At 36.6% G+C, this 144,179-nt stretch overlaps 6 protein-coding genes across 8 annotated transcripts; 3 read left to right on the plus strand and 3 right to left on the minus strand.

The window, feature by feature from the left end:
• The first annotated feature begins 4,819 nt into the window (after window positions 1-4,819).
• LOC133857047 (triphosphate tunnel metalloenzyme 3) lies at window positions 4,820-7,703 on the plus strand. Of its 2 annotated transcripts, XM_062292151.1 has the most exons (2): window positions 4,825-5,871; window positions 7,492-7,703. In XM_062292151.1, coding segments are annotated over exons 1-2 (597 nt in total). In that variant the 5' UTR covers window positions 4,825-5,275; the 3' UTR covers window positions 7,493-7,703. The 2 variants fall into 2 exon arrangements, with proteins under 2 accessions (XP_062148136.1, XP_062148135.1); XM_062292152.1 differs by lacking the exon at window positions 7,492-7,703 and having other exon boundaries at window positions 4,820-5,872.
• A 535-nt stretch (window positions 7,704-8,238) lies between these two features.
• On the minus strand, window positions 8,239-11,159 carry LOC133857048 (uncharacterized). The gene is made up of 4 exons (XM_062292153.1): window positions 11,040-11,159; window positions 10,815-10,950; window positions 8,981-9,027; window positions 8,239-8,888 (listed from the first exon to the last, which is right to left on the minus strand). Exons 2-4 carry the CDS (start codon window positions 10,932-10,934, stop codon window positions 8,558-8,560), a joined length of 498 nt encoding a protein of 165 aa, XP_062148137.1. The 5' UTR covers window positions 10,935-10,950; window positions 11,040-11,159; the 3' UTR covers window positions 8,239-8,557.
• A 4,875-nt stretch (window positions 11,160-16,034) lies between these two features.
• Window positions 16,035-39,638, minus strand: LOC133857399 (protein S-acyltransferase 24). Its single transcript, XM_062292659.1, has 13 exons — window positions 39,101-39,638; window positions 38,348-38,488; window positions 28,884-28,996; window positions 28,193-28,272; window positions 27,914-28,077; window positions 19,827-19,965; window positions 19,633-19,732; window positions 18,920-18,977; window positions 18,612-18,689; window positions 18,421-18,519; window positions 17,936-18,014; window positions 17,682-17,830; window positions 16,035-16,557 (listed from the first exon to the last, which is right to left on the minus strand). The coding sequence occupies exons 1-13, from the start codon at window positions 39,371-39,373 to the stop codon at window positions 16,129-16,131; spliced, it is 1,902 nt and encodes a 633-aa protein (XP_062148643.1). The 5' UTR covers window positions 39,374-39,638; the 3' UTR covers window positions 16,035-16,128.
• Window positions 39,639-62,933: 23,295 nt separating this feature from the next.
• LOC133856701 (uncharacterized) lies at window positions 62,934-64,046 on the plus strand. Its single transcript, XM_062291757.1, has one exon. The coding sequence runs from the start codon at window positions 62,934-62,936 to the stop codon at window positions 64,044-64,046; it is 1,113 nt and encodes a 370-aa protein (XP_062147741.1).
• Window positions 64,047-101,555: 37,509 nt separating this feature from the next.
• LOC133857746 (protein PHOX1) lies at window positions 101,556-105,909 on the minus strand. Its single transcript, XM_062293081.1, has 3 exons — window positions 103,211-105,909; window positions 102,889-103,129; window positions 101,556-101,892 (listed from the first exon to the last, which is right to left on the minus strand). Exons 1-2 carry the CDS (start codon window positions 105,135-105,137, stop codon window positions 102,957-102,959), a joined length of 2,100 nt encoding a protein of 699 aa, XP_062149065.1. The 5' UTR covers window positions 105,138-105,909; the 3' UTR covers window positions 101,556-101,892; window positions 102,889-102,956.
• Window positions 105,910-129,544: 23,635 nt separating this feature from the next.
• Window positions 129,545-134,192, plus strand: LOC133858163 (protein OS-9 homolog). 2 transcript variants are annotated; one of them, XM_062293627.1, is made up of 8 exons: window positions 129,545-130,004; window positions 131,442-131,521; window positions 132,409-132,612; window positions 132,826-132,897; window positions 133,245-133,360; window positions 133,473-133,539; window positions 133,616-133,722; window positions 133,902-134,192. In XM_062293627.1, the coding sequence occupies exons 1-8, from the start codon at window positions 129,923-129,925 to the stop codon at window positions 134,053-134,055; spliced, it is 882 nt and encodes a 293-aa protein (XP_062149611.1). In that variant the 5' UTR covers window positions 129,545-129,922; the 3' UTR covers window positions 134,056-134,192. The 2 variants fall into 2 exon arrangements, with proteins under 2 accessions (XP_062149611.1, XP_062149612.1); XM_062293628.1 differs by having other exon boundaries at window positions 129,549-130,004; window positions 131,445-131,521.
• The last annotated feature ends 9,987 nt before the right edge of the window (window positions 134,193-144,179 follow it).

The raw sequence follows: 144,179 nt of genomic DNA on the forward strand, positions 1-144,179 counted from the left end.
TTTTCTGGAATTCCAATGGCTTCTAGGACTTGTGTGCTCTCTATAAATAGACCCCTAAGCTTCAAGAGAAGGTGTGCTTGTGCTTGTGCGTATGCTTAGCTTTAAATAGAAAATTCTTCTTGGAGGCTTGACAAGTTGAAGAGGAGAAGAACATAGCAGGAGGCCATCCCAGCATCACGATGAGCGGCTAAATTCATACTAGGGTGTTGATGTAGCCATTTCCAAGTAACAATGTTTTAATTGTATTTTAGTTTGTTAAATGCTTGATAGTTGTATAACTATGAGAATTGATCTTAATGTTTATATTCAATCATTATGAATTTCTTATTTTGTCTTAGAAAGTCTCTTATATTGATTGAACTCAATCCTTCATATTTTATGTGATTATGTGAATGATTGTTATACAACGGTTTTAATTGACATATGATCAAGAGGGTTAGATAGGCCATGCTTAAGGAAGATGGATTGTACTGCACCCTAGTTTAGTGTAATTTAGGTAGACAGTTTGTACCAATCGAAGATGGGTTATACTTTTCCATTGATTGTGTGTATCCTATTAAAGACGTAGCTAATCTATACCTAAGGAAGACGGGTCGTACCGCATCTTAGTGGTTAGGTGGACGATTTGTGTCAACCGAAGATGGATTATACTTATTCTTTAGAGGTAATTTCTTGACTACTCAAGTGAGACAAACCCTATATCATGCATAATATAAATTTTTCTTATTAATTTATGATTGACCATTGTTATGCGGTGAGTGGTGAAATCAATCTCCTATTCTTTTTCTCATCACAACTCTCTTTATTTTTATGTCTTTTACTTTTATGTATTTATTTTTAGAAAACAAAAACCAAATCAAACATCTTTTTAATGAAGTTATATTTAATATTGAAAAACTTGATAGCAATTCCTACGCAGTCCTTGAGGTTCGACACCCTCAATATAGCCCTATTCTACAAAGATTCATACTATTGCAAGTGTTAATTATTATTATTGATATTTTTTGGTAAACAAAAGGCCACATCAATATCCACTATATTGAAGACAAAGCTAGTTACAAGACACTCGTACTCACATACCCTTATGCAGTAGTCTTACCTTTAACTCTGATACGAAGCCCATCGTGAACGCCCCAACGAAATCTTCTACTTGAAGGGGTCTTCAATGGATTCTTTTACCTTAGGGCCGATCCCTAAGATAGACTTCACACGAACTGTTAAGCGCATACCAGCAACGGCTTGAGAACTAGCGGATCTTCGATTCTCCCTAAACACCCTCTCTAAGCACTATGGAATTCGATACATAATTCATACAATTTACAAGCCTAAAGCCCTCTATTTATAGGCTTAAAGAACCCCTAAATCTGCACAAATTCGGACTCTGACTGTCGAGTGTCCGGACCAAAGTTAGTCTCGTCCGGACGGTCTTCTACGACCGTGTCTGAAAAGGAATTATGAAATTTCTCGAATTTCTGCAGGACGTCCGGATGCTTCTCTCTTTCTGTCCGGACATTCAAGTTGTATAATTTTTTCTTAACTTTCCAACAACACCAATTTCGTCTCAATCCGATACTTGAGCAGAGAGTTATGATAAAAACACTGAGACGTGTGCAGAAATCTTCCTAGAAGCCTGAAATGCGTCCGGACAGTGTTGCCCTTTAGTCTGGATGGTTGCTGTTTCCCGATCCGTGTCTAAACTTGAAATCCAACTCCGTGTAGAAACTGGAGAAGCTCGACCTAGCGTCCGGATGTCTTCAACGCTAAAGCTTCTAGACACTGCGGGGCGTCCGGACGCCTTCAAAGGCTCGTCCGGACGGTTACACAGAAATCGCCTGTTCTGACTTAGAAATTGCATGGAATCTTCATGGACATCTTCTAGAAACTTGTGACCATACACACGGCATGAAATGAACACTGTTCATATTACATAAAGACTCTAAATAGAAACCGATCATCCTGTTTAAATTGCAACCATTACATAAAGTGTTTTTGTCATCCAGAATGTAGCTAACATAAAATACTAACACACCTCATTGTCAATGTCCCCTCAAACAACCAATTGTGTCAATGTTCTCACCTAAACTATCAAAAAAATGTCAATGTCTCCCCTAATGACAAAAATACCCTTCATAAAATTATTAAAATTTAAAAGAAAAAACTAAAAAAATATAAAATAGCAAAAAGTTATAAAAAAAATAAAAACTAGTTTTTTTTCGTATGTTTTTTTAAAAAAAAAAAAAAAAAAAAAAATTGTTTTATAATTTTTTAGTTATTTTTCGTTTGTTTTTTTATTATTTTATTTTCGTTCTTTTTCGTTTTTCTTTTAATGTTTTTTTTTTTTAGTTTTTTCTTTATTTTCTTTATTTTAGTTTTTTTTTTTTTTAATTTGTTTTAGTTTTTATTTTTTTTTTTTTTTTTTTTTTTTTTTTTAGTTTTAGTTTTTCTTTTAAATTTATTAAGACATTTTTGTCTTATTGAAAAAAATTTAAAGTAATTTTTTTGTCTCTTTGTTGGTCTTAGGGTGGACACTGACATTTTGGTAGTTTAAGGAAGGATATTGACACAATTGGTAATTTTGGAAGCATTGACAATTAAGTATGTCTACATGATATAATTTTGATGTTTTTCTTTTTCTCTTTTGCAAGAGTCCAAATAACTGACAAATTATTTCAATTTTTTTTTGGGTAAATGTATAATAAATCCTTGAGTCGACGCGCGATTTGAAAATGGTCCCTCACGTTTTACTTTTAAACATTTACTTCTTAACTTTTTCGCGTTTTTGAATTGAGTCCTTTCGTGCATTTTCCATCCAATTTTGTTAACTCCGTTTGGCTGAGTCACCGTTTGGCCACGTCAGCATCGACACTTAAGCTTAAAACGATGTCGTTTCAATTTTTTTAATAATTGTATTAAAAATAATAAAAAAATTGAAAAAATTGAAAAAAAGGAAACAAAAAATGCCACGGGGTGGTTCGGCCACCCCCAGGCTGGCAACCCCTAAAATTTTTTTAGAGGGTTTGGCCCTTAGGGGTGGCCGAACCACCCCCATGGGCAAACCCTAAAAAAATTTTAGAGGGTTCGACCACCCCATGGACAAACCCTAAATTTTTTTTATAGGGTTTGGCCATTGGGGGTGGCCGAACCACCCCCGTGGCCCACCCCCAAGCACTTAAACCCATTAATTTTATTTTTTTTTTTGCCGTGGAGTGGGGTGGTTCGGCAACCCCAAACCGGCCGAGGGGGTTGCTAAACCATCCATTTTTTTTCTTCATTTTTATTATTTTTTATTTTTAAATAAAATTATTAAAAAAATAAGGAAATATTGAAACTGTGTCGCTTTTAGGCTTAGTTGTTGATGCTTACATGGCTAACCGGTGACTCAGCCAAACGGAGTTAACAAAATTAGATGGAAAATGAACAGAAATGACCCAATTCAAAAACGCAAAAAAGTTAAGGAGTAAATATTTAAAATTAATGGTTAAATAGCCTATACACCCATGTGCTTTACGACTTTTATTTTTTGCCCCCTCAATTTTACTTTTTATCAAATTTGGTACCTATGGTATATGGAAAGACGGAAATAGTATCTCTGTCTAATTTCCCGTCCAAAACTAACGTCCAGCCATGTCATCCTACAGGTGTCGACGTACATGCGCTTTACCTGTCCCCGTGGCACACTTCAGCGCTGATGTGGTTACCATTTTTTTTATTATTATTTTAATGATTTCTTTTTTATATATATAAGGTTTTGGCCCTTGGGGGTGGCCAAACCACCCCCGTGGCCCACGGGGGTGGTTCGGCCACCCCCAGACCGGCCGGTCTGGAGCTGGCCTAGCCACCCCCCTTGGCCAAAATGGGGGTGGCCGGCTACCCTCATGTGGCAGCCACCCCTAGAATTTTATTTTATTTTATTTTATTTTTTTAAAAAAAAAACCTTAAAATTAAAAACCACAATTTTTTTTCCCAATATATACCCCTGTGGTTTTATACATTTTATGATGTACCCCATGTGGTTTTAATAAGTACCAGAAATAGTACTTTAGTTTTGTAATTATATCACAAATGGTATTTTATACACAAATAATATTTGGTATATTTGGTATGCTTGTTTTGAATCAAAAGTAACATGTATGCCTGATATGTATCAAAATAACATGTTGACAAGAATTGAACCCTTCATAAAAAATAAAAAAATAAAAAACAAAAAAAAAAACACAATCAGTCATGTGTAATAATTGGAAACACAAAATTATATGTGTGGCTAATTGATATAACCCAAAAAATGACCAAATGTTTGTTACTTAAACTCAATTTTTTTTTTCCAATATATACCCCTGTGGTTTTATAAATTTCATGATGTGCTCCATGTGGTTTGAATAAGTATCAGAAATTGTACCTAGACGGTGGCTCAGCCACTCCTTTGGCCAAAATAGGGGTGGCAGCCACCCCAGATTTTTTTTTTAATATATATATATAAAAGAAATCATTAAAATTAAAAAAAAAAAAAAAATGGTAGCCACATTAGCGCTGAGGTGTGCTACTGGGACAGGTGTCGCGCATGTACGCCGACACCTGTAGGATGACGTGGCTGGACGTTAGTTTTGGACGGAAAATTTGACAGAGGTATCATTTCCGTCTTTTTATATACCACAAGTACCAAATTTGATTAAAAGTAAAATTAAAAGGATAAAAAATATAAGTCGTAAAACACATGGGGCAAATAGGTATTTAACCCTAAAATTAAAAAAAATTGGAAGTACTTAAGGATTTATTATAAACTTACCCTTATTTTTTAGTTCTTTCTTATTTTAATATTCAATTCATTTTCGTTAGAGAAAAGAGAAATGCTCATATATAGGTTGTGGGAACCATAATCTGAGATCACATCGGCGACGGCGAGGATATGCCATTGCTTCCATCAGTGCCGACTGCTGAGCGAGTGAGTGAGAATCAGACGTCTCCGAAATGCTGAGAAGAAAGCCCACCAAGATCCAAGTCCAAATCGAAGACAAGGACGAACTCGAGGAAGCCCGCAAACACACGGCCACCACCACCACGACCAACGCGGCCACCACCACCACGACCAACGCCGCCGCCGCCGCTCTCCTCCACCAACTCGACCGCCGCCCCAAAGACCCCTCCATCTCCCACCGCCTCGGCCTCTCCTCCCAATAGAAAACCTAAAATCCTCTCAACATATATAGCCTTATAAATAAATACTATTCTTCTTCTTCTTCTTCTTTAGTTTCTTGTGAATCGAAGAATCGACTGATTCATGGAGGTGGAGGTTAAGCTACGGCTTCCAGACGCGGTGGCCCACCGTCGCGTCACCGATGTTCTGGCCCCATTCCACGTCAAAACCCACCGCCAGGAGAATTGCTTCTTCGATGGCTCGGCCGGAGAGCTCTCGGCGAACCAAGCCACCCTCCGCCTCAGATTCTCCGACAACCACCCGCGCTGCGTCGTGACTCTCAAGGCCAAGGCCGTGCTCGTTGACGGCGTGAGCCGCGTGGAGGAGGACGAGGAGGAACTGGAGCCGTCGATCGGGCGCGATTGCGTGGCGGAGCCGGGGAAGCTGAGCGGCGTGGAGTCGAGGGTTTTGGGGAGAGCGAGGGAGGAGTTTGGGGCGCTGGGGTTTGTGGGGCTGGGAGGGTTTGGGAATGTGAGGCAAGTGTACGAGTGGAAGGGTCTGAAATTGGAGTTGGACGAGACTGATTTTGGGTTTGGAACTCTGTATGAGATTGAGTGTGAGAGCACTAATCCTGAGGACGCCAAGCAACTGCTCGAGGAGTTTCTTAAGGACAATGGTATCCCCTATTCCTACTCGGAGAAATCCAAATTCGCCATTTTTCGCTCCGGAAAGCTGCCTTAGTGAGTATTTTTCTTTTTTATTATCTTTTATTAATTTGCTGTTTGTTTGGATGGTATTGGATGTGAAATTGGCAATATTTGTGTTCCTACTGAATGTATTTGTGGGCATTCGTTTATTATCTTGTGAACATGGAAGCAGACTCCAAATAGTTTGTTGAGTTTAGCTGAGTATAACCTGCCGAAGTAAACTGAATAACAGTTGGTCTAGTCTTTTCTGTTATGTGATCTTCATTTGAAACCTTGAATGCTGTGATTGTCATCTTTCATGATTGTAGTCTATTTTATTTATGACTATGTTTTTGAAGTTCTCATCTTTGGTCTTGTGACCCATTATCCTTGAGCTGTTTGTTCGCTGAACCTAATTATTCCACCTTTAGTTCTACGTGGGCTTTGTTCCAAAGTTATTAGCTGTTTTTGTCAATTGATTCTCATTTGCAGTTGTAATCCAATTTGATGCTATTTGTTTTGCAAATGGATTATGTTGTAATATACAAGCAGAGTCAACATTCCTATTTTGTGAATATGACGGTGATACAGTAAACTATAAGTAACATTTATATTTGCTTTCATGTTCAGTCGTTTTCACAAATACAAATGGATGCATTCCTTAGTTTAGTGCTGATCTTAGAGCTTTCGTGTGAACCCATTCAAATTCTAGTTTTAACAGCCTTTAAGGCCTTGCACTTATCAAAAAAAAAACAGCCTTTAAGGCCTTGCAGACTTGCTTGGCTATAGTTTTGGTACTTACAAGTGTATTCCATTCTTGTAACCGAGCCTGCATCAGCTTATCAAGACTTAGGCAACAAGAAGTGTTCAATGTTTTCAACTACTTTAGTTTGTCAGCCTTTATTTATCACGTTTTTGTATGCATTTCTCTCCCTTGTCATCAAGGTTCTTGATCAAATTAACCCTTGATAATGATTGACACTGTCTGGCCTTATTCCTGGTTATCTAATCTTCCCTACAGAATTGGCAGACAACAAAGGCATCAAACCCTTCTCTTGACTAATGTTTATCATGCAAGAAACCTAGTGGAACCTGAGTGCTAGTATTGCGACTAGAAACCCTACTATGTTTAAAATGTTTATCTTAATGAACTAACTCATTTTATTTCTCTGTATATGTGCTAATTGAAATGGTAATGAGAAAAGGATTGTGGTGTTTGCTTGTTTTGTACTTTTGTTTACCTATGGAGAAAGAGCAGGACAATAGACTTGACATTAGTGTTATGAGACCTCAAAAAGTTAGTCCAACATGGGAAGATGATTATAAAGGAGCTCATGAGTGCTAAATTTCACATTGGTTTCTTGTTAGGTGAGATTAAGTGTTGTAAGTGGTCTTTAGAGAGTTCTAATGGCAACTTGATTAGTCTTTTTTGAATGATAGCGCAGATGTGACTAATACTTTATGTCATTACAAATGTACCATCTCTAAGTGATCTATCGCCTTGATGGTGGAAACTAATATTCCATGATTGAAACTAAGTTTTGCTATGTTAATTGCAAAGTTGATGCTTCTCCCTAATCTAATTGCTCCGGCTATCGATCTCACTCATATGTAAATCTTACGTTTGAAATTTTGATTGGCTTTACAGATATTATTTATACATTTATTTTGCAGGTTATCCCAGGCAATGATTATCAGACGCCATTGATGTGAAAGATGTCCTGGTGTTGATGCTAGGGTTATAGTCAGATTCCCTTGTCAGTTATCAAGCATCTTACCACCAAATGTTGTGTCCCGTATAAATAAGCCTCTAAAGTTTGCAAGAAGGCCATTTTTTTTCTTATGTTAAACTACTATCTTATAAACCTCGTGGCCAGATTTACCAACTTTCTTTGTTTGATTTGAGTGTTTTCTTTTACCCTATATTTAGGGACCAACCAATGCAACTTGAAATGTTTTAAGGAAAAAAGATGAAATAGAAGAGAAGATACTAAACAATCACCTCTTAAGGTTAAGTTACAATAAATGATTTTTATTCGCATTGCCAAAGTCCACATTGTATAAGATTGAATACCTGCATGTTTACGTGCAGGATCAGCAAAGAGTCCTGATATCATTTGCTAAATGAATTGGTGGCTCAAACAACTTGCAGCTTGGTTGAGTTGCTAAAAAAGTGTTTTTGGTAATAGTTTTTGTTTTTTCTTGCTGAAAGTGTTTTTGAAACATTGCGCGGATCTACTTGTTTTGACATGACCAGTAAAGCCAGAAAAGATTATTTATCACCTACACTGAAATACTGAGTTAGCCGCCTGTGACTAAATTTTCAACTGAAACGATGCTAAACAGGATCTCTGGTTAGATCTTTCTGAAAAGAAAATGCATCAGGTTTCTCCCAAGGCAGAACAGGTTGACTGAGCACCATTCTATCCAGCAAACAAAATCCAGTAGCAATATGATATTTACTCATCCAGAATAGAACACCCGGATGAAAATTCCAATCACTAATTGTACATGAATAGCCATTAATTCCACAAGGGGGAACAATGTAGATAACACTAATACTAATACTAATTAATAATAACAACAATCAACAACATAATCAAGACCAGAACAAATGTTCCACTAAGAACTGGACTGGTAAATCCTACACTACGCACTAGGCAGACTGACTAGCTGAATTTTCCCTCCATACTCCAAACTTCTAACTAGAATGAGGAAGCAAAAATATCCACGTACATTCTCACTTCCTCTTCTTTGTAGGTGGCTGGGGAACCTCTTCTTCCTCCTCTTCTTCCTCTTCCTCCCCATCCTCATCCTCGTCTTCATCGTCACCATCATCATCATCTTCATCGTCATCCTCATCATCACTACCTCCATCACCATTGGCTACGGGATCATCCTCAGGATCTCCTTCATCCTCTCCTTCACCTGAGAAGTCCTCATCGCCTGCATCATCCTCCTGATCATTAACATCATCATCGTCTTCATCATCCTCATCATCCTCTGTTTCACTGGCATCTTTGTTCTCCAGATCAGGGCGTCGCCTTCTGCGAAGTTCTTCTAAAGGAAACCTGCAGACAAGAAGTAACACCCACAAACTCAATTTTAGTTTCCCACAAAAGCCCATATTACAAGTACATGACGCAAAGAAGACTAGCATTACCTTTCATCCATTGCAGTCAATTTTGGTGATTCACTGAGCGATCCTGTCTGAAAAACCTTAACTAGTGTTGGTGAGACAGTCCATTCAAAGATGCATAAACCAAACAAACAAATACCACCAGATTTCGTTCATATCATCCACCCGAGGGCTTATCTATAGAACGAGGGCTTTTACATGTATCTCAAATTTATTTATTTTTTGTACGAATGATAGTATTTAAAAAAAATTGAGACCAATAAAAGGAGGCAGCTGACTCCTAACAAAACATCAAGGAGACCGCTGCCTTAACAGCTGACAGGCCAACAAAAAACAAAAGAAACAAAAACAATACCCTACATAGGAAACCACACAAAGCACTACAACAAATCTTTTTATTCTTGATAAGTAAGAGCACTAGAACAAATCAACTAACCAAAGCTCAAGATAGTATCAGATATGCTCATTTTGCAAACAAAAATCATAGAGGTAGATGCTCATTTGTTGTCTTAGAAGCTTAAAGGGTGATAACAAATTCGTTTGATGTTTTGTACAGAAAAAAGTGCATGAATTTCTCTTATTAGCCATGACACTTGGTGCAACACCCAATAAAAATTAATTGTCCAACTCATAGACCTGCACTTTTCTTTCGATGCCCTTCCTATTTGTTGCCAAAAGATATAAGATCACAACTTTTTAATTTTTGTACATTTGATGAACAAGGGGCAACACCACATCAATGTGATACTTAATATATATATATATATATATATATATACCCACCCCTGTCAAGTAAACTTTGAACCTGTGTAAAACGCCCCCTCCATACGGATCGGGTAATACTCTGGCTTCGTTGGTGAGCTGGCCCCAAGAAATTGTTTACACCCAAGGAGATTCGAAACTTAGACCTCATGGGACTACCACAAAGACCAAGGCCCTTACCACTTGAGCCAACCCCTTGGGGTTAATATATTTTATATATAAAGCAGACAGCAATAGAAAAGACTAAACCAACTGGGGAGGATTGTTAAAATCGGGAAAGAGGATCAAAGAATAAAGTACTCTATGCTAAACCAACTAAAATACAAGACATAGGGCCTATAGAGCAATAACACAAGAAAACTGTAACCATAAGCATACATTTTGAAAGCAGAATGGTTCAACGTGGTTGCGAGCAATAAGATTATACAAATGCAGGATAGTATAAGTATATAATTCTCCATTAGCCAAAAATAAACATAATGCATTAAATAGAATGCCATGTTTATGCAGAAAACCAAGCACAAAGATGCACAAAACCCCCAAACTCCAACACTTTTTAAGTAAGTTCAGGATTCATATCACAAACAATTCAGGTAGTTCCACTACAGCCAGAACAAAATAATAAAAAAAAATTTAAAACAATATCCACACCCGATTAAGAAAAATAATTTCTCAACAAACCCTTGTTCAGTTGTTGTCAAGCAATAATTAGGGGAAAAGAGCTGTGCCCTGACATTCAGTCAAAACAACCTCACTAACTAAAGCACATCCTTTTGTTACCAAAAACGCCCAATGTACAACGCTATATGCAGATTAAACAAGAAAGGCATGTTTTAATAATGATCCAGCCCACAAGAACTAAAAAAACTAAAGGACTGTTTGCTCCCCCCACAAAAAAAGAAAAAAAAAAAGGAACATACAAAAGAATAGAGAATAATATAAGTAAATAAAGGGAAAACCTTAGTATGACAGCAAAATCCATAAGCTTCAAGAGCAAATTAACCCCAAAATTACAACAACGCATGAAATTTTCAACTATCTTAAGAAAAAAAATAGATCAATATTTCTGGAATAATTAGGTTGAGAAAAGCTATACCGCCATGAGAAGGCAAGCAAGAGACTTTCCAGCAGCAAGAACAGTCTCCACCACCATAGCTTCCACAACAGAGCACACCCACATGGTCCTCTCCACAGAGCTCAGGCCCACCATCTCCATTGCCCCCAATGTCACTCTAAAAAAAATACCCTAAAAAAATCAGAGAAAAAAAAAATTGCACAGAGCGTGAGAGAGAGAGAGAGACAGAGAGAGAGAGAGAAATACGTCTGAAAATTGAAAAAAGGCTCAGAGACAGAAAGCGATTGGTCTCTGGGATTGTGTTTGGTCCGGTTAGGGTAAACCCCAGGGTTTGGTCCGGTTAGGGTTTTTGAGAATTGTGATTTGTGAGTAAATATTTTATTTCAAAAAAGTAATAAGATCTTTTCTTCCACGAAACTGTAAGAAATATTATTGGACTTTTCGCATGAGATGGAGTGAATGTAGCAAAAATTGGTGTGTCTATAGTAAAAAAATTTCTTCTAGACTGGATGGAGGCTTTGGATCTAGTGTCATTAGATTCAAAATATAAGTTTCATAAGCCAATGAAGTCTTTCCATGTGTCATCTAATATTGAGATGAGTGGCAGGTTGTAGGTATCTGAAGTAGTCTACGATGTAGGGAATGATAGTCTTCCTTCAGATACTTGTCATTTTCATAGGATAGGGCACATCGAAGTTTAGCAAACTTCAAGAATCCAATGGCATTTATGCTGGCTCAACCTAAACCAATAGGATTTCTCCATTTTAAATGAGCCAGAATTTAAAATTGTATATAAAATTAATATTAATGCATTTTTTTAAAAAATAAATAAAAAAAATAATGCTCGTTGGTTTGGCAACCATAATTTCAAAAGCAAATATGATTCTGTTTATACATTTTTTAAAAATAAATCATATTTTGTTCAACTTTTTCTAATTTTATCTCACAAAGTCAAACCTCGAAATTAGCACATCAAATAAGAATTGAATTCTAATTTTAAAAAATCGAACACCCAAATAAACTAGTAGAATCCTATTCATTGAACACATCTTATTTGATGTTCTATTTTTGAACTCAAGATGTAAAACTAAAGAGTAATACCACATATTATTCTTCTATCGTACTCTCATTTGGCTGATGTGCTAGTACCCAATAGTTATTGTTAAAAAAAAAAAAAAAAAAAAAAAAAAAAAAAGAAAAGAAAGGGGAAATTATAGTTTAGCCCCCTAAAAACTGTCAGTTGTTTTGCAAGTAGTCCCACGAACTATCAATGCTTAAAATCTAGCTCTCAAATTACCAAAATGTTTCAATATACATGGTAACATAGGTCCCACAACAATTGTGAGTGTGCGTAAAAGTGTGTACAAATAACACATCTCATTAAAATCACATATGTTTCTCATATTGCTAAATGACACTCGACAATTTATTAGCTAATTTATATCCAAAATAAATACCATCAATTTCACTTGAAATGGGGACGAACTATTTCAAAATCCAGATTAGATTTTTACAAGATTTAACGATATACATGATACTACATCATTTAAAAATTTCAAATGACGTGACAACGTAAATAATATATATACCATCAAATAGTATAAAATTTAATTTGGATCATAACCAGTTAATCTCCATTTTACTTTAAATGGAGAGATGTGCCATGATTTTTATTGGTAATGAATTGCAACTTCGATCAGAAGTATTGTAGGTTTTGATATATCTATACCTAGTTTTTTAATTTAAATATGAAGGATAAGTTCATAACATTCTTTCAATTTGCAATCCTCTTGGCTACAATTAATAGTGAAAAGCTTTCCTTTTCTTTTCTTTTCTTTTTTTTTTTTTTTCCTTTTTTTTTTGGTGGTAAGAATTAGGTGAGATTGGATATGGCTGAGGAAAAAGAAGGTCAATTGAATGAATTAAATTAGAAAAATGGCTATCTTTAATGGAGAAATTTCGAAACTAGAAAAGGATATAGAAAGAAATTTGAGTAGATAAAAACAAGGGAAAAATCAGAAAAGAAAGGATAATAACAATTCAAACAAAGAATCATTCAGTTCAATTTGTTGGCTCCACCAACTGCATGTAAACATTTGAAATACAAACAACATTATCAACTACAATGCATGGTTTAGATGACTAATTATAATTAGCTTGTGTTATCGATCCCATGAGAATAGGTCTTCAAGGTTTTCTTATACGAGTGATCATCTTTATTTTTGAAATATGTCACGTCAGTCCGATTAAAATAACAGTACTCTTTGCTTTGAAATTAATTTCATAGACTATTCATTAAGGGCTCGTTTGGGTTTGCGATTTCAAAATTTTCTATTCAAAATAACGATTTAAAAATGTGCAATTTTTAAAAACACAGTTAAACGTTTGGCAAAATCGCAGTTTAGCATTTAAAATTCTGCGTTTTCAAAAAAACACCATAGTTCTTACCTGCAATTTAAAAGAGCAGATTTTCTGCGTATTCAAATCACAATTTTTAAAAACGCAATTCCAAACGATTTATGTTATATGATTTAATTTAAAATCGCAATTTCAAACGCACCCTAAATCTAAATCTGAAGCTTTTAATGATCATGCCAATAAAAAAAGAATTTTGTTGCATATATTCACTTTGGTACTTGTTTTCCTTCTTTTTCGGTATAACCTTACATCCAAGAAAATGATCAAAGATGTGGAAAACCATTTAGATAATTATTAAAGAAATAAATATACAATATTAGGCTAGTTGCAAAACATAAACATTTCATTCAGATTAAAGGAGATTGAATCAGTATCAGACTAAAGAGCAACTACACAACATGGCTGCAGCCTAGCTTGATTAAAAGGCACATTGTAACAAGAAAGATGTTCCTCAAAAGCAATTCAGTTAATCAAATGTGTAAATTTTCTGTTTGTCCTGAGGAAACAAGAAAGGATTGTGTGTTCCATGGTTGATTGCATCAACACCTTGTACAGATAATTTAAACAAAATGTCTCACGAAAATTATCAATCCAAAATGAGGTAAATGAGAGAGACGGAGTTCGAACTCAACCTCTATTATGATACCATACATCTTAAATCATCATTTATCTCAAAAGTTTAAGCTGATAAGAATAGATAAAATTTAATCATACTTTAACGACAAACTGATTATAAAATCATAAACTCAACAACAAATAGAAAGGAAAAAAACTGCAATAACAGAGAATTAATTAACATGCAAGGCAAAGAATCCAATGGCCTTACAAGCCAAATGATCTAAGCACAGCTTGGAAAAACAAACCTAATTCAACAACAAACGAGACACTCAAACTTAAACGACAACGAAACATGCTCATAACCTAAACGACATTTTATTTCCTACCAACTAACGACACCAACAGCCATTCATGCATGGCTGACTTGAAACTGTAAATAAAAAAAACCCACCACTTTAACCTAATGAACCCACATAACTTGCATTTTGAAGCATAAAGCATTTGTTGAGTACGGGTCGTCCTTCTTTTTGCTGATCATAGTTACAACAAAGTTCTTTGACACTGTCGTAGGGCTTTCCATTGTCACAACGGACGCCCTTAAATCGTTTGAGTACGCAGCAAGTCTGGTAAACATTATCTACTCCTCTCCAACAGCGGTACGTAACTCCGGAGCCTTCCCGACAGCCGCCGATAAAACCACCATCGAAAACTTTAGGCAGCTTCAGTGCAGGCGGCTTGAAAGCCGACGGCGGCTGGTTGCCCAATGCTAGCGATGGAGAAGCCTTCTTCTGGTGACCACAACTACCCATCAACCAACCGATAAACAACATTTCAGGTTCAAAAAGTACAGATTTAGAAGCGCAATCATCATAATATTCTTTAACAACCCCACAGCATGTTGAGTTTACGTGGACTTTCTCTCCTTTGAGGGCGACAAAGGAATCGAGATTCTGGCGAACACATGTTTTTATTGTGTCGTCCAGGACTGAAAAGCATTGCTTGAACCAAGTAAAGAAATTGTGTGAGCCTGGGCCGTCATTCGGAGGAACATGATGTGAACCATTAACATCCTTGGCATAAGCACGAGGCATGTTTGTAGTCAAACATGTGAATGAGACTGAGAAAATGATGAAGAATATGGCTGCAAATAAATCTTTCTTCATCATGGTTAAAACTAAATTTCTAAGTGAAGGAGCAAACGATAATAAAGTTTGGTAGACTCGGATCCTATATATAGAGAGAGCATATTTGTTAGTATCTCAAATTTGTTTTTCAAATATAAATTTGTTAGTATCGTAATCGTATCCTATATATCGTTTTAAAAATCTTTTTTTAAAATTTGAATTTGTTAGTATCTCAAATTTGTTTTTCAAATTTCATAAATTTTATCGCTCTTTCTTCCACCAAACCTCTAATATACTTGTAATATTTCCTTATTGTACTCCGATTTCTCCTTTGTGATTTGAAGTTTTCAACCCCTACAATCAAGTGTATTTTCAAGTAAATTTTTCCAATTTTTTTATTTATTTATTCTTTTGGATATTAGAATCAATTTCCGAATTTTCTTAATTATATAGTGTGATATATATTAATTTTCCAATTGTTAATTTCACATTACCATCATTTCATTTCTAAATTTACTAAATTTGATTGTCTGCTAATTTTAAATTTCTAAATTTTATTCTCAGAGAAAAGAAAAGGAAAAGGAAATAAGATAAATACCACGTAAGTCTCTCCAAATAATTATGCAAATCAAGACGGGCCTCAACGTATCTTGTAAAGATAAAACTTTGCAAGTATCTTGAGCTTACACGTGGAATATCCATTTTCTTATTTAATTAATCACAATTCAATGCCCTAATTATCTTGATTTAAGAATCGAGTAAAACGCTACACGGTCAACCTTTTTACAAATTTTGACACGTGTTAGAATATGATTCGAGGAAAAAACTGTAAGCATTTGACACCCACTAATACCCTGCAATCATATGCTGACATGTGTCAAAAGTTGTATGTCTAGCATTTTTCTTTATTAAAAAGAGAAAAGGCAGTCACCAACGAAAATGACTTCAAAACTAACTACATACAAGCAGGTAGCATAAGGCCAGCATGTACCAAATCTCAACATCAAGTATAGCAAACCATCATATTCAGTGAGCTAAAATTGACTTACAGCTTCTAAAATCATTTATGGTAACAAAAAACTTTGGAAGAATTAAGCAATTTAGTAAGGGGACCAAAAAAAAAAAAAAAAAAAAAAAAAAGAGAGCAAAAATAAATTGAATTACAGAATCTAGAATCATGTGATGCATATAATACAAACACAAATTCAGCTACAAAAGAAAATGAGACATCATCATTAGGCTGTAACTGTGCGTGTACCGCTCCGTCCAAGACCAAGACCCAAGCCCAACGGGGTGCCATCAGTTTTAGTTTTTCCATGGTTACTGTGGCTGCAATGAGAAGAATGAACATGACCGGGATGGGAGTTGGTGTTAGAATTTACATTGATGACAACATGGCCATTGCCATTGCCATTAGTTTGATGAGAACGGGCATCCCCATTTTGTAAGTTGGAATTCCTTGACATATGCACCATTCCAATCCCCTCAGAGTCAGCTGAATCTTGCGTATACTCCACATCTTCATTGTAGCCATTGATCAGGAAATCTGAACAGTTCTTCCTGATCCCATGATCATAGGGGTTTCTGAACCGACCACCAGGGCCCCGAAGGTAGCTATAGCGCAATGCATTTGCCATTTCATTTGTTGTAATGTTGCGAGATATCTGCAGCAAAGAAAAGAAAGGGTTCAATGCTAGCAGTTTACAAACGGAGGGCTTGACACTCAATATTACATCTATTTAAGTACAACATGATCTACTTTCAAAGAGAGAAGATTTCATTATCTTTTACCAGATACAATGAGGTATACTTCTGACAAACAAAAACTGTAAGGAAACTAAGAGGAAGGGCCTCTTTAGTTTCAAGTGAAGAAGAAGAATATTATTAGGTTGTTTGTAAGAGGCTTCTTCTTTGGTGTTCGTTTTTTATGTTGATATCATGCCTTCTGCGGCATGTTCGTCTCCAAGCTGCCTTCTTTTAATTGACAAAGTAAATTTTATGCATATACACAAGATATTCTCACCGCTTCAGCCCACAAAAGAACTAGATCATTAGCAACGACAGTCAACAATTAAGAGTATCACTGATTCCTCCATCCATCGATTCACTCTCTCTGGAGCTTTACCACACAGAAGATTATAAAGAATGACTTCTCCTCACTGAAAATCCAGACTGTAAACCCACAAAACCATTCCCCAGAACCCTACTCTCACACAATGGAATGTCTTGACTTCTCCTCAAGACAAATCCTGAAGAAGAGAGCTGATCAAAACAACAGTAATAGAGACAATAGTAGGGAAACTACAAAACCAGGAATGACTTGAAGGAAGATTTTTTTCTTTATTATCGGTTAAGGAACAATGAAAAGTTTACTACAGAGAAGGTTAAATACTGGACAATCTCCAATCAATCAGCATAAAGATTTTCTGAACACAGGATCACCATTCATAGCAGTCATCCCAGAACACTTCAAAATAAGTTTTTTGTTCTTTTTCTAGGCCAGACACTCCAAAAAAGTTCAAGATATATAAAATAGAGGTGGAAAGTTTCCCAGCTAATGCCACTTGACTTAAACCTAATGAAAATGTCACCTTAAGTTGTATCCTTAAGCCAAAAAAGAGGGGAGGGGGCACTGGTCCTTAAACACATAATTTCACCATCCACCCGGTTCATATGGAGGAGGACGTGAGATTTGAGCTAGAGCTAATTGACAATTTGCTAGAACCAATATAACAGAAGCACCAGTGTCCCAGCATTGCCAAACAGAAAGCGGATCCTATATACATACCTGAGAAGCTTGTACTACTGTTAAAACTGCCACACCAAAGAAGAGGAAAAACTCCACAAGCAGAAATGATATAGCACCAACATGATGAGTACCAGCGTGGTTGATCCATGCTCCAAAAGAAGGTGGAGCAAGTGGATCGTTCACAAGTCCTACAAGCATCAAATTATTTTCTTTCAGCAGATTCAACCACAAAAGAGTCTGGAAAAAGTAACTTCAAAGATAAGTTGAAGTCAGATACCAAACTATACACATACTTTTAAGAGTAAATGCACCAGTTATCAACATTGCCAAAACTTCTAGAACGAGGAACGCAAAGAAGTCCCATTTATTTCTCTGGAAACAGAAATTGATAAATAATAAATCAGACTAAATTCATCAATAAGGACAACTACACCCACAAAAGGGAAAAAAGTTCTGACAATCAAAAGCACAATACTAAGATTATAACAAAATCTTTATCATGCTTGTACGTATCACATTTAGCAGTGAGATGTGACAGTATTCCAACCCAATGTCATGGATCGACCTAATGACGCTGATCAGAAACATGCATTCATGATATCATCCTTGACCATTCAACATATTTCAGAATAGCAAAGGAAATGCGAAAAAAGATCTTTATAATCACTTAATCTGCCTAGTTTCACCACAAAAATTACTAGCGTGTCAATTAAAATAAAATAAATAAGCTGATAATAGGACAAACACGGAACTCAATAATTGATCATTGTCAAGTCACCTTGCCAATGCAATTGGATACCCAAGGGCAATGATGGTCAAATTGTTCAACACAACGATCACATGTGGAACAGTGCTTTGCACGGAGAGGCCTGACAATCTAATGACAGTGACAAGGTAGATCTTGTTAGGAAATATTCCAATTAAACAGTAAGTATCACAATGGCTACGGAAGTCAGTAGGAGATTTCACCTTGCATGTTGCACAGAGCTGAGACCAATTCCCAGCTAGCAAAGCAGGGTTATTTATCTCTATCTTCAACAACGGTTCCTAGCAAAATAAAATAAAAGCATCCACGAATAAGTTAGAAATTATATTCAATAACAATTGTGAAATCCACCTGATATTAAAAAATAAAAAATGCCAAAAGAAAACAAAGAGAGAGACCTATCAAATTTATGGACCAAAGAAGCACTAACAATGATATAAATGTGGCTGAATCAGTAAGAGATATATAACTGAAAGAGGCTGAAGGAGGGGGGAAAGAAAAACATACGCACATCATCTTTCATATTTTGTGCATCATGCACATTCATTCTGATGTAACCAGGATCCTTGCTGCAATGGACAAAGAAAGATCAACCAAAAATCAAATGACATTAACCGTGCTCCTTTCCTGTGTCTAAACTGTTTTCATACATGTGCAGCAAATACACATTCTATCAGCACATCACTGTAGTTATACGCATATCTGCAGATGCATATTTGTACATGGTCAATTTTCATTACATACATAGACATGAAATTTCAGTAATTAATACTGAAAGTGCAGAAACATTTTATAGTTACTGCTGAGTAATTCATTATCTTGGATCAATTATACACAGCAAATCCATTACTGAAAAGAAACATTGAGTATGATGGACAGCTGCCATCACAGAGATAATGCCAATCATAAGAATAAGAAAAAAGTGAGACAATGGAAAATTAATTGCCATGTTCATTGACACACCAAAATAAAAAAAATAAATAAATAAATAAATAAATAAAAAAAAGAAGGGCTGAAAGATAACTTGCAGAAAAGAAATTGAGAGAGATAGAGCCATCAAGTTCTAAAACTAAGCATAAATGAGATTAGGAACTTCTAGATGTCAAGTGAAGAATGGAAGAACTAAAAGGAGAAAACAAACCAGCATTGACCACCAATATAAAATTCAACAGATGCAGCCAGTATACATAGATCCAAATCTTTCACTTTCTCCCACAAACATACCTGCTACACCTATAAAGCATAACGAGTCCCGCACTTGCTAGGAAAACACCCAACCATGCAAAGAGACCAGAGCCCGCAGTCAATTTTGGCAGATTTGATGCTGCAGCCAAGGTGAAGAAAAAACCATGGTTACTATAATCATGACAAGAAAGAAATAGTTTTAATATTTTTTTACACAAAGCTCAGGCAGATACCCATGATGACAGAATGAGTATAGGTCACCACTAGAACAAATATTAAACACCAAAGTCCTGGCGCAAGTCCTAATTTTGAAATTTTCCCAAGGCGGCTGTTCCCATCACAACGCTTGTCAAGGAGTCTTCTAGCATTTCCCTTCAAAATAAGATACATCAGAACAAAAAGTTTCTTTTTTTATCAGAACATAGAACATGTAAGAGGCTAAATTTCAGCAAATCTCATAAGCATAATCCAACATTCTTTTTCCATATGGTGGGGAAGGGCTTAATACATATGAGCAGGAGTTTTGTAGATGTCTCTTTAATATTTAAGGCATGCATATCAATCATATAGGGTGTTTCTATATGTGGAATAATAAGAGAGAAGGAAGTCCTCATGTAGCTATAAAACTTGATCGAGTTATGGGCAATTTGGGCTGGATGGAGTAGTTTAATCAAGCATATGTGGAATTCCTTCAACCAGGAATTTCTGATCATTCCCCTGCAGTGGTTACAATTGGAATTGAAAAGAGTTTTGGACCAAATCCTTTTTTTAAGTTTTTCAATTTCTGTATTGATAATGAGCAGTTTATGAGTTGGGTGTATCATGGTTGGCAAAGAGAAGTTTGAGGTGCGCCTATGTATAGGCTTTGTTCAAAGTTAAAAGTTGTGAAGGGTGGGTTTTTTTTTTGTTTTTTTTTTTTTATTATTTTTATAAATTAAAAAAGAAAAGAAAAAAGCAATAGCAAAATTTATTCAAAAGCAAAAAAGAAAAGAAAAGAAAAAAAGAAAAGAAAAGAAAAAAAAGCAATAGCAAAATTTATTCAAAAGCGCAAAGGCACAACCCAAGTATACAAAGGGTATACAAGAGAGAAGCTTAACAAGTAGTGGAGAAGAGATCTAAAAAAACATGAAAGTTCGAAAAACTAAAATCTAAGGCAGTATCCCAAAGAAAGAGTCTTAAAGGAATAAAGCATTTAATTCCACTAAAGTCCTCTCATAGTCCTCAAAGTTATGATCATTTCTTCCCTCTTTTTTATTTATTTATCTATTTATATATTTTATAACTAATTGACCACAAGGGGAGGGAGAAGGAAAATTCGAACTAGTGACCTCCGCTTCATGAGGCGTGGTTCCCAACCAATTGAACTACCCCTTGAGACATAATCGTAGATAAGTTTTGAAGATAAAAAATAAAGAAATGTATGGAAGTCTTCCACCGAAGGTGTAGGAAGCAAGGATAAAGTTGGAATACATCCAATGTTGCTTGATGAAAAATGCTGGGTGTGCAGATTTGATCTTAAAAGCAAAGGAAGCCCTTCATGAGTATGTTTCAATAAGTAAAGTAGAGGAGTCATTCTAAAAGCAAAAGTCAAGAGTTAAATGGCTGACTTTAGGTGATCAAAATATAACCTATTTCCATAGGCTAGTAAAAATTAGAAATGCTAAGTAAACTATTAGATGCCTTGGGATTCTAATGGAGTAAAAGTGGAAGAACCTAATCAGATCAAGCAAGTAGCTGTTGAGTTCTACTAGAATCTACTTGGATATCAATCTCATCTGTTTGGAAGGAAGAAGAAAATATGCTTAATCAGATAGTGCAAGCACAGATTTCCCACTCTCAAGCAGCAGCTATGCAAGAAATGGTTACTGCAAAGGAGAATAAAGAAGCTATGTTTTCAATTGCAAGTGAGAAAGCACCAGTCCCGAATGGGCTTTCATCTCATTTCTTTAATAAGGTTTGGCCTATTATTCAGTTAGATGTGATTGAACCTATAAAGGATTTCTTTACAAATAGTAAACTTTTGGGAGCGGTAAGGATTTCATTACACTCGTTCCTAAGGTACAGAATCCTGCTACTATGGGGGAGTTTAGGCACCTCGTGTTGTAATGTGATTAATAAGTGCATCACTAAAATTTTGGCCAACAGATTGCCTTGCTTAGGGGCAATAATTAGTCCTAATCAGACTACTTTTGTTCCTCACAGAAGTATAGCTGAAAATGTTTTGTTGGCCCAAGAAATTGTCAAAGATTATCATAAGGAGAAAGGAAAAGCTAGATGCACTTTGAACGTAGACATTATGAAAGCTTGTGATTCTCTTAATTGGGATTTCATCCTTGTCTAACATACATGGGAATACCTATGAAGTTTGTGAATTGGATTAAGGAGTGCATTGCCAAGCCTTCATATATTGTTTCCATAAATGGAAGTCTAGTTGCTTTCTTCAAAGGAAAAAAGAGTTTGTGGCAGGGTGATCCATTGCCACCTTGTCTCTTTGTTATAGAAATGGAGGTTCTAACAAAGTTGGGGAATAAGGCAGTATAGGCAGCAAGTTTGTTCAAATTTCATCCCAAGTGCTCAAATTTGCATATCACTCATTTATATTTTGCAGATGATCTCCTAGAATACGTTTGGTACGCGGAATAACTATTCCATTAGAAAAAAAAAGGAAAAGTCTTATTAAAAATGGAAGAAGTTTGAATAAAATAATAGCCTTAGTGTTATACATATACTCTAACACTTGGAATAGCCATTCATTCACATGGCCAATAAGGGAATGACTATTCCTTAAATTGAGGAATAGTCATTCCCTTACGGACCATGGAATGGCTATTCCAAGCTATTCTATTTCACTTTCTTCCATTTCTAATAGAAGCTATTCATTTTTTCTAATGGAATAGTCATTCTGCATACTAAACGTATCCTTAATGTTCTCATCAGCTAATGTGAAATCTATAGTTATTATTGTTGAGGTGCTTGATTAGTTTAAAAGGCTAGCAGGATTTTGACATCAAATGTTCAAAAGAGTGTTATTTTCTATGTTGGAGTTTTTTTTTGATAATTAAGAAACTAATCTCATTAAAAGCGTAAAACGCCCCTTAGTATATTGGGAGTATACAAAAGAAACACCTAAATAAAACGAGAAAAGCGAGCAAGAAAGTCATCAAAACTAAATGACAAAGGGTGCACATAAGCCATAGTCTAAAGGTACAACGCAAGGTAAAACGAGGATAATGAAGTAAAGAGTCAAATTTCAAGAATAATGCAGTTTAAAGAGAGTTCACTGCCAGTTAGATACTTGGAGGATCCTCTCATTTCTGGAAATTGAATTCAGTGGATTGCAAAACATTGCCGGATAGAATTACAGCTCAAATAAATTATTGGGCTTCCAAGAAATTATATTTTGCAGGAAGACTCTAGTTACTGACTTCAGTTCTTTTTAGAATTCAAGTTTACCAGTCAAGAATTTTTATTCACCCTAAAAATATTAATTTTTATTTACAAATAGGCAAGCGCATTTTATAAAAAGCGTAAGGTGCCCCTACCTAAAGTACACTAGAAGTAAACACAAGGACACCAAAAAAAAAAAAAAAAACCCACAAAATAGGCCAAGCAAACAAAGAACCCAACAATCCAAAGAAACAAAATCCCACAACGACACTACTTCCTTGTGCCTTTGCCACGGCTGGACCCCTCATAATTATCTGAACACTTTAAGTTATTCAGTTCCCTATGACCTTTCAGCTTGGAAGCGGAACCCGCCTTCGAAGGAAGGGGGGAAGGGCACGAGACATCCCATCCAAAGCCTGGGGGAAAGGCCAAGCATCCGACAGAAACATAGCAACAGCTGCATTGTCCCCCTCCTTCTGAGTCTGGGGAAAGACTTCATCACCCTCCCATGGGTAATCTTCTCCCTCCTCAGCCCAGACAATACCTTCCTCCTCATCCGAGTCAGTCCCAAAATTCCAATCAATAAGACTCGTAGACGCCATAGCTTCTTGATGAGTGACCTTCGATATAGACGCCATAGAAACAGGAGTTGGGGCACTGTCTACTAACAGCGCCAAAACAGAGAGTAAAGGCTGAGAAGCTGGCGAGAGGCACCCATCAGAAACATTTGACCTCGACGGGACAGACGAAGACTGAAAAAAACCTATCGACACCGGAGAAGCAGAGGACGAATCCTGGGTAGCATCCACCGTCAACTCTGGAGCAAACCAACCACAAAAACCATCCTTACCCAAAGAAGCCGCAAGCGCCTGAGGAAGAGCCTCCGTCGGAGAAGAATTGGTGATCCCAGCAAACGACAAAGAACAAAAAACTTTGGACGGAGAACACAGACCCTCTCCCGTCCAATTATCAAGGCAATTGAACAAAAAAGTGTGCCATAGGAGCAAAGGTATCTTGACAGCCAATGTGTTCCTTAAGAAGAAGGTGATTAGGGTTTAAAGAGAATGGAGGATTGGAATAAGGCAGCAATTTTGAAGCACATATGGAATATTTTTTCTCAGGCAGGTTCTCTATGGGTTGCTTGGGTTAAAGAATATATTTTGAAGGGAAGATCATTTTGGACTATTAAAGAATCATTAAAGCGTAAGGTGCCCACCAGGTACACAAGAAGTATACAAGAGAAACCACCTAACTAGAAGCAAATGAAATCATGATGACACAAATGAAATCAATAGCATGATAACAAGTGATCAATAGACTCCCCAATCTTTATTCTTCAATGCTCTGTATTTTTAGATAGTTGCTTTTATTTATCTTTTTGTGTATTTTCAGAGTGGGGAGTCTATTGATCACTTGTTACTTCACTGTGAGGTCGCCCAGGCTCTTTGGAGCTACGTCCTTATTTTATTTGGGGTTGAGTGGGTTATGCCACGTACGGTGTTGGAGTTGCTGAATAGTTGGGGGGCGGCGCTTGGGGGTGGTCATGCTATAGAGGCTTGGCGGTTAGCTCCTTTATGCTTGTTGTGGTGTATTTGGAGGGAGCGGAATGCTCGGCTGTTTGAGGTGTAGAGACATCCATGGTGGAGCTACGGAAGCGGTTGCTCAATACTTTATATTTTTGGATAGCGACCCATTTTAGTTTGAGTGCTTTTACTTATGTAGAATTTTTAAATTTATTCTCTGTTCGTCCCTGTTAGGGGTTCTCTTGTATACTTCCCGTGTATAAGGGTTGCGCCCCTTTGCGTTTTTTTATATAATTGCAATTACTTATCAAAAAAAAAAAAATAAAGACTGAATCTCCTCCCAAGTCCTCTCATGATCTTCAAATAGTTCTTGGGGTTGCAAGAAAATTCTAAAGCAAGATTGCAAGATCTTTCTGGGATTATGTAGGGAATGGGAACAAACATTTCTCTTTGGCATGATTGGTGGCACCCCCTAGAAGTATTGTACGAAAAATTTGGGCACAGAGTTGTGTATGATGCAACAAGTCATGTGGTTGCAAAACTCTCTAGTGTTTTAGTTGATAAACAATAGGTTTAGATGCCTGCAAGATCAGAAGATTTAGTGTCAATACAGAGTTATCTTCCTTCTATCTAGATTGGTGATTTTGATAAACCTTCTTGGATGTCTTCTAAATCAGGTAAGTTTAATACATATGACACTTGGGAAGCAATTAGATTCAAATTACCAGCAGTTGCATGGTGGAAAATTGTTTGGTTCTCATGTGCAATCCCAAAGCATGCTTTTATACTTTGGTTGACAATCACATATAGACTTGCTACCCGAGATAGGATGCTAAAATGGGGATATACATAGGACCCTAAATGTGTGTTTGCAGAAATTGTATTGAGAGTATAGATCACCTCTATTTTGAATGTGAATTTACTATAAGATTGTGGAGGGAAGTAATCAAGAAATGTATGTGGAGTGCTCTTGAAACGAGTTGGGAAAGAATTATGGATTGGGGATTAAAGAAGCTAAAAGGAAAAGGGTTAAAGGTAGTAATATGCAAGCTAGCACTGGGGCAAGTGTATACCATATTTGGTTGCAAAGGAACTGCAGAATTTTTGGAGGGCTAGTAAAGCCTGAAGAAAGCATAAAGAAGGCCATTTTATGGGATTTAAAAAAAGTGTTTTCTAAAATGGGTTTTAAGAATTCTGTGTAGAATAGGGTTCTTTGTTTTGTTTGGGGAATTCCCCTTTCTGTTTTGAGTGAGTAGTGTGATGTAAAATTTTTTTGAATTGTAAATGTGTTGAATGAGTGGTTAGGATACCGTAGTTAGAAGTGCTAAGAGTGTGAAGTTGCTTGTTGTGTACTGAACTTCATCGCTTTATGGAATGACTTATTCATCCAAAAAAACAATATTTTTTCCAAAAGCCCCCAAACAGGAGCACTAAACTAACTCAAAAGATAAACTAGAGGTACAATGTAAAAAGACCAAGTCAAGCTAACTCAACAACTAATATTTATGGATCCATTAAAACTCACTGTGGAAAATTGCCAGTGTCAAGGTAAAGACTTCAAAGATAAGAATTGAGAATTACCTATATAACCAAAAAAAAAAATAATAATAAAAAACATAAAAATAAAAAATCTATGTAACAAGGACAGGAAGAAGGGTGGTGGTGTCTGACAAGGACATCTGATTTTTTTTTTGATAACTAATGCATATCATTGATGAGCACAAAGAGACGTAACCCTAGTACACATGATGTATGCAAAAGGTAACCCCATTAAGCATTAAAAGAACAAAAATCCACAAATTAAAAAATGTTAGAAAAATGGGAAATATTATATGCCCCAGTCCATATCTAAAGCTCTTTGAATGATTCCAAAATATAAAAAGCAAGAAACCTACAGTATGCAAAGCTAACAAAGAACGATTGATACAAACATTTTTTTTTTTTATAAGTATTTCAATTCAATTCATTAAAAGCGTAGAGGAACGCAATCCTAATACACAGGAAGTATACAAGAGTGAATATTTTTTTTTGATAAGTAAGTATACAAGAGTGAATATAAAAAGCAAGAAACCTACATTATGCAATGCTAACAAAGAAAGATTGATACAAACATTTTTTTTTTATTTTTTATCTTTTTTATAAGTAATTTCAATTCAATTCATTAAAAGCGCAGAGGGGGGAAACCCTAATACACGGGAACTAATTTCAATTCAATTCAAAAAGATTGATACAAACATATAGGACGATTAATTCTGTGCCTGACATATGAACATATGTATGCAGACATTCTGGATGTTTAATAGCGGCATAAACATTCGCTTACAAATGGAAAGGGCTGCACAAATTTTACATTTTTCAAGTGCAGAAAGCTTCCCCTAGACACCAGCTCAGAAAGAAAGTAATCCAAGATGTGTAACAAATTATGGCCTAGTTTTTATAGGACAAACATGGTATAGAAAACCATTAAAGTATTAAAATATTCATGAACTGAAAATATTCAGACAGCAAAAGCAAAGATCATAGAAAATTTTGTTCCTGAAACTTGCTCATGAACTGAAATGTAGATTCTCGCTGAAAATTTACATACAGTTTAACTTTCTGGACAATAAGGTTCAGTTTCTCGCTCATGAACTGAAATGTAGATTCTCGCTGAAAATTTACATACAGTTTACCTTTCTGGACAATAAGGTTCAGTTTCTCATCTCCAACCAGCAAATCCTGATCCCTTAAAGTCTTAAACTCATGAATTTAGTAGATCCTTTTAGGCGGCCTCAACGACCATAGATAGAACCTATCCAATTTTTACAATGTGATGGTTGGCTGTTCATGGACTAGCTGTACCTACTGTTTCTTTTTTAAGGTCAATGTCAGCAATGCAGTACCAATAATATATAAAATTCTATTGTTCAATTGATCAGATATCATGCAAATTCTTTCTATACTAATCGAACCTTACTATTTTAGTATTTAACCAAAATTTAAATATTTTTAATAAATTCATTGAAGAAGTTCTATTGGCTCATTAAATTTACCACTATTTTTTTGTTAGTCCATTACTTACATCATAAATCTAAAAAAGGTTCTGATAAACCTGGAAAAAATTGAAACTAAAAATAGAATCTTTTGAAATGTAGATTCTTGCTGAAAATTTACATACAGTTTAGCTTTCTGGGTATATTTTAATGCAATTTCAGGACAAAAAAGCACCAAGAAGGGAATCAGAGAGAAAATGTGCCAAAATATTATCCTCCTGGAAAACGACCTTAATTCATCCATTAAGTATTTCTCATCATTAAAAATGATATGACAAGAAATCCCAACTCAGGTAAGAAAGGTATTAAGAATGAATCTATTTGTCAAAGCAACATTACTAACCAATTTAAAAGTGTTTTCGGTTATGGAACACCTACAAGGAAAAATGCAACTTGTCTGTGATTCTTATCAGAAGCAAGCTGCGCTGGCGTAAGTCCAGTGTTATCAGTCACCATCAAGTCTTCCTTCTTGCCAGCCTGTACTAACACTGTGCATGCCTCTAAGTTACCCCTGATAGCGGCCCAATGGAGAGGAGTGCAACCTGAAATTACAGAGAGAAAACAAGGAAATAGGTATAATGATTGACTTGCACAAGTATATTTTGCTCTTTATCTATTGGGAAACATATAACTTCAGAACTTCACATTAAAACTTACCCTCTTTATCCTGGCGACCTCTATATGCATCCAGGAATAAAAGAAGGCGAATACAGTCGGCAAAACCTTTATAAGCAGCCCTAAAATTCTCCCAAGAAAAACAATAAATTCCTCCAATCTCTAAATAAGCAAGAAGATAAAAATATCTTTTACCACGGGAAATATATAATATGATTAAGCAGGACTACAAATTAAGGTGAAAGTACCATAAGGCAAACTTATCAACTGTGCTGTCCATGTGTCTCGTACATGAAAGCCCATTCACCAGTGAATAGATTAAATGACGGTATTTAAGAAAACATACTTCACAGGAGTTAAAGCAATATAAGAAACTTAGTGGGTTACATTGAAGAAAGAAGATAATGATATGAGATAAAATAAGATTATGATCATATAAAGCAGCTTTCTGTTGAAAATGATCAATTGTCATGTGCAAACTCACAGAAGGGAAAGAAAATGGAAAGAGAAAGAAAAAGTTATTCGAAACAACATATTGACAATAGTGAAAAACAGGAGAATCCAGTTGAACCGTGTAAACACAGGTAACCTATATTTCAAGATACACGCTTAGATATCAAATCCACAAACTTAAGTGAACCATCACATAAATGTGACTAAAACGTGGAGCACGTCATTCAAACATTTTAACTTTCAGCGGAGAAAAGAGGTTGCAGCAAAAATTTTCAAGTACCAGTGTAAAGGACTTCTTCCATCATTATCTGGAACATCAGGGTCGGCATTCCACTTTGAAGCATTGTGATAGAGGAAAGCTGTTTGACCATATTGAGCTGCAACATGTGTTGCCTGCAATCAAGTCAAACATTAAGATCAGAATTGATATGCGCTGTTCAGAAATTTTGCAGGCCAAAAATGTACCGGTTCAAAGTAACTGAACAATGAACCTCAAATATAACCCAAACTTGCATTACAAGAGAAAACACATTTGGTTTATTGACTCATCCAATTTTTGTTACATATCAAACTTATCCTAAGAGTCCTTGACTGCACATACCCAAAATAATATTAATAATAACCAAGAAAAGGAAAATTTAACATATAAAGAAACTTAAACAAATGAATATGCTAATCCATCCTTCCATAAAACAAAAACTGGGTACATTTCCACAATGAGAGAAATAAGCATCTCAATCACAAAAAGAATCTAGCCTTTTAGAAGCCACATCAAATAATGCTACACCAAAAGGATTCAATTGGATGAACCATTGTGTAAATATCCATTTCTAACCTTGGATTGACTGAAATCAGAAATCTAGGAAATGGGAGGCAAGCCGGGGGTTTTCACACATGCAACTAGAATGCAATCTTGTCACCTAATCGTTATATTTCAGTGCTTAATTGCATATGATTTGGATATCAATTTTTACACGTGCACATTATTCTTTAGGAAGTGTGAGGTTCTTATGGGGTTAGTCTCTGGAGGTATATTAGGAAAATTGGGGAGCTTTTTCCAATTGAATTTCCTATAAGGTTGGGGATGGCCTTCGCATCCATTTTTTACATGATATTTGGTGCGGTAATAGAGCTCTATAGTGTTCTTTTCCTGAATTCTTTTCCTAAACTCGTAACAAGGAGGCTTTGGCTTCAGAGCACATGGATCGCTCCAGTCCACACACCCTTTAGAATCTTAATTTCATTCGAGATATTCATGATTGGGAGATTGAATCTCTGGATTCTTTTCTCACTTTTTTATACTCTATGAACCCACTTCCAGGAGCTATGGATAACATGGTGCGGACTCCTTCGAGCCGGCATGGTTTTGCAGTAAAAAGCTACTACACTATGTTAACTTCTCCTAGCAGTGAAGAGCCTAGTTCATCCCCTGGAAAAGCATTTGGAAGGTGAAGGCCCCTCCGCGCATTGCTTTCTTCTTGTGGGCCACGTCTTTGAGTAGAATCCTCAGGATGGACAATCTTAAAAGGCGGGGGTTTCGGCTGAGTAATCAATGTTGCCTTTGTAAGAAGGATAAGGAAACTATTATTCTTCCCCTCCATTGTGAGCTTTCTATTGATATCTGGCACTTGATGCTTAACAACTTTGGGGTCTCTTGGGTCACACCTGGTAACGTGCCTCAACTTCTCAATCGTTGGAAATTTCTTGGGCATGGACATCCTATAGAAGCTATTTGAAAAATTATTTCTGCCCTCTTAATGTGGAGCATTTGGAGAGAAAGGAACCGTCGATTCTTTGAGGATAGTGAGTCCAATGTGCTACTTCTTAAATCCTCCTTCCTGAGATCTCTTCTGGATTGGGCCCCTTGCTCATGTTCCTAACTTCTCTTTAGAGAATTTGGTAGATCTAATTTATTTTCTAGACTGTAATAGCAACTAGTTCTTGGTGCTCTTGTTTCTCTTGTATAGCAGCTAATTCTATGGTGCTCTTGTTTCTCTTGTATACTATCCGTGTACGAGGAATTTCCTTTTTCTTCAATAAAACTTATTATTATTCATAAAAAAATAAAATAAAAAATTGTCGATCGATGTTCCCCATCTTTCACCCTAAGATCTGAATTCTCCTAATCAGACTATTCTTGCAGGATCTATACAGTAGAGTGGCATAAATAATGCAGGAAATAATACATATCAATACTGCCATGCCAAAAAAGAACAACTTCTTCCTTTAAGTGCCAGAGAAGAGCTACACTAAATACTTTTTTTTTTTTTTCTTTTTTATAAGTAATAAGTCAATCTCATTAAAAGCGTGAAGCGCCCCTTAGTACACTGGGACTATACAAAAGGAAACACCTAACTAGAGAAACGAGTAAGAAAATCAAGAAAGCTAAAAGATAAGGGAAACACATAAGTCGTAGTCCAAAGATACAAAGTGTAATAGGAGGAGGATAAAAGTTCCTCAAGGGTCTTCTCCACGTCCTCAAAGCTCCGGTTATTTCTTTCCCACCATAAGCACCAAAAGAGGCAAATGGGCGCCATTTTCTTAGCACACCTCGACCGGCTCAAAGACCACCAACAAGCAAGCAGATCGATAACCCGTCGTGGCATAACTCAAGACAACCAGAAACGACTAAAAAGAGAATATCACAAGGCAGAAGCCAAATCGCAATGGAGAAGAAGATGGTCCACGGACTCCTCCGTCTTCTTGTACATGTAGCATCTATTTATCACAGTAAAATAGCGCTTCCTGAGATTGTCCAAGGTGAAAATCTTCCCAAGAGCCGCCGACCATGAAAAGAAAGCCACCCTTGAGGGGGCTTGGGTCAGCCACACACACTTCTAGGGAAAGCGAGTACCTATAGGATGAGTCAAGGAGTGGAAAAAAGACTTGACCTTGAAAAGGCGTTCTTTGGAAGGGACCCACCAAAGCTAGTCTTTGCCGCCTTTTCTAACTATAACTGAATGCAGCATCTGGTAGAAAGAAGCAAAAACATTCACCTTCCAATCATGCACTTCTCTAGCAAAGCTCACGTTCCACTAGTTAGAACCACCCAAAAACTCTAGGTTATTTACAATAGAGGTGACCTTCGTAGCGGCTATACCAAACAGAGCTGGAAAAGCTGCCTTGAGAGTCATATTCTGGACCCACAGATCGTGCCAAAAGCTAATCCTGGTCCCATCCCCCATTTTGAATCTAGTGTAGCCTGAAAAAGTCTCCCAACCTTTTCTAACATTCTTCCATAATTCCACCCCAAAGCTCATGTGGGACCGTGGGAGAACCATCCGCCCCGAAAAACAACCAAATTTGGATTCCACCACAGTTCTCCACCAAGCATCTTTCTCAATACCAAAGCACCACAGCCATTTACCTAGAAGAGCTCAGTTGAACATTCTCAAATTACGGATACCCAAACCTCCCGCAAAGATCGGGGAACAAACCTTAGCCCAACTAACAAGGTGATATTTAGATTCTTCACCAATCCCTCCCCATAGAAAGTCTCGTTGGAGCTTCTCAATGCGATTAGCCACACTAGCAGGGATGGGGAAAAGGGACAAAAAGTATGTAGGTAGGTTGGAAAATGTGCTCTTAATAAGGGTGACCTTGCCACCTTTGGAAAGATACATCCGTTTCCAACTGGCCAACCGACACTCCATCTTTTCCACAATGACATCCTAAATAGACTTTGCCTTGTAAGAAGCCCCTAGCGGAATGCCAAGATACTTAGAGGCAGAGAGGAAGTCCCACAACCTAAGATGCCAGTCAACTCACCCATGTTGTCCACATTACCCACAGGAATCAGAATAGACTTAGCTAGATTAACCTTTAAACCAAAAACGGCTTCGAAAAATAATAGTAGAACTCGAAGATGACAGAGATGATTAAGGTTGGCCCCACAAAAAACCAAAGTATCATCCATGAACAACAAATGTGAGATATTTACAGCTGGAGGCCTAGAACCCACAGAGAAGCCTGAGAGAAAACCTCTATCAACAATAGCAATGATCATTTTGCAAAAAGCCTCCATGACTATAACGAAGAGAAAATGAGATAGTAGGTCACCCTGCCTCAACCCACGAGAGCTACTGAAAAAGCCAGCTGGAGAGCCATTTACCAAAATGGAGAAGCGAACCAAAAATATGCAATGGGCTATCCAAGAATACCATTTCTCCCCAAAACCACACCTCATCATGTACAAAAGGAAATTCTAGTTGACATAGTCAAAAGCCTCTGCAATATCCAGTTTGCAAAGTAACCCATGATCGCCGAACTTGAGACGACTGTCCAAACATTCGCCAACTATAAGGACCGAATCCAAAATTTGCCTACCTTTAACAAAAGCGTTATGCGGCTTAGAGATGATCTTTTCCATAATAGAACTCTTTCTATTAGCAAGGACTTTAGCGATGATCTTATAAACCCCACTGATAAGACTAATAGGACAAAAGTCAAAGATATCGATCGCCCCAGCTTTCCTCGGAAAAAAAAAGCAATGAAGGAGGCATTAAGGCTTTTCTCGAAATAGCTGTGAGCATGGAAATCTAGGAAAACCTTCGTGAGATTAGTTTTGATTACATCCCAACAGTCTTGGAAAAAAAGCCATAGAGAAGCCTGATGGGCCTGGGGCCTTATCTCTATTAATACCTTTCAACACTAATTCTCATCAAAGTCGACTCGATAGATTTTGAGGTGTAAAGAGACAAATTTAAGTGAAGCCTTTTCTTGTATTTAAATATTAATAAAATAATTTCTTAATTTGATTTTGGTAATGAGAGAGAGAGGAAAAGAGTGTTTGTTTGATTTTGATTTTAAATTTGTGTTCGTGTGCGTGGGAGACTCTAGAACTCCCACACAGAAAACCATCAGAGCCCTATAGAGAGAATAGAGGTCTATTAAGTATTGGCTAATTTTTCATGAGAGATAATGCACTATAATTGTCTTTCTATGTTTTTTTTTTTTTTTCAAAACGGTTGTGTACCATAATTGGGGCCTTAAATCTTTTTTTTTTTTTTTTTTCTATGGAAGGGGCCTTAAACGTTTTCTCACAAACATGTCAACTTTTTAGATTAATCATATATTTTTTTAATTAATGCTACAACTATTTGAGGGCATTATTCCACTATGGGTCTTAGGCGACCGTCTAACTCACCTAGTAGAAAAGCCCGCCCTAATTCTCATACACTAAAGTTACTACGGGCCTTCACAGATACGGAACCCGCTTCAAGATCCGAAACAAGACCCATAACTGTAGAGATCCATCGTCTCCTTAGATTTGGGTTTAGGTATGAACCGGCCCAAACGAAAGCCTTGAAGATTATGGCCCAACATGAAACCAACAGACCGACCCAACAAATTCCCAACGACCCAGCCCACTAGAGACTTTTTTTTTTTTTTTATAAGTAAGAATTCATTAAAAAGCGCAGAGGGGCGCAACCCTAGTACACAGAAAGTATACAAAGGAGCCCCTAAAAAGACGATTGAAACGAACAAGAAAGTAAAAAATCAGCGTACGGCATACTACCCAAGCTATGCGCCGACACTCAAAGATATAGCATTTTAAGCACATTTCTACAAAGAGCCCCAACCTGTACCTCCACATCCTCAAAAAGCCTAGAATTTCTCTCATGCCACAAGCCCCACAAGACACATAGAGGAACCTGCTTCCAAATACGGTGAATAGAACCACGACCCAGCAAAGTGCCCCAAGCACTCAATAAATCCACAACACTACTAGGCATAACCCACTCCCAGCCCACTAGAGACTTGATCCTAACAAGAAGCTTCCTCGACATACACAAATTCAAACACGCCTTTTTCTTCCTCGCAGAGTCTGTCATGCCTCGATCAGAGAGACCACGTTCAAGATCCTAACGACAAGCTTCCTCCACATACGCAAATTCAAACACACATTTTTCTTCCTCGCAGAGCTTGTCATGCCTCAATCAGAGAGACCATGTTCGAGATCCTTCTTACCTAGCAGGCACAACATCTGCTCCCTGACCATCGGACCAAGCAGAAGCTTCTCCAACACAGAGCAGTTCACCGCCGATCTCAACACCTCATCTTCAGACTTCAATGTCGGGAGGAGATCAAGATCACACAACTCCGCCAACAGAACCCACAACTTGTCAGGACGGATTGACTCCGACCGCACCACCTCCGCGAACAACTTACGAACACTACCCACGATGGGCCAAGCCCCAACCGAGCGCCATGAAAGGCAATCCCTTGAAAAATCATGGAGGTCTAACACCTTACCAACTTTCTTCTCCGTCAAAGACAAAACACCAGCAAAATGAGGCTCAGACGTGGCTTCAAAAAAAGCCAACACCTCACACAACTCAGCAACCACTCTTCTCCAGCTTCGCCCTTCTCGTCCTTTTGGGAACAAGATGAACCCTCTCCTACCACCCATTGCATAGACAGCCAGCTCAAAGAAGCCACCAACCTTATTACATCATTTCCGAACGATCCAAGCCTTCAAAACTTCCCGAAAGGATTTGACAAAATCCTCGACCCTCTAAGACTGCAAAGCCTCCTTTACCACAGTGACAACCCAAGCAATACACTGCGAACCCAAGAGCACAACCTCTGAGAAGCCTTTCCTCCTCTCCTCCATTCTAAGCAGAGACTTACCTTCCTCCACCAAGAGGAGGAAAGTTTTAGCCTCCACGAAGAACCACCTTTGGCCATCCTCTAGAGAACAAATCGAGACAAAACCCTAGTGGGACGCGCATTCATACGCCACCACTAGGGGAAAGCAAGAAACCGGCGAGAGAAAAAGAGAGAAAGAGCTATATGCTTGCGTCTGAGAAGGATGACATCCAATAATTTGGTTAAAATTTGAATGTGTTACATTAATAATTATCTCAATGAAGAGGGTTACGGTTGCAGAGCTGCCAAAGGAGAAGGTAGCAAAGCCTCCTGCAATGAAGAAGATAGAGACGCCAGTGAATCAAGGCCTTTTTAGGAAGGGGTTTCTCAACCTTCCCCCAATAGTGTCAGTCCCTCCCGCGTCGCTTCAGGAGGTCAACAATGGCGGGGTTGTAGGTCCTTCCTCCCCTCCGAGAGGTAGCTTAAATGGTTTCTTCCAATCCCGAAATTGGCCAGTCGGTTTTGATCATAATAGGGAGATTGTGGTGTGGGAGGAGAAACTAGATGATTATTGGGATGGATTGCCCTTAGATTGGGCAATGGATGGGGATTTTGGGGAGGAGGTCATGGCTATTCAGGATGCCATGGAAGAGGGATTCCAGTTGATTGCGCGCCAGAAGTCTAAAGGAAAAATGGAGTTTCTGAATTTGCAAAGTTCCATCAATTACGGCGACGCAAAATATCCCTCTAGGTGTAGGAAAGGCAAGGCACACATGTTGTAGGCTTGTTGTGCCTTGGCGGGTAGCGGGTAGTCTTGTTCTTAATTGGGTCCTTTTGTAGTTTGTTTTTGGTTTTTTCATTTTCTAGGGCCTTGGTGTTGTGGATTTTATTGGGTTTTTGCGACTTAGCTTTGGTTGTTCCTATGCATACTTCATGTGTACTTAGGGGCACCTTACGCTTTCTTTAATAAAGTTTTATTACTTATCAAAAAAAAAATTATCACAAAAACGAGGTATGCGAGTATTGACATTCACCATATTTTGAGTCAAAATCCTCACGTTTCATTGGAAATCAAGATGTTCATGAGAATTATACTTGAGAATTCTGCCAAACGAACTAAAGTTTCACAAATTTTCGAGAGTTAACAATTCTCATCCTAAATTCCTACTTGAAGAACACAACCTAAAAGCTAGTCTAATTTTAATGTTGTAGACTCTAACACAGACATCCCGCTTATTTTTAATATTCTTGAAAATATTTATCATGAGAAATTCTTCTTTAATAAGGATCATGAGAACTTTTATAGGACTGTGCTTAATAATTATGCTAGCAATTGCTTAATAATTATGCAATTGCTAGCATAATTATTAAGGACATACCTAAAAAAGTTCTCATGATCCTTATTAAAGAAGAAGTTCTCATGCTACTTCTTTTAAAGAACATTACAAATAACCGGGATCTACTTCTTAGCTATATGATATGTAGGACACTCATTCCTATCAATGATACCAATTGAGACACCTATTAAAGAATTCTATTAAAGGGTACAAGTTTGAAAATCAAGAGCAACATCCCAATTGTAACGGCCAAGGGAGAGTGTTAACCACATCTGCACTATTCATTCCAAAAGGACTAGTCAAAGTTACAATTTGTATTTCCTAAAATCACTTGTAAAGCACAATCTCACCTAGTAAGAAACCAATGTGAGACTTAGCACCCATGAGCACCAGTAATCCACCCACTCAACATAGGATATCCACCCACCTAATGCAAGACTAACATTCTAGCGTGTCACAATCTCTCCCACTCAATTCCTTGACATCCTCGTCAAGGTCCATGTCATACAGCTACCCAACGTCACATGGTGTTATTAGGTTGCTTTGATACAATTTGTAAGAATCCAAGAAAAGTGCTAATCATATTTGCGCTATTTATCCGAAATGACTAGTCAAGTTACAATTACAGCTCTTTAAATTCATTTATAAAACTCAATCTCACCTTGTAAGGAACCAATGTGAGACTTAGTACCCATGAGCAACTTTATAATACACCCACTAAATGTAAGGCAATCCATCCACCCACTAAAATTCTAGGGTGTCACACCAATCCTCTAGGTTGCACCAAATTCCTCACTGCCCAAAGTACAACACCAGAAATAAGACAACTGATCAAAATAAAGAAAATAGTGGACTTCTATCATGGCGTGAATGATCAGCTTAAAAAGGTTTCTTAAATGCAAAAGTAAGTTTTAACAAAAACTAGACATCCTAACAGTTGAGTATAAAGATTTGAATCCACCATTTGATAGACCCTGTTTGGTAGATCTAAATGGCAATGATTTCCTGTTAATGAGTAGCTTCTATCCAATTTTCACATTCTTCTTTGAAGAGTATAAAAACTTTTCCACTGCCCAAAGAACATGATTAAAACAAAATTCTGAACTCATAAAATCAGATTTTATAAAACGCTCTCTACTAAGATGGATCCCATCAAATGGTGGGTCCAAATCCTAATTATCAAATACTAGCATGATAAGTTTTTTTCAATAAGTAATTGAAATTCATATAAAAGCGTAAAGGCATAACCCAATTATACTGGAAGTATACAAGCACCTAACCAATAAAAGAGAAAAGATAAAGAAAATCACGAAAACTAGAAAAATCAAAACAATCCAGGATAGCCATCCATTGGTATAGGTTATCGAAGAAGAAAGCTTGTAACTCCACTGCTGTCCTCTTGCAACCCAAATACTAGCATGATAAGTTCTAATGGGAACATGACAGGCTGCATTTAAAATTACAAACTTGCAGTTCTTCCTTCTACATCCATCTATTCTCTAGACATGGCCTCTTTTTCTTTTAACTAGTATAAGGGTGAAAAAAAAAAAGGCAGAACTTTTTGACTTTTCTCTTCCCCAAAATGTCTTGTTGCAAATCAGGTTTCAGTTTCACATGGTTAAATATCTCTTTTATAAAAATAATAATAATAATAATAACAAAAAAAAAAAAAAAAGAACTACCGTTTCATTTGCATGAATAATGAAATTCATATGTCAGAGTTCTACCTTAAAATCTGTTCAAAAAGAAAAGCATGCTGATATCTTAAACAAATAAGTAGAAAAGTTAAAGCCCATAGAAAGAATATAAAACCAACCTGATAGCCATTCAAATCAGTGGCATTCACCCGTGCACCCTCTTGTAGTAAAAGCTCTGCAACTTGGATTGCACCCCTAACCGCACTCCAATGTAATGCCGTTTGCCCGGTATGATCCGTTGCATTTACATCTCCTCCATGCTGGCAATTAAGAAAATAGCTAATCAGCTAATTTAGTTGATTGCTGAAATTAAAACAAAAGATAACTCAAAAAAATATTATGCAATAACTTAGCAGAGTCAACTGCTTTCTTTTTCCAAGACTACAATGGGGGAACAAAAAACCAAGCAGAGTTGACTCTGTTAACCAAAAGACACAAAATATTAACCCCAAATCCTCTTCCATTTCTTTCCCTTGAGTTCCTCAAATTTCTCATCAGCTGAAAAATTGAGCATCCAAGATAACCCAAAGCCAATTCATTAACCCATCAAGTGACCAAAACATACGAATTCTCAGAAAACCCAACCAAAAAGCAATTAACACAACGCCTCAATTCTATGGCAAGCTAACTGCAACAAACCCATCACAGAAAAAAACACACACAACCTCAGCAATACACTAAATCTAATCAAATATGACCCCTTACACCAAAGAGAGACCCAATTTAAAAAACCCATCAACCAACCAAAAGAACACACAAGACCTCAATAATCACACCAACCAAACCCATTAATCATATACTAAGCAAAGCTCAACCGCATAATACGCAAACCCATTTCAACTCTAAGAACCAAAAGAACATTGCATCGAAACCTCGATGATATACTGAGCAGCGGCAGTGCGGTTGTTGAGCGCAGCCCACTGTAGCGCGTAGTACCCGAGGCCGTCGGGCTCGGACACCGAGCAACCTTCGCACTCCACCAATCTCTGAAGCTTCTCCAAATCCCCGTAGGCCGCCGCCGTGTACACATCGTTGCGCAGCATCTCCTCCCCAACGCCGTCGGCCCTGACGGCCCCGGCCGAAGGCGAAGCCGATTCGTGGTCTTGGGACTGGGCCTCGTCAACGACCTCGATCTCCGATGACATTTTCTGCAATTACTGCGAGATCGTTCAGGAATTTGGGGTTGAAATATAGGAATTTGATTTCGTTGGGTATACTTATTGCAATTTTTTATGTATTGGAGATCGGGCAATGCGGCTCCTAGGCTTTTCTGGGAAGGACGCAGAGAGAGAGAGGGCTTGGGTCGTCGTCCTCCTCCTTGGTTGACTGTGAGAGAGAGAGACAGCGAGAGAGAGAGAGACAGGGGATAGGAGAGGAGCCAAAGCACTTGCCTATGAATATCCGTAGGATAAATGTTTGCTTTCACTTGTCCGAAACAAAGCAGGATTTTTTATTTTTTATTAGTTTTTGGAGGGTTTGAAAAAAAACAAAAAACGAACACAACAAAACGAATTTCTTCGTTATGAATTTTTTTCCAACGAGTAAGGCTATATTGCACCGTTGTCTCACTATGGCTGAGACAGTGATATAACATTGTCGATCTACTATTGATTTTTTTTTTTTTTTTTAAAGTAAAAGTAAATTGACAATTTCACCTAAACATAGTAAGATAATAATACGATATATAACATTACTATTTTTTTTTTTTACTGTAACTAAGCATTGGATGGAAAAATCTCCAAGTTGGTAGAACCACTTTCTTTTTACCACCCTTAACAGCATTTTAAGTTTTTCCTGCATAACTTTTTACTCTTTTTGAGATCGGATAGAGATTCGGTGCAATACTTTTGCCCTATTATATTACAATAGGTCAAGGGTATGTGAGTATAGGGAAGGGCTCCAATTGCTCAAGCTAGATGGGACATGAACTAGCTAAACACTTATCTGAGCAAGTAAGGCCCTCCCATACACTCACAATCCAATGCTCTATTGCACTACAATAGGGCAAAAATGGTGCCCTCAAGCAAAAATATTGCATTGCATCTTATCCCTTATGATTTATTTTTTGTAAGGGTGATAGGTTCTTAGAACAAAGGCGATAATGACATGTAACAACTTTACCTAATAATAAACTTGATACAAAAATTACTATTCATTTGGGAAACTAAAAACTACAAAATTAATTTAAAGATATGTGTATTTTTAAAATGCAGCCAACACAGGGACGTATTTTTTATCACGTTGTAAGGTGTTACTTTCATGATGACCCCAACCTTGGTACGTAGGATTAGGATTGACAATTTTTTACACAACCCGTGAATCCGACACGAACACAATACAAAGTTATAGGATTTGGGTTTAGGCTATGACACGTTTATAAACGGTCAAACGGGTTGACCCGTTTATTTAAATAAATAAAAAATAAAGTGAAAAAGAAAAACCAGAAAGTGGGAAACCCTAGCTGTCAAACGCTCATTTCCATTTCTCACTTTTCTTTCACTCCAGCCTCCAGCGCCGCTCGACCACGACGACCATTCAACTGTCCACTCTCCTTCTCCTCTCCAACTCCGGTCGTCCGAGAAGTGAAAAAGCCGCACGTTCGAAAACGTTGGTCATCCGAAAACGCTGCTCGTCCGAAAACGCCACTCGTCTCTTTTAACATGTCGTCGTCATCACTCCACTCGTTAATGTCACTCCCTCGAGTCTCAATTGTGGAATCTCCACAGGTAAGAACCATGAGAGACTTGTATATTTTCTGTTGATTAAAATTTTATAGAATCGATTTTTGAGTTGTTTGTTCTCTAGGCCTTGGTGCAAATAGATTGAGATGTTCTAATTGATATCAAGCAAATGATCAGACAACTAGCAAAAATTGGTATGCATTTGTTTTGGCTTATTGTTTTTTATATCTGACTATTCGAGTGCTTGTAGGATTTGATATATTTGTGTGGTAAGTTTACTATAGAGAAGTTAGAATATGTGTCTAATTGCTAAATTTCATTTCCTTAATGATTTGGATTAAGATCCCAAATAGTATATTGGATACTGCCAGTAAAAAGGAAGTGACCAGTCTTTGATCTTATAGTTTTCACAATAGACAACTTGGGACATGCATTTTGGCCTTGATGGCAAGGATAAGATAATTTGATGATAGTTATAATTATTTTGAATCAAGGAAATGTTTTGGGCTAGAAATTAAGAGCCTATTGGTAGTTGAGGTAGCTCTCTTAATGTAAGGTGATGGCATTTAAGCGCTGATGCTTTTCACTACTGCTGTTGCTATGGAGAGCTATATATTGGAACATTACTATAAGTTGCTATTTGTTCTTGATTATTTGTTTGAATTTTTGTTAAAGTTTAAGTGATTTGACATTACTATAAGTATAATTCTCAATTTTCAGGTTTGCTTCAATTCCTTTGTCCATACAAAGCTTACCATATATTTTGAGCAGCTCATCTATTGTGTGACTTGTGTCCAAACATGAATTAGGATCAAGTAGGATTATTAGCCTTCAAAGTTCAAAGCTGTCTTTGTGAGTTAGATTTTATGTACAATCTAATTTGGATTGACGAACTAAGTTACTAACAATGATGTGTGTAGATGAGTAATGAAGTACCTGTTAATGATTTTGTTGGAGACTTTGACGATGATTTGGTTGAATTAACTACAATAAAAGATGTCTATGTTTCTATTGGGAGAGATAAAAAAAGGTTCAAAAGCAAAGGAGGACTTCAACTGTTTAGAAAATTTTTTATCACATTCTTGGTACGAGTGATCACAAGCTAAAGGCAAAATTCAAGTTATATGGTATTACATACTTGGCTCCAAGTACGTATGGAACTGGAAATCTGAAGCGTCACATAGAAACTTGTCCGATGAGAGACACTCGTGATGTTGGGCAGATGCTCATATCTGGAAATCATGGATCTATGTTTGTAAGTGGCTCTAAATTTTGTCCCAAAAGATTTAGAGAATTATTGGTTGCTTTGGTTATTAAGCATGACTTGCCTTTTTGATTTATTGAGTATGATGGTATAAGAGAAATGATAAAATACTTAGGTAGTAATACACTGCTTATCTCTAAGAATACTCTTAAGGCTAATTTGAGAAATTTGCATTTAAGGGAGAAACAAAAGGTTAAATCTATGTTGAATGTTTGTCCTCGGAGGATTTGTTTAACATTTGATTTGTGTACTTGTTTGACTACTAATGGGTATAAGTGTCTCACAGCACATTTTATTGACAAAAATTGGGTCTTAAGTAAAAGGGTGTTGAACTTTTTATTCATGTCCCCATCACATAATGGTATATCTTTGTCTGAAAAGACGTATAATATGCTACAAGAGTGTGGGATTGAGACCAAGGTTTTCTCTATAACATTAGATAATACTTTTTTCAATGATGTTTCTGTTGGGTTATTAAAACATCAATTAAACATTAAGAAAACCCTTATTTGTGAAGGTGAGTTTTTTCACATTCGTTATTGTACTCATATTCTTAATTTGATAGTTCAAGATAGTTTGAAAGAGATTGATAGTACTCTCCAAAAGATTCATGATAGTGTGAAGTATGTTAGAGGATCACAATTGAAAAGACAAAATTTTCTTCAGGTTGTGAATCAAATGTCATTGGATATTAAAAAGGGGCTAAGACAAAATGTGCCAACCAGATGAAATTCTACATATCTTTTATGCTTGAGACTGCTATTCATTATCGGTGTGCTTTTAGTTATTTAGAGATGACTGATTCATACTATAAGCATTGCCCTACTGCACTTGAGTAGGAAAAAACGACTAATATAAGTAGTTTCTTGGCTTGTTTTTACCAAGCTACGTGTAATTTTTTTTTTGTACCAAATATCCCACAACTAACTTATATTTTCCTGCGATTTCCGTGATTTATGTAACCTTGAAGCAAGAACTTGAGAGCGAAGATGAGTATAAGAAATTAATGGCAACGCAAATGCTCTCTAAATTTGAGAAACATTGGTCAAAATTTAGTGTAGTGTTGGCTATAGCAGCTGTCTTGGATCCTTGTTACAAGCTTCACCTTGTAAATTTATGCTATACGAAGCTTTATAGAGTTAATGATTGTAGAGAATTTTTGCATGTTCATGAGAAATTGGTCTCTCTTTTTATGAAATATAGTGGTTCCTCTACAACTTCATCTTCAAGCACCATATTTGTTGATACAAGACGTATTGATCCCCAACAACATGGCAAGCGGAGTTCCGCAACGATGAAGGTAAAATTATATATATTTATTATGTAATTTATGTGATATTGTTAGTAACTTAGTATATATATTCCTAACTACTTAGTAAATTATGCTTATATTCCATTTTTTTCATGTAGGAATTTTTAAGATATGGTGGGGAGGATGTTAATTCAAAAAGAATCAATTAGAACTTTATTTGGATGAACTTAGGATGGTGAATGATATTAACGAAAATATGTCATTCTTTCATTTGGAAAGGAAATGAATTTTGCTATCCTGTAGTAGCTACTATGGCTCGTGATATTTTGAGTATTCCTGTTTCTACTGTTGCTTCATAATCCACTTTTAGTGCTGGTGGACTTGTGATTGATCAATATAGGAGTTTGCTCAAGCCTGATATTGTTGAGGCACTAGTTTGCACTATGGATTGGATATATGAAGAGAAATGTAATATTTGTTACTTGCATATTTAATCTTTTCATTAACTTATATTATTTTTTTACTACATTAAAATAACACTAGTTTCTCTTATCTTTTGATGTAGAGTTCACACAAATGAAGTTGGATGAGCTAGAATAAGATATTTTGACATTGAATATCAATTCCAACGACATTCTAAATTCATCCGCAACAAATTCTATTAATATTCCTTAACATTGGCATATATGTGGATGAATTCTTTTTATATAGAACTCTTTTATTAGACTCTTGGTTGTTGCTTATGGGTTTGTTTTGCTCTTACTGGTTGACTGAATTCTCTGTTTGCTAACTTTTCTTGGAAGAGGATTTCTAATTTGTTCTGGAGGATGGGCAAAAGATTTTGTTGATATGTCGTAAATTTTAAAAACTTTTAGTTACGTTTAATTAACTTAAACTAAATTTGATGTGAGAAAAATAGCATAGAATTTGCCTTTTTGTATTCCTCTCCAATTCTCAATATATGTTTGTATATGCTCTGAATATAGTTGTATAACTAAGTGAAAGAACAGTGGCGTGGAAGGTATTGAATGAAGAGGAGAATGCTCCATAAAAATAAAAATAATAATAATAATAATAAAGAAGAAATAGGAGAATGCTCCATCAAAAGAAAAAAAATCCTTAAAAAACAATCGGGTTGTGTCAACCTGACATGACCTGTTAACTAAACAGGTCAATCGTGTCGTGTCATGTAACTCGGCTTATAAACGTGTTGTGTTCAGGTTTTGTGTCTCAACCCATTTACCTAATCGTGTCAGGTTGGCCTAGACGAGTTGGCAGGTAAACCGGGTCGACCCGAACTTGACACGGTAACTTGTTTTGCCAACCCTACGTAGGTTCACCTGTAACACTCCAAAATATTAATTAAGGCACTGTTAAGAGTGCCTTAAATAAAACTCAAGGATGTTAGGGTTGGATTTAAGATGGAATTTTGGATTTTTATAACCTTATGCATAGTCTTGAATGATCGCTGTCTGAAAAACCCTCAAGAACATTCGAGATTGGATCGAATGTTCAATGGCAGTCTAGAAGCAATTAAAATTCGCCACATCAGCCCTTTTGTAATGTGCATGGGATGCCTATTTAAGCATCCTTATGTCCATTCCATCCATATTCATCACCCCTTGCCTCAAAGATCCTAGAGTGAGAAAGAGAATGTGTGAGTTCTAGAGAAAGAGTAAGAATTCTTGAAGACTTATCCTCAAAAGGAGGTAACTCATTTGCTTAATCTCGATTTTTTTTTTTGTTTTTTATTATTAGTCTATCATTTTATTGTTTATAGGAAAATTACAATTTAACCCCCCAAACTACCACACATTTTACGAATAGCCTCCTGAACTACTAACGCTTGGACTCTAACCCCTAAAACTACCAATGCTTTTGAAAAATGCCCAATTTGGCGAAATATGCTCATAATACCCCTGCCACGTGTAATTTTTCAATTAAAAAAATAAAAACTAAAAAAAAAATTAAAAACTAATTTTATTTTTATTTTTTTAAAAAAAAAAAGAAAAAAGAAAAATGGTGTTTGGGCTGGCTCCCGGTGGCAACCAAGCAGCTACCCCTACGAGCCACCCCTAGGGTCGAGGGTGGTTGCGCGGGCGCCCCCAGGGGTCAACGGGTGGCGCGTGGCTACCCCCAGTGTCAGGGGGTGGCCGCGTGGCTACCCTCAGTGGCCAGGGGTGGCCGCACGGCTATCCCCAGAGGTCAGGGGTTGCCGCGAGCCAATCTTGAGGTGGCATCGGCCACCTCTGGGGGTGGCTCTCAGGCCACCCCCCTCCGGCAGCCACCCCCAAACACCCACTTTCTATTTTATTTTATTTAAAAATAATAATAATAAACAAAATTTTAGTTTTTAATTTTATAATTTTTTTTTAAATTTAATTTTTATTATTTTTTAATTGAAAAATGACACGTGGCAGGAGTATTATGGACATATTTCACCCAAATGAGCATTTTTCAAAGACATTGGTAGTTTGGCGGTTAGAGTCCAAGCGTTGGTAGTTCAGAGGGCTATCTGTATGATGAGTGGTAGTTTTGAGGGCTAAATTGTAATTTTTTCATTGTTTATTTACTATCTAGTTTCATTTTCGTGGTTTAACATCTTAGCTTGTAGATTTGAGGTTTTAGGTTTAATATTGTAAGATTGATGTTGGATAATGGAATGGAGGTCCATAATTCCATCTACAAATTAATTCTCATTGGCCTACACAAGTAGCCCAAGGAATACTAGAATGGAGGCCACAATCCCATCTACAACTTGATTCTCATTGGCCTACACAAATAGCCCAAGGGAATGAGGGACTACTAGAATTGAAGCGTACACTCCCATAGGCCCAATGAACACCAACCCAAACATAACCCCAAAGGGCCAGTTAGCTCTCTAAAATGTAGCCTTACGTGAAGCGCACGCCCAAGAAGGAAAGATCCATCGCAGGTAACCATTCTCTATGGAAAGCAATGTGTGCACCCGTTTAGGAAAGAAAACTCACTAAAAGAAGGCGGCACGCAATCTCCTGCACAATCGAAGGCCAAATTAATGGCCTTTTGTTGACAATTGCCATATGAAGGCACACGACTTATACTATACTTAGCCTATATAAGGTTAGTAGAAAACTAGACAACGTATGCTCTCATGCTCTAATTTTCACCTATCTCTTTCATTCTCACCACCATACTTTAATGACTTAAGCATCGGAGGTGATGTTGTCGCTAGGGCCGACTCAACCATAAGGCGAGTTAGGCGGTCGCCTAAGGCCCCAAAGACAAGTTTGTTCAAAAAAAAAAAAAACGTAATCATAATCTGAAACGGTTTTTTCCAGTGGAATAAAGCCTCAAAGACAAGTTTGTTTGGAAAAGAAAAAGAAAAAAAGCTTAATCATGAGCTGATACGGTTTTTTCCAAATGAAATAAGGCCCCCAAAGATAGGTTTTTTTTTTTTTTTTTTTTTTAAAGCCCAATCATAATCTAGAATGGTTTTGAAAAATAAAATAAGCATGATCTCTTCTTTGGAGACTCTTTAACTTCAATAGAAAAATAAATAGTTAGAGGTCCAAGAACACAACAATTAATACCAACAAAAAAAAAATAGTACATTTTCTCTCTTATTAGGAGACTCAACTAAAAGGATGTGGACTACAAAGAAGCCAATGAAGAGAGTGGAGCCCACGGAAAAAGGCCTCGTTTAAAATTTTCGTCTTATGCCCCAAAATATATCAAGCCGGCCCTGGTTGTTGCCCCCTCCCCCTTCACAGTCAACCACTATGACATTTGGCTGTCTTGCAGGAAACTCGGATCAAAGACTAAGCATGCATAGTCACTGTTGATTTTTGGCATTAACAGATAATATATGGTTAGTCTATGTCTATAGTTAAGAATGTGGTATCCTGTTAGTCTTGCATGATTAACCTACTGTTTGAAAGCTTAAGTGTGAACCCACTGGTTATGTTAAGGATTTATAGTAGATCTAATAGTGGGTGAGTCAGATAATGGACGAAGGTAGTGTTGGACCACAAAGGGTGCAAACCCAAGTGTAGGTTTTCGCAAGTAATAAATCACGATAAGTCCGAGGTTGATCCACAAGGAATAATTAGACACAAGAGAATAATTTTATTATTCTCTCATGTCTAATAAGAATTTTGCTTTTGGTTTCCACTCGAAAGTGGAGCAGAGGAATATAATTTAAATTAAAAAGTAAACTATAAAACTAAAATAAATAAATTTGATTTTGAAGATGATATTAGAAAAGACTGAGGTTTCAAGGATCCACCTAGTATTTTATTATATATTCATGAGACATAAAAAAATATAAAATAGATTAAACATGGGTTGATTGAGTATTTGATTTCAAAAACATGAAACAATAAATTAAGCATTCAATATATTTTCGAATCATAACAAATCAAACAAAGTAAGCATTTGATATAAACAAAAATCATAAGGAATCAAAATAAACTTGTCCCGTTAAATTACTCTCAAATAAAAAATCAACCCCACAATTTAATCATTCATCTATGAAGAACAAACAACATGGTCTCAAGAATACATAATAAAAATACTAGGCTACACTTCTAACCCTAGCTAGAGGTTTAGCCACTCATGGTTATGAAAATAAATTCCATAATCAAAGTACTAAACATAAATTAAAAATAAAGAAAATAAAATTCCAACTTAGCCTCTCTACGCTCTTTTGTGCTCCTTCGCTCCTCCCCTTTTTCGGAAGAGCAAAACATGGTATTTAAAGAGCTTGCAAGGTCTTTTTAGTACTTTCTTGGTGGTCTAGCTAAGGAAAGAATCACGTCTTGCATTAATTGCACAGCAGCCCAAGGAAGGAAATAAATAAGATCGTGAATCCATGTGTCTTGGTAAAAATTATGGAAAGAAATCATGACACGTCAATCTGATTTGTGCTCCACACGTCCATCACCAGGAGTATATGGAAAGAAAATCAACTTGTGCATGAAAGGCATTTGCTTTGGAAAGAAAATCTGCATGATATGGTCCCCTACTCATACACATCCTTTGAAATTTCAATCCAAGTAGGAAAAAGACTCCATATCCGTACAGATTTGCGCTCTTTTATTGTGGGGAAATTTGGGCATAGTAAAAGTCCGAAATATGAAAAACCTATTTCTGACTTATTTGTTGAATTTTTCATTAGCTATCCAACGTCACCAAATTCAACGCAATCCAATTCTTGAGCCAAAAGTTATGATGAAAATAAAGTGACGTGCTCAATCTGGATTCTTTCCATAAATAAAGGATTTTGCCACTTCATTAAAATCTTGGAATTTGAAAGATTTTCTTCCAAAACCTTTTTGCCAATAACGTGTAGAACTGCTGCCCATTATGGAGGGAGATATGTGCTTGATTTGGTCCCCACAAGTCTAGAGATAAAATTGATTTGGACCTTCCTTGCATTTTTATGTCAATTCCATAAAAATAATGACATTATTCTCAAAGACCTGCAAAACACTAAAATACCAAAACTAACAAAAAGTATTAGAAAATAACAAAACTAAGGGTTTAACAAATATAAATTAAGGGGCCCAATTATACACTATTTTGCACTCATCAGTTAGTAATGTTTGAAGGTTATATTTGTGATTATGACAGTATTAAGAGTGATATTGGAACCCTACAACATGATGGATTGAGGTTCAATTAGGACTTTTGGGTTAAAATGGGTTTCTGCCATGGATCAGCACAGTAAACCTATTTTGATCAGTTTAAAGTTTAGAATCTTTTCTTAGCTTCATATTAGAAACTGATATTAGATTCTTGGGAAAAATATAAAAAAGCCGCATGAGCTAACAACAGTTTTTTAAATAGCCCCATGAAGGAAAATGTGTGCTAAAGTGATACATCAAACTACCAAGGTATTGCAAAAAGACCTTTTTTTTTTTAATTATATTCCCATAATACCCTTATTCTCTTAAAAACTAAAATAAAATATTAATAAAATAAAAAACTAAACTAAACTATTTTTTTTTTTTTAAAAAAAAAAACCAATGGGATGGATTAATACTCTCTCTCTCTCTCTCTCTCTCTCTCTCTCTATATATATATATATATATATAGTTGGCCTAAATTACAAATCGCCCCCTGCAATATAAAAAATAATTTAGAGGTCTTCAAGGTAGGCCAAAAATAAAAATTTAGTCTCTACAATCAAATTCTGTCAACACACTTGACTGATTCCGTTAGTATCCACGTCAACACCAATAAATGATGACATGTGTCACTCTTAATAAAAAAAAATATAAATATATTAAAAATAGGGATAAATGCAAAATTAGTCATTGTGGTTGACCTAAATTACAAATCACTTTTTAGCGTATCAAAGTGAATTCAGAGGTTCCTAGAGTATGCCAAAAAAATAAATTAGTCCCTATAGTCAAATTTTGTTAAAACATTTCACGGATTTTGTTAGATGCCACGTCAGCGTCAATAAAATAATGATACATGTAACTATTAAAAAAAAAATATAAATACATTAAAAATATACATTTAAAAAAAAATAATTTAATAAATGTATATTTTTAATATTTTATATTTTTTTTTTTTTATTAATAGTGACACATGTTATCATTTTATTGGTGTTGATGTTGACAATAATGTAATCTGTTAAGTATTTTGATGGAATTTGACTGCAAATACTTAATTGTTATTTTGGCCTACCCTCAAAACCTCTGAATTATTTTTTATTCCGCATGGAGCGATTTGTAATTTATGTCAACCATAGGAACTGATTTTGCATTTATCATTTCTTTTTCTTTTTGTTTAAAAAATTAGTTTAGTTTAGTTTTTTTTTTAATATTTTTTTTATAGTTTTTAAGAGAGTAAGGGTATTATAGGAATATAATAAAAAAAAGTTGCATTTTTTGCACACCTTAGTAGGTTGAGGTATCACTTTATCACACTTGTCACTTTATGGGGCTATTTCAAAAACGACTGATAGTTCATGGGTTTTTTTTTTTTCTTTTTTTTCTTTTTTTTCTTTCCCTAGATCTTTTCACAGATTTGGTGGTTTGAGATTATCAAGGGGATCACCCAAAGGAAACATACGATTAAGGTGAGTAAACTCATACGAATACTTGTTATTTTAATTCTCTCATAGCATGATTCTTTTATATATTAAACGTGCATGCTTACAACTCATATGAAATACGTTTTAGAGCAACATGAACTCTACTTTTGTGAAAATGTGTAATGAATAGTGGAATAATGTAATATGAGAATTTTATAAATGCATGCATGTAAAAGACAATGGCTAATTGCATCGTATGACATAATGCTTTATGTACACATAAAGATTATGGGCTACTATTATATGAGTTATTCTTTATGGTCAAGAAATTTATGTTTATTGTTTGACTTTGAATCCAATAGTTTTATAAATGACTTGTGGAACCATGTTGATTGTAGTCACAATGACGACATTGTTAGTGGTGTGAATCACCCAGGGTTTAAATTTGGTTGGACCATTAGCAATGACAGTATACATGCTACATTGAGACACCGGTTTCATACTACAGGTCCCTTGGAACAACGCCAACCCTACCAAGAATGGGTTAAGAGCTTGGATAGATATGAAATTGAACTATGACATGTCCACTTTAAATATTATATATTATAGCTATAATGCATCATTATGGTATTCTTGTCATTTCACATATAACTTTATGTTATGTTACTGCTTGTGACTTATAAACATTTTTGCTAAAAAAACTAAGTTCACCATAAGATAACATGTTTATTTTGTGTGTTATTGCTCACTAAATAGTAGACTTATACTTTATCTTTCCACCTAAAAAAACATTTGTATTTTATAGCGGATAATTCCATTGAAGATGGATACTGCGAACTAAGATAGGAAGACAACTTTAGACAACCTGTCTAGGCTAATTTTTGAGGAGTTAGACCCTCACTTGAGTGAGGAGATGTGGCACGATTTTAATAATCCCCTTCATAATACTTTCTTAGGGTTTTTGTGGGGTTACTACCAATTGTATTGAAATCCTTTGATCGATTGGTAGTCTCAATCATCTTGTGCTTTTGTGATTGTTTAGACTTGGTTTGTAATATTTAACTATCGCACTTGATGACTGGTCTTAGATTGTAACATTTGATATTATGTTATGATGCTTTAGAATTGCCCTCATATTTATTTGTTGTGGGTATAATTAGTGGCTATCATATTATGAAAGGTGATAAGTCTTCTACTGTAGGCTCTATGATGAGAGTTTAAAATCCCCTTGTCTTATTTATTTGGTAAGTGGGATGAGAAGGCAAACCGCAAAGTTAATTACCAGTTAATTAATTTCACGAAGTGTTACATCACCGGAATACCACGGGTTCAAAACCCAAGATACCCATTCTCTTGCAATACCGCACTGAAACGAGCTACGATGATATATTGCTTCTTCGACAATGAATATGACAAGTGTGAAGCGGGAGGGGGTGGATATCCCATCAAGCACCTCCTTGATGACAAGAGGCTCTTAAGTCATATCATGACGACCAATTTCTGTTCGGTCACGCATACTTACGTCTAAAGCACATTCCAAGGCCAATTCTTATACAGCCTATTGATTTGCACACTCGTGGAGTTTGCAAGCTGATGTGTGTTTTAATGAGTACTCGCAAGCGCACGAATCGTTTGCAATATAGTGTGTGCAAGTGCAAGGTCGAATCCACAGGGAAATGGTCAAATATTGGTGTCTTGTTTAATCAGCCTCATTTTAACCTAGTTCCAAAGGTTTGAGAATTGATTCAAGAACAAAAGACTAAATAAAAGAGATGAAATGAAATATGCAAATTAAAAGGAACTAAGGCTAAGGAATCTAACAAACCAAATTCAACAACTCACACTCTTGGTTTCCACTTGAACACCCAAAGAACATTAAGCTTTGGATGTCATTCAAATGTCTTAACCACAAACTCTAGAACCATTAAATGAATCCAACTCAAAGATAAATCACAAAGAGTACCCATTTGAAATCAAATCATCCAATGTATCCATTCAATGAACAAATCACAATGGATATCATCATTCAAATCGATAAAACAATGTATCCATCGGTTGAAACACATTAAATGTCCTATATCTACTAACAACCACATTCATTGCAAAAGATAAAGCATTTAAATGAATGGAATTTGAACAACAAATATGATATATCATCAAATGTGCAAGTAGTATAACAAGAGTGTGAGTGTCATCAATGGAAAGGTTTCATCCTCAACCTTAGTTGAGGTTACTAGCCTTTCATGACTAAGAACACCACAAGAAAATGAAGAACAAATATGGAAATAAAAGAAAAGTTTTACAGAGAGAAAGTGTCTAAGAACAAAAGCTACTGAAATACACTATGAAATGAACGAAATTAAACCTAGCTACTGTTCTCTAAACTCTCTAACAAGGAGGCATGGCTATGGCTTTTATAGAAGGAAATTAGGGCTAGAAACCCATGTAAAATAACTCCTCTAACCCCCTCTAGGGTTCCTCTCTTGCTAGAGACAACCAAGGTCATGAAACCAGCGTGTTTTGCTGCGAAAATCAGAGGGAGAACTGCTTTTTTTTTTTTTTTTTTTTTTTGTCATGGAGAAGCCCCTGATTGGGTGTTCTAGCGCGCTTCTGCAAAAGTAAGTTCTGGGAAATTTCGATCGATCGAGTTCTTCAGAACTTCCGAATTTTCTAAGCAATTCCACATGAATTTTGCCATTCCTCACTTATTGACCTACAAAACATAAAAACACAAAAACTAACCAAAGCATCAGAAAATAACAAGGCTAAAGGTCTAACTAATGTAAATCAAGGTGTCCAAATACACAATATTTGGCACTCATCACAAGCCATGCCATCAAGATCATGTTTGAGACCTTTTACTCCTTGTCGCCCAAATCACTTCCTTTTGGTGGGCTGATCACTCGCATTGCCATAGCTGCACATGTCCCTATCTCGCCCATGGAGAACTGTCATGACCCAATGTTTCCTTTTGATAGTAATACCATCCATAAGAGCACACCGCATGTGGCACGATGGCGACAACGCAATGCCCTACTAGCTGTAGACATTCAAGGAGCTGGGGCATGAGCCTAGCTAGGCGATCATGAGGTCGCATCATCATCCCAGCTTGCTTTTTCTACCCTGGAGGTGATGGCACAAATCTCACAGCTCACACAGAGTGTGGACCAGCTACAATTAGAGGTAGGTAGGCGCTTCAATCAGTTGGACAACAACCTAAGTCACATGGTCGCCTCTCTAGCAGTGGAGCATATTGTGACGATCTGGTTCAATGCATTCTTTTTTCCTTGAACCGACACAATAACATGTACACACCTATCATCATCTCATGCATGAACACATCATACTAGAAATTAATACATAGCAGCGAAAACATTAACTTAACAAAACTTATATAATATACAGAGCTGACAAATACATCTATTTTGTTAAATCTTAAACATTGTATCCATTATGAAAAATAAAGAGACTTCTAATTTAACCGTGTATGTGTGTAACGTGTAACAAAATATCAAAATACAAAATTTAAATGAGACAGATATTTTGTTAACGAAGTGGAAACTTAATTAAGAGAAAAACCACTCTGGGATAGCCAAACTCAGGATTTCCACTATTTAGAAGACAAAGCTAGTTACAAAGCAGTAGCACTCACATACCCCTGATGCAGTGGTCATACCTTGAACTCTGACGCATAACCCAATGGAAACGCCTCCCAACCAAGTCACCTACATGAAGGGGTCTTCAATAGAATCCTTTACCTTAGGGCTCCTTCCTAAGATAGACTTCAACACGAGCACAGGAACAACACTTTGGCAACGGCTTGAGAGCAAACTAATCAACACAATAACTCCTAAATAATACTCTCTAAGCTCTAGGAATTCAATACCGAATTCTTATAAATTACATGCCTAGAGGCCTCTATTTATAGGCTACAGAAGACCTAAATCAAGTCTGGAATGATTTTCTCTAGGCGGCGCCCGAACAGTAGCTGAGAGCGTCCGGACGGCCAACTATGCAACCGGCTTTCCAAAATCGCTGATATTCTTTCCTGAACAGGGCCGCATCCCGAAGGTTGCACTTCAGCTGCACACAATTTCCATAATAAGGACTGGTGTCCGGACGTTGTTGCCCTAACGTCACCGTCCTGACGGTTGCAAATCTGCTCCACGTCTTGCCTTAAAAAAAACTAAAATTTTATTATTATTATTAAAAATGAAAATTTTAGTTTGGGGGCACCACCTCTGTGGTGGCTCACGGCCACCCCCTAACCCCGCGAAGAATCGGGACTAGTGAGGCCGCTTTGAGCCACTCAACATGAATAAATTGACCCAGTTGAATCTTATCACTAAGAATGAGATCATCATGTTCATTTGGGAGAGATACATAGGTGGCATGAGAGGAATTTGAAACCTTGAGGTAAAAACCTTGGTTTGGGAATAACTCACCACCTGCAAGCGCCAGAACAATGCTCACAACTTGCAATAGAGATGACCTGTGCTCACCAACAACCTTTATGTCTGTGTTCATGTGCTGCAGAAGCTTGAGAAGGACACCAGGAACAAGAATGGCCATGTTTTGGACTTTCAATTTGCATTACACTGAAAGCCCAGATGAAGAAATATTCAAGATTTCAGATGTGAACACAAAAATATTGCAGAAAGGGTCACAAATATAGAGTCCCCCCCCCCCCCCCTCAATACCCAGATTGAAAAAAAGAAAGAAAAAGTTTTTCCTTAATACCAGGTTGAGAAAAGGAATCAAATCTGTGGACTTTGATGGCTTGCAGAGAAGGAAAATTGGGAATATACTTAGAGGAGATGAAATTCCATACAAAAAAAATGAGATTTACAATAGGAAAACAAGACTCAAAAAATTTCACATTGTTCCCGGATTCAGATTAGGAAGGTCTGAGCTTTCGGTACTAAAAAAATGGGGGGAAAAAGAAAACCGGCCTAGAAATTAATATTTAGTTTCAAACTTGGTAGTAATGGTAGAAAAGAACAAATGTAACACTCACCAGCCCTGAAGAGAAAATGATTAAGACTGACGCAAAAACTTTGGCATTTTTGAAAAATTTAGAGATTGGTAGTAAAATCCATTTCTTTTTTGAGAACCTAAAATGAGAAAGCAACAAACTAATGGAAATCTTTGGCTGGGTTTATAGTTCAAAGAATCGAAAGAGAAAATCGGGAAGGTAAAGGCACTTTTTGAGAAGAAAATAAGGGACAGAACTCCCGAGAAGTGTCTGCTGCGGCCACCCCTCTCCCAAAGGGGTGGTTGCACCCATTTTTCTTTTTTCTTTAAAAAAAAAATTTATTTTTTGGGCACATTTAGCCAAAATAGGCATTTTTCAAACGATTTGGTAATTTGGGGGGCTAGAGTCTAAGCATTGGTAGTTCGGGGGGCTATTTGTAGAACAACATTGTAGTTTGGAGGGCTAAATTGTAATTTTTCCAATATAATATCTTCGTTGAGCGTATATGGATACTTTCCAAACTCACACTCGGAAACATACAGATATGACTCATCTAAGTCATAACATTGTACACATATACAACTTAGCTCAGTTACACATATATACTTGTGTCCCAGCCTCTAGAGTTGCGAAACACAAGCATATATGCATATATAAGCATGGAAACATATAGCAACACAACTCAGTTATACCCATATACATGTGTCCCACTCTCTTAAGTAACGTAACACAAGCATATAAACATATCTAAGCATGAAACCATAAAACGTGATAACTTAGCTACACCCATATACATGCGCCCCGCCCTCTTGAGTAGCGAAACACCCGCATATAAGCATCTTTAAACATCTAGCATATGAAAACATCATATGCAACTAGTCATAACGGTATGCATATTCTCTGTCCCATTCATACGCATATACATATTGATACATCTAGTATTAAAAGCTTGACAATTCGCAACATATTCACCATCGTAAATTATTTAATGCATGATTTCATTTGTTCCTTTAAGTCTTTTACATTCGTTCTTGCTTATGACTCTAGGAACTTGTTCCCGACAACTTTTAGGATATCTTTGTGCCTAACATACATATCATCATGAAGGACTTGTCCCTAGGAAATGATAGCTTGCTACTCATTTCTTTTGTGGACTTGTCCTCCATAGCTCATCATTAAGTTAACATCATAGAGGGCTTGCCCTCGGGGACTTTTCCCTTAGTGTAATGCTGGAGATGTGTCCCATTACAATAATATCTTATGCATATTTCTTTATTCATGTTCATGATTATGCTTCATATCACAAAACTATCGTATTTTTGCTTTCATGTACATGCACCATTCAACATCATTTCATCACACATAATTCATCAAAACATATCTTTAACATACTTGAAAACATTGAAAGTAATCATCATACATTTGTCATCACAACATGCAATCAGCTTGATTTTAATTCATACATCATTATTTGAAAAACACTTTAAAAATCTATTCTTTTGCTAAGTGAGTAATACACTCACAATATCCGCTTGAAGTTTGAGATGGATCCCTAACTCGAGCTTTGCAATGCCTAGTTGCATTTACACATTATAAAATACACTATAGATCACAACTCACAACTCTTCTTCACTCTAAACAAATCAAGAAAACTTCATGAATCCCTCATGAACTTCCACTCGATTTGAACTAACCCCCTTAAAGTTCAAAAACTCTTAATTTAAACCATCAAACTTTTAATTTTTTGCAAGGTCCCTCCTCTGTTAAAGGGGTCTGGGGTCTGGTGGTGACCCCAACGTGGGTCACAAGGTTACCATCAGCTTGTGACCCATGGGTCAAATCCACAATTTCTTTTATTAAATGCAAAAAAGAAGCAAAAATGAGGGCATTTTAGTCATTTTCAAGGCATCCATTAGGATTGAACAAAAAAATTAACTGCGGCGGGGGGATGGGGGGGGGGGGGATTTCAAAAAAAGAAGAAGTTCAATGATTTAAAATGAGAGTTTTTAAACTTTATGGGGTTAATTCAAATTGAGTGGAAGTTCAAAGTGGTTTTGTGAAGTCTCCACAAACAAATCAATGAGACTTGAATACTACAAGTATCATTCTAGCCATTAACTATTCTAAAATTACCCATGTAAAAAATTCAAGGTTAGGCACTAAAAAATCTCAAATCTATGCAACTTTATAAGGTTAAGGTTCGATCATTACCTTGCTAGGGGAGATACTCGAAGTTTCAACCTATGAAACATTGATCCAAAGCTTGGCATCTAGAGCCTCTAAACATACATTACTATAACAATTAACTACTAATTACCCAACTTGACAATATGAGCCATCTAATGAGCATTGAATATTGCATATTCAAGCCCCTTAGCTCGCATATATTAGCCTCTTAGTTTTATTGTGATATGATGTTTTGCATTGTTTTTATGTTAACAGTACTCTCAAGAACCAAGGAAAAAACACAAATAATCTTCTAGACTTAAAGGAAAAATTAAGCAAAAGCCAAATCCAGCATTCACCCACCAAGACAAGTAGGCTCGAGTGCAACTAGGCTCTAGCGTAGTAATGCCTGGGATCGAGTGTAGTTGTGCGGTAGATTTGACAGCAAGACACCAAATTCACTTAGAAGTTGTTTTACGATTTCTAGTTGGATTAGATGTTCTTATATGTACAAATCCATGAAGGATTTCACTTGTAATCTCAATAAATACCCTAGACTCGTCCAGATTAAAATATAGAGAGATTAGTTTACATTAAAGAATAGAATCACTAGGATTAGAGGCTAGGGTTTTGGAAAAAAAATGCTTCAAAGTTCCAGCAACTTTTTGGGATGGATTTTTCTCTGAAAAATATGATTTTCAGCATCTTCATGAGCGGCTAAATCTTCCATAGGGTATTAATGTAGCCCTTTCCAAGTTGTAATAGTATAATTGTGTTTTCTCTTGGGAATTTTATGAATATGAATATTGGTTGTTTAATCTTGAGATTGTGTTTAAATGTTTATATTCGATTTTGATAAATCTTTTATCTTGTCTTAGAAAATTATTTATCTTGATTGAACTCAACTTTTATATTTTCTGTGATTATGTGACCCATGGTTTTACAACAGTTTTAATAGACACTGAATGAAGAGGGTATGATAGTTCATGCCTAGGAAGAATAAATTGCTTGCCTAGTTAGTTTAATTTAGATAAATCAATTTATACTTGCCGAAAGATGAGTTATACGTATCCCTTGACTATATGTAAGTTAATTAGGATAATTGATAGCCCATGCCTAGGAACAATGAATTGTTCTACACCCTAGTTTAGGTAGAGCATTCATACCTTGCCGAAAGATGAACTATGCTTATTTCTTAATAAAAGTGATTTTCTTGATAACATCGTTGGGTGCTTGACACACAAACACACACGAGTCATAATATTTATGTACGTAAAATTCCCATGTTAACTGCAATTTACAATTATGATGATGTTAGAGGTGAGATCAATTCCCTATATTTCTCGTGACTATCTTATTTTTACTTTTACATTTTTATTTAGTTTCAATTACAATTCAAAATTCAAAAATACTTTTTGAATTAAATTAGAGTTAATATTAGTAACTTAATGATGTGGTCTTTTGTTTACCAAAATATATCAATAATAAAATTACTACTAGCAATAGTACAAATCCTTGTAGGATAGGGCTATATTGAGGGTGTCAAACCTCAAGGACTGCGTAAGAATTGCTATCAAGTTTTTCAAAATTAAATATAACTTAATTAAAAGATGTTTGATTTGGATTTTAACTAAGTTAAATGCATAAAAATAAAGAGAGTTGTGATGAGAGAAAGAATAGGGGATTGATTTTATCACTGACCGCATAACAATGGTCAATCATAAATTAACAAGAGAAATTCATACTATGCATGATATAAAGCTCGTCTCACTCGAGTAGTCAAGAAATTACCTCTAAAGAATAAGTGTAATCCATCTTCGGTTGGCACGGACCATCCACCTAACCACTAAGATGCGGTACGTCCCGTCTTTCCTAGGTATGAATTAGTTACATCTTTAATAAGATACACACAATCAATGAAAAAGTATAACCCATCTTCAGTTGGTACGAACTGTCTACCTAAATTACACTAAACTAGGGTGTAGTACAATCCATCTTCCCTAGGCATGGTTTATCTAACCCTCTTGATCATATGTTAATTAAAATCGTTGTGGAACAATCATTCACATAATCACAAAAAATATGAAGGATTGAGTTCAATCAATATAAATGACTTTCTAAAACAAGATAAGAAATTCATAATGAATGAATATAAACATTAAGATCAATTCTCACAGTTATACAACCATCATGCATATAGAAAATACCAAATTAAAATACAATTAAACCATTGTTACTTGGAAATGGCTACATCAACATTCTAGTACGAATTTAGACTCATCGTGGTGCTGAGATGGCCTCCTACTATGTTCTTCTCCTCTTCAACTTGTCAAGCCTCCAAGAAGAATTTTCTGAAAAGCTAAGCACAAGCACAAGCATAAGTACCCTTCTCTTGAAGCTTAGGGGTCTATTTATAGAGACTAGGAAAGGCCTAGAAGCTCCTAGAATTCCAGAAAAATCGTCTATTGAGTCTTCTTGTCCAAGTAGGAGATTGATTATTGAAGACCCCTCTCAAAGCTATAAGGAATTCATTATTGAATTCTGTTAAGAAAACACATGCTTAGATGCCTCTATTTATAGGCCTTAGAAAAAACTAATTCTACTTAAAATCAGAGTCCTCTGGGCTACGTTCGGACAGTAAGCAGCGTCTGGACAGTCAACTGTTTTTGTGTCTAAAAAGGAATTTCGAAACTTCTCGAATTTCTGGCGACCGTCCGGAGGCTACTCTCTTTCCATTTGGACAGTGGGCTGTCTGGACAGTTTTATTGGCCATCCAAACATTTCAGTTATAGCATTTTTTTCTTAGCTTTCCAACGACACCAATTTCGTCTCAATCCAATACTTGAACGGAGACATATGATAAAAACACTGAGATGTGTGCAAAAATCTTCTTGGAAACCTGAAAAGTGTCCAGACGGTGTTGCCCTTCCGTCCGGAAGGTTATTGTTTCACGATCCGTGTCTGAGCATGAAATCCAATTTCTACTCAGACTCTGAATAGCATCCGGATGGTATAACCACGTCATCCGGATGCTATACCGTCCGGACGGTATAGCATCCGTGGTTATAGCGAAGACCGTCTAGGCGCTTGGCCAAGCCGTCCGGACGTGGACCTGATAAGGATAGAATTGCGCTATTTCTAAAAGGCAATCGTAGAAGACCGTCTGGACGTGGCTAACTTCCGTCCGGATGCTCAATAGCCAGAGTCCGAATCTCAGCAGATTTAAGTTTTTTGTAAACCTATAAATAGAGGGCCCTAGAATTGTCAATTGTACAAAATTTGGTATTGAATTCTCTTAGCTTTGAGAGGATGTTTAGGGAGAATCAAAGATTCGCTAGCTCTCAAGCCATTGTCGGTGTGTGCTCAACAGTTTGTGTGAAGTCTGATAAGCGTTGAATGTTACACATTCAAGCCCCTTAACTTATATATGTTAATTCCTTAGCATTGTTATTTGTTTAATTTTGTGTTGTTTTAATGTTTTCAGGTTTTAAATAAAGATGCAATTAATTTCATGCTTTTTGGGCTTAAAGTACACTTTGAGAAGACCTAGAAGATATGTTTAAGCTTAACCAATCATAATAGAATACCTATATGATGTGGTTAAGTTTAATCAAATCAAGTGAAGGATTAAATCGGAATTTCTCTAATAAGAGTCAAAATCGGATTGGGTTCAAATTTGGATTCTGCACATGTCTCAGTGTTTTAATCATAACTTTTGCATCAGATATTGGATTGCGATGAAATTAGTGGCGTTGGAAAGCTAATAAAAATTCCAACAAATATGTCAGAAATAGCTTTTCCTAAATTCGGACGTTTACTATATAAAAATCGCCTCGCAATAAAGGACCACAATTCTGGCCGAATTTGGAATCCTTTTCCTACTTGGATTGAAGTTTCAATCTCCTACTTGGACAAGAAGACTCAAGAGACGATTTTTCTGGAATGGCAAGAGCTTCTAGGCCTTAAAAAAAAACATTGAGAAAAGACACTGCTACGGAGAGAAAAATTCAGAGAAAAACTTCTTGAAGGCTTGAAGAGTTGAAGAGAAGTAATCATGGCAAGAGGCCATTGCAGCAACTTCATGAGCGGCTAAAAACCTTTGTAGGGTATTGATGTAGCCCTATCCAAGCACAATGGTTTGATTGTATTTTAATTTAGAGAATTTTAGTTTATGCATGTTGGTTGTATAATTATGAGAATTGCTACAATTTGATATTGTTCTTCATCTTTTAATGCAATTGTTCTTCAATTCATAATCAATATTGGTAGAATTCTTCTCTTGTCTTAGAAAGCTTTTTACCTTTATTGAACACAAATCATTCTTATTTTCTGTGATTATGAGAATGATGATTATACAACGGGTTTAATTGACATATGATCAAGAGAATTAGATAGGCCATGCCTAGGGAAGATGAATCGTACTACACCCTAGTTTAGTGTAATTTAGGTAGACGATTCGTGCCAACCGAAGATGGGTTATACTTTTTCATTGATTGTATGTATCCTATTAAAGACGTAGCTAATCCATGCCTAGGGAAGACGGGTCGTACCGCATCTTAGTGGTTAGGTGGACGGTCCGTGCCAACCGAAGATGGATTATACTTATGCTTTAATATGGTAATTTCTTGTTTATTTATAGCATGCATAGAATGAATTTCTCTAATTAAATATGATTAACCATTGATGTGCGGATAGCGGTGAAGTCAATACTCTACTCTTTTTCTCTCTCTTATATTTCAATTCTCTTTTACGTTTATTTTTATGCACTTTAGTTAATTACAAATTCAACAATCTTTTCATTAGTTATTTTTAATCTTCATAAACTTGATAGCAATACCCCTGTAGTCCTTGAGGTTCGACACCCTCTCTATAGCCTTATCCTACAAGGATTCGTCCTATTGCGAGTGGTTATTTATTATTGATATATTTTGGTAAACAAAAGACCATATCAATTTTTGGCGCCGTTGCCGGGGACTACAAACGGTTGTGTTATTAAGTTTTAAAGATTAAATCTAGCTTCATTATTTTCTATTTCTTTTTATTTTTATTTTTACTATTGATTTGTGTTTCTAATTTTGCTTTTAGTTTTTCTTTTCCTTTTCCCTCTCAGTTTTCCTCGCTGACCGCCATCATCATCTACAGCAGCTAAATTCCAGCATTCCTACGGGCCGGTTGTGAGCTTTTTATTTTGTTTTTATCTTTATTTTGTTTTGTTGTATGCTGGGTCGTCGTTCTTTATCATTGCCTTTAATTTCTTGCGACCCTGACATTGAACGCACTCTTAGACAACTTAGATCCGAAAGGAACTCTAATTTGCTAGGAAAACGCACCACTGAGACTATGGGTGACGATAACCCTATGGCTTTGAGAGATCATTATCTCCCTACCACATACACTTCTCCCACATGTCTCAGGTTGCCGGATGTTACAGCAGCCCACTATGAGATTAAGCCTAGTACTATACAGAGTTTACCATCTTTTCTAGGACTTAGTACTGAAAATCCTTACGATTTCCTCGGTGAATTCTTAGCAATTTGTTCTACCATTAAATTGAGCGGGTTCACCGAGGACGCTCTACGGATGCGTCTCTTTCCCTTCTCCCTCAAGGAAAGAGCCAAACATTGGTTTCATTCCTTAGCACCAAACTCCATTACTTCTTGGGCTCAATTGCAACAAGAATTTCTAAAGAAGTATTTTCCCATAGGAAAGACCAATGATATTAGGAGAGCTATCACTAGTATCTCCCAATATGAGGGAGAACAATTGTATGAGACCTGGGAAAGACTCAAGGACCTACTTAGATCATGCCCACACCACGCTGTCCCAAAGTGGCAGCTAGTGCAAAGCTTCTATGAAGGCTTGACTGAGCCTAATAGACAAATGGTAGATGCATCTTGTGGGGGAACATTTATGATGAAAAGTGAGGACGAAGCATGGACATTGTTTGAAAACTTGAGTAATAATTCCACTCAGCATGCATCCACTAGACGTAGAGCACCTGCACCTAGAGCACCAAAGACCGAAGGTCTTTTTGAAATAGGACATTCTGCAGATGTAGCTACCCAAGTAGTTGATGCTATCACTAGGAAATTAGATCAAATGATGGTTGCTGGTTTTGCTCCTAATTCTACTCACATGCACACACAGCACACACCATGCTCATTTTGTTCTAATCCTATGCATCATACAAATGATTGTCCTACTGCTGGAAAGTTTTATGATGATTCAACCGAGCAGGTCAATGCAGCTTTTTCACATCCGGGTAATGATCCATACTCCAATACTTATAACCCAGGGTGGAGAAATCATCCCAATTTCTCATGGAAGGCTCAAGCTTCAAGTGACTCAGTCCCAGGGGTGCATAATCAAGCTCAATCTAACAGGCAGCCCTACCAATCTTCTTCCACATACCGCCCTTCACAACAGCAATCTCAGGCCACACCATCTTCTTAGTCAGATTCTGGCATTCAGGCTCAGATGTTGAAACTTCTAGGCGAGATCAATCAGAAGGTGGACTCTCAGAATCAGATAGTGAACTCTCACTCTCAATCCATCGCCAAGTTAGAGGCTCAAATGGGACAGATGGCTAATACCCTCAACAAGAGAGAAGAGGGGACACTTCCAAGTCAGCCGGTGGCCAACCCGAAAGGACATTACATGGTAGAAGGCAATACTTCACATCACCAACAAGTTCAAGCCATCACCACATTGCGTAGTGGAAGAAGGGTCGACAATTATGTGCAAGAAAAGGTGGATGAGCAAACTGAGATCCCACAGAATCTGCAGAAGGACAAGGGTAAGCAAGTAAACATTGAGGCCTCTTCTTCATCAGCTCCCACTCTTGAGATACCATATGAGCCTCAAGTTCCATTCCCGGAACGTCTCAAGGCACCTTCTCACTTTGGGAAACAAGGAGAGAAAATACAAGATATGATGGATGTATTCAAACAGGTAAAAATCAACCTTCCACTCCTTGATGCCATCAAGCAAGTACCTGCCTATGCAAAATTCCTCAAGGACTTGTGTACTCAGAAAAGGAAAAATAGAAATCATATTCCCAAGAAAGTACTTCTTACTGAGCATGTGAGTTCCCTAATTCAACACAACACTCCTCCGAAGTTCAAGGATCCTGGATCCCCTACAATTTCATGTATCATCGGACAGAGTGAGGTTGATAAAGCACTCCTAGATCTAGGAGCTGGTGTGAATTTACTTCCCTATTCAGTGTATCAGCAACTTGGCCTAGGGGAACTGAAGCCCACCACAGTAATTCTACAGTTGGCTGATCGGTCTATTAAGAAACCAAGAGGGGTAATAGAAGATGTCATCATCAAAGTAGATAAGTTTTTCTTCCCAGTGGACTTCATCGTACTTGACACTGAGCCCGTTCCCAATCCTGAGAAGCTGATCCCGGTCATCCTTGGGCGCCCTTTCTTAGCCACGGCCAATGCATGCATCAACTGTCGTACAGGAGTCATGGAGATCTCCTTTGGTAATATGAAGGTCAGGTTAAATATCTTCACTGCATTCCAGCATGCACCTGATCAAAATGAGTGTTTCTTTGTGGACAACATTGAAGAATATGTAGAAGATTCACTCCCCATTATTTTGGCAAAGGATCCTTTGGAAGACTGCCTAACTCACTTTGGCTCTGAAGACTTCAACACCAATCAATACATTGATGAGGTAAATGCCTTGCTAGAGACAGCTGCCAGTGCAGATTTTTATCCATGGAGACTACCCAAGGAGCCCCTACCTCCAACTTCAAGCACTCCTCCCGTTCCTTCCCTTGAGTCTCCACCGAAGCTTGAATTGAAGCCACTGCCAGACAAGCTCAAGTATGCCTTCCTCGGCTCTAATGATACCTTGCCAGTCATCATTGCTTCAGATCTACAAAAGGACCAAGAAGACAGTTTATTAGCAGTATTGAAGAAGCATAAAGAGGCTATTGGATGGACTGTAGCTGATTTGAAGGGCATAGACCCCTCCATCTGTATGCACCGGATTCATTTAGAGGAAGATGCTCGACCGTCTCGTGAGGCACAGCGCCGGCTGAATCCCAATATGAAGGAAGTAGTGATGAAGGAGGTGGTCAAATTACTTGATGCAGGTATCATCTACCCTATCTCCGATAGCAAGTGGGTGAGCCCCACCCAAGTGGTTCCAAAAAAGTCTGGCATCACAGTGGTAGAGAACTCAGTTGGCGAATTGATTCCCCAGCGCACAACCACGGGATGGCGCGTCTGTATTGACTACCGCAAGCTCAACTCCCATACTCGGAAGGATCACTTTCCACTCCCATTCATTGATCAGATCCTGGAACGTCTTGCTGGCCAAAGCTACTACTGTTTCCTAGATGGGTACTCCGGGTATAATCAAGTGGCAGTTGATCCCCAAGACCAAGAGAAGACGACCTTTACCTGCCCTTTTGGTACTTTCGCTTATAGGCGCATGCCCTTTGGATTATGCAATGCACCTGCCACTTTTCAGCGATGCATGATGTCGATCTTCTCAGACATGGTAGAAAAATTTTTAGAGGTATTTATGGATGATTTCTCTGTTTTTGGTTCCTCCTTTGATACATGTCTCCACAATCTATCACTTGTGCTTCAACGTTGCAAAGAAACAGATCTAATCTTAAGCTGGGAGAAGAGCCACTTCATGGTGCAAGAGGGAATAGTTTTGGGCCATATAGTATCTAAAAGAGGAATTGAGGTGGACCGTGCCAAAGTTGAACTGATTGAAAATCTACCGCCACCTACTTCAGTGAAGCAGATTCGTTCCTTCCTCGGCCATGCCGGCTTCTATCGCCGCTTCATCAAGGATTTCAGTAAGATTTCAAGACCCTTGTGTAATTTACTTGCCAAGGATACTACTTTCCACTTTGATGATGCATGTCTAGAGGCATTCCATAAGCTCCGTTCTATGCTATCTTCTGCTCCCATCATGAAGCCCCCCGACTGGTCTTTGCCGTTTGAAATCATGTGTGATGCATCTGATTATGCTGTGGGTGCGGTCCTGGGACAACATGAAGGTAAGCTTCCTCATGTCATCTATTATGCTAGCAAGACTCTGATGGATGCTCAAGTCAATTACACAACAACAGAAAAAGAGTTGCTAGCCGTTGTCTTTGCCTTGGATAAATTCCGCTCATATCTTCTGGGATCCAAGGTAATCATCTACTCAGATCATGCGGCTCTGCGCCATTTGCTATCCAAGAAAGAAACTAAGCCCCGGTTGATTCGATGGATACTTCTTCTGCAAGAATTTGACATCGAAATACGAGACAAGAAGGGAACTGAGAATGTTGTCGCTGACCACCTGTCACGGATTATGTTTGAGAAACCTCAGCCTATTCCAGTTAATGATTCCTTCCCAGATGAGCAACTATTTGAGATTACTTCGAGGGAGCTGCCTTGGTATGCTGATACTGTTAACTATTTAGCCACAGGTCGGATCCCTTCTCATTGGTCCAAACAAGACAAGGACCGCTTCTTCAAGCAAGTTCGATCTTATTTTTGGGAAGATCCGGAGTTATTCAAGTATTGTGCTGATCAAATAATCCGCCGTTGTGTTCCCGAGAGTGAATTCCACAGTATTCTTACCTTCTGCCATTCATTAGCATGTGGAGGACACTTCAGTGCCAAGAAAACTGCAGCCAAGGTTCTACAGAGCGGATTCACATGGCCTACCTTGTTCAAAGATGCCTATGGGTTTTGTCGAGCTTGTGAGAGGTGCCAACGCCTTGGAGCTATGTCTCGGAGGGACATGATGCCACTAAACCCTATCCTAATTGTTGAAATCTTTGACGTTTGGGGTATCGACTTCATGGGACCCTTCCCGCCATCTTTTGGGTTTGAGTATATTCTTGTAGGAGTGGATTATGTCTCTAAATGGGTTGAGGCTGTGGCCACCAAGACTAATGATCACAAGGTTGTGGTCAAATTCATCCAGACTAACATTTTCAGCCGATTCGGTACCCCACGGGCCATCATTAGTGATGGAGGTAAGCACTTTTGCAACCGGTTTCTCAAGACCTTGCTCCTTAAATATTCCGTCACACACAAAGTAGCCACTCCCTACCATCCACAAACTAGTGGCCAAGTGGAAGTTTCCAACAGGGAGATGAAGTACATTCTAGAGAAGACAGTTAGGCCAGATCGTAAGGATTGGTCCTTGCGCCTCCATGATGCACTATGGGCCTATCGCACAGCTTACAAGACACCAATCGGTATGTCTCCATATCGGATTGTTTATGGTAAGGCATGCCACCTTCCTGTGGAGCTAGAGCACAAAGCTCTGTGGGCAATCAAGCAGTTCAATTTTGACATGAAAGAAGCTGGCTCTCACCGGAAACTTCAGTTGACAGAATTGGAGGAGCTGCGCAATGATGCATATGATAGTGCCCGCATTTACAAGGAAAAGACAAAGGCATTTCATGACCGACATATTCTGCCCAAATCCTTTGTGCCAGAACAAAAGGTATGGCTTTTCAATTCCAAACTCCGGCTCTTTCCTGGGAAGCTTCGCTCCAGATGGGATGGCCCTTTCATAGTCACGTCAGTGTCTCCACATGGCGCCATCGAATTACAGGACCCAAAAGATGGCACTTTGTTCAAAGTCAACGGCCAAAGATTGAAGCCCTACATAGAGGGCGTTGCACAGAATGAAAATGCTGCTTCCATCCACTTGACGGATCCCATCTACTTGGATTAGAGGAGTTTTTCTTACCCTTCCTCATTTTTATTTTTGATTTGTTTGTGGATCTAGTTTGTCTGGCTGAAGACGTTAAACTTAGCGCTAATGGGAGGCAACCCACTTTACTAACACTTCTCTTGTTGATTTTCTTGATTCTTATTATAAAGCTGGAGTAGTGCTTTGTTTTTTTTTTTTTAGGACAGGCATTCTTGCGTTGAAGATTGGGGGAGTACAACCAGTCCCATTTATTTTTTTCCTTCCACCCGGTATTGTATCTCTATCTATACATTGGGGACAATGTATCGTTTAAGTTTGGGGGTGAGAAAAACATTTTGTTGTCCTCTTGTAGATATTGTGACTGCCTGATCATGCTATTTCTAAGAATTTGGTTAAATTTTGAATTTTGATTCGTATTTCATTGGTGAGCTTAACATGATGAACACATGATCACTTGACTAGGGAATTAAGAAGTTTTGTTAATTTCTTTGGCAGCATGAGATATTACTTGTTTCAATTTGATTCTCACAAGCACACTAGCATGTAGTCTGTGGGGTATGAAATTTGAAATCAGTTATGTCTGTTATCAATATCTTAGATGCAGCTGGGTAACTTATTGGAGGAATAACCTTGGCATAAAAAAAAAAAAAAAAAAAAAAAAAAAAAAAAAAGAAGAAGAAAGAAAGAAAGAAAGAAAGAAATAAAAGAATAATAATATTGATTACTTTGAGCTTTTCACTGAGTAACCGGATCTCTTGCCTCATTAAGCATTGAGTATTCGCGTCAAAAGGTGGAAGTTTACCTTGATTGATAAATGGCTAAGTTTAGCTTCGTAGCCTTTTTGACTCGAGTTAGTAAGTCTTTAGGGTGTTTTACACCTAGTGCCCTAAAACCATCTGGTTTGGGAGTCATTGACCTAACACTCGTTACATGGGTCAATTAGAAAGCTTAAGGGAGCTAAGCATTGCACAGCCTGCATATATAAAAATAATAAAATATATATATGCCTTGGTTGTTTTATCTAATGGGGAGTCCAACGAATTTTGAGTGTTGAACCATTCATGATTGAAATTAGTTTTGAAACCTCATGACTATGTGTTAAGTTCACTTTACACTAGTTGAATCTTGTGATATCTCATAATGCCATGTTAGTAGCTTAATTTTTTGTTCCCTGAAATTGTGAAGATGGAGTTTATTTTGTTAAGCTTGCTAATGAATGAGAACCATTATTTTTATGATGCTGCATTCTTGGGGATAACATGGTAGGAACAATGTTTGTGGGTATCATTTCTGGCAAACCCTCACGAGACTTCACTCGTCCACTAGGGAGTCCTAGAGGTTTAAAAGGCTTGTTGCATACGCTAAATGCAATCGTACATCCCACGAAAGAAGGATTTATTCCGTTGTTTTTCAGTTTTATTTCTTGTTTTGTATTGCTAAGGGACTAGCAATATGTAAGTTTGGGGGTGTGATAAGCGTTGAATGTTACACATTCAAGCCCCTTAACTTATATATGTTAATTCCTTAGCATTGTTATTTGTTTAATTTTGTGTTGTTTTAATGTTTTCAGGTTTTAAATAAAGATGCAATTAATTTCATGCTTTTTGGGCTTAAAGTACACTTTGAGAAGACCTAGAAGATATGTTTAAGCTTAACCAATCATAATAGAATACCTATATGATGTGGTTAAGTTTAATCAAATCAAGTGAAGGATTAAATCGGAATTTCTCTAATAAGAGTCAAAATCGGATTGGGTTCAAATTTGGATTCTGCACATGTCTCAGTGTTTTAATCATAACTTTTGCATCAGATATTGGATTGCGATGAAATTAGTGGCGTTGGAAAGCTAATAAAAATTCCAACAAATATGTCAGAAATAGCTTTTCCTAAATTCGGACGTTTACTATATCAAAATCGCCTCGCAATAAAGGACCACAATTCTGGCCGAATTTGGAATCCTTTTCCTACTTGGATTGAAGTTTCAATCTCCTACTTGGACAAGAAGACTCAAGAGACGATTTTTCTGGAATGGCAAGAGCTTCTAGGCCTTAAAAAAAAACATTGAGAAAAGACACTGCTACGGAGAGAAAAATTCAGAGAAAAACTTCTTGAAGGCTTGAAGAGTTGAAGAGAAGTAATCATGGCAAGAGGCCATTGCAGCAACTTCATGAGCGGCTAAAAACCTTTGTAGGGTATTGATGTAGCCCTATCCAAGCACAATGGTTTGATTGTATTTTAATTTAGAGAATTTTAGTTTATGCATGTTGGTTGTATAATTATGAGAATTGCTACAATTTGATATTGTTCTTCATCTTTTAATGCAATTGTTCTTCAATTCATAATCAATATTGGTAGAATTCTTCTCTTGTCTTAGAAAGCTTTTTACCTTTATTGAACACAAATCATTCTTATTTTCTGTGATTATGAGAATGATGATTATACAACGAGTTTAATTGACATATGATCAAGAGAATTAGATAGGCCATGCCTAGGGAAGATGAATCGTACTACACCCTAGTTTAGTGTAATTTAGGTAGACGATTCGTGCCAACCGAAGATGGGTTATACTTTTTCATTGATTGTATGTATCCTATTAAAGACGTAGCTAATCCATGCCTAGGGAAGACGGGTCGTACCGCATCTTAGTGGTTAGGTGGACGGTCCGTGCCAACCGAAGATGGATTATACTTATGCTTTAATATGGTAATTTCTTGTTTATTTATAGCATGCATAGAATGAATTTCTCTAATTAAATATGATTAACCATTGATGTGCGGATAGCGGTGAAGTCAATACTCTACTCTTTTTCTCTCTCTTATATTTCAATTCTCTTTTACGTTTATTTTTATGCACTTTAGTTAATTACAAATTCAACAATCTTTTCATTAGTTATTTTTAATCTTCATAAACTTGATAGCAATACCCCTGTAGTCCTTGAGGTTCGACACCCTCTCTATAGCCTTATCCTACAAGGATTCGTCCTATTGCGAGTGGTTATTTATTATTGATATATTTTGGTAAACAAAAGACCATATCAAAGTCTATCTTTGGGGTCGGCCCTAAGGTAAAGGAATCCATTAAAGACCCCTTCAAGTATGAGACTTGGTTGGGAAGCGTTCACGATGGGTTTCATGTTAGAGTTAAAGGTATGACTACTACATAAGGGTATGTGAGTACGAGTGTCTTGTAACTAGCTTTGTTTTCAGTATAGTGGATATCTTGGGTTTAGCTGCCTCGGAGTGGTTTTTCTCTTCACAAAGTTTCCACTTCGTAACAAATATCTTGTCTTCTTTAAATTCCGCATTTAAGATATTTTGTTGCAGACAAACACACACACTTGGTTCTGTTAGAAGTCAATATTTATTTTCAATTGGTATCAGAGCTTGGTACACTCTGTTTAAAGATTTATTTCTTAAGTGTGATATTTTTGACTTCAATTTTTTTATATAATGTCTCAATCTCTTTATTGCATTCCTGCCTTTGATGGCACGAATTATAGGTATTGGAAAGCTCGTATGTGCTTCTTTTTAAAATCTATTGATGTTTGGCAAATTGTAGAAATTGGTTGGATTAAGCCAGAGGCTACAACTGCTGATCTATCTATTACTCAAAATAGTGCACAACTTTCCAATGATAAAGCCCTCCATGCTCTATGTCAAGTGCTTTCCCTATCTGAATTCGTAAGAATTTCAAATTGTGAATCTGCTAAAGAAGCATGCCAAATCTTAGAAACAACATATGAGGGCACCAAACTTGTTAAATCTGCCAAGCTCCAGATGTTGATTTCTAGATTTGAAGAAATTAAGATGTAGGAGAATGAGACATTCAGTGAGTTTTACACCAGGATCAACAACTTGAGAAACTTGATGGTAGAGCGTTTTAGGATTAAAGTAACTTCCATTGAAGAAAGTTAGGACTTAGATTCTATGAAGATTGAAGAGTTGGTAGGATCTCTTCAAACTTATGAGTATCCTTACCCCCGTCAAGAAAGCAAAAGGGATGGCCTTCAAAGCAACTAAAAGCAAAGTCTCATCAGATGAAGACTCAGACAATGAAGAAGAGTTAGCCATGATCGCCAACAAGATCAATAAATTGATGAAAACTGATAATATCATTGAAGGATTGAGGGAAACTCCCAGTGAAGTCGAGCCAGAAGAAGATCCAAGAGGTCAGAGATGTTGTGAGTGCTCCGGCTTTGAGCACATGAGAACTGAATGTGCAAATCTTAAACAGGCTAAAGGGAAGGCTTGCATTGCAACTCTCAGCAATGAGTCTGAGAAAGAAGAAGAAGAATCTCCTGAGAAGTGTCTAACACGTGTGGCTCCACGTGAAAACCAGGACGATCTTTACTACTTTGAGCATGGTGACGAAGAACTAAAAGAGGAATATTGTGTCATGTACATGGAACTCATGAAGCTAAGAGAGTCCAATCAGAAGAAGGTGATAAAGCTAAACACGATGAAGACAGAGAGAGACACATTACTTCAAAAGATCACGGACTTGGAAGATAAACTGATGGATGCACAGTTACAGTTGGAGAAGTTCTCAGACAACAAGATAGCTCAGATGTTGATAGGTCAGAAGTGCTCATCTGACAAAATTGGTCTCGGGTATGTAGCTACTGATTCCTCTAACATTGCTTCTACTTCTAGAACTGTGTTTTTGAAGCCCTCATGTTTTGAGCCTCAAAATGACAAAGGTAAGACTATTATGGTTTCTTGTGAGAATGATAATACTACTCCTGCAAAGTTTGAGCATTCTACAGAGAGAAGCCTACCTACATGTCATCATTGAGGGATGGTGGGACATATTAGACCAAATTGTGGTCAGTTAAAATTCCCAAGAACTTGGAATAAGAAGAATGCTCCTAAGAAGGAGAAAGATGTTGAAGAACATTCCAAGACAAAATATGTTCCTCCACATAGGAGACAACCCACTCAAAAGTTTGTCCCTATTTGCCATCACTGTGGGTTGAGCGGTCACATCTAACACAAGTGCCCCCACATACTTGTTCAGAGGTCTAAAGTGAAGAAAGAGTTGCCAAAGAAAGATTCTGCTAGCACCAGACCTCCTAGGAAGCATCAGGCTCAGAGGAAATTATCAAGGTATGCTCCACCAGTGCACAAAACTTCCATATGTCACCAATGTGGAGTTAATAGTCATGTCAAACCCAAGGGTCCTTAGCCTCAGAAATACCCACCTAGAAAGTCTGGACCTCATGCAAGATATCATGCTCCAAGGCATCAGCGACAACAGCAGAGGTTTGTTCCTGTAAAACAGGCCTGGTTGCCAAAGAAGAACAAATCTCAGCATCATGAGGAAAAGCCACAGAAGCCTAAAAAGGATCCATCCTATGAAGAATTGCCCATTGCTGGCAGCTTTATACGGAGCTTGATCAGATATATGGATTTGCAGCCAAAGGATGGAGGACAGGATAGGGACACTCACTTCCCTAGGGGGAGCAGACCCACCTTGTAGGTGAGGTCACACATGCCTAGGAATGAGGTTCATAAATCCTAGTGCATGTCAGGTACACTTGCATTGCATCTTTTATATTGTCATATCTTGTGCATGCTATGAAACCATTTTTTTTATCCCAATATTGTTTTTCTTGTTGTCTTGAGAAATTTCTTCAGGTATTTCATAGGGATGACAGACAAAGCACGTCGGGCAACTGCTTTTCTGTCTTGGTACAGGTAAACCTCTCTCCCTGAGGTTAGGTTTGTCCTTACCCTACATGCTTGGACTGATTGTCTTTTCTTTTCCTTTTATGCATGTTGATTTGTTTTTTTTTTTTTTAAAAAAAGGATTTGATGCAAGGTTTCTTCTAAAGTTTTCAGCTATTTCATGTATATTTATCTGTTTTGACAGTTCTCTATGCCTTGATAGAATATACATTCATATGTTTAAGATTCTAAATCTGATATGTGCTGAGTTTTCCTGCTACATCTTTATTAGATAGTTGCTTTTCTCATGCGATGAAAAATGTGCATTATCCAATGCTCCCCTAAGGTATATTTTTTTCCTCTCTGACTTTTAGCTTCTGGAAATTCTAAATGAGAGAGATTTTTTTTGCTAAGATGGTCAAATTGACCAACTCGCTAATTGAACCTAGAACCCATAAATTCTGGCATTTTTTCTAGGTTGCAGCACCAAGTGATAAAAAACAATCAAATCTGAATAAATATGGATAAATAAAAAGATCCACTGCTTTTGTGCTATAAATCTGTTCTTGAACTTGTCCCTATAGAAGTAGTCAGTGACCAAATCATTACAAAAATAGACAGTCACTAAAGGACGAAGTAAAAGAAAAGTGCTGCAGCTTAGGGGGAGTGTATCATATAAGGGTGGTTAGGCCCTAGTAAAATAAAGTTTGACCTTTGACTGATCTAACATTGATTTTCTCTTCTATTTAGAAAATCCGGGTGATTTAAGTCATATCAGTGAACTTCATACCTTATTGAGAAAGTCTTCACACACACACGCATTGCATGAGTTTAGTTGACTATTGAAAAAATTTTGTCTGCAAGGAAATTTATGCTCATTGATTACTGGACTCTTCTTTATATGTTTGCGTATTTTTGACGAGCTATCTAACTGTTTTCTCAAGTTTAGATACATGTGTGTGCTGATTTCTTGTTAAAGACCTAACCTTGTTCTTTTCTCTTATTTTTGTTTTAGTTATGGTTTTTCTTTATACTCTGTTTACCCTTTGTCCTTTTGTGACAAAAATGGGGAGTATTTTTTGTTTTTGGACCGGGAATGTATTTCCAAACCGGTCAAGTGTTTTTTGTCCTAGAATGGCCAAAGGGGGAGTTTGTTAATATTTTATGTTGGCTACATTCTGGATGACAAAAATACTTTATGTAACGGTTGCTTTTTAACAGGATTATCAGTTCTATTCAGAGTCTTCAAGTAATATGGACAATGTCTCATTTCATGCCATGTGTATGGTCACAAGTTTCTTGAAGATGTCCATAAAGATTCCATGCAATTTCCAAGTTAGAACAGCCGGTTCCTGTACAACCTTCTGGATGGGCCTTTGAAGGCGTCTGGACGCCTTACAGTGTCTAGAAGCTTCAGCGTCGAAGACATCTAGATTTCAGGGCAACACCGTCCGGACGCTAGGTCAATCAGGTCAATCATCATTCAACATGGAGTTGGATTTCAGAAGTCGATACTGTTTGGGAAGTCTTTGCAAGTCGTCTGGAAGACGTGGTAACACGTCCGGACGCTGTTTAGCATTTTAGAATATTCTAGTGTTTCGTTCGAACGCAAAAAGTAGTTATAGTGAAGACTGCTGGACGCTCGGCCAAGCCGTCCGAATGTGGACCTGATGAGGATAGAATTGCGTTGTTTCTGAAAGGCGATCGCAGAAGACTGTCCGGACGTGGCTAACTTCCGTCTGAACGCTCGACAGCCAGTCCAAATCTCAGCAAATTTAGGTTTTTGTAAACCTATAAATAGAGGGCCCTAGGCTTGTCAATTGTACAGAATTCAGTATTGATTTCGATTAGCTTTGAGAAGGTGTTTAGGGAGAATCGAAGATCCGCTAGCTCTTAAGCCGTTGCCGGTGTGTGTTCAACAGTTCGTGTGAAGTCTATCTTAGGGGTCGACCCTAAGGTAAAGGAATCCATTGAAGACCCCTTCAAGTAGGAGACTTGGTTGGAAAGCGTTCACGATGGGTTTCGTGTCAGAGTTAAAGGTATGACTACTGCATAAGGGTATGTTAGTACGAGTGTCTTGTAACTAGCTTTGTTTTTAGTATAGTGGATATCCTGAGTTTGGCTGCCCCAGAGTGGTTTTTCTCTTCACATATTTTCCACTTCATAACAAATATCTTGTCTTCTTTAAATTCCGCATATAAGATATTTTGTTACACAGAAACACACACATTTGGTTATGTTAGAAGTCAATATTTATTTTCATAAACTCTAAATACTGTGAAGATTCTGAAATATACGGCATCCTTGTTAAAGCAGTAACATTACATAACAGTGATTTTGTCAAACAGAATGTAGCCAATACAAAATACTAACAAACTCCCCCTTTAGCTATTCTGAGACAAAATCATTTTGACCGGTTTAAAAATATATTCCCGGTCCAAATATAAAAATACTCCCCCTTTTCGTCTCAAAAGGACAAAAGGTAAACAAAGTGTTTAGAGAAAAACACAATTACTAAAATCCAAAACAAGACTAATAGTAAAGTGTCTCATCAAAAGCGTGAATAAACACAGGAGGACACCTCATTACATCTCCTGTATTTTAGCTACTTCGACTTCTTGCTCCTGAAGTCGGGAAACATAGACTGAAAATCTCCAGTCCCTTGAGTCTTCTAGCTTGAAACCAATCATCCGCAGAATGAAATCCTCTAAACAATTGGTCTGCAAGATGATAAAGAAGATTCACCACTGAATCTCTAGCTGGTGCAGATCTGGAGGAAGATGTTATAGAAGACTCTGGATGAGAGGGGGGAAGGAGCTCATCTAAATTTTGAGATCTTTGGAACATATGATTTCAACACTGGTCTGTTTTTCAAAGAGCCCTCTGTCTGACACTATGCTAGAAGCCGCTGGACAACATATTCCTGAAAATATTTAAACAGAAATCTATTCAAAAATAACACTACAAGGAAATATTAGATCTTATTAGTTCAAAAGGAATGTGGTATTATGACGACTATCAATTGGATGCACAAAGAAATACAAAAAGTAGATATAGCAATCCAAATGACACAGATGTAGCAATATCCATCCAACATAAAGACTAAAAAAGATGCATAATCTCTCAAATCATCATTCCAATCAATCAAATTTTCCAATATTTTAAAAAGAACCAAAGCATAAGAGAATAAGGAAAGTCAAAGGAAATACCTGGGATGAGAAAGGATGTGTAGAGAATATCTATATCTCGGGAGAAATCTAAGAGCAAACGCACACAACACAACATGATAGAACATGCAAAAAGTAGTGTGTGTCTGGCAGAGAAAGCAAAAAGCTCGCGTCCAAATGTGGTACATACTCGTTCAGATGGCATGCTGTCAAATAAGAGATCGACAAAGCCAAGCGCATTTGGACACAAGAACATGTCCGTCCGGACGCTTCAAACTGGAAGCTAAAAAACAAAGGGAAATATGTAGAAAAATAATTTTCCCTAACGTTAGCTTTGGAACACGCATGTATAAAAAGCTGATAAAACAGTCAAATAGCATTTCAAAAATATACCAAGATATAATTGAGAGCTAAGAGTCAATAAGCACAAAAATTTCCTTACAGATAGAAATTTTTCAATAGTATACTTAACTCATGCTATGCGTGTGTGTGTGTGTGAAAGCTTTATCAATAAGGTATGATCTTCACTGATATGATTTAAAGCAACTGAATTTTCTAAATAAGAGAGAAATTCATAGTTAGATCAGTCAAAAATCAAACCTTATCTTACTAGGGCCTAGTACCTTAGGGGAGCCTTGGATAGTGCACATTTTTTATCACATGAGAAAAGCAACTATCTAGTATGGATACAACAAGGAAACTTCGCAGATATCAAGTATAAACTCTTAATTATATAAAGGCAAAAATAATTAATGCATCAAGAACTGAGACATCAGTTAAACATACATAAGATATCTGAGAAGCTATATAAGGGAACAATAAAAATCTGCATCATTCCCCCCTCCCTTTTTTTTTGTTGAAAAATAAAAGACAAAAACAACAAAGACATGCTTAAAAGGAAAAGAACATATGTCTAAACAAAGCATGTAGGTAAGAGCAAACCTAACCTCAGGGAGAAAGGTTTGACTATGCCAAGACAGAAAAGCAGTGACATGCTTTCTCTGTCATCCCTAGAATGTACCTTTAGAAATTTCTCAAAGCAACCAAGAGAAAATCTAGGGATAAAAAAGGTGGTTCCTCAAATAGAATGTAAGGCAAAAATAGGATATATAAGATATGACAATTAATGCAATGCAAACATACCTGGTATGCACTAGGATTTAGGAACCAAAATCCTAGGCATGGTGAGACTGCACCTATACTAGGTGAGTCCACTCCCTCTCAAGGGGTGAATGGTCTCATCCTTTCTGACCCATACCTGATGTACCCATGGTAGATGTGATCGAGTATTGCTCATACTGTCCATTCTCCTAAGCATACCTTGTAACAAGCTCAGCAACCCTTCATAGGCATGGTTGCTATCGGACTTTTGAGGCTTTTTCTTGTAGTGCCTTGATGTGTTATTCAAAACAAATAGCGGTTGTTGCAGCTGATGCTGTGGAACCTGATGTCCCACAAAAGGTAGAGTACCTGATGTGGTCTTAGTAGGCAACTTCCTCTGAGCCTTTTTCTTTTGAGCTTGGAGCTATGGACATTTGGGTTGGATGTGACCGGTGATGCCACAATGATGACAAGTGGGTAGGCTTCTTTTGTTAGAATGCTGCTTGACTTTCTCTATAGAAATATGGTTAGCATTCTTACAACAATATCGCCTTTACTTTTTATATGTCTCCTATACAGAGGGACATATTTTGATGAGGAAGAATCTTCAACTTCACTTTTCCTCAGATCATCCTGCTTAATCCAAGGCCTGTGGAATTTCAACAAATAACAATTTGGCCTAATATGACCAATCTTCCCACAATTATGACACTTAGGAATAAACTTACCTTGTATTCTTAATTCCTTGGATTTAGGCATCGCATGATTAATTAAGCAAGAATTATCTAAACAAGCTGTATCTTCTATCACAAGCTTAATATCAATAGAATCTAATTCAGAATCAGAAGCATGTGAAGTAGAAGTACTTAAATTATCAACAGTTAAATCAGGCTTCTTAGAAACATCTAAGTGAATACAAAGCATGCTTTTCAAATTATTACTTGAGAATTTTTCCAATTTATTCTCAAGTTCATTAATAGTATTAAGCAACATGGTATTCTCAAATTTCAAAGAGTCAATCAAAACATGTGATTCAGGCAATTGTATAATCATAAACTCTTTTTCTTGCTTCACATTTTTGAGCTCTTTTGGAGAAGCCATTTTATCCAATTTAGCATAAACTTTAGAGAGCTCAATATCATAATTTTCTTCAGATAACTGAGAGAAATCCATGATAAAAGGTGTAGTAAAAAAAAAAAAAAAGAAGAAGTCACAAAGAGATAAGAATCACACTCAAGAAATAAATCCTTTAAACGGAGTGTACCCACTCTGATACCAATTGAAAATAAATAATGACTTCTAAATTACCAAGTGTGTGTTCGTGTGCAACAAAATATCTTAAATGCGGAAAATAAAAGAGACAAGATATTTGTTGACGAAGTGAAAACTCAATGAAGAGAAAAACCACTCCAGGGTAGCCAAACCCAGGAACTCTACTAACAGAAGACAAATCTAGTTACAAAGCACTCGTACTCACATACCCTCATACAGTAGTTATACCTTTAACTGTAACACGTAACTATACGTAAACGCTTCCCAACCAAGTCTCCCTCTTGAAGGGGTCTTCTATGGATTCCTTTACCTTAGGGCTCCTCCATAAGATAAACTTCACAAGAAACCAAATAAGCTGATAAGTCTTGAATTATTCGATTCAAGACCCCTTAATTTGCATTTGTTAGACCTAGTTTGTGTTGTATATATAATGTTTTGTTGTAGTTTTATGTTATGTCTTATTTTCAGTTCTTAATTGAAATATAATTCAAAATACTTGAATTAGACCTGAAAATACATCAAGGGTATTTTAGTCATTTTCAAATTCGAGTTTGCTCCTACCAAGTGAAGAATCAGCTAAGGCAATTCGATTGATCGACTTTATAATCGATCGATCGAAGTTCATCAGTCGAAGAAAAATATGATCGATCGAACCAGGACAGCCCGACTGCGATCGAGCGAAATGCGATCGATCGACTTTATAATCGATTGATCGATTTCTCCGTCTTCCAGAAGATCAGATATTTCCAAATCTTTGTGTGATCCAAATCATAAGTTGGATTTTGTGGACAGAAATGGACGGCGACCAGCTCTATTTGTGTGGCCCAAATTGATTCTTGATGGTTTCTTTTGTAAATCCAATTCCTATATATATGGAATTAGGATATAGGTTTAGATATGCATCTTTTGGGATTTTCGGATTTGCTCAGGTGTATCACTTAATTTTTAGTGTTTTTCATTTCCTTCGATGCACGTTTTCTGGGCTTAGTTCTAGAGAACAATTTTCTTTGTTAAATTTCAAGTTCTTAGTTAGTTGCTTTTCTTTTTATTTCTCTTTGTGTAATCTGAATTTTATGATTTTAATATAGTTGTTTGTAGTTCATTTTAATCTTGTTTCCTTTACTGTTTTCCTTAGATTTCATGTGTACTTTAGTTTATTTCATGTCTAGCTAAATTAGTTCTTAGGGTTTGATCAAAATCCTCTCCAAAAACCATGAAGTGTTCTTGAGGTTCTTAGGATTTTCTAGATGTGTTTGATGATTGTGAAGGGCTAGAGGATCTCAAAATCCATGCTAAAAGGTTTTGTTTTGAAGATTCTAATCTATTTATTCATGAAAAATAGTCAAACTTGTCTATGAATTTTCTTAGATTTCTTGAGTAAAATCAATGTTCTTGAAAGAGAACGATGTCTTTTGCAATGGTTCTTTTTGACATGATATGTGTTTACTTATTAGAGTTACCTTATAGGGTATGCTAGGGAGCACCGGTCATTTCATACCTTTGGTAGTGTAGAATGTATTTTCATTGTAGTTTAATCTTTACATGGAATAGACCGGTGTGAAACTAAGATACCTTATCATTGTGGCCTAAAAAGGGTATTCATGTGTTGTGTATGCTTATTAGGATGTGTTATAGACTAGTAAGCTAGGGAGCATTAGTCACTCCACACCTTTGGTAGAGTAAATGTTTTTTTCAATTATAGTTTAATCTTTACGTAGAGTTGATTAATGTGAAACTAGGTGCTCTAGGATTAAGTCTTAACGAAAGTGTTTTCGTGTCGAGGTCGTCGTAATGGTTGACGCCCATTACGCGCTCATATCATGCATGTTAGGAAGATCCATATAGACTTTAAGTATTTCATTGGTTGAGGAGTGGATAAGATCAATACCCTAAGTTTCTTTTAAGTTTGCTTTCATTTTCCTCTTTCCTTTACTTTACTTGTTGTAGCTTCAATTCTACAACCTTTACTTTTATTTTTCTTTTCTAAAGTCAAGTTACATACGCTCCATAAGTATCACGTTACGCAAAACAACCATACATCTCTGTGGTTCAATAACCCTTACTATAGTACAATTGATTCGTACTATTGCGAGTGGTAAAACATATAAATTTAAAATCCATGTAGCCGGTTTGCGGCTACCATAAGCACACTGGCAACGGCTTGAGAGCTAGCGGATCTTCAAATCTCCCTAAACACCCTCTCAAAGCTATAAGGAATTCACTACTGAATTCTTTTAAGAAAACACATGCCTAGAGGCCTCTATTTATAGGCTTTAGAAAACCTAATTCTACTCAAAATCGGAGTCCTCTGGGCGGCGTCCGGACCGTAAGCAAAGGGCGTCCAAACGGTCAACTGTTTCCGTGTCTGAAAAGGAATTTCGAAACTTCTCAAATTCTTTTGGCCGTTCCAACGCTACTCTCTTTTCGTCTGGATGGTGGGCCATCCAGACATTGAAGTTGCAGGATTTTTTCTTAGCTTTCCAACGACACCAATTTCGTCTCAATCTGATACTTGAACAGAGAGTTGTGATAAAAACACTGAGACGTCTACAGAAATCTTCCTGGAAACCTGAAAAGTGTCAGGACGGTGTTGCCCTTCCGTCCAAACGGTTGTTGTTTCCCGATTCGTGTCTGAACATGAAATCCAATTTCTACTCAGACTCTGAATAGCATCCAGATGGTATAACCACGTTGTCCGGACAGATGCACTTGAACGCTGGAATCTTCTCGAACTCTGAAGACTGTCCGGACGTGTTGCCATGTCTTCTGGACGGTTGCAGCCTTGGACTGTTCAAAACTTCTAGACACTGATGGGGTCTGGACGGTTTTGCCACCTCGTCCAGACGTATACGAGAACTTGGGATCCGACTGTTTTTAGACTTTGAAACTGAACAGAATCTTTCTTGAACACTTGAAATAGCCTTCTTGAAGCTTGTGACACTACAACTTGTCATAATCAGGCTCTTTCCGTATTAGGGACATAAACTCTAAATGCTATGAAGATTCTGAAATATATGGCATCCCTATTAAAGCAACAACATTACATAGCAGTGATTTTGTCAAACATAATGTAGCCAATACAAAATACTAACACCATTGAATTTCCCACAATACTGCCTGGCAGCCTACTAATCTATAAAACACTAAAGTGTTTTACATTGGAAGAGAAATAATTATGTAAGTCTACATCTAGGTAAGCAAATTATTGTGAAACCAATTATGCATCAAGCCTTAATTGACAGAACATAACCTTGAAATATTAGACTTGAGTTTTCACAAATATAACGTGTATTGTCTCCATTAATATGCCATTAAGATGTAGTTTATTTGAAAAACCAATAAGGCATAATTTCAGTAACAACCACTGAGATTTTAATGTAAGGAAGTCATGCTACACACACACACACACACACACACACACACACGCACACACACACGCACACACACACGTACACACACACACACACGCACACACACACGCACACACACACACACACACACACACACACACACACACACGCACGCACACACACCCACACACCCGCACACACACGCACACACATGCACACACACACGCACACACACACGCGCACACACACACACACACACACACACACACACACACACACATTCATTATTCATAACTATCCTCCATATGGTCTATCAAAGACCTTCACCCCATCTTGGTAAGGTTGGCATTTTCTCGAGGAACCTATAATACAACATCGGTGTTTTTGATATTATACGCATACTATCATATACTAGCAACTCGACTTAGTCCGACCTTGGGTGGCCTACGCTACTAGCAAAGCGGTAACCGTGACCCCAATCATACATGGTGCGCCTATTACAATGGCTGGATCCAAGTCCAAACATAAAAAGTAAATATTTGTTACCATATGGTCAAGCCCGTAAAATAGTAAGTCCATGGCTGTAATACCGCATGTACCAGTGTAACATTTCATATGATACAAATATTGTTCATTTATTTGAAGAAAAACATATATAGGCATTTATCTACTTGAAGCAATCTACACATGTTATAAAATTAGTAGCCTCAAGACATAATTTTGAAAGTAAAGCATGCTCAGTCCGTTGGCATATCACAAGTTAAGTTGAAACCAGTTTCGTAATCATTTACTTACCTTAAATGCTCATCCATAGGCTCAGACATCTTGAACTCCCGCTACTCGAAACAAACCCTAATATTAAACATAATATAACAAGGGTTCTAACTCATGCACGTAAAAATCCTAATAACAACCTAGTCACCCTAACTTACCATTAAAACCCTAATTAACATTACTGGTCACTATCAAACGTTCGGTATTGAGGTCGAGCGTTTAATTAGCAAGGGTCGAATGCTTAGTCAAATACAACGAACATTCAAGGGGTACCAAAATGCATGAAAACTCAAAGCTTCTACCCAGACCATTTTCTATCCTAACCAATGCGCATGATAGCTTTATAAAAACATGCTAAACTATGTCAACGTGAAAGTTTATGAAAAATGAGGGTAAGCCCCCAAATTTTTAGAAAACTATCCCCTTTTAAGAGAGATAATTTATGAACATTTCATGGCATGTTTAAGACTCATATAAAGGATGGTAAATCACATGAACAAAACATCAACAACATAAAAAACGAGTTTGAGGTTCAAAGTTTACCTTAATGAAGATTGAACAACACTAAGACCACCTCCTTCTCTCTATAGAATCTCTCTCTCTCTCTCTCTCTCAAGAAATGGGGTAGCTAGAATGCATGGGAAATTTGTGAAGTCTGAAGGGCATGAGTGTGGCTTTTTATAGCCGCTGATTAAACTGGATAAGGCTGAATGTTGTGGATAGTAGGTTAAAATTGTTTTTCCAGTATCATCGAGCGTTTAGTGAACTACTTTGAACGTTCGGTGTACTATTTCTGAACGAGAAAGGGGTCCACTTCAAACGTTCCAAAGATGCTTCAAACATTCGGGCAGGGGTCCATCTTGAACGTTCTAGAGATGCTTCAAACGTTCAGGCATGGGTTAAAATTATTTGTTTTGATTTTTAGGAAAAATTATTTTAAGGCACTAGTTGAATAAATTATTATTACAAGTATATTTTTATAAAAATGAGATTTAGTTAATTGTTATTTTTATTTTATTATTTTAGGGGTATTACATTCTCCCCTCTTTATAAAAATTCCTTCCTTGAAATTTAGGTTTTTAACAAATGTATTGAAACATAATTAAAATCATCCAATTTACAAAAAGAAATTAAATGTTTAAACATTATGAAGTTGCCACCCTGTGGTGGAAATAAAACATAATAAAAACAAGTAAACTATTTTCTTATAAATAAAAATAATTATAAAATAGCTACGGGGCTGCTCCACCGCCCTGGAACAAGCTGGGGTAGATTAAAAAGTCATTCACATTGAGAGGCGATCTACCTCTCTCCAGAAAGAAGGCATTGTAATGACCCAACAGTAGTACCCTAAGCCTATCACTCAGTAGCCATCCTCCCTTGCTCATCTACAAATTCCCCACAGAGTTGCTCCACCTTTAAGCGTAAGGTCATCGTCCTAACGCAGGGCCACCAACTCCCGCTCCTGTCGGGTCATTATCTCCAAGACTTAAGTGAGCACCACTAAGTCGCTCAGACCCTCATAGCAACATAGGATGATGTGGCACCATCTGACAGGCGGGCTCTCACTACCTATTGGTTGGTTGGTGGAGGTGTCTAAGCTGTTGCGGTCCATCAGTATGTGTGTCAACACTGTGTAAAGGAACAATGCTAGCTTGAATGTGATGGATCATACTCTTGACTAGGTGCACTCGGTTGGTGATGATGCGACAAACTAGTCGCGCCTCAATTGACAGCTGGTTGAGGGCGAACTCTCCAGTCCCCTTCGTAGCCATGACGTCGGGTCATCCCTCTATGAAACACTCTACAAGCACGGATTGGGGAAGTCTGTCCTCTCTAGCCCATGGATACTCTCGGTTGGGCACCCTCGGGGTGTTGGTGATGGTGCTGATCAGGTCAGGGTCTACTTGGATATGCTAGATGCAGAGCCATGTCACCAAGTAGCCCTCGCCACACTCATGAATGTTTGCGTAGAACTCACAAACCAACTCAAGCACCGCGGGGATGGACTTTGAGATCATTTGTCCCCATCCCTAGAACTCAACAAGCTTTGGGACCCTTTAGGAGCGCTCCCTGATATCTGGGAGATCGACTCCATGCTCCACGAGAGGAGCTTGAAGGTAGTAGTGGTTGGCATAATGGGAGGCTACATCGGCCTCCACAAACTTCGCGATGTCAAATGTTCGAGTTGATGGCGCTTCAGGTCATGGCTTGATGTAGAGCCCTCAGCTAAAGTCGAGACATCTGTCTCCACTACATCGGTCTTGATCTTGCACTGGGTATGAGAAGATGAGGCCTCGACATCCACTCCCTGTAGTCTCTTGTCTTCCACGGTACATGCTGAAAATAAATATTGACTTCTAATTTATCCAAGTGTGTGTGTTTGTGTGCAACAAAATGTCTTAAATGTGGAATTTAAATAAGACAAGATATTTGTTATGAAGTGAAAACTCTATGAAGAGAAAAACCATTCCGGGGTAGCCAAACCTAGGAACTCCACTATCCAAAAATAAAGCTAGTTATAAGACACTCGTACTCACATACCCTTGTGCAGTAGTCATACCTTTAACTCTGACACGAAGCCTATCGTGAACGCTTCCCAACCAGATCTCCTACCTGAAGGGGTTTTTGATGGATTCATTTAACTTAGGGTCGACCCCTAAGATAAACTTCACACGAACTATTGAGCACACACCGACAACGGCTTGAGAGCTAGCGGATCTTCGATTCTACCTAAACACCCTTTCAAAGCTAAGAGAATTCAATACCGAATTATGTACAATTGACAAGCCTAGGACTTTGGCTGAGATTCAGACTTTGGCTGTCGAGCGTCCGAACGGAAGTTAGCCACGTCCGAACGGTTTTCTGCGATTGCCTTTCAGAAACAATGCAATTCTATCCTTATCAGGTCCACGTCTAGACGGCTTGGCCGAGCGCCTGGACGGTCTTCGCTATAAGTCCTTTCTGCATTCGAACGGAACACTAGAATATTCTGAAATGTTGGACAGCCTCCGGACGTGTTGCCACGTCGTCTGGATGACTTGCAGAGACTTACCAAATATTGTCGACTTCTGAAATCCAACTCCGTGTTGAATGATGATTGACCTAGCGTCCGGACGGTATTGCTCTATTGTCCGGACGTCTTCAACGTAATTTGCTAGACACTGTGGGGCGTCCGGACGCCTTCAAAGGCTCATCCGAACGATTGCACAGGAACCGGTTGATTTGGCTTGAAATATGCAAGGACTCTTCATGGACATCTTCTAGAAGCTTGTGATCAATCACATGAGCACTGTCTGAATAAATGAAGACTCTGAATAAAAACTGATCATCCTATTAATTTGCAACCATTACATAAAGTTTTTTTGTTATCTAGAATGTAGCCAACATAAAATACTAACACACGCCATAGTCCTTGTTAAATCCATGAAAACGGGCTTGAATCCTTCAAAGACTTTGGCCGAAATTGGGAGAGATGTGTTTGAAAATCGTTTTGGTGAGAGAAATTTGAGAGAATGAAGTGAAAAATGGGTTTTGGGCATTTGAAATTCAAGCATAACGCAATCTGGGCAAGATCGAACATTTGGCATTGTACTCGAACATTCAGAGTCAAACGATCGGCTCATTCATCGAACGTTCAACCATTAATAATAAATTTGATTTATTTATTTATTTTACAAGAGCTTTGTTTTAAAAAAACAATTGAAGTCAAGAAGCAATTAAATTATTTTCTTACTTTGGAAATAACTTCAATACAAAAGAGTGTCACTACCCAAAAGTGCAACCTTACCTATCTATTTGGTGCACGTGTGTGAAAAATGAGTAACGAGAGTTGACTGATGTTAGTTTGTAATTGGCCACATTTTGTTGGACAAAATCACTTCTTTGTAAAGATACTTTTTATCAGGGATTCCGCTATTCAGAAGTGTTCCAGAAGATCTGTACAGTTTGCAAGTCAGAAAATTTGATTTCCTGCCAGCCGTCCGGACGATGTGTAATACCGTCCGGATGCCTAGCTGTCCAATACATCAACCGTCCAGACGACGTGGATTCCCACCTGGACCTTCCTCTGTGACAAGAAGCTTTGAACTGCTCCAACTTGCATACATCCGGACGTTTCAGCAGCCCGTACGGACAACCCTCCGTGTTTGACCAAGCTTCAGATTTTCTTTCCAAAATCAAATATGGGAAGATTGCCACAACTGTCAGGACGACATGGATTCCCGTCCGGACGCACTACTCCTTAAGGCAAGTTCACAAGTCAAGCTTAACCGTCCGGACGCCAGTCTACCATGGTCCGGATGTGCATATGACATATATGGAAATTGCATGCATCAGATTGACCGTCTGGACGCCCATCCTCCTGGTCCGGACACGCGAAGCCTTTATAAGGAAATTACTTGCAGCAGACGTGCGACCGTCCAGACGACAAGGCAACACCGTCTAGACGAGGCTCTCAATCAGGAAAGATTTTCAACGAAATTCTCAGAATTTCGGTCGCACAGTTGTCCGTTCGGACGTCTTATGACCATCGTCCGGACGGCGCCCAGCTTTATCAAGCCAGACGCTCATTTGAGTCCTTAGCCTATAAATAGAGGTCCATGTGCTTGAGAATCGTAAGAATTCGGTATTAAATTGCACTAGTGCTTAAAGAGTTATTTTGTGAGGTTATTGAGCTGAGTTGATTTCTCTGAAGCCGTTGATGTGTGTACTGTACCCCTTCAGGTAGGAGACCTGGTTGGGAGGCGTTCGTGTTGGGTTACACATTAGAGTTCAAGGTACCACCACTGCATCAGGGGTATGTGAGTGCTACTACTTTGTAATTAGCTTTGTCTTCTGAATAGTGGATATCCTGAGTTTGGCTGCCCTGGAGTGGTTTTTCTCTTAATTGAGTTTCCACTTCGTCAACAAAATATTTGTCTCCTTTAATTTTCACATTTAATATTTTGTTGCACACTGTTCACACACACTTGTTAAATTTAAAAGTCCAATAATTTTCAATTGGTATCAGAGCTTGGTACACTCTGTTAAGGATTTATTTCCTGAGTGTGATCCACATCTCTTTGTGACTTCTAGTTTTTTTTATTACACCTTTTATCATGGATTTCTCTCAGTTATCTAAAGAAAATTGTGATATTGAGATCTCTAAAGTTTTTGCTAAAATAGATAAAATTGTTTCTCCAAAAGAGCTCAAAAAGGTGAAGCAAGAAAAAAAGTCTTTGATTGTTCAGTTATCTGAATCACATGCTTTGATTGACTCTTTGAGATCTGAGAATACCATGCTCTTTGACATTATTGATACACTTGAGAATAAATTAAAAGAATCTGAAAATCTCTTGAAAAAATTCTCAAATGATAATTTGAAAAGCATGCTATGTATTCATTCAGATATTTCGAACAAGCCTGGTTTGACTACTAATTTAAGTACTTCTACTTCACGTGCTTCTGATTCTGAATTAGATTCTGCTGATATTAAGCCTGTGATAGTAGATGCAGCTTGTTCTGAAAATTCTTTCTTAAATAACTGTGTGAAGCCAAAATCCAAAGATACGGGTACACAAGCTCATGGTAAGTTTGTCCCTACTTGTCATAATTGTGGGAAGATTGGTCATATTAGGCCAAATTGTTATTTGTTGAAATCCCACAGGCCTTGGATTAAGTAGGATGCTTTGAAGAAAAGTGAAATTGAAGATTCTTCCTCGGCAAAATATGTCCCTCCGCATAGGAGACATATAAAAGGTAAGGGCAATGTTATTTGTAAGAATGCTAACCATAATTCTGCAGAGAATGTCAAGAAGCATTCAAACGAAAGAAGCTTGCCCACCTGTCATTATTGCGGCATCACTGGTCACATCCGACCCAAATGTCCACAACTCCAGGCTCAGAAGTTAAAGGTTCAGAGGGAGCTGCCAATAAGAGCTACATCGGCACTCTACCTTATACGGCACTTCAGGCTCCATGGCATCAGCAGCAGTTTGTTCCTGCCTATCAGAGTGGCAAAAAACAAATCAAGGCGCTACAAGAGAAAGCCGCAGAAGCCCACTAGCAACCATGGCTATGAAGGATTGCTGAGCCTAATACAAGGTATGCTAAGGAGTATGACCAACATGGACATGACCCGCAAACCATCTCTACGGGTTAAGCAGGTATGGGTCAAGAAGGATGAGATCATTCACCCCTTAAGGGGGAGTCGACTCACCTAGTAGGTGATGTCTCCCATGCCTAGGATTTTGGTTCCTAAATCCTAGTGCATGTCAGGTATGTTTGCATTGCATTGTTTATCATGCCATATCTTATTCATGCCTTGCATTCTGTTTGAGGAACCGTTTATTTTATCCCCTATATTTTCTCTTGTTATCTTGAGAAACATCTGCAAATTTTTTTTGTCATCAAAAGCACGTCGGGCGGCTGCTTTTCTGTCTTGGTATTTCTAAACCTCTCTCCATGAGGACAGGTTTGGCATTACCTTACATGCTGGGATTAGATGTCATTTCCTTTTCCATAAGCATGTCTTTGTTGTTTTTCTGTTTATTGGTTTTCAACAAAAAAAAAAAGGGAGAAGATGCAGAATTTTTTTTTTTTTTTTTTTCTCTTGATAGCTTTTCAGATATTGCATGTGTTTTTGCCTGATATCTGAGTTCATTGTGCATTGATTAAATATGCTTATATATGATTGAGAGTTTATGCATGATATTTGCTAAGTTTTCCTGTTGCATCTTAATGATAGATAGTTACTTTCCTCATGCGATGAAAATGTACACTATCCAAGACTCCCCTAAGGCACATCTTTCCTTCTCTGATTTTTTTTGCTTCTAGAAATTCTGGATAAGAGGAGAGGTTTTTGATAAGATTGCCAAATTGAGCAGATGCAATCTTATCAAAAATTCTGGCATTCTCTCTAGGTTGCAACATCATTAGAATCAAGCAGTAATTCTTCAATTTTCTGTGCTATATGCTTACATTCACTGCTTCTGTGCTGAAATAAGCCTTGTCCTTCATGGTGCAAGTAAAATTTTACCTTGTCCTTTATGGTACAAGTAAAACAATTAGGTGTTGCATGTAAGGGGGAGTGTATTAGATGAGGGTGGCTAGGCCCTAGTAATTAATAAGGTTTGACTTTTGACTGATCTTTCATTGATTTTTTCTCTTGTCTAGAAAATCTAGTTGCTTTTTGTCATATCAGTTAAATTCATACCTTTTGGGAAAAGTCTTTACACACACACACACACACATGCATTGTATGAGTTAAGTAATCTATTTAAAATTTCTATCTGCAGGGAAATTTGTGCTTATTGAAAACTTAACTCTCATTTATATCTTTGCATATTTTTGCAATGCTATTTGACTGCTTTATCAATTGATTATATATGCGTATTCTGAAGCTAACTTTAGGGAAAAATATTTTTCTGCAAATTTTCCTCAAAGTTTCTGATTTTCAGTGTGAAGCATTTGGACGGACCTATACTTACGTCCGGACAAGCGCAGTCTTGCCATACAGATGGTTAAGTGATATGTCCAAATAGGATCTCTATAGGTTTAAGACTTGCTTCTCTTTCTCTACCAAACACACATCTTTGCATTTTTTATTGATTTATCATGTCATGTTGTGATTTTTTCTCGTAGATTTCTCCCGAGATTTTGGCATTCTTTGCACATCTCTTCTCATTTCATGATCTTCATTGTGTCTTTCGTTATTCTTTTAAGTTTTTGTACCTTTAGAATATTGGAATATTTGTTGGGATATTTTCTTAAGATAGTGTGCATGAAAATCCTATTATGTCTGTGTGTTGGGTTGATATTGATATATCTGGGTCATTTGGATTGCGATCTTTGTTTTTGTAATTCTTTGGCATCCATTTGTCAGCCGTCCTAAATACCACATTATTTTTGGAACAAACAGGATCTAATGGTATTTTTGGAGATATTTCTGATTGGTTTTGGTTCAGGGATATGACATCCAGCGGCACCCAGCACAGTGTTTGACAGATGCATCCTTTGGAAAATTAATTTTGTTTGAGGTCATGTGTTCAAAATTTCCAAGGGCCTCAGGATTTAAGATGAACATTTTCCCCCCAGCTCATGCAGAGCCTTCCGTAGCATTCCCTTAGATCTACATCAGTCAAAGGTTCAGTGGTGAATCTCCTCAGTTATCTTGCAGACTAGTTGCTTAGAAGATGTCAATCTGCAGATAACCAGTTTTAGGCTTTGCAAAATCAAGAGATTGAAGATTTTTCAGTCCATGGTTCCCGGCTTCCTGAGCTAGAAGCGGAAGTAGTACAAATCTAGCTTTTTATACGGATTTCTCTCTGCTACTTGATTTCAGTGGATCAGCGGGATTTGGTACTTGGAGGATTTCTGGTCCTCTCTTTTGGGCCATTTGCAAACTCGTCTCTAGTTTCCTATTGTTTTGGATTTTAGAACGTTTTTGTCTATGGATATTATTACTCTGTTTATCCTTGTCCTTCTGAGACACTTAGGGGGAGTAATTTTTGTGTGTTTTCTTATTACTCTATTTCACCCTTTGTCCCTTTGTGACAAAAAGGGGGAGTAATTTTTTATTTGGACCGGGATTGTATTTTTAACCGGTCAAGTGATTTTTGTCCCAGAATGGCCAAAGGGGGAGTTTGTTAGTTTGTAATTGGCCACATTATGTTGGACAAAATCACTTCTTTGTAAAGATGCTTTTTATCAGGGATTCCGCTATTCAGAAGTATTCCAAAAGATTCTGCACAATTTGCATGTCAGAAAATTCGATTTTCTGCCAGCCGTCCGGACGCCCAGCTGTCCAATGCATCAACCGTCCAGACGACGTGACATACCATCCGGACGCACATCAAACTAAAGCATCATCCGTCCGGATGACGTGGATTCCCGTCCGGACCTTCCTCTGTGTCGAGAAGCTTCGAACTGCTCCAGCTTGCATACGTCCGGACGTTTCAGCAGCCAGTCCGGACGACGCTCAGTGTTCGACCAAGCTTCAGATTTTCTTTCCAAAATCAAATATGGGAAGATTGCCGCAACCGTCCGGACGACGTGGATTCCCGTCCGGACGCACTACTCCTTAAGGCAAGTTCGCAATTCAAGCTCAACCGTCCGAACACCAGTCTACCATGGTCCGGACGCATATATGACAGATATGGAAATTGCGTGCATTAGATTGACATTCCGGACGCCCATCCTCTTGGTTCAGACGCGCGAAGCGTTTATAAGGAAATTACTTGCAGCGGACGTGCGACCGTCCGGACGACAAGGCAACACCGTCCGGACGCGGCTCTCAAACAAGAAAGATTTTCAGTGAAATTCTCAGAATTTTGGTCGCATAGTTGTCCGTCCGAACGTCTTATGACCACCATCCAGACGGGGCCCAGCTTTATCAAGCCAAACGCTCATTTGAGTCCTTAGCCTATAAATAGAGGCCCCTGTGCTTGAGAATTGTAAGAATTCGGTATTGAATTCCACTAATGCTTAGAGAGTTATTTTGTGAGGTTATTGAGTTGAGTTGATCTCTCTGAAGCCGTTGTTGTGTGTATTGTTGCTGCGCTTAACTTGAAGTCTATCTTAGGGGTTGACCCTAAGGTAAAGGATTCCATTGAAGACCCATTCAGGTAGGAGACCTGGTTGGGATGCGTTCATGTTGGGTTACACGTTAGAGTTCAAAGTAAGACCACTGCATCAGGGGTATGTGAGTGCTACTACTTTGTAACTAGCTTTGTCTTCTGAATAGTGGATATCCTGGGTTTGGCTGCCCCGGAGTGGTTTTTCTCTTATGCTCCGTTTGTTTTGGCGTAAAATGATTTCTGGAAAATGATTTCGGCATTTTTCGGTGTTTGGTGGGGGCGAAAATAATTGTCAACCGAAAAATGATTTATGTTTGACCAAAAATGCTTAGTAAATTTCGAAAAATGATTTACGCTTTTAAAAAGCGTAAATCGTTTTCCGAAGACTCCAGACGCGGTCGATCTATTTTAAACAACACAGTCGACCTTCACGTTCAAACAGTCGACCACCATCGAAATATTGCCGGTATCGGAATCCGACAACATCCAGATAATGTTGCCGGAATCTGGCGACGGAATCCGGCCACCTTCGCCAGAATCCGATCAGTCCAGATTCCGGCGACCAATCTGGCCGGATCCCGGCCGGCCTTGGCCAGAGAGGCCGGATCTGGCCAGAACGGCCGACTGGCCGGACGGATCTGGCCAGATCTGGGCAGCCTGCCGGGATCCGGCCTCTTTGGCCAGATCAGGCCAGATGGCCGGAATCCGGCCGTTTGTGCCAGATTCCGGCAAAACTGCCGGAATCCGGCCACTTTCGCCAAAATTCGGCTATCCCAGATTCCGACGAAACTGTCTGGATTCCGGCCTTTATCTCGAATTCTGGCTATATTAGCCGGAATCAGATAAAAATGGTTAGATCTTGTTGGTCAATGACCGAATCTCGTCATCAATGATTTTTATATTATTTTATATTAATTTTTATAGGTTAAAATGATTGATTAAAAATATGAAAAATATTTGTAATTTCCTGTACGCGCCAAACACCGAAAAATGCTTTCGGCGAAAAATATTTTCCAGAAAAATGACTTCCCTGAAACCATTTTACGATGGAAACCATTTTACGTCGAAACAAACGGAGCATTAATTGAGTTTCCACTTCGTCAACAAAATATTTGTCTCCTTTAATTTCCGCATTTAATATTTTGTTGCACACTGTTCACACACACTTGTTAAATTTAGAAGCCTAATAATTTTCAACTGACATGGAAGAAAGTTCTTGGTGGGTGGGATTTCAGGCTTCCAACAAGAAGCTGGAGGGGTAATGTAATATCCCGATCTTTAATTAAGTATAAGTATACTTTTGTTAGTGGTTATATATTGGGTTTTGGTTTCAAGAGATTGAATCGTTAGTATACGTTTGAAGTAGGATTCAAACGATCTTTAGTGAATGTTTTAAGTTGGATTCGAACAATCGCTAGTGAATGATCAAAGTTGGATTCGAACTTTTGAAGGCTGCAATAGGATTTTTATTTCAAAGTTGGACGCCTCAACCCTACTAGTCACCCTAAATCTCCTATAAATTGAACCGTACGAACCTTGGGCCCCTATTTTCTTTTTCCTTTAGTTCTAAAAATCCGAGAGAGAGAGAGAGAGAGAGAGAGAGAGGTTGGAAAGAGAAGGTATTTATTCTTCAAAGAAAGTAACTTTCTTAGCCTAACCTTGTTTTTAGTAGTATTTTTAGACTATCATCTTGTTGTCTAGGTGTTGTTTAGTCTCATTTATGTAGCGTAGTATCTAAGTTGGTTTTGAACATCTGGGTTGATCATCTTACTTGTATGTTGGATATTTTATGAGTATTTTATATTTGAGGATAAGGCATTGTAGTCATGATGGATTGGTGTAAATAAACCTCTTAGAGAGCTTAATAAAGACCCATTAGGTTGCGTTAAGGTTTTAAAACAAGATTAACAATGGGTTAACCATTTAATGTTGTTTAACGTATTTTGTTATGCATGAAGGTGTTCTAGGATAGTGTTGAAAATTATAAAAGGCCCTAGAATATGTTAGATTAAGAATAGTTAGGACCTTTTTTGAAATAGAGCTTCTGCCAGTTTTACCAACGTTCGTTAGGGTTGTCAAATGATTGTCCGTGAACAATTGATACGATAACTGAACGTTCGACGACCAGCTAGAACGACCATTTTTCCCCTAGTATAGACGTAAGGGGATTTTCGTATAGATCAAGGATTGATGTGAGGTCTTTTCACAAATTTTGAGGTTGAGGAGTCTTTTGGAGTTTGTTTGGAGGAGCCATACAACCCAAGTGAGTAAAACTCACACAAATACTTGTTGTTTTAATTTCTTCATGACATGATTATTTTATATATTAAACATGCATGTTTACAAATCACATGAAATATAATTTAGAATGATGTGAAATCTATTTTTGGAAATAAGTAATGAATAATAAAATGATAAAATATATGAAGTTTGTACATGCATGCATGTAAAAGACAATGGATAATTGATCGTATGACATGGTACATCGTGTAATAGGATAACGATCATGGGCTATTATTATACAAGTTGGTCCTATGGTCAAAGAGATTTACTTGATATTTGACCTTGAATCCAATGGTTAGTTTTGACCCATGCACCATTTTTACAAATGTGGTTAACAGGACAACTTTGCTTGTAGTATGGGCCACCCAAGGTCGTTCTCGGTTGGGCTGCTAGTAAATGACGTGATGCGGCAATTTTCCAAGGCACATATATTGCACTATAGATCTCTCGGGATAGCATCAACCTTACCAAGAAGGGGTTAGATAAACCATATGAAGTTAAACTATGATATGATTCACTTCTAATGACATGCATTATATCTATATTGAATTCATGATATTCTCGTAAAATGATGGATTGCAACTTTACATTTTTACTATGAACCATTTTATAAACAATTGAGTTCACTATATGATAACATGTTTCTCCTTATGTATTTATACTCACTAAGTCTGTGGACTTACACTTGTATCATTTCAACGTGTAAAAAACGTGTTGTTTTATAGCTACTTAGTTAGATGATGGATTCCTCGAGGCGATATTGTTCTTTTGGAGGACATAGTCATGATGATCTTTAAAGAGATAGACCTTGAGTGGCTGAAGGAGACGTGGAACAGTGACAATGATATGCGTCATGACATGACCGAGATAATTCCCCTACTTTACCTTCTTAAGTGTAGACCTTTGATGTTTATTAATTAATTGACTTCTCGACTTGGGTTTGTAATATTTCCTATTATGTTTTGATGACTAATCCTTGACCATAACATTTAGCGATATTGTTGAAACATTTGATATTATCTACGTTATGATGCTTTATATTTGCTATGATCATTTGATTATTGTGGGTATAATTATTAACTATCTTTGTATGACAAAATGACAAGTCTTCCGCTTAGGGGTGTACAATCAGTTGTGGTTGCGGTTAATTGGTCATAACCGCAACCAGGATACTCGGTTATTCCCATTTCAATAACCGCAACCACAACCGGTCTAGTTGCAGATTTTACCAACCACCGGTTATCCGGTTATTAACCGGATAACCGGTTTTCATATATTGTTGAATCTTTTCAATTTTTTTTTTAATCCAATATTTGGCCATTCAGTATTCAATGCTAAATACTAAATAGTAAATACTACTATCATCATAGAGCACCACAGATGCATGGCTAAATCATTTAGTTAAAAAAATGGCCAAGCCAAAGTGATCCAAGGGTGAGTTTAAAGTTTAAAGACATCATATCAAGACACAAGCTTAGTCACATGCTAGTGGCTTTGTAGCCCAGTGGTTCTCCCTTTAAATGGGGGAATGCCAGTGCTCAACATCATCAAATATGTAGGAAAATTCTGGAATTTAGAGGAGGATTAATCACATAGTGTAGCCGTAATGAAATCACATCATCCAACCCTTGGAATCATTTATGCAAAAAGGCATTATATGCAAGCATGAATTCTATCGCAATAAAGGTGACCTAGACCATTATTCATCCAACATAAACGAAATTGTTTAAATGGAAGAGAAGGGGAAAAAACATACAAATAATTTTTTTTTGGATATGGAGCACTATAATGAACCAATAAGTCATTAACTGTAACTGTAAATAAATATATCAGGCAGATAGATTATTAATATGAACATTTGGACTAAATAACAGGAAACACACCTTAATATGATTGCCATTTGTAATATATATATATAAAATAAAAACCAATTACCATTTACCTTATTATTAACCGATTTTCTAAAATGCTATAACCGGTAACCACAACCGGGTACCCGATTATCCGGTTGCGGTTATTTCTAATCTTTCAGTTTTCTTGTTAGCGGTTGTTGGCTATTATTAGCGGTTACAGGTTATTTCCAGTTAATAACCACTCTACTTGTATGCCCCTACTTCCGCTGCACGCTCTCTTTGGAGAGTGTGAAATCCCTTAGTCTTATCCTTTGTGAAATGAGATTGGGAGGTGAACCATGAAATTATTACCTGTTAAGTAATTTTTCGAGCATTACAGGTGATACCCTTAGTGCTGATCGACAAAGAAGAAAGTTCTTGGTGAGAGTGAAATGACTTTCAATTCAAGTGGGGAGTGAATGAAAGTTGATATCGAAATCCTAAGCTCAAAACCCACATTTTTCGATCCTTCAAACCACAATCACCTGATTAAAGAGGGCCAAGGGAGGAGACAAGATTTGATGAGTGTGAACGGGAGAACCAATTGCAAGAGACCCATATAGATGGATGCATGACGGAAAAGCCCATAGTCAACATAGAGAGGATGTAAAAAGATAATGAATGAGAAGCAGTGCATAGTAGGGACATTCATAAATTTGCATTGATGATTTGATAAATGTATTTATGAGATTGAGATTGAGATTGATGTTTCTGAATAGCTTCTTGCTTACATGTATGTGTTTCACTCACGGGGTGTGAAATGAATGTATATGTGTGTAGTTGAGTTATATGATGTAATGGATGAACAAAGACAAATTAAGAAATATTTCTATATTTTGAAATGCTCTACAGTGTTTTTTTTCATGGGTTACAGATTTATGTGATAAACTTTACATTTAATTGAGAAAAACCTGTTGTAGCCAATGTTATAAACTCTTTGAAATATATATAATATAAAAATGGCTCATTGACAAAACAAGTGTCTATTATATTTACTGAGACAATGGACTCACATGTTCACCTATGTTATTGTGGTAACCCTACAATCGCATAGATATTGTGGTTACGGGTGATGAAAATGAAGAGGATGACCGAGTAGCTATGTACTTATGTTGTTATGGAAGCAACTAGCTGCCTTAGGTTTGTTGACTCGTTGAGCTAGTCTACCCATTATGTTTGTTGTAGCTAAACAGTTATAAAGTATTTTGTATTGTGCCGCTCGTGGCACATATCTTTAGCAGGTGTATTTTGAGTTGTAAATTACAATGTAAACTTTTATTAATGTAGATGTCTGATGTTAATTAAATCTGTGTATTATGTGTCTGAGGTTTAAATGTTATAAAAGTTATTTCACTGTGACATTATGATCTCTAATATATATATATATATATATGAGCCGGGTCGTTATAGATTATTTATAATTAAATAATTTAGGGGCGCTACAACTTATCTCTTAATTTTTTTGTTAAGGCGTTCTTAATCATAATTTAGAACGGGGTATATTTTGAACATATGATGTAAATAGTTATAGATACAGGAATGGATGTTTTTGCTAAGAGCTTTGGTGCACTTTGTGCATGTTATACTTTCAATATATATCTACACACACACTTTTTGCTCAGAGCTCTAGTTTACTTTGTGAATGTTATACTTTCAATATATATCTACAAACACACGCACGCGCACACACACAAATTTATGTTGCGTATATACTGTTGAGGTGGCGTTATGGTTCACCCCTTGATGTTTTGTATGGTCTTTGAATTTGTGGCCTATAGCCTTTTGTAAATTGTTGTGGTTAGTAGTGATATAAGGAACTTTGGCTTTTACTTTGAAATGAATATTTTTTCCTTTGTATTTCTGCTGTTTGCCCTATATCCTATGCTTCCATTGTCATATTTTATTTCTTTGATTTAGTGGTTATGTTGTAGCCCTAAATTGTGGTTAGGAGTTGAGGGTGTGGCATAGGTGGTACCAAAGCAGATCAATGTTAGGACTAACCTGTGAAGGGTCAAAAACAATGGAAAAAACAAAAACAAAATAAAAAAAAAATTAAAAAAAAAAAAAAAAAAAAAAAACACTCTAGGTGATGACCTATCCTAAAGCATAAGGTCATAAATTTTTAGTTGGTTAGTTTCTTACAAAGAAAGTTTTTGCATGTGTTGTGAGTGATAGAGGAAAGTACAAAGTTTTTCTCTAAACTGGATTGGAGAAAATTCCTCCAACCCATTTTATTAAGATGGCATGTGTCTAAAATGTATGTTAGAATTACATGCTCTATTAAAAGTGCATGTGAGAATTAAAAATGTATGAGAGAATTACATGCATTTTTGCAGAGAGAAACGCTACACACACTTCTACTCTCACTCTCATACTCTATGACGTGGCTTTTTTAAAATCACCATTGAATTTTAGATATATCACTATTGAATTTTGATCAAATTGTGATTTTAAAAGCCATGTTTGGAAATTTGGAAGTGAGAGTTTGTGTAGCATTACTCTTTTGCAAAACCTTGAGGTACTACAACTTTTACTACGATTTCCTTACAAACTGATGTGACAGCCTACGATTGGTGAAATTATTAAGAGTATATGTGGTTGATAATTCAACGCTAATTAATTTAGTTAAGAAGTCAGATTTTTTGTTGAATCATTTTACCAATTATAGACTGTCATGTCAATTTATAAATAAATTTGTAATAAAAGGTATAGCATCCCTCACATCACTCTATTTATATATTCAAATGAAGTGTTTAATGTTAGAAATGAGTGGCATTCGATGATGAGTGATGTGGAAAGTAGTAGGTCTTCAAATTTATATTTTGGAAAATTAGAGATACCTCTTTCAAACTATCAGGCAATTTGCAATTATCCCCAAATTATCAATTGAAACAATGTTTCCCCCTCCCCCAAATTATATATAAAAAATGGCAATGTCCTCCCTCCCTTCCGTTCTAAAAACGATAAAATATCTTTAATAAAAATAAAATAAAAATAAAATTTTTTTTTTTAATAAAATGGTGGGTCCTCATACAAGACCCACATCCACCGTTAGTTGCTTTTTTAAAAAAAAAAAAAAAATTATAAGAATACTTTTGTCTTTTTAAAAAAAAAAAAAATTAAGACACTTTTATCTTTTACTGAATAAAGAGTAATTGCTATTTCTTTATAGTTTAAAAAAGATATTACTTCAATTAAAAGTTTGAGACATTACACATGGTACCACGATAGTTTGAGAAGTTTCTTTTTGAGGACGTCGAAAAATGAGAGCCAATAGGAGGACTCCAAACGGGGAAGGCCTTTGCAGAGGACCTCTTTTCACTTAATTTTTTTTTTTTTTTTTTTTTTTTAAAAAAAAAAAAAAGTCCCCTAAGGCTCACAGTATGCAATCATGCAAAAGTCATGACCCCATCGACAACTTGGGAGTGTTAAAGTACTATTCACAGGCGATGAGAAAGGTTTAAGTATTAATTAAATAATTAAATTTATTAGTTTAAATTTTTTTAAATAAATAATAATTTAATATGATATTAGAGAAAATGTCATGAGTTTGAATTTTATTTCTGTTATTTATCTTTTATTTCAATTAAATATTTTAAGATAAATTCATCTTTTTTTATTAACTTAAGTTTTTAGATAAATCAATAAATTAATTGGCAGAAGGGTCATCCTTTTAAGTGTATTATACTATTCCCCCATGTTACATACGGTCATTCTTCCTTTACTAAGTACTCCCATAAACCATAAAAGCTCGCCTGCCAAAGCATTGATGATGGTTTTGCCATAATGTAGTCTTTTTAACTTTACTCAAAATTATGAGTACCATGAAAAAAAAAAAAAAAGTGTAAAAATTATGTTTGGAAAGATGAATAAAATTGAATATATTGAAAATAAATATATTTTTTTAAAAAAAAAAATTGTAAAGGAAAAAAAAATTTCGGGTTTTCATTTTTTTTTTAAAAAAAAAATGTTTAATTGGGTTAAAAAAGTTTGATTTGGGTTGGAAAGAAGATGAATTGGAGCCAAACATGAATTCTGGAAAAAAGAGAAAAAAAAGTTTTTTTTTTTTTTTTTTTTTGGAAATGGAGAAAAAAGTTGAATTGGGTATGACACCCAAACAACCCATGATTTTAAACATGTATAAAACAATATAAAATGCTAAATAATAAAATCACTCTTAAAATTATGACTTAAGCAGCGATGAGTTTGCAATTAAACTTTGAAAAGTTTTATTAAAAGTAACAAAGTCCATTCGAATAAATCCAAGAAACCTAAAAATACTAATAAAAAATAAAAAATAAATTACAAATGTGGAACTCTCAGCAAAAAAAATAAAAAAATTACAAAATCATGAGGCAAACGAATTAAATTACAAATACAAACAATTTACTAAGTGTAAGAAACTATAAAAGAAGCGGGGGCAGTGAGGTGAAGATAGAAACTAACTAAAATGCAAATCCCTGCATCCCCCCATCTTGTCCCCATTGTGTTAAGATGTTAGAACTCGTCTCCTATAGCTTGAACCTTAAAGTAACAGGGAGCCTGCAGGACAAATTAACAGAGATTACACCCCAAGTAATTGATGATAATATTGAATTTCATTACATGATAAAAAGCAGTTAAGAAAGAAAACAAAAACAGTAATTAAAGATAATGTAACTAAATGAGCTCTCCAATAGATGCTTTAGGATAATTCACGGGAATGAGATAAACATTTAAGGGATAAATATACTCGTCTCCTTAAACTAACAATCATTTTTATTTATTTATTTATTTAATTTAGCCCCAGTTCTATCACTTTGTTGCAACTTAACCCCATCCATCAGTATTGACCGTTATGTTGGACAGAAAATCAAATTTAACCAAAATTTTTCGAAAATACTCTTATTTTGACTATTGAAAAACCAATATTACCCTTTGTAATTATTAATTAGTAGAAAAATAGTTGTAAGTTCAGGGGCTAAAGTATATTTATCCCAACAGTTAAAATATTATGATTGAAGTGAATCATAGAGATTCTAGAACTTCATATATGAAGCTTGAAGAAAGGCAAGAAAACTTTTTGTGATTTTAGGCTCTGACATGTTTCATTTAGACAACCACATGAATTGAGGGATCAATACTGACCATCTATTCATTGTGCCTCAGAATTAAATGCTTTTTTCTACGCACATGTGCATTAATATTATTGCACGTGAGCACATGATTCTCAGTTTTTCAGTATTTGAATTGCTCCACTAAGAGAAAATAACATAGAGCCATGAAAGAAGGAAGAAGAAGGAGAAAGGAACTATAACTCAAAAACAATATATTATAATTTCATGGTGAGACATTTTTATTGTGACAAAACATATGGCCAATGCTATGAGAATTTTGTGCATGACATAATTATGGGTTTTAGTTTTTTATAATGGTGCATAGCTAGTAAAAAAATCAAATTGTGCAACTTTTCGCATCATACAATCAGCAGAGATCTCATAATACATTCAAATTTTTAATTTAAATTAAGATAATGGTGTTAGTATGATCATCACGTACCTCAGTATGGTATCTTACATATTCCAGATCATGGAGAAGTAAAAGTGAGTCTTTCCACAGTTAACACTCTATAACCTATTGAACAAATGGAACTCATGCGTGCTCCAAGCATGATAAATTTTTGAAACTCGTCGTCGAAAAAATGGTTCCAGCCGAAATGATGGAATTTCACTCTGCCACTTTTTAGCTTCATACATCTCATTCCATGCCTGTACTATTTCATCAATTTTGAACCCAAGACCTGTCATGAGTAGATAATTTCTAAGCTACTTACAATGGTTAATTTCCAAAGCAGAATTTCAAATTAGCATATATGTATTACCTTTCAGTGCATTATTGTTTGAACAATGGTTCTTCACCATGACAGCTATATCCGTTGGAGAAGCTCCAGCAAGTTCAAACTTCTCAACAGCAACTTCCAAACACTCGTGCCATTCCACTAGTTCTAATTTGAATTCCACAATTGATCGCTCATAAAGGATAGTGCCCCATAAGATGCTTATCAGAGACCTCACGTTTACAGATTGCTCCACAGCTTCATGTGGTGATATATCTTTAAACAATCCTTCCAACCCCATCTTCCGCAACTGCGTTTTAGCATTCTTAGGTTTGGAAAGTTCACTTCGGCATTGCTCTTCTAATTCCTCCCAAAGCTGCGTTCCTTTCTCCATGTTGTCCTCAGCGTTGTTATATAGTTGTAGAACTTCTGTAGAAGGCCATGTTTCCAAATCAACATTGCAGCTAATTGCATAATGCCAAGAAAGTTTTGCTAGCTCAAATTGCTGCCGCGCTAGAGCTAGAAAGCCTTCATAGAAATCTTGTTTGATTTTCAATGCTTCTTCATATCTCATTCCTGCTTTTATGTATTCTTTTTGTGCCCAATCATATGCATCTTTGATCTGTTCAAGTATATATTCTTTTGAAGCATCTTCCGTGAAATACACCCTCTTCCTTGCCCTCGACATGTGAACATTTCCCCAATTGAACAATGCTAAAGCTGCCATCTCTTGGAACTTCTCTCCTGCTATATTGAAAAGGTCTTGTGCTTCTTCACTTGTAAATGCCTCCTCCATAGCCTCAGAATAGAGCTTCATTCCAACTTCATGAAGATCCAAGTATTTGTCAGATTCAAATCCAACATGGTTCTTGAACAGATGAGAAAATAGGATTATCCAGTCTTCAATGCAAGATGATACCTTTAATTCCTTGCTTTTTACTACATCACCATTCACAACTATATTACTATGTTTAACATTAAGATTCTTCACTCCAGTCTTATTTAGTCTCTCCAAAAATGGATCCTGCTTAGGATTAACTTCAACTATGTACAACCGGAAAGAACCCTGCATTTCTGCTGATGCTTCAGCCCACCTTAGTTCTTCATTAGTAGTAATTGTAACCAAATCATCTTCTTGGTCCCTGTATTTTATAAAAACTGCTCTCGAGCTTGAAAACCGATCAAGGACAACCTCCCTAAGTTGAAGGAGGCTGCAATTAACTGGCAATTGAGCCCACCTTATGTCTTCCCCAAACACCAATTTCACAGTTTTCATAGGCATTTCTTCCTTTATCCTACTAATTTTCTCTTCCACAACCACCTTAACCTCAGCCTTCTTCTCCTCCACTTTGTTGGTCTTCTTCTTCCGTGTCTTCACTTTCACTAATTTTGATTGACGTGAAGCAGATGGGGTTTCAACATAATCTGAAGGTAACTCAATTACCATATCATTTACCTTTAATCCTTTCTTCTCAAGTGCCTGCTTTACCCTTTGTTCAATCTCTGATGCCATGGGATTATTGGGCTCTATGTTCAATACAGTACTAACATCTCTTAAAGCCAAATCTAGCCTGTTCAAAGCCTCATAACACCTTGCCCTCTTCAACAGTGCTTTATTGTACTTAGGTGTGACTTCAAGAGCCAAATTGCACTCGTGGATTGCCCTAGGGTACTCATTCACACCCATCTGCATATAGCAAGCAGCCATGTTGCTCCGAAGATAGGATACATCTATATGATTTCTAGGAAGCAATTTGAGGGCTTTCTCATATTTCAACATAGCTCCTTCATGGTCCCTCTTCTGAAACAACTTGTTTCCCTCCTCTTTCAATCCTTGAGACGTAGAAATGAAAACAGCTGTATCCTTATCATAGCATTTTGGACTATTCTCCCCAATTTTGCTTTGCTTTGGATTAGCATCAGATGATGTTTCTCCTGCCTGTTTCTTTTCTTTTCCCCTTTGCTTCCCCATTGCAAATCCAACAATCTTGAGTATAAAAGCTCCAACCCAGGAGAAACGGGCAAAAAAAAAAAAAACTATATTATTTTACTCGAAACTAGAACAATAGGAGTCCAATCCAAATAACACACGGAAATCAAAGACTACCTACGTATTGAAACCAAGTTTTTACAAAAGATAACCAATCAAAATCCAACCGCCAATTCTACATAGAACCTCCACCAAGTGAAAAAAGAATTGTGGAAAGTACATCAAGATTAACTTGAAAAAATCAGATCCTCAAAATACAATTCTATAATTGATTACAAATAAGAATGTCAAAACCAATGTCTTATACAACATAACCCATCAAAACCCAGAGCCGAATTCCATACAGAACCTCCAATTGGGCGTATCGACTGCTACAAAAGAAGTTCAAAACTGGGAGTCTTTCTTTTCAGGCTCAAATGGGTTTGTTCTCTTTTTATTTTATTTATTTATTTTTTTAATCACAGAAATGAAATGAACACACCAGAATTAACAAATCCCAATTCAGAGAGATACAACACCACCTAAATTTAGCTCAGAAATACCCCTTTTCCAAACCAGAATTCTAGCTTCTTTTTATTTATTCTAAAAGAATAATAGAATCTGGTGAGAAAGACTTATCTGGGAAATGAATTCTTCTGAAGAAGCTTCAAACTTTTCGGGAAACTTCTGGCAAGAAACTAGGAGAAAGTTTGTGGGAAAATGGGATATGTGAGAAATGGAAGGAAAACCGACCAATGTTCATTGGCTCTTTTGTAATGTGTAAGAAATTCACAAGCTTGACATAAATGCTACGAAAATCTAGCACCGCAAAACTCTGACTTTTTTTTATTTATTTTTATTTTATTTTAACATTGTGATGTATTTTCATTTTATTTTCAGCTTGGATAAAGGAAATACAGTGGGCCTTGCATTTTCGTGAATTCCAAGTTTCTTGGGAAGTTTTATGGAATGCAAAAAACAGCAGTTAAATTAAATTATTACGGACGCAGCTAGGATAGTAAATGGGAAAAGTATCCTTTTGGTAAGAGCCGTTACATGGTTAAGATTTTGTTTTATTGTATTTATTATTTAGTTGTGTATATGTTGTTATCTTATTTTAAAAAATTAAATTATGTGGTATCATACATACTGTTAGATATATAAAACTAAGGGGTAATTACCTTTTTCCCCTATGAACTATCAAAAAATGCGCAATGCCCCCATGAACTACCAATTCGACCAAAATAGAGCATTCAACTACCAAAGACAATTATTTTCCTCCCTTCCGTCAGTCAAAGGGTTAAAACAAACGGTCAACGGGTCATGTGCCGTTTTATATGGGGGCATGTTGGAAGATGATGGTAGTTCATGGGGGAAAAGAGGAAGATGGTGGTAGTTCATAGGGGAAAAAGAGGAAGAAAATGAGGGTAAAATGGCGTGTGACTGACGGAATGGGGGAAAATGGTTATCTTTGGTAGTTGAATGCTCTATTTTGGTCGAGTTGGTAGTTCATGGGGGCATCGCGCATTTTTTGGTAGTTCATGGAGGGAAAAGGTAATTACCCCTAAAACTAAATTTGATCACGAAATAATTTCTCTCCATGTGTCTTGAAATGAAGAAAATCTTTGTTCATCGTAAATGAACTAAACCGTTAATAAGTAATTTGAACTAATTCAAATATACTTGACTTGAATTCAATTCGTTTGTTAAATGAATTAAACTTGAATAAAAATTTAGTATCATTTATTAAAAAAAAACATTTAAAAACTTATATAAATTTATTTTTATAATATCATTTTAACATTGTAATAAGAACATCTTAAGTATTTAAAAAAATAAAGGAAATTATATTCCTAATGTAATAAATATAACTTGAAACTTGAATTACTGTGATTGTAAGTCTTTATAAAAATATGCATGTATATATATATACACACACACACACACACAATATAAAACATACATATAATTTACTTATTGAACTACTTAAGCTATTGGTAAAGTTATAAAATATAATATAGATAGCTCATTTTGCGACAAAAAAAAAAAAAAAGAGTAATAAGTTATCTACTTAACTCAAATAATAAAATTTTAACAAAAATTACATAAATAATGATTAGTATGTGTGATGTCCCACATCACCTGGGAATGAGGATGTGCTTATATGTATCAACGCATCCTTCATAACACAACGCGTTTTAAAGTTGTGATGACCATGAACCTATCAGAACTCCGCAGTTAAACGTGCTTCTACCAGAATAGTACCAGGATGAGTGACCTCCTGGGAAGTCTAGTTCGAGGAAGCCGAAAGCGAACAATATTATGTCATTGAGAGTGGGTCATTACAAATGATATCAGAGTCATTGCCCAGTTTGAGATGGGGGAGCGTGCAGAAGCCCATGAGAGTCGCCAGCAGGCACTTGTTGGAACACCAAGAATTGGGTGATCCCATGAGGGTTGTCAGCTGGGACACTAGGTCCCAAGAGGAAGCGATTGTGATGTCCCACATCGCTTGGGAATGAGGATGTACTTATATGTATCAACGCATCATTCATGACATAACGTGTTTTAAAGTCATGATGACTATGAACTTATTAGAAATCCGTAGTTAAGCGTGCTTTTGCGAGAGTAGTACCGTGATGGGTGACTTCCTGAAAAGTTTGGTTCGAGGAAACCAAAAGCGGACAGTATTGTGTCATTGAGAGTGGGCCGTTACAATATGGAATTATGAAACATAAATAATGATAATATTTACTTTATATAAAGAATGAATAAGCTAATTGAACAACTTATGAACAAGTTTGAGTTCGCTCGAAAAATAAATTAATTGAGTTTGAACAAATTATCTAGGTTGGTAATAAGTTCAAGTTCGACTCGTGTTTGAAATAAAATTAAATAAATCATGTTTAAAATTTCAATACTTAGCTAAATTACAACCCAACACACAATTATCTATATGCATCCTTTAGTTGGTTAGCACTTTTCTTTTTCTCTTTTTTTTTTTCTTCTTCTTTCTTCTTCTTTGTTTTTGCTTTTTTTGTTTTTTTGTTTTTTTTGTTTTTTTTGTTTTTGTTTTTTTGTGTGTGTGTGTAACTTAGCTAGCCTTATTTAATATTCACTTGAATTTTTCAACAAATTCGCAATACTCCATGATTAACTGAAAAATAGTATTCATTAAGCCTTGTTGTGTGTCATTGTAGTACTGTATATTCACACTAATTCGTATGAAGAGGAAGAATACTTATATGGCGCTCAAGATCGATATGAGTAAAGCATATGACAGAGTTGAATGGAACTTCCTGGCAGCAATAATGAAGAGAATGGGATTTGCAGAGCGGTGGGTGGGATTAATTATAGCTTGTATAAAAATTGTTAGCTATTCTGTGCTTATCAATGATCAACCTCACGGAAAAAATCATTTTAACAAGAGGCAAGGTGATCCCATATCTCCCTACCTTTTTATTTTATGTGATGAAGGTTTGAGCTCTGTAATCCAAAAAGTAAAAGAAAAAAGGTTGTTGTCAGCTGGTCTCTCTGACAAGAGGGGGAACAACACTTAGCCACCTATTTTTTTGCGAACGATAGCATGTTCTTTTGCAAAGCAAATGGTGTGGAATGGAGAAAAATTTAGAAGTTGTTAGCAATTTATGATAAAGCATCACGATGAAAGCTAAATATGGAGAAGACGTCTATTTTTTTCAGCAAGCATACCAAAAGGGAAGTAAAGGAATATATTCTTACTCAAGCAGGAGTACAGGCATCTACAAACCATGAAAAATATTTAGGTATGTCGGCTATAGTGGGGAAGTAAAAAATTCATGCATTCAAGGGGATAAAAGAGTGAATATGGGAATGAATCAATGAATGGAATGAGAAATTCCTATCGCAAGCAGGAAAAGAGATACCTATCAAGGCAGTAATCCAAGCTTTCCCAACTTATAATATGAGTGTTTTTATGTTTCCTAAAGCTTTGTGTCAGGAAATTAATTATTTGATACTCTGATTTTGGTGGGGATGAAAGGAAAATAAATCAAAAATTGCTTGAATGAGTCGGGAGAAGTTGGGGCGTTCAAAATCTATGGGTGGCATGGCCTTTAGAGAACTGAAATGTTTTAATGAAGCTCTTTTGGCTAAGCAAGAGTGGCGTTTGGTCCGACAGCTAGACTCTCTAGTGACACAGATAATTAAAGAGAATTATAACCCATAGGAGAATTTTCTGGAATCAATCTTGAGAAATAGGCCATCTTATGCTTGGAGAAGTATTTGGCAGGCAAAGGATCTCTAGAAGGCAGGGCTGGTATGGCGTGTGGGTGATGGATCCAAAATAAAAATTTGGGAGGATAAATGGCTTCCAAATTTGCTTTCTTTTGCTATGCAATTTGTTGGGGATAAAATTAACCCCGAAGACACGTAGATTCTAATATGGAAACATCTCGGTGTTATATCTCAGAGTTACATCTCGGACATTTGTTACGACCCAGCAAAGGAAGATCGTCTAGGTATAATGATGTCTCGGGCTTATCAAACCCAGTGACGGTATGAAATATCCCAAGATCTCCTAATCTAGTCGGAGCGAACATATCTCGGATATTTATACCTCGGAGATTTAACAGAAACTACAAGACCATACAGGAAGTTTGAGTTACAACCCGAAATAGAAGATTGCCTCGGAGTAATAACACCTCGGTGTGATAACACCTCGGATAATATCATCTCGGCATAAGAACATCTCGGATCTCCCACAATCCTGTTATGGTGCGGCAATATCCCTAGATCTCCTAGTTGGAGCGAACATGTCTCGGGTATTATCACCTCGGGGGTTGGTCGAAGTGCACCGCAGTAGTCTTAGAATTTGACAAGGCCAGTATCCCAGAAGATCGGGGATAAGCCTCCATTCCATAATTAATGGGACAAGGTAGATAATGACACGGAATTAAAAAGGTATGAATACAATCCAATTTGAACTCTGCAGCCTCATTCGAATTCCTTGAAGGTAAGGACAGGGTTCAAACAGAATAGGACTCAAACTCCTAATCCAACTGGGCTTCAAGGATTCTAATAAGACTATAACTACCGGCCTATGAATAAGACCACCGCACTAGGTATGAAGGTACATGAATTCTCTGAGCTCTTGAGATTAAAAACACTCTTCAGAAAATTGATTTGAACTGACTTAGGCATCGGAGTGGGCGTAGTCGGCACCTCCGACGAGTTGTTTGTTCTTTTGCAGGATTGAGGTTGTAGATCAGAACTCAGTAGCGAATCACTAGGCGACACGTCACCATACCAGAAACTGTATCAACACAATTGCTTGTTCAAAGATTAGAGAGGGAGGCACGAGTAAAGGAGTTTATTGATGAAGTCACAGGGTGATGGAATGTGCCTCTAGCAATGGAGATCTTTAACAAGGAGGAGGGAAAAATATTTGTAGTATGCCCATTAGCTCTAATGGACATGAAAATAGCTTAGTGTGCACATTTATTTTTTTAATTAAAGTAAGCATTATCATTCCTAATTTGTATCAACTCTTGCATATTATGTTTAATTTTGGAATTTTGTTCAATTACTAATCTTGAGCTTAAATGAATATTAATGCAAATAATTTTGTTTTTGTTAAAAAAGAAAAGAAAGAAAGAAAAAAGAAACATATGAGACATCTCATACATCACATGGGAGCAAACAACAAGTCTTTTTGGAGACAATTTGTACACTTTTTTTTTTTTTTTTTTTTGGGGAGGAGGGGGGGGGGGGTCTTCAAGAAAGTGTTTTAAATGCATGTCAGATAAATGACAAAATGTGAAGATGGGTTGAACACAAAGGAACAAAATTCCTTTTACAACTCTATTTTACTTGTTAATTTAATCGCTTCATTGCTCCACTTCTTAGTGGAAAAATAACATTCAACTTTTATTTTTTTTTGTTTGATAATAGAAATTTTACTCAAGCGTCTACCATTCCCTGTGAATCGACCTAGGTCTTACTGAGAATTTTATTACTTGCGATAGCTTGCACTTAAATTTTGCAATCTTTTTGACGTAGCTGGACATACTGACAAATTAATTTGGGGTGGCTTGTTGCACATAAAGTTTTCTGTGAAAAGTGCATACCATACAACAGCCTTCTTGGGAAGCTAATGGTTTGTTTGGGTATTGAATTTTTAGAATTAGAATTGAATTCTTATTCTAATTGCGAATTTCGAGGCAAAAAGTTGTGTTTAGGTGTTGAATTTTTAGATTAGAAAATATTATTTTTAATGGTAAGAAATGATTGGAAGTTTGAAAAGTTGTGTATAATGATTGGTATTGTGAAAAGTTATGTGAAATAATGATTTAAATAATAATTATTTAATTAAAAAATAAATAATTTTTCTTTTTAAAAGAAAAAAAAATTAAAATTAAAATTAAAATTAAAAAAAAAAATAGAAGCAAGGGGTGGCCGCGCGGCCACCCCCAGTGGTCGGGGATGGCCGCGCAGCCACCCCCAGTGGTCGGGGAGGCCGGGCGGCCACCCCCAATTGTCGGGGGAGGTCGCGCGGCCACCCCCAGTGGTCGGGGGAGGCCGCGCGGCCTTCCCCAAGTGGTTGGGGGTGGCGCGCTGCCACCCCCGGCAACCTCAGGGGGTGGCGCGAGGCCAACCCCTAGATTTAAAGGTGGCCGCGCGGCCACCCCCAGTTGTCGGGGGAGGCCGCGCGGCCACCCCTAGTGGTCGGGGGAGGCCGCGCGGCCTTCCCCAAGTGGTTGGGGGTGGCGCGCTTAGGGGTGGGCGTCGGTTCGGTAGGCGGTTAAGTCGGTTAATTCGGTCGGTTAACCGATTTTTGTCGGAATGTAGTCGGTGAATTTATTTCGGTTAAGTCGGTTAAGTGGTTAATAGGCGGTCGGTTAAGTCGGTAAGGCGGTTAATAGGCGGTCGGTTAACTCGGTTAAATCAGTTAACATTCGGTTAAAGTGGGTAATGAAACGACGTCGTTTTGATTTTTTTAAAGGAAAAAAAAAATCATACGTTTCATTCTAACTAAAACGACGTCGTTTCGTTTTATATCGGTTCGGTTAATCGGTCGGAATAGCATTCGGTTCGGTTCGGTTCGGTTCGGTTCCCGCTTAAAAGGCGGTTCGGTTCGGTTCGGTTCGGCTGCCGCTTAAAAGGCGGTTCGGTTCAGTTCGGCTGCCGATCCGGCTTTTGGAATAAAATTTTATACCGACTACTGAATCGAAATTAGTCGGTTAAAGTCGGTAGGCGGTCGATGGCGGTTCGGTTCGGTTCGGTAAGCGGTCGGTAGGCGGTAGGCGGATAATTTGCCCACCCCTAGGCGCGCTACCACCCCCGGCAACCTCAGGGGGTAGCGCGAGGCCAACCCCTAGATTTAAAGGTGGCCGCGCGGCCACCCCCGAGGTCGGGGGAGGCCGCGCGGCCACCCCAGTGGTCGGGGAAGGCCGCGCGGCCTTCCCCAAGTGTCGGGGGTGGCAGTGCGCCACCCCCTTTGGGTTGGCAGCCACCCTGCCTTTTTTTTAAAAAAAAAAAGTTATTATTTTTAAAAAAAAATTAAAAAAAAATTATTATTATTTTATTAAGTAAATGCGGGACCCACGCACTGTACGTGGGTCCCAGTCATCATTGAAGGTAGAATTGGATTCAGAGAAGAATAAGTTTTCTTCTCTGTATCCAAACCAACCATAAAGTACTTCTCTTTGACATTAAAATATTTGTTTTATTTTTTTTATTTTAATTTTCAAAACAAAAATATTAATAAATAACTTTACACAAAAAATACTCAAGACCGACTAGGCTTGATGAAGTTTGAAGCTTAAAACAATAATTTTAAATAAGACTATTTCTTATATTTAAAAGTTAATTAAATAATATTATTTAAATCTCTATATTATAATTTTTTTTTTAAAAAAAAAATAGTCTTCTCTTTTTATTAATTAAGTTTTTGTTTGGTTCTATTGTCAACTCTAAAATTTTCAAAATACAAAACTGTCACAGAGTGAGAATGCATACACTACAAAGTATTGAAAGTCGTACACGAGGACACACCGTTTGGCAACCCCCTTTCCCTCTCTTCTCTTTTTTTTTTTTTTTTTCACTTCTCTCCAAAAAAAGAAAAATCAACTTCAAAGCATTCGAATTTTTTTTTTTTTTTTTTTTTTTTTTCACTTTTTACATCATATCAACCATTTTTATTACTACTTAAATAAAAAAACCACTACAATACAAATTTTTTTCACTTTTCCATATAAATTTTTCTACTTTATATCACATCAATCACTTTTTACCATCACTCAAAAAAAAAAAAAAAAAAAATCCCTCATACTTGAGGGGAAAGGGTTGCCAAACAAGGCAAAAATGCACTTATAATTTACATTGGCTAATATTTATGATCCTATCTTGGTTAATACTTGTGGTAACTACATCCACCATTCTCAATCTTTCTTGTTTGAATCATTCAAGATTCATGATGATTCCAATTATGCTATTATTGTTGAAGCTTGGGATTCAACAGTTTTTGGCTCGGCCACTATATCCCTAAAAGAAAATTTGAAATTGACCAAATTGGATCTGAAAGATTGGAATTTTAATCATTTCGATAATATTCATGTTAAGCTCAAGTCTTTTCTGGCTGCCTTGGATTCTGTCCAAAAAGATCTTCCTTCACCAAAGTACAATGCTAAAGAAGAGAGCATTCAGGTTGCTCTCCAAGAAGAACTACTGTGGAAACTCAAGTCTAGGGAACTCTGGTTAACTTGTCAGGATCTAAACACTAAGTTCTTTCACAATTCTATGGTGGTTAAGCGCAAGTATAATTCAATCACTTGTATTAAACTGGATAATGGTTCATTTCTTTACAATAGAAAGATATTGGCTCGCATTTGGTTTCTTAATTTCGGAGTCTTTTTTGTTCTTCTAATCCTGTGTTTTGATCAAGTTCTGGATGAGCTATTCGAACCTACTATTTTTTATGCTGAAAATGAGATGTTGTGTAAGATCCTTGGAGAATCTGAAATTTACCTTGTAGTGGTTGACCTAGGTTGTGATAAGGCACCCGGAGCTAATAGTATGAATGGCCTATTCTATAAAACTTATTGGACATTGTTAAAGCAAATGTGATCAACTTTTTCCAATTCTTTTTTCAAAATGGTTTCCTCCTTAAAGCCTTAAACCACACTCAACTTTTCCTCATTCCCAAATCAGATAATCCAACAAAAATGAGTCATTTTCGTCTAATCAGTTTGACAAACTTCATTTATAAAATTATTTTCAAAATTTTGGCCAGCAAAATGAAATCTCTTTTGCACATAATCATTTCCTCAAACCAATTTGCTTTCCTTCGGGGTAGATCAATCTATGATAACTCTATCCTTGCCCATGAGATTTTTCATTTTATGAAAAAGATTTTAAGATCGACATGGAGAAAGTTTTCGATAGGATGGAATGGAGTTTTTTATTTTTTATTTTTTGCTTGGATCTTCACCTTGTTTGGTTTCAATAAAAAATTGATCCAGTTGGTCACCCAATATATCTCCACTGTCACGCCCCCGTTTTGGGATATAGGGGAAACGCGAACTTGAGTGCTAAAAATATTTTAAATGGAAGCATGCATTTACAACATCTAGATTTTAACTTTAATATTTAATAAATTCTGTCTATTAATAATTCTTTACAACGCCTTGAACTCCGAAGAAACTTACTATAAAAAGTAAACATCTAGTCGGTCCACAATGATCTATTGCTCTTAGCGAGGTATACGCCAATATCAAGAAATGACATCGTCTCACTGGGTCATCTGAAAGGGTTGGGGGAAAAAGGGGTGAGTTCGACAACTCAGTAAGGAAAATACAACACCAGGAAAATAAAACATGCTATAAACCTTTATGCCATAATCTTTAGTCATGCATAATGATAGATTTATTCTACTCACTGATAAGAATTAATTTCACATATGATGAATTGCATAATGTATATTGATGTGTGTTTTAAATAGTACTCGTAAGCGTACGAATCGTTTGCAATATAGTGTGTGCAAGTGCGAGGTCGAATCCACAGGGAAATGGTCAAATATTGTGTCTTGTTTAATCAACCTCATTTTAACCTAGTTCCAAAGGTTTGAGAATTGATTCAATAACAAAAGACTAAATAAAAGAGATGGAATGAAATATGCAAATTAAAATGAACTAAGGCTAAGGAATCCACCAAACCAAATCCAACAACTCACACTCTTGGTTTCCACTTGAACACCCAAAGAACATTAAGCTTAGGGTGTCATTCAAGTTTCTTAACCATAAACCCGAGAACCACTAAATGAATCCAACACTTAGACAAATCACAAAGAGTACCAGTTGAAATCAAAACATCCAATGTATCATTCAATCACAATAGATATCATCATTCAAACCGATAAAACAATGTATCCATCGGTTGAAACACATAAAATGTCCTATTGCCACCACTAACCACATTCATTGCAAAAGATAAAGCTTTAAATGAATGGAACTTGAACAACTAATATGATATATTATTAAATGTGCAAGTGGTACAGCAAGATTGTGAGTGTCATTAATGGAAAGGTTTCATCCTCAACCTTAGTTGAGGTTACAAGCCTTCCATGACTAAAAACGCCACAAGAGAATGATGAACAACCATGGAAATGAAAGAAAAGCTTTACAAAGAGAAGGTGTCTGAGAATAAAACTACTGAAATACACTACAAGATGCACGAAATTAAACCTATCTACTATTTTTCTGCTCTATTCTCCTCTCCCAATAATGAGGCATGGCTATGGCTTTTATATAAGTTTGAATATGATATGTGATTTTAGTGTGAGTATAAGTTGGAGATTAAAGTTATGCATATTGTTTAAGAAATGGTATGCTAGACTGTTTATGTTTTATAAGAAAGCATGTGTTAAAGCATGATTCGTGATATGAAATATATTGTTTTAAGGCAGGAGGCATAATCATATGAACAATTAACAGAATTTATGAACAAGTGAATGAGGAATATGATTAATGGCATATGAAATTTTTAATGATCCAATAAATTATTTTTATCTGTTTTCTTTTTAAATCTTTAACTGTGGTTTATCCCTTTATTGACTCTACACCGCCAATTCCCGTGAGCGGCACACGTTGGCTCTGTCCAAAGGACCTATAGACTCAGCCTATCGTCACAGAGAAGAGTCGCCGGGTTGGGGATCTTCCCTAGGTGAAGGTCAACCTCGGCCGGTAGCACACACCGTATTTTGGTATGCTTGCCATGCTACCTTATATGGTACCGATCTTAACTGTAGTAGTGCCTCAGAGTTAAACAATTACTGCACATGAACGTTTTCTGTAATACTGTAGGCTCTGCTATAACTGCATACTTTACTTTAAAACTGTAAGAGCCGCTTTAATAACTATAGTCATATGCAAATTTTTAAACTTTAGATTCTCTTTTCTTTCAAAACTGTATTCTTGAATAAAATCATATACTTCGGAATGCTCTATAATCTTAACTTTCAAATGCTCTTTTTCATGACTATAAGTATGCATAATCCATAACTTTGAAATGTTATTTTTCATAATTGTAAGTATGCATAATTCATAACTTTGAAATGCTTTTGATCATATCTGTAATTATGCATAAATCATAACTTTAAGATGCTCTTAATCATGACTGTAATTTATGCACAAAGTTCTTGAATAATAACATATGAACAATAACAGCTTGGCATTAAAAATCACATAAGTAAATGCATTGTAAAATTCCCCAACACTTTCTCAAAGATTTGTAATAAAATCTTGTTGGGGGTTTTTCGGCGTTGTATCCCCTTACCTGGACTTGCCATTAGCGTCAAGGTCGAGCTTTCACCTAAATAAATTATAAGAAGAAGCTTAGAAGAATATTCTAAAATTTGAAGCCTAAAACTTAAACTAAGGTATCTTCTTATTATTTCTTTTCTTTCATCAATTAATTAAACACACATATACATTACATAAAATCTGGTGTATATATAACACCCATCATTCCTTTGTTTTTGGGACACGTACAAAGAGAGAAGAGAGAGGTCCTTTTGTCTTTTATTTCTTTTTCTTTCTTTATCTTATCTTTTCCTCTTCTACTCTTTTATTTAATATATATATATAAAACAACTAAAAAAATAAGATGATGAAAGAGAGAAGTGGGTCCATTTTATTGGCTTCATTTTTTTTTTTTTTTTTTTTTTTTTTTTTTTTTTTTTTCTGTTTGGCTTCTTGTTCCTTTTTGTACTAGAGAGAGAGAGATCTCTTCTTTTATCGTTTCTTTCTTCCCTTTTATTCTTCCTTTTGTTTTCTTTCACTTGCACGCACACACACAGGGGAAGGAAAACAAAGGACTTGTGGGAGAGACTTACGGTGTGTGAGAGCAAGAGAGATTTTGAGATGTTCTTCAGCTTCTCTTTTCTTTACTGTATTTCTACAGTAAATAGGAATGGTGCTGCTGTTTTGGGAGAGAAAACAGAGAGTTCCTTTGCTAATTTTCTGCTATTTAACCGAAACACAGAGAGAGAAAGGGCGAGTGATTTGAAACAGAGAAGGTGCATGTGAGAGTTTCTTTGAGAGTTGTTCTTCAAAGCTGCATTGTTTTCTGTGAAGAACATGAACTGCTGCTACTGGAACTCAAAGAGAGAAATAGAGATAGCAAAGAGAAGAGAAGAACTTGTTGTTCATAAAAGAAACCACCGGGAGTGAGAGTTTTGAGAGAATTTAGTGAGAATTGATGCCTTGAACGTGGGAGGAGTACCTTCTCTCTTTTATATTGAATTGGATGGCCAAGATCAACTCCTTTTGATCTCATCTAATGGCTGGAATTTAGCTTGGGGGGCAAGAATGATCAATGGCTGGGATGAAATTCCTTGGGCAGCAAGTAGAAGATATTTTTGGTGTACAGGAAATCTAACATATAGAGCAAGTTTGGGCGTCATCAACGTGTATGGGGGCTGGCTGGGTCTTTAACGTGTTGGGCTGGGCTGTTTTAAAGGTTGGGCTGAGTTTGCATATGAATAAAATAGGCCATAAATTATTAATGCTAATTTTTGTCCACAACAGGAGTAGTAGTTTTCGCGGTTGTTTTAATATTTTTAACGAAATCCAAAAATTATGAAATTTGGAAGGAGTTAGAGGACTTCGAGATGAGCGTTTCGGTTTTTGAATCAACCAAAACGAAGTTCGTTTGACCCTATTTCCGTTATTCCAAAGTTTAAGGTCCGTTTGAACTTTTATTAAACTAAAACTATAAACGCTCTTTAATAAATGAATATAAATATTCATATTTATTCTTCTGCCTTATTATTAGATCTTAAATCATATTTTAAGATATTTTATTTAATATCTTAAAATATGGGGTTTTACATCCACCGTGTCTTTTTTTTATCCTCATGGGTGGGTCTCCATTCAAGTTTTTCAATTCTTCAAGAGGATTGAGGCAAGGGGATTCCCTATCCCCTTTTCTTTTTATCCTTATTGTAGAAGCTCTCTCTAGGCTTATTCTCAAAGTTGAAGGTAATGGTTTGATCCATGGGATCAAGATTTCGAGGTCCTCTCTCCAAATTCCTCATTTGATGTTTACTGGCGATATGATAACTTTATGATGCAGAAGAAAATCGACATTAGTGTTATTTTAATTATGTAGAAGTGTTTTAGTTTTCCTTTTTAATAAGGACTGACTTTTCCCTTTTCCATTAGGATTAGGTTTTCATTTTCCAATTAGGATTATGTTTTCCTTTTTCCAATTAGGATTTGTTTTTCTTTTCCTTGTTAAATTACGAGGTATCTAGCCTATATAAAGGCCTCTAGTCTTTGTTATTTTGGCAATTAAGTTTTGAAGTATCAATTAAGTTTTAAGTATTTCAAAGTTATTTCTCTATTTGCTTATTTGGGGCAATTAGTGGTTTTCTCTTCCCTATTTGTTATTTTTTTTCTTCCTGAATTTCCTTTTCTATCTTCAATTCATAGTTTCTTCTGCTATCATATGCTGTCAGAACAATCTTAATTCTGCCCGGCATCAAATGGTGTAAGAGATTAAGCGTCTTCTTGGGGTGAATTTTCACCAGTTTTCATGACTGGTGGTCGTGGACAAGTTCTGAATGAGGAAGTCCCCAACCATAAATGCGGTGTACAAGACGTGACAATTGAAGACTTACAGAGGCAGGTTGAGGAGTTAACCAAGTGTTTAGCGGTGCAAAACATGGAGGTGAATTGTGATATTGATGGTCGCAGTTCAAGATCCAATTTCGAGAACCCGTATTACAACCCTGTTTTGTTTTAGGAACAATGTGATCGGGTTAAGCGGCATGGAGACTTAGGCTTCAGAGTTGAGCTTCCAAAATTTTCTAGCTTTCTCACTACCTTGACTATTGTTAGCAAGTCTCAAGCCTATCTACCAAATCCATCTTATGTGGAGGAAGACGAATTTATTGAGGAAGATTTTTCTGTAGATTGGGTCTCTCCACCAATCTATGACATCTATCATGACGAAGAGGATTTATTGAAGAAGGTAAGTTTTATGGTTGATGCAATAAAATTTATTCAAGAAAATAATGACTGCCATGTGTTTGATGCAAGTCCACATAATGAGGGACTTCAGTTGAGTAATGAGGAAATTAGTTATGTTGATTTCCTTGGGATTGAAAATTTTCTATCATATCCTCCTATAATAAGTTAGATGTTGGTTTCGACACGTTGGATGACAATTCTAATTTTTGTGGTCAAGAAAGAACTGACAATTCTTTGAAGACTTTTATGGAGCGTGAATTGGAGAAAATAAATGAAAGACATGAGAAGATTGATTTATTTCAAGTTGGTGTGAGAAAATTCATATATATTATTCAGAATCAAGTTGCAATGAGTTGCAACTTGTTTATCTTTTGGTTTCAAGTTATTTTGGTATTGAGAAGTATGGGATGTAATGAATTGATTGGACATCCAAAAGATCGAGGCAAAGATGATTTGAACTTAAGGGCAAGTTCTTTCGAACCTGGGGAGATTGATGCAGGAGAAAATCGACATTAGTGTTATTTTAATTATGCATAAGTGATTTAGTTTTCCTTTTTAATAAGGATGGAATTTTCCCTTTTCCATTAGGATTAGATTTTCCTTTTTTCAATTAGGATTATGTTATCCTTTTTCCAATTAGGGGTAAAAACCCATTTGGTACCTCTATTAGATTTTCCGTCCAAATTTTAACGACTTGCCAAGGTTGACATGTGACACTATATAAAAAATAAAAAATAAAAAAAAAACAAAAATTTAAAAAAAAAATGGAAAAAAAGAGAATAGAGCGATCCCCCTTGGCCAAATGGGGGTGGCTGAACCACCTCCATGGACAAACCCTCAATTTTTTTTTATTTATTTATTTTTTTTTTTATTTTTTATGGGTTTTGCCCCTTGCGGGTGTCCGAACCACCCCCGTGGCCCATGGGAGTGGTTCGGCCACCCCATGGGCAAACCCTCAATTTTTTTTTGATGGGTTTTGGCCCTTAGGGGTGGCCGAACCACCCCCGTGGCCCATGGGGGTGGTTCGGCCACCCCTATGGGCAAACCCTCAAATTTTTTTTGTTGGGTTTTAACTCTTGGGGGTGGCCGAACTAGTCCCTAGGGCCACGAGGGTGGTTCGGCCACCCCCAGACCGGTTGGCCTGAGGGTGGCCGAACCACCCCTGTGGGACCCCCTTGGCCAAAATGGGAGCGGCTCAGCCACCCATCTTCTTCTTCTTCTTCTTCTTCTTTTTTTTTTTTTCAATTTTATTACTTTATTATTTTTAATTATTTTTTAAATATTTTTTTATTTATTTTTATATAGTGTCACATGTCAACCTCAGCAGTTGACATGTGGTGAGCCGTTAAAATTTTGACAGAAAATCTAACAAAGATACCAAATGGATTTTTGTCCTTAACTCAGGTACCACCTATGATACAAATAAAAAATCAGGTACTAAGTTTAAAAACGCTTAAAACTCAAATACCAATAGGGTATTTAACCCTTGTTATTTTGGCAATCAAGTTTTGAAGTATCAATTAAATTTTAAGTATTTCAAAGTTATTTCTTTGTTTGCTTATTTGGGGCAATTATGGGTTTTCTCTTCTCTATTTATTATTTTATCTCTTCCTAAATTCCCTTTTCTATCTTCAATTCATAGTTTCTGCCACTATTATCCACTGTCAGAACAATCTTAATTAGTTCTATCACGCGTCACTTTGTTAAGGCAAATGTTAACGAAGCATCCAACATCCTGAATTGTTTGAACAAATTTTCTTTTTGGTCTAGCCATAAAGTAAATTTCAGCAAGTCCTCATTTTATGCAACTGTGAATATATATAGAAGTTCCAATCTACCACTTGGAAGCTTCTACATAAAGTCCCATTTACTATAATATTTTTAATCGGTGGCTCAGACATACGTGCACGCGATGACTCTGTTACAGAATTCACGTCTACATATAAGTTTTAAGTAAGAAAACAATGGCATATCAAAAATATATGAAAGTATACTATGTAATTGTGAATGTATATATGCATTCCAATCTACTGTTTGGAATTGCATAAATACAAGCCCATCTACAATGTATTATTTCGAGGTTGATATCATTGTCATAAAACTTTTATTTTCAAGACATTTTCATTGCTTCTAAATATCATTTCACAAACGAGGTAACAATATTAAAAGATATACTTAAAATATTTTCTTTGGGTCCAAAACCTTGAGAAAAGATTCTTTGCAAACTTGTTATTTAGCATGCAATTATTTAAGTATACCCGATGACTCCCTTATGGATTCTCATGTAGACACAGACCTTAGCTGAAAATGATGGCATCTTGCCTACTATACAGAGACATAAGTAATTCATGCTTAAGTGACACTGGTATCTCGATACATTGAAGCTCATGCATTTTTTTTTTTTTTTTTTAAAAAAAAAACACTAAAACAAGGCATTTTGCTTAGCTATACAAAGACATTTGCATTTCCAGAAATAGGTAATACCATGCCTAAATACATTGAAGCTAGTGCCTTTGAACATTAGTTGATCATACGAGCACTAGAGTGGAACTTTAATATGCAAGCACGTCTTTGCTGAAGAACAAATAACAGTTCGCCTGACTATACATAGACATTAGCATTTCTAATTCTAGGTAATGTGAACATCTAGGTATTTCTAATCTCAATGCTTTTAAAACATGCAAATATATTTCTAACCTGCAAATTAGTGTGTTACTAACCTACAAATCACATCAATACGTTCTCTAATACGTAAATGATATTTACTAACATAATTAGCAAGAAACATATATCCATAAGGATTATACAATGCATATATTAATATGATTACAAAAAAAAAAAAAAAAAAAATTATCATTGACAGATTCACACAATACAAGCATAGATGGTCATATTTAAAAATTCCTAACTGTAGACAACAGTTACTAATTTCATTAGCCATGTAATTTCACACAAAAGCTTTTATAAAAAGTTGTTTATTTTACCTATAGCTCTTGTGTCATTCCTAAACTTCTAAGGTCAAACATTAAGGTCTTCAGAGCAAATCGCCCTGATTCCAAACTATAACTTATTCAAGTTACAGTATGACACTAAGTTTTAATCGGTCCTCAGAGCAAACCGCTCTAATACCAAATTGTAACGCCCCACTTTTTACAAAAAAGTGTAAGTGAAAATTTCGATTTTCTCGTGACATTACGACCTCATCAGAGTAATAAATTGACAACGGAATGCATTTTTCTTTAACAATGGCACATCAGAACTTCTAAATAAAATACTTCAAAATAGATCAAAGAGTGTGTAATTAAACAATTACACAAAGATAGTAATAATGCCACATATTTGGCTCAGATAATTTACAACTCAAAATATCGTAAAGATTATTACAAACCAATAAAAATATAAATATTGTTTCTATCATAATGGACTAAAACATTGTGATCCATTAAATGGGAGGCAATCTAGCCTCAGACACTGCCATCAAGATCACCTAAGAGTCTGGATAATCCTGATATTCCTCCTCCTCATATCTTGTATTAATAAATAATATAGAGAGAAACAATAATACAAAAATACCTAAGTGAGTCCGTTGTTTTCAATAATATAATGAATGCTGATTTATTTATGAAATGCAACACAATGAAATAACATAAAATAAAGATTATATATATATAAATAAATAAAGCAATGGTATGAAAGTTTTATATGCAAAGTTTTAATTATATCTTTGAAGCTCTCCTCTCGTAATGGATCCTACGGTCCGTATGAGCGTGTTGATTGGGATCCTACGGTCCCCTGGAGCCTACGATCCAATGTCACCTCACAAAGTTTTATTAATCTTTTACTGGAATCCTACGGTTCCAATATAATTGAAATTCTACAGTTTCAGTGGCTTGTTTATTATTCTTTTACTGGAATCCTATGGTTCCAACGTGACTGAAATCCTAAGGTTTCAGTGGCTTGTTAATCAGTTTAGTTAAAATAGTAAAATATGCAAATTCACATGCACAACCAAATAAATAAAACAGTAAACACAATATTAAAGAAAAGGTCCACCAGCATCACTCTTAGTAAGTATAAAGATACTTACCGTCTTCTGCTTCCAAAAGGATTTTCACACAATTGTTGACAAATGCTTCTAGAAAAAATGGCTAAAACTGCACTTTTGCTGTAGCACACGAAACAGAGAATTTTTCTGTTTTCCTTTTAAAAGAGATGCAACTAGTGAGAGCAATAAAGTGCTTATTCTTTTTCGTTTTCTTTATTATTTTCCCTATCATTAACATCATAAACCGAATACACAAGAATACATCGTAACATAATTCAATGCACACAATAGTGAATTAATATAATTCACTAATAATACGTTTTAATCCTATTCTCATTTCTAATTTCTTAATCCTATAATTATTCCGACATAGTAACGGCATATAAAATTAGTCTAATTACATTTTATTACTAATCCTTTAATGCGGACTTTATTACGGCATTTATCAAAGCCCTTAAATATTTATTTATCAAAACAGATTTCATAATAGCATAATATTCTTTTTATAATATTCTCTTTATCAAAATAAATATTACAGTTTAAAACTCACTGATTTTACAACAGAGTTTTGCAACTCAAAATAACTTGAACCTTTAATTAAATAATATTAAAGCATGTATTGTTTCAGTTATTCTAACTGAAACAATAAGATACCAAAATAGATTTTAGCCAGTATATGGCTTATTTTTATATCAAATAAACTTAATAACTTCATTAACGGGTTTTATACTTTAAAAACATGTGGATTTAGAATAACTACATAATTAATTCTTTTATGAAATTGGGCAGAATAATGGCATTAGTATTAATAATGCCTAAAAATATTTTAAAATATTTGGGCAGCATAACGACGCTTTATAAAATATTTACTTTTTAATCAGGCATGACAATGACATAATTTATTACTTAAATACGCCACTTGAAATACTCTATCTAAAAACAACATAAAACACAAAAACATTAGAATACTTTTAAACTCATAAAATCATAAACATTTAAAATACTAATAACTTTAAAATTATGAAATAAATAAACAAAGCTAAATAAGAAACTTACCCAAGCTAAAATGGTATATTTTGTAAAGATACAAAAGGTTTCTTTTTCTTTACATTACTAAATACACAAGCAAGGGCCGGTTCTTTTCTTTTAGAAGAGAAGACTTGAGACAAAACAAAAAAAAAAATAAGTGGGACTTACAAGAGAGGAGACCACGTTTTGGAAGGTCATCCTTTTGTCTATTTTTTTTTTTCTTTTCACCTTGTTTTACTTAGAGCACTAGCAGCAGATTCCCAACCATTTTTCCTATATTTAGATAACAAAATTAATTTTTGCTTCCTTATAAAAAAAAAAAAAAAAAACCCTACAATAGATTCCCTTACCTTTCCCTATATCAATTAAATATTATTTTTTTACTCTTATTTTATTATTTTCTCTCTTTCCTACTTTTTCTCTCTTCCCTATATTAATTAAATATACTTTTTTTATATTAAAATAATACATATGGAATGAATAGTAGACATGTATATATAGGGAATTACTATTCATTCCCAACCCCGTCATCTAAATATAAGGCATTTGCTGTGGGAAGTTTTTTAATGTTTTTCATGAAATTTTCACTAAATATAGGGAAGGGAACCAATATAGGGTAACTGTTGCTAGTGTTCTTATCAAGACTAGAGAGTTTGAGGGGAAAAGCCTTTTTTTTTATTATTATTATTATGTTATGAAATGGTGGAGCAAAGGGGTTCTCTGCTGCTGTTTTATTTTTAGGAAAGAAATGGACTAAAACCCATACTGCCAAGAGGACAAGAAGAGAGGAAGATAAGAAAGTTTTGAAGCTCTTACTTCCTGTTTTGAGCTGCTGTAACTGAGTGAGTTTGCTGGACAACTCAAATACCCACAAACCGAAAAGAAGGAGAAGAGAGTGATATTGAAGAGGGAGAGAAACAGAGGGGCTTTTGAGGGAATTTTCAACAACTAAGAGAAGAACTTCCTTTCCTGGCCATGAGAGGTGAAAGCAGTGAGTGTTTTTGCTGGGAGAGGAAATAACCAAGAAGAAGAATGATTTGCAGAAAATAATAGAGAAAGATGAAGGAAATGCTGTGTGAAACCAAGAGGCTGGATCTCTTATATAGGAGTCTTGATCGATTGAGATCAATTGGGAGAAATTAATCCAATGACTAGGAAAGGTTCATCTCACTTGGGTGATGAGCTATGATGGTGAGTCATGCATGACGTGCGTGAACTGAAGAGAGGAAGGAAGAAGGGGCTGTATCTATTTTGGAGAAGTTTGGACGGTTGGGATCAATTTTGGATCAAATCATCTATGGTTGAAGATGCTGAAGAAGGCAGCACATTGGTGAGTTGAGGGCAAGGCTGGGTTGTGAACGTGTGGGCTGAGTCTCATATGGGTTGGGCTGGGTTTTTGTTCTATTGCTCTGTTTGTTTCGGCGTAAAATGATTTCTGAAAAATGATTTCGGCATTTTACGATGTTTGGTAGGGGTGAAAATAATGGTCAATGAAAATCGTTTTCGGTTTGACCATAAAAGCTTCTTTAATTTTTGGAAAACAATTTACGGTTTTAAAAACCGTAAATCATTTTCCGAAATTAAACTCTTCGTCCTTGCATGCATGTTTGATATTTGATTGTCGGAATCTAGCAATGGTCGGTTGTCGGAATCCAGGTGGCGCCGGAATCCGGCAACATCCGACCACCGGAATACTACCGGCGCCCGAATCCGACGACATTCGGCCACCGTCACCGGATGCTGGCGGACCAAATTCCGGTCGAAACTGGCCGGAATTTGGCCATCTGGCCAAAAATGGTCAGAATCTGGCCGGATCTAGATGGATCCGGCCACTAATCCAACCAAAATGGCCGGGATCCGGCCGGATCTGGAGGAGTCTAGCCGGAATCCGGCCAAACATGCTCGCCAGAATCCGGCAACGGCGACCGGACGTTGTCGGATTCTGGCAAGAGTTGCATTTTCGCCTTTCGTAATTTTTTCGCGCGAGCCAAACTCTGGAAAATATTTTCGAGAAAATCATTTTTTCTGAAAATTATTTCGTCGAAAATATTTTACGACGGAAACCATTTTACATCAAAACAAACGGAGCATACAAGTTGGCTGGGCATTTCAAGAACTAGAAATGGGCCGGCTCATGTAAGAATAAAATGGGCCCACTAATGTTAGATATGAATTTTCATCCAAATCAAGAATAATATTTTTCATGAGTGTTTTCGCACCCTAAACAAAGTTCAAAAATTACGAAATTCGGAGGGTAGATAGAAGACTTCAAGAAGAGCGTTTTGGCTTTTAAATCGACCAAAACAGAGTTCATTTGACCATATTTTAGTTATTTCAAAGTTTAAGGTCTGTTTGAACTTTTATTAAATTGAAACTATAAGCGCTTATTAATAAATGAATATTTATTTTCATAAATATTCATATTTATTCTTTTGCCATTATTAGCTCTTAAATCATATTTTAAGATATTATATTCAATATCTTAAAATATGGGGTGTTACAGCTGCTCTTCTCGCTTCCCGGTTTGCCCATCATTTCGGTTGCTCCTCCCTTCTTCTTGAAGGGGATTCTCAGCTTACAATTCTAGCCATCAACAAAGGCCACTTATTCTCTGATTGGCTTTGTGCCCCTGTGATGGCGGACAGTCAAGCTCAGCTTATCCATTTTGATGTCTTGGACCGCTTTGAAAGTTTCAAGATATGCCAATTATTGGGCACACTCAGTTGCTAAATGGATCGCTTCTCACAATTTGTTTAGGACCATTCCCGAAAATCCCCATTTTCTTTCCTCTTTAAGGATTAAGAGTGGAAAAGATCCCTTTGTGATTGTTTCTTCCCTTTTCCCTTTCCCATATTGATTAGGAAAAAACATTTGTATCCAAACATGGACGAAATCCGATGATTCGAGATCGATACTGTGTAAAAAATTGAAAAAGCCTTATTTTTTTCCTCTAATAGATGAGATAGTCAAAAAGTGCGACAAAAACAAAAGTACATGGCCAGTCAAAAAGAGGCCACAAGGACAAAAATTAGAGCGGTCTAATAGGTTGCCAAGTGTCCTCAAACATGTGCCTCTCACATGTGAGTTTTAATTAAATTTAATAGTTGAAACCGGTTTTAACTCTATTAACTCTCATCCTCTTTCTTTCTCAAACCTAGTCTTTCTCTCTTCTTCACTTTCTCACTTTGGTGCCGCTGGTGATGGAGCAACTAAGAAGGATTGGCTTGATGATGACGAGCCAAGGTAGGTGGAATTGGGATTTGAATTTGCTTGAGAATGAGAGAAAGCATGGAGATAATTAGATGAAAGTGAGAACAAATTGGCTAGGCGGTCTTGGTGTGGATAAAAAAACCAAGGTGAGTTTGACATAGGAGGATTCAAGAAGATCGGGGCTAAATCAGCCTATGAATCATATTCTTGTGAGTTTTGTTGGGAAATATTCCCATAACCACCACTAAATGATCTTATCGAATCTATATAAGCCCATGAAGACACATGCTCAAAAAGATCAACCAATAAGCCAAAGCCCATCAAAATGCAGTCACTAACATACAGTGCCCATAGAGGATATCTCGAGATTGTCAAATCCTGGAGATACTGTAAGAGATATTCGTGCCATGTTATCTAGAAGACAAGTACTCCCTGGGAGATCTTAATTGATAAGATATGCAAGATCTCATTCTGATATGTAAGGAAGGAGTTCTAGGATGAATCAATACTGAAACTCACATAATATTGTTGGAAGCTCTAAATCCCGAGATCAACTCTGATCCTGGATTTCCTAGAATCAGCTCCCACCTGATTCGGAATTACAGTTAAAGGCTCGCCTATAAATAGGCCTGGGCCATTATGTATCAGGTAGATGATTTTTTTTTTTTGTGCTTTACGCTCAATACGATTTGCTCTCAAGAAACTGACTTAAGCATCGGAGTGGGATCCAACTGACACCCCCGACAAAATCATTTGCTTACGTTTATTGTTTTGAAGCAATCGAAGAAAGTATTCATTGAGGTGTACGTTATCGTACTGGAAAATTGTTTTAACAAGTTTGAAATAAAATCTTGAAAAGTTGTAGAGAGAAAAAACCCTTCAAAACCCGGCAAAAGCTTGAGCCTAGCTCAAGCCCTTTTTCTATGTATTTGAGTTGAATCCCGTAGCCCCAAGCTCGGCTCAGCTCGAATACAGCCTTGAAGTCAACAGAACAAAACGAGCTTCCATTGCAAATCCAAGATTCAAAGATAAGGACTTTGTCGTAAAGTTGGTTGAGAAAAAAATCTCTCTTTGCAGTGCACTCATTGTTGTTAGTTTAACAAGCTGAGCCTCCAATCGAGCTCAATTAGAGTTTTATAATATTTTTTACTTAAAAAAAATAATCAATATTAAAATTCAGTAAAATTTTAACTTTGATCTCTATTTCACATTCTAAATGGAACGTTTGTAGTATTACATATATTATGTTTACCATGTTAATATTTATACGCTACAATTATAGAATCTTATATATATATATATATATATATATATATATATGAGCGAGTTAACGATTTGAACCGAACAAATCGAGTCAAACTTATATAAGCAGAGCTCACGAGCTTTAAATAAGCCCAACCGAGTTTATATGAGTATGTCTCATTTAATATATGAGCAGATTATTGTGTTTACGAACAATTTATTTATTTTTTGAACTGAAGCTGAATCGAGTTAATGAGCAACTTTTCTCATCTAACACCCCTAGTTGACTTGGTGAAGCTGTTGTTGCTACAAAATGTTTTTGCTAGTTTATTGGTGTTCTGGTGCTGTTGTTGAGCCGGGTTGAGAGAGAAAGATTAAGTTAGAAGAAGAGCATAGATGGTTTGAGAGAAGAAGAAGAGACACAATTACATTATAAAGAGAAGGATAATTAACAGAATTAAAGCAATACGCCGGCCTTTCAAGTTGGGGAGAAAAAACCAGGAAAGAAATGTTAGCCCCGTCACGTGACGGTGGAGGGAAGCGCTTCCTACACGTCATAGGACGTTAATGACGTGGCGCATACTGATTGGTGACTCTGCGTGGAGGTCCGTTAGTCCCGGTCTCCTTGGGCTTCCTGGAAGAAGCCCTATAATTCTGTTTTCTTCTTCTTTGGGGTTTAAGTTTAACATTACTGAAAAGGAAAGCCTAAAAATAAAAATTAGATTAATTCGTGAATAAAGAGAAAAAAGAAGATGAAGGTGTTGTGGCTGATCTTACTATCATGCGCTCTGTGTCACCGGGTGTTTGCGGATCAGAGCTTCCCAGGTCACGTAGGTATTACCCCTCTTCTCGAAACCCTTTTAATTTCACAATTCTTTTGGGTCAATTTCATGTCCTTTTCACTAATAATTCTTAAATTTTTGATTGGTTTTGCATCCATTAGCTTCAAATTGTTTTTATTAGCTTTTTATTTGATTGAGTTTGATGGGTTTTTAGTTGCTTCAGTGGAAATTGGGTTCATGAGGAATTTGATGTTTAATTCAGGTTTTTAATGTTTAATAGGTTTATGGGTCTATGGCTAGTCTCAGGTTTTGATGGTAAATAGGTTCTTAGGTTTTTAACCGTTCGTGGGGCTTATGCGGAACTTAATCTCATGTTTAAGTTCGTGAAGTACCCGCTATATCTTGAGGTTGGAGGATCAAATTTTGGGGATATAATATCAAACATTTCCAGTTATACTGGCTTTATATTGTACTAATTTTTTTTTTTTTCTTAAAAAAAAAAAAAATCTATGAGAGTCAGACGCTTCATGTATTATTTGATTAACGAAAGGTGTTGTGTTATATTTTATGAGGAAGGGAATGTAGACTAGATTGAAAGTCTTTCAGTAAAGAAATGGGTATCTAAAGGTTTCAGAATCTAATCATAATAGGTACTGCAACGGAATGGAGAATGATGGTGCCATAGGTGGCCTAGTTTGAGGCCTTGTTCATTCTAGGGCTTTAGGTTTAGCTATAAGGCTCTTGTTGTTTATGTTACTGACCTAGTGGCTAAACGAAACTAGTATGATGTCTTTACAGCTCCTGGGGGATTGCAATTTTGCTTAGTGTTTGAATGGTCTACTGAAAAGGGCCAAGTTTTATTGATGATCCTATGTGACGTCAATCAGCTTGGTATGAATTGAGTGTCAATCAGTAGCTGCTTGAGTTTCAAGCTGAGAGCTGGCATAAATTGATGGATCATATGCTGATCCATAAAGAAGCCCCAGTTATGAAGACACGGCTTCTGCTTATTCGTGCTTATTAAATCCAAGGCTGGTAAAATCATAGAAAGTGTAACTAGAACGACAAGTTGTTGTAGAGATGGCTAAACTATCCAGGATTCATAGAAAGTGCAACTAGAACGACAAGTTTTTGTAGAGATGGCTAAACTATCCAGGATCAAAATATGAACTGGCAAAAGGACTATTTAGAAACATTATGGAGTGATTCAGCTGTATTGAGGCCATTGTAGATGCTGACTATGTGTTGAAGAGGCAGTTACAATCCTGATGGGTTTAAGGGCCTACAGATTCATGTGGGGTGTATTGGTTACATTGTTATATGTTTTTTCTGTCCTATGTGGTGCACAAGCCAGTTCATGTGGGGATTGTGCCTACCAATCATCTTTTCTTGTCTCTGTTATTTCTATGATCAGAAAGTCTTGTTTTTGTATTCATTTTTGGTGCTGCAAGTTTATTTTATTTTCTGTATTACTGTAACTTTTGATCAGCAGGTGGCACATTTGGTCACAGCTTTCGTGAACCAAAGTACAAGATTGAATTCCATTCAGAAGATTCACCTTTTCACCCTGTAAGTAGTTTAGAATCTCTTACATGTATTTGCCATTTGGCCTAGCAGTTATGCTAATGGGTACTCCTACCTACTGATATAATTAGATGCTAGATGGGTGCTTCAAGTGCTATGGTTTTTAAAGTTTTATTTTTCCTCGTATTTTTGAGGCAAATTTGGATTTATGGTCTGTCTTTGGGGACTCATTATTTTTGGATAATTTTCTGAGGATTTTTGTTGCTTGGATATCATTTTCGAGTAAGTACAGTTGTCCGTGAAAATTTGATTTTAAACAATGCTTGATTTAATTGGCATGTACTGCTGTTACCATTCTACCTATCTCCAATTCCTTGCTATTACTATTAGTACTTCTCTTAGAAGTTGGACATATTATTTCTTCTAATTTATTCCAGCATAAAAGTTCATATTAGCACGAGTTCTTTTATTAGTCATAGTGATTCTGTCTAGTTCCTCTCTATAAGACTCTGGACCTTGCATAAGGCCTGGGGGAGTTTTGGGATCACATTTTTGTTTCACTGAGTAAATTATGGCTCGGTTCCCTTATGCAAGAGTAGGATTTAAACAGCAAGCCATAGTTACACTTTTAGGTGCTTAACAATATTGCAAATGGGTGGAAGCGCCTTTCTCTTTGCAATTATTTACTGCCTGGCTTTTTTATTAGTCATCATGATTCTGTCAAGTTCCGTTCGACAAGATTCTGTACCTTGCATAAGGCCTTGGTGAGTTTCGGGATCACATTTTTGTTTCACTTATTAAATTATAATCCTTATTCTGTTTGCTTTGTAGTTCTGTGTTTATGAAATTTATTGTATTTATGTGAACTGCAGGAGGGTACATCTAGTGATAGTGTGATCTAATAATTGGGCCTCTCGTTTATTTCCTGACAGGATCATGACCAGGAGTCCTTGATTATGCCCGACAAAAATGGAGAGCATTTTTTATGCTTTTTGCCTAAGGTAGAGAAAGCTAAGAGTGGAAAGCCAGTTACTCAGCACAACATAAGCAGCATGATTGTGGAAACTGAAAAGCGAATTAAAATGAAGACGCCAGATGAGCTGCTTGAAGGTCTGAAGGACCTATGCTTTATAAGAGTAAGATCTGTGACCCAAAAACTGTCTTAATTGTCTGCCATGGTTGAATAATAATTAATCTTTGCTAAAATATCTTGAAGTGAAAATTCCTATCTGCGTTGGAATATGTAGCCTACAATAAGTGGGCAGTACTTGTTTCTGTGAATTATGCCTCCTTTAAATGATTTTGCATCTACCTTAATATCCTCTTATGTTACCAAATTGTTTATGCAGCAAGATGGTTGGTGGTCATATGAATTTTGCTATCACAAGAAGTTAGTTCAGGTTCATGTGGAGGATGAAAAGGTATTCCTGAAGTGGCTTTAAGGTCATCTTCTCCTATATACCATTTCTTGCTGGGTTTTTTTTTTTTTTTTTTTTTTTTGTCACTGATTTTTAATTACTAAAGCTTCAAATAGATTCGATTCATATCCATCCAAGATTTCAATGTCCTTACCATCCTTGTAGTGGTCGAAGTTGTAGTAGTGGCAGTATCATTATTAGCAATGGCAGTAGTAGCAAATAGGAACGGCTAGTTCTAAATTTCATTCTTGTTGTGGATACCCTTATTGGAATTGTTCCAGAGTGTTATAGACATGAAATTTTTAGAATCATGTGCTAAGAAGATTACTTGTTTTGTTCTCCTGCTACAGGCGGTTCAGGAGTTTGTCTTAGGTGAGTATGATGCAGAGGCCACCGCTGCTTTCAACCAGAATATCTCTGAAATTTCTACACTGGAAGATCCTCGCTCAAAGGATGCATCCCAAAGGTATGATTTCATTAAAACGGAGGATGGGTTAGGTTGAAGGAAAATTGTCTTTAATTGGGAAAGGCTTGGGGTCAAGGAAAGATTCAATTATCATATTAAATTGTTCATGTAGGTATCATGCTCATCAGTATACCAATGGAACCTTATGTGATCTTACAAATGAGCCACGACAGACTGAGGTATGAAACAATTGAAAAACAAGTGGTTTTCAATTCCTCTCTCTCATGTCCATTCTTTTCTTGTTTTCATTCGCAGGTGAGATTTGTATGCTTTGAGTCGAGAACTATGATTAGTTCTATTACAGAGCTGTCCACTTGCAAGTATGCGCTTACTGTTCAATGCCCATTGCTTTGCAACCACCCGTAAGTCTCTTCTCTCTCTCTCTCTACTTGATGTGCTAGGAAAAAGAAGAATTGCTTTCGTTATTGATGGAAGCATGCCATTGTATGGTGCTCAAATGTGTGTTATGCATTGTCTGCATGTCTTTGGTGTAATGGCATTGCATACTAGGTCTGATGTTCCTCTACCTTTGATCTGGCAGATTGTTCCAAGAAGAGAGACCAGTGTGGCACACCATTAACTGTAATGTGCTTCCGAAAGATTACAAGGAAGCAAAAGTAGAGGAAGAATCCAAAGAAAAGATCATTATAGTCACGGACAATGAAGGTCAATCGAATTATGATTCAGAAAAGTGACATAAGACTGTTATCTAGAGAGTTTGTCAATATGAATGAAACAAGTCAAACGAATGATTCTTGTGTGGCCTGCACTTTCAAGTTTTTGTTTAAGTTCATCACCACCAACGCAATAGATAGATAATCCTTTTTTTTTTGTTTTTTGTTTCCTGTTAGAAGATAGATAATTGATTCCTCTCAAGTTTTTGTTTAAGTTCATCATCCCTGTCGACAGGTCTCCGAGAAGATTCTCCTCTCTCTCAACGATTTTTAAGAATTTAAGGCCCTGCACATATTACGATATAGAGTAATACCGTATTTTTATTTCATAATTATTCAATAATACTTGTGTGGCAGTTTCAAACAATTTTTAATTTTAATTTTAATTTAATTTAATTTAATTTAATATATATATATATTTTAACAAGAACTAATCTAAGAGTTAGTTATGACTACATGTCAACATTGTAGTATTACTTTACGACTATGATATACCTTCTTCATATAAATAACGTGAGCTCACATGATTATACCCGGGGAAGGCTTAATGAAAATGGAGATCTAAAGCAAGAAGTTTAAATAAGGCATTTTTAATTTTAAATATTATTATAATGATTTTTTATAATAAATTTTTTAAAATTAATTTAAAATTAATTTTTCTAATTTTTTGAGATGTAAAATAACTATTCAAATTTTCATGTTCAAATTTTATTGATATATTATTCTCAATAGATAATATGACGAATCCATTCTATATGTCTTGTAAGAAATTTAATTGTAACTATGATTTAATTAGTTGTGTAATAAAATCAACGGCATGGTGATGATAAGCGAACCAAACTCGTAATAACGACCAACTAAAATAAAAGGCGTCTGATATTAAGTATAAAATATAAGATAACAAGGAAATAAAAAATTATAGAATTAAGAAGCAAAATATTAGAAGTGATGAAAGAAATAAGGAAAAGTCCACATACTCCTCTCAAATTATCATCCAATTGACAATGTTCTTCCAAACTACCAAAAAGTTGTCAATGTCTCCCCTAAAGCTAGAAAATGAAAAATTTTCTTGTAAATTTTTAATTTTTAAATTTGTCTACTAATGGTTTTTATTTTTATTATTATTATTTTTTTGTTTTATTAAAGATATTTTCGTCATTGGGTGAATATTGATAATTTTTGGTAGTTTATTGGGGGGAGGGGATAAATTGTCCAAATTGAAAGTTTGGAGGAAGGACATTGTCAATTGGGTTGTAGTTTGAAGGCGGTACGTGGACTTTACCCAAGAAAATAAGAAGGAAAATAAATACAAAAAGAAAGTAAGCCATGCTTTATTTTTTAAGATTTTAAACAAGCTTTCACTTTATTATTATTATTATTATTTAAAACCCTCATAGCATGTCAAATGATTTTCTCTCATTTAATTTTTTTTCGAGGCTTTTCACCTTTTTTTATTTTTTTTTTGGACAGATTTAATATAAAATGCATTTTTTTAGGCCTTTTTATAAATTAGGGGTATTAGACATAGGCCTAATTTCTCTTACTATTTTTTTTTTTTTTTTTGTAAGTAATTTCTCTTACTATTGAGTTGGCCCTCATTATACCCTAAATTAAAAATGATCCAAAATAGTTACAAAGTCATTACACCAACAAACTTCCAGATTAAGTTTTTGGCTTAAGAAACTCAGGAATTTAAACGGCGAATATCGTTCCAAACTAAATTCCATCAATTCAGAATACAGCAAAAGGGAAAAGGAATGAAACAAAATGAAAAATAAAGTGACTTCTAATTTAACGTGTGTGTGTACAACATGTAACAAAATATTGTAAAAGTAGAATTTAAATAACTCAAATATTTTGTTAACGAAGTGGAAACTCAATTAAGAGAAAAACCACTCTGGGGCAGCCAAACTTAGGATATCCACTATTCAGAAGACAAAGCTAGTCACAAAGCAGTATCACTCACATATCCTTATGTAGTGGTCGTACCTTGAACTCTGACGTGTAACCCAACACGAACGCCTCCCAATCAAGTTATCTACTTGAAGGGGTCTTCAATAGAATATTTTACCTTAGGGCTCCTCCCTAAGATAGACTTCATATGAACATAGTAACAGCACTTTGGCAACGGCTTGAGAGCAACTGGATTAGTACAACAACTCCTAAAATATACTCTCTAAGCATTATGGAATTCAAAATTGAATTCTTACAAATTACACGCCTAGATGCCTCTATTTATAGGCTATAGAAGACCTAAATCGAGTCTGAATCGATTTTTCCTAGGCGGTGTCTGGACAGTAGCTGAGGGCATCCGGACGGACAACTGTGCAACTGGCTTTCCAAATTCCCTGAAATTCTTTCATGAATAGAGTGGCGTCCGGACCGTGTTGTCTAGTGTCTGGACGGTTGCACTTCTGTTGCATACAATTTTCATAATAAGGACTGAGCGTTCGGACAGTGTAGACTGACGTTTGGACGATTGCAACTCTTCTGCACGTCTTGCCTTATCAAGGATAGCATCTGGACGAAATAACTACGTCGTCCGAATGGTTTGCAACTGTCTTCCCATATCGGTGTTTGGAAAGGCAATCCTTTTACTTGTCGAATACTGAAAGGCATCCAGAGGTGTTGCTGAGACGTCCGAACGGATGCAACCGGAACAGTTCGAAGCTTTTGGACACAGATGGGAGTTCGAACAGAAAGTTCTCATCGTCCGGACGGAATACCACGTCATCCGAATGGATACAAGGGACTTAAACTTCACTGTCTTGAAACCCGCACAGAATCTTCTTGAAGCACATAACTGAAACGTAGACTTTGAATATAAACATCCCTAATAAATAAGCAATATTATATAGAAGTGATTTTGTCCAACAGAATGTAACCAATCACAAACTGGTTACAAAATAGTTTAAAATCACTTGACTGGTTTAAAAAATACAATTCCGGTCCGAAACAAAAAATACTCCCCCTTTTTGTCTCAAAATGAAAAATGGTAAAATAGAGTATTAGAATAACCACAATTATTCCCCCTTAAAGTCTCAACAGGACAAGGGTAAACAGAGTAATAAAAATTTTAGAGTTAAAAGGTTTTATAAATTATCCAAACACAGGAAATTAAAATGTCTCAAAATAAAAACCAACAAACTAACACTAGAGATAAGTTGTAACGACCCGCTTTTTACAAAAAGGCGTAAGTGAAGATTTCGATTTCCACGTATCGTTATGACATCATCAATGATGTCATCAGAATATAAATTAGCAGCAGAATATAATTTTCTTTAAGAAACTTAGGAATTGACACAATCACACTTTGAGCTGACTGAAATACTTCAATAAATATACATAACTTGTCTTTACATAATAAATACACTCAAAGCAGTAAACATATGTACCACATGTGGCACTTAATAAATACGCAATTATTGTTCATCTATGTTAGTATTTTGGCCTCATTCTGTGTTTGGACAAAATCACTTATGTGTAAAGATGCTGAAAACAGGGATTCCACTTGTCAGAGCATTTTCAGAAGACTCTGCACTACGAAAAAGATAGAAGATTTCAGATTCCCTGTCAGCCGTCCGGACGACGTGTTATCCCATCCGGACGCCCATCTGTCCACTGCTTAATCCGTCCAAAAGACGTGTCATCCCGTCCGGACGCCATACAGACAAGCATCATCCGTCTGGACGACGTATCTTTCCGTCCGGACCCTCCACTGTATCGAGAAGCTTCTGTTCCAGCTTGCATCCGTCCGGACCTCTCAGCATTCCGTCCGAACGTCCATCAGTGATCGATCAGCTTCAGATTCATTCCAAGTTCAAGATATGGAAAGATTGATACACCGTCCGGACGATGTGGTTTCCCGTCCGAACGCGCTCATAAATAAGGCAAGAATCGCAATTCAAATATCACCGTCCGCACGTCAGTCAGCCTTGGTCCGGACGCGCGTGCAACGAATATGGAAATTGCCGATTCGACTTCAACCTTCCGGACATCTGCCTCTCATGGTTCGGACGCACGCATAGCAGATATGGAAATTGCGTGTTGAAGAATTGCCGTCCGGACGTTCATCACCCTAGGTCTGGACGCGCGAAGCCTTATATGGAAATTACTTGCAGCGGACGTACGACCGTCCGGACATCAGTGTCTCATAGTCCGGATGCGGATCTTAAATCGGAAAGATTTTCAGCGAAATTTTTGGAAAATCCTGCCGTACAGTTGTCCGTCCGGACGGCGTCTGTACATATTACAGCAGTCGCCCATTCTGCACCTCAGCCTATAAATAGAGGCCCCTGGGCATTGAGAACTGCAAGAATTCGGTATTGAATTCCACTAGAGCCCAGAGAAGTTCAAGATCCCTCTGAAGCCGTTACAAGTGTGCTGCGCTACATTTGAAGTCTATCTTAGGGGTTGGCCCTAAGGTAAATGATTCAATTGAAGACCCCTTCAGGTAGGAGACCTGGTTAGGAAGCGGTTGTATTGGGTTACACGCCAGAGAGCAAGGTACGACCACTGCATCGGGTTAATGTGAGTGTTACTATCTTGTATCTAGCTTTGTCTTCTGAATAGTAGAATTCCTGGGTTTGGTTGCCCCGGAGTGGTTTTTCTCTTAATTGAGTTTCCACTTCGTCAACAAAATATTTGTCTCTTTTAATTTCGCATTTAATATTTTGTTACACACTGTTCACACACATTGTTAAAATTAGAAGTCCATTTAATTTTTCAATCTACATAATGTAAACTATTACATATCAACTGAAAATCATAAAAGTCATATTTATAAATAAAAAGCCCAGCATTCTGATTTGTCTCCTGCCCTGGACAATCATATATGTGATTGTGGTTATCACCACAATCCCATACTGTAATCAAGTGAGTCATTTTGTTTTCAATAATATAATGAGATACTGATTTACTTAACTATATACAATGCAACATATGAGGTGATGATAGTTTTATATATACAATCTTAGTTATTTTCTTATGCACTCCTCTCACACCAGAGCCATTAAATCCCTGTTCGTTTAAGCGGCTATATATTGGAGTACAAACTCCCTTACCATCTCTTATTAACTTTTCCGCACTAGTAGTCAAAGTAGCATACTTAATACATTGGTCATCTCGACAACCAAGTACATTGACCATCTCGACAGTCAATTAAGTGGCCATAACTTGCCTAGCACATTGACCATCCTAACAGCCAACTTGTACTTATTATTGTTTTTCGCATAGGTGGTATGCATTTCCATTGGTCATCTCAACAACCAACTTGTTATTAACCTGCATCAGAATTATTAACAATATGCAATATACTATACCTATGCATACAATTAAATAAAGCAGAAATCATCACATTATTAAAACAAGATCACTCAGTAAGTATTTCAGAAATACTTACAATTCTTCTCTGCTACAGAAAGTGTTCACAGATAAATGTTCACTGCAATATAATTATATCCAAATAATAGTGAATTAATATAATTCGCCAAACATACAATTTAACCCTATACCTACTTCTAATTTCTTAATCCTATTATCATTTTGACACAGTAACGGCATATAAAATCAGTTCAGTATAATGCCATATATTTAATACGGGCATTATAACAACATTTATTAAAATGACCAAAATGCCCTTTTCTATCAAAATTACCAAAATACCATTTTTTTTTTTTAAAATGATTCTTTTTACTCAGGCATCACAACGGCATGATTTATACTTCAAACACTTCGCTTTGAAAACTCTTATTTTAAAACATAATTTATAACATCAAAGGATAAGAATCTTATCCAAAATATCTTTAGGATATTTTTGCAAAATATCTCAAAATATCTTTTGAGATATTTTGTAAAACTTACAATATTCATTTTCCAACAAAATATATACTTTTTCTCTTAAAAACACCTTTATACATACATTTACATATCTCATTTATCAAACACTCACTTACCACACTATTAAACATACACACACGGCACACACCTATATATATATAATTCTAACATGATTCTAGTAAACCCACACATATAATCATTTTTCCACCATCTTCCTTTCCTACATCTCATTCTGCTAGTGAAACTAAAACACAAAGCCTTGCAAGTGCAACTAAAACACAAAGCTAAGGAGATGAAGAAAAGAGAGAGAAAGAGACTTACCAAAGAGAAAATCCTTCCTTGTTTTTGCACCCACCTTTTGAGAGAGATGAAACCAAAGAAGAAGAAGGAATAAGAGAGCTTCTGTGCTCTAAGATTCAAGCAAAAACCAGAAAAAAGGAACAAACAGAGAAAGGAACAAGGAGAGAGCAACCGAGAGAGTTTGAAAGAATTTTTTGAGTGAATTGTTTGAAGTGAGGAACCATCATTTTATAGTAAAATCAATGGCTTAGATTGGTCCACCAAGAACTCATCCAAGGGCTTGAAAATCAACTTGCAGAGCAAGTTTTAGTGACTCACCTAAGTAATCATCAATATTCTCTTGAAATATTCTCAAATCTATCCAAATCTTATCTAATCTAAGATGATATGTCTTTGATGGCTTAGATTGATCATAAGTTGATTAATGGTCAAGAACATGTCGAGCTGGGCTGATGAATCATCAAATGGATGATGATTTATAATAAAAATCGGAGGACAGCTGATTCGGACAAGATTCTGCATTTATGCAGAAAGTCGATCGATCACATTTTTACACAGAAGAATAATCGATCGATCTATTATACTTAGTCATATTTTCATTCGTTTCAGCACTTATGTAACTAAATTGCTCAATCAATTATTTAATTGATCGATCGATTTCTAGTTCTATCAATTGGTTGATTCTAATCTCGCATGATCGATTCTAAGTTAATATATAATCGCTCGATTGATTCTATAATTGCTCGATCGATTCTGTAATTGATCGATCGATTATACTTTGCTAGAATTCTAATCCATTTTAAACTCCAAATATATTATCACTAAGTATTTGGTTCCTTCAAACATAAATTGATGAATATTTATGAATAAATATTCATATTTAGTTTATTAGGCCTAAAATCCTTTTTTAAGATATTTTATTCAATATCTTAAAATACGGGGTATTACATAAGTGATCAATTCACTTAGTCATCCTGATCATCATCCTCAGGATCTAGTTTCTTGAGGCATCGTCTGATGTTGATATGATTCTGCTCAACCCGAATACCCATAGTAGAGACCTCTCGCTGAATGGAAAGCATAGTATCAAGAATGTGAGAAAGCATGACATCTGTGGCTGAGTGTAGTGGAGCAGTCTAGGAAGATGAAGTTGCAGTAGGATCATCCTGAGCAGGAGGAGAAGCTACTTCCTATTGATCCTCAAAGCGCAACTGAGCATTAGATTTTATCACGATATGCTTCCCAAGGGTATCCTTGGTCTTCTCCCTTGGTTCCTTAGCAGGAATGTCAGGAACAATTTGCAAACGAATCCTCGTAACAAGGCAAGTGAATTGGAGACCTGCCAGATGCTCATCACGCATCTTAAGCATAGTAAGCACAATGTGCTTGTAGAGACAGAAAGGAATCCGCTGGATCAAGGCATAGAGAAATCTACTTGCTTGTAGACTAGCTCACTTCGTTGAGCGATAGGCCATAAATTGTGCTGCACAATTTTGGCAAGAAGACGCTGTGGTGAGGAAAATACGCTAATCTTGATGGAATGAGAGACTTTGTCCTGAACTCGATGCTGAGGATCGAAGAACATGAGCAGCTCTTCCATGGTGGGGGAAACCACGAAATTCAGGAAAGGAGTACCCTCAAAAGACACTGGATTAGTGCCAATAGTAGTCCCAATAAGTGTAGCATCAACTCTGAAAGTCACCCCTCTGAACGTGGCATGCAAAGTGAGACTGCCCTGCTCATCCTTTATGACCTCCAAAAAAACCATAGAAATCCCTGACTAGTCTGGGATAGACAATACCGAAGCACTGGTAGAGATAATCCCAATGATTCTCCCGGATCAATTGATCAATAAAGTCAAAAGGAGGAACCATAATGTCAGCTCTGAGGACGTTTCTCTCAATGATCACAGGTTTGGTCTCTACCCTAGCTCTGGTGGCAGCTATACTTTCCTCTATCCTCTACCTTACTCTGCACTATGAACTACCAGCAAACATGGTTCTGCAAATAATAACCAAAAAATATTTCCAAAATAATTCCAATGAAATTTGATTAGTCCCCAAAATTTGGCATTGTAATGGCAGCAAAATGGACTTCCCACAAAAAAAAAAAAAAACACATACACACTAATATGCCAAAATAGACCATATAATAGACAAAACAAATATCCCAATCTCAGCAGCAGATAAATCAATACTATGCAAATTCCATCTCAACCATATTCCACAAAAGATCCAATATTCTAACAGTTAATAAATCATTGAAAAGGATATAAAAGAACTAATAAAGTACTTGGAATGGAGGGAAAATGCACAAAAGGACAAAATGAACTGAGAAATCGTGAGAAACCACGAGAAAATCTCACCAAAAATGCACCAAAAGATGAAAAAATCGAAGAGAAAACAAGAGGTGCGGCGGCTAGGGAGAAAAGAATGTGTTTTTAAACCTGTAAGGTACCCGTCGGGACACAGAACTTACCCCGTCTGAATGTGGGCTGCCAAGTCAGCCTTCGGTAGAACCGTGCATTCGGACATGTTACTTAATCATCCGGATGACTAAACCGCACACGTCCGGACCCAAGAGGAGGTTCTTCTGGACGCTTCACACTGAAAATCTGAAACTGGAAGAAAATTTGCAAAAACAAAATTTCCTAAAAATAGCTTCAGAACACATATGTATAAATAACTAATAAGACAGTCAAATAGCAAATCAAAAATATGCAAAGATATAATTGAGAGTTAAGTATTTAATAAGCACAAATTTCCTTGCAGATAGAAATTTTAAATAGATTACCAAACTCATGCTATACGTGTGTATGTGTGTGTGTGGAAGCTTTCTCAATAAGGTATGATGTTCGCTGATATGATTTAAACAACTGAATTTTCTAAACAAGAGAGAAATTCAATGTTACATCAGTCAAAAGTCAAACCTTATTTTACTAGGACCTAGCCACCCTCATCTAATACACTTCCCATAAGCTGCAGCACTTTTCTTTTACTTAGTCCTTTAATAACCGTCTATTTTCACAATGATTTGGTCATTGACTGTTTCTTTAGGGACAAATTCAAGAGCAGATTTATAGCACAATAAGCATTGGATCTTTTTATTTATCCAGATTTATTGATTTTTGAATGCTTTTTATCACTTGGTGCTGTAACCTAGAAAGAATGCTAGAATTTATGGGTTCTAGGTTCAACTAGCATGTTGGTCAATTTGACTATCTTAGCAAAAAAAATCTCTCTTATCAGAATTTTTAAAATCCAAAAATCAGATAATAAAAAATGTACCTTAGGGGAGCTTTGGATAGTGCACAATTTTTCATCGCATGAGAAAAGTAACTATCTAGCATTGAAATATACAGGAAAACTTAGCAGATATTAAGCATAAACTCTCAATCATATATAAACATATTCAATCAATGCATAATGAACTGAGGTATCAGGCAAAAAGACATGCAATATTTGAAAAGCTATTAAAAAGGAAAAATAAAAATTCTACATCTTCTCCCTCAATTTTTTTTTTTTTTTTTTTTTTTTTTTTTTTTTTTGTTGAAAAAAAAAGACAAAAACGACAAAAACATGCTAGATGAAAATAACTGCACAAACACCTCCTAGCATGTATGATAAAATCAAATCTGTTCACATGAAAGGTTCAGAAATTACCAAGACAGAAAAACAGCAGCCTGATGTGCTTTTTTTGTCATCCCCAAATAGTACATTTAAAAATTTCTCAAGACAACAAGAGAAAAATGTGGGATAAAATAAATGGTTCCTCAAACAGAATGCAAGGTATGAATAAGATGTGACATGATAAATAATGCAATGCAAACATACCTGATATTCACTAGGATTTAGGAATCAAAATCTTAGGCATGGTAAGACTTCACCTTTACTAGGTGAGTCCACTCCCCCTCAAGGGGTGAATGGTCTCATCATTTTTGACCTATACCTGCTTGACCTGTGGAGATGGTTTGCGAGTCATGTCCATGTTGGCCATTCTTCTTAGCA

Source organism: Alnus glutinosa, chromosome 14 (genome assembly GCF_958979055.1).
Source record: "Alnus glutinosa chromosome 14, dhAlnGlut1.1, whole genome shotgun sequence".
Lineage (NCBI taxonomy): Eukaryota > Viridiplantae > Streptophyta > Magnoliopsida > Fagales > Betulaceae > Alnus > Alnus glutinosa.

What these genes read in the sequence shown, in the direction of transcription:
- LOC133857047 (XM_062292152.1), top strand. Translation starts at nt 5,276, where the DNA reads ATGGAGGTGGAGGTTAAGCTACGGCTTCCAGACGCGGTGGCCCACCGT.
- LOC133857048 (XM_062292153.1), bottom strand. Translation starts at nt 10,934, where the DNA reads ATGGAGATGGTGGGCCTGAGCTCTGTGGAGAGGACCATGTGGGTGTGC. An exon ending in TTGCTTGCCTTCTCATGGCG is followed by an intron (nt 9,028 to 10,814) that starts GTATAGCTTTTC and finishes AAGGTTTTTCAG; the next exon opens with ACAGGATCGCTCAGTGAATC. An exon ending in TTGACTGCAATGGATGAAAG is followed by an intron (nt 8,889 to 8,980) that starts GTAATGCTAGTC and finishes TCTTGTCTGCAG; the next exon opens with GTTTCCTTTAGAAGAACTTC.
- LOC133857399 (XM_062292659.1), bottom strand. Translation starts at nt 39,373, where the DNA reads ATGTCATCGGAGATCGAGGTCGTTGACGAGGCCCAGTCCCAAGACCAC. An exon ending in GGAAGAAGTCCTTTACACTG is followed by an intron (nt 28,273 to 28,883) that starts GTACTTGAAAAT and finishes GGAGAATTTTAG; the next exon opens with GGCTGCTTATAAAGGTTTTG. An exon ending in AGCTCTGTGCAACATGCAAG is followed by an intron (nt 18,520 to 18,611) that starts GTGAAATCTCCT and finishes CACTGTCATTAG; the next exon opens with ATTGTCAGGCCTCTCCGTGC.
- LOC133856701 (XM_062291757.1), top strand. Translation starts at nt 62,934, where the DNA reads ATGGGTGACGATAACCCTATGGCTTTGAGAGATCATTATCTCCCTACC.
- LOC133857746 (XM_062293081.1), bottom strand. Translation starts at nt 105,137, where the DNA reads ATGGGGAAGCAAAGGGGAAAAGAAAAGAAACAGGCAGGAGAAACATCA. An exon ending in AAACAATAATGCACTGAAAG is followed by an intron (nt 103,130 to 103,210) that starts GTAATACATATA and finishes TACTCATGACAG; the next exon opens with GTCTTGGGTTCAAAATTGAT.
- LOC133858163 (XM_062293627.1), top strand. Translation starts at nt 129,923, where the DNA reads ATGAAGGTGTTGTGGCTGATCTTACTATCATGCGCTCTGTGTCACCGG. An exon ending in AAGATTCACCTTTTCACCCT is followed by an intron (nt 131,522 to 132,408) that starts GTAAGTAGTTTA and finishes ATTTCCTGACAG; the next exon opens with GATCATGACCAGGAGTCCTT. An exon ending in AGGACCTATGCTTTATAAGA is followed by an intron (nt 132,613 to 132,825) that starts GTAAGATCTGTG and finishes TTGTTTATGCAG; the next exon opens with CAAGATGGTTGGTGGTCATA.